General features: G+C 38.6%; 3 protein-coding genes across 4 annotated transcripts; 1 reads left to right on the forward strand and 2 right to left on the reverse strand.

The window, feature by feature from the left end:
- Window positions 1-13,374: 13,374 nt before the first annotated feature.
- Window positions 13,375-46,026, reverse strand: SELENOT (selenoprotein T). The gene is made up of 6 exons (XM_079922926.1): window positions 45,777-46,026; window positions 26,236-26,346; window positions 25,307-25,433; window positions 23,429-23,516; window positions 21,212-21,365; window positions 13,375-20,656 (listed from the first exon to the last, which is right to left on the reverse strand). Exons 1-5 carry the CDS (start codon window positions 45,911-45,913, stop codon window positions 21,241-21,243), a joined length of 588 nt encoding a protein of 195 aa, XP_079779052.1. The 5' UTR covers window positions 45,914-46,026; the 3' UTR covers window positions 13,375-20,656; window positions 21,212-21,240.
- Window positions 46,027-58,875: 12,849 nt separating this feature from the next.
- Window positions 58,876-97,590, reverse strand: EIF2A (eukaryotic translation initiation factor 2A). 2 transcript variants are annotated; one of them, XM_079923346.1, is made up of 14 exons: window positions 88,159-88,269; window positions 87,748-87,817; window positions 82,776-82,850; window positions 79,180-79,298; window positions 77,965-78,064; window positions 77,523-77,605; window positions 74,433-74,506; window positions 74,145-74,289; window positions 73,844-73,960; window positions 70,334-70,905; window positions 66,427-66,540; window positions 61,244-61,372; window positions 60,374-60,439; window positions 58,876-59,750 (listed from the first exon to the last, which is right to left on the reverse strand). In XM_079923346.1, the coding sequence occupies exons 2-14, from the start codon at window positions 87,792-87,794 to the stop codon at window positions 59,685-59,687; spliced, it is 1,707 nt and encodes a 568-aa protein (XP_079779472.1). In that variant the 5' UTR covers window positions 87,795-87,817; window positions 88,159-88,269; the 3' UTR covers window positions 58,876-59,684. The 2 variants fall into 2 exon arrangements, with proteins under 2 accessions (XP_079779472.1, XP_079779471.1); XM_079923345.1 differs by lacking the exon at window positions 88,159-88,269 and adding an exon at window positions 97,437-97,590 and having other exon boundaries at window positions 58,877-59,750.
- Window positions 97,591-97,794: 204 nt separating this feature from the next.
- SERP1 (stress associated endoplasmic reticulum protein 1) lies at window positions 97,795-102,335 on the forward strand. The gene is made up of 3 exons (XM_079923347.1): window positions 97,795-98,263; window positions 98,554-98,629; window positions 99,809-102,335. The coding sequence occupies exons 1-3, from the start codon at window positions 98,180-98,182 to the stop codon at window positions 99,847-99,849; spliced, it is 201 nt and encodes a 66-aa protein (XP_079779473.1). The 5' UTR covers window positions 97,795-98,179; the 3' UTR covers window positions 99,850-102,335.
- Window positions 102,336-144,179: the final 41,844 nt, after the last annotated feature.

The raw sequence follows: 144,179 nt of genomic DNA on the forward strand, positions 1-144,179 counted from the left end.
TATATACACACATACATATATTTTATATTTAGACACACACAGACACACACACACCTCAGATGGCTGGCTCCACCAGCTGATTCTAAATTTAAGTTGGTCTAGGATGGAGATGGGCTTCAGTAGTTTTTTAAAGCTTCCCAGCTGATTCTAAAGTGCAGCTGAGGCTGATAATGACTGGATTAGGGCTAAAAGAAGGGAGAAAAAAAATTCCCTAAAAGCATCATAATCAGCACAGACTCCTGCCTACACTCAGCAGGGCCTGCTTTTTTTTTGTTGTTTTTTCCTTTTGTACTGGAAGGAAAAACCATCACCTCCACCATGAAGAACTCTGGGACATGGTATTGTCTGGGAATTCGGGGACAGGGAAAGGGTTCTTCCCTGCAAAGCATACTGTCTCATGCAGAGATCAAACTGACAGTATTCAGACTCAAAGGAAATGTGCTTTTTTTTTTTTAAACCAAATTTTTACAAGAAATTCAATGCATCCATTTTAAGTGTAGTGTCCTTATCTTCTGTATTGGAAGGCTTCCTCTTCCTCTATAAGCAATGTGTCTTGTTTTCCTCTGGCTGCTTTATAAGGTTTTTCTCTTTATTATTGGTTTTCAGCAGATAGAAAAACAACAGAAAAAAAAATCAATAAACCAAAAGTTGTTTCCTTGAAAATATCAACAGAATTGACAAGCCTTTAGACCGGCCAAGGGAAAAAAGAGAAAAGACTCAAATTACCTAAAACAGGAACAAAAGAGGAGACACGAAACTTACAGATATGAAAAGGATTATAAGCGAATACTATGGACTATACTAACAAAATAGATAAATGAAATGCACAAATTCCCAGGAATACACAAAATACTGAAACTGATATAAGAAGAAATGGAAAATATGACTTGGCCTATAAGATATAAAATTAGTAATTTTTAAATTTCCACAAAGAAAAGCTGAGGTCCAGATGGCTTCACTAGTGAATTTTACCAAACGTCCAGAAAAGAAATGATATAAATTCTTCACAAATTGTTCTGAAAAACAGAAGAGGAGCAGACACCCCCCAACACATTCTATGAGGCCAGTATTACCCTGATACCAAATCAAAGATAGCACAAGAAAAGAAACTAAAGATCTATATTGCTTATGAATATTGATGCAAAAACTCTCAATAAATACTAGCAAACCAAATCTAGTAACATATAAATAAGATTATACACCACACCATGGCCACATGAAATTTATCCCAGGAATGTGAGGTTGGTTTAACATCTGGAAATCAATTAATATAATAGTGTAGAATAAGGGGGGAGGGAGAGACATGATTAAATAAATGCAGAAAAAGCAGGGAACTTCCTAACCCTGATAAAGGACATCTATGAAAACTTCACAGCTTTAAGTAACATCATACTTAATGGTAAAAGCCTGGATGCTTTCCACCAAAATCAAGAACATGCAAGATGTCTGCTCTGGCCACTCCTCCTTAGCACTGTACGAGAGGTTCTCGTCAGGACAAGAGAAAGAAATAAAAGGCATCCAGATCTGAAAGAAAAGAAGTAAAACTATCTCTATTTGCAGATGGAATGATTTTATACATAGAAAACCCTACGTAATCCACACACACACACAAATATTAGAACCAATAAACGAGTTCAGCAAAGTTACAGAATACAGGATTAATGTACAAAAATAAATTGTATTTCTACACACTAGCAATGAACATTCTAAGAATGAAATTAAGAAAACAATTCCATTTATGATACCATCAATAAAATATCTGGGTACAATTTTAACAAAAGAATTCAAGACCTGTACACTGAAAACTACAAAAACATTGTTGAAAAAAATTAAAGACCTAAATAAATGGAATGACACCCATGTTCTCAGATCAGAAGACTTGATATTGTTAAGATAACAACACTCTTCAAACTGATTTAACATAATCTACAGATTAACAATCTCTATCAGAATCCTTGCTAGTTTCTTTGCAGAAACTGACAAGTTGATCCTAAAGCTCATATGGAAATGCCAAGGGACCCAGAATAGCCCAAACGATCTTGAAAAGGAAGAACAAAGGTGGAAGACTCATCAAACCCTATTTCAAAACATACTATAAAGCTACAGTAATCAAGATAGTGCCCTAATGGTATAAGGCTAGACAATGGAATAGAATTGAGAATGGTCAAGGGATTTTGACAAGGTGACAACACAATTCAATGAGGAAACAATAGTCTTTTCAGCAAATGTATTCCACATGCAAAAACTGTACTTGGAACCCTCCTTAAACCCTATACAAAAATAATGCAAAATGGATCAAAGACCCAACTGTAAGAACTAAAACTATAAAACTCTTACCAAAAAAAATAGGCATAAATCTTGATGATCTTGAAGTAGGCAATGGTTTTTCAGATATCATGCCAAAAGCAAAAATAACAACAAAAAAAGATAAACTGAACTTCACCAATATTAAAAATTTTTGTGCTTCGAAGGACACCACCGTTAAGTAAAAAAGACAACCCACAAAAAAAAGAAAACCTGCAAATCATATATCTGACAGAAGTCTAGCATGCAGAATATATAAACAACTCTTATAACTTAATGAGTAACAACCCAATTAAAAAAGGGCAAAAGATATGAATAGACATTTCTTCAAGTAAGATATACAATGGCCAATAAGCACATGAAAATATGCTCAACATCATTAGTTATCAAAATTTCAGATAAAACCACAATGAAATACCACTTCAGACACTAGGATGGCTATAATCAAAAAGTCAGATAAAATAACAAGTGTTGGTGAAGATGTAGATAAATTGGAACACTGCTGGTGAGAATGTAAACTGGTGTAGCCACTTTGGATTTTTCTTTCTTCAGTTTACTTTCTTTTGCTATGTCTTCAAGTTCATTGATCTTTTTCATCAGTGTCTAATCTTCTTTTAAGCCCCTCCAGGGAATTATTCATATAAGATATTGTATGGTTTCATTGCTAGAAGTTCCATTTGGTTCCATTTCTGTATCTCCAATTCCTCTTATCATTGTATTCATGTTTCTCTTTAAATATCTGAGCATATGTATAAAACCTATTTTAAAATCTTTGTCTGCTAATCCTATCGTTAGTCATTTCTCGGTGCTTTCTATTTATTAGTTTTTCTGCTGACTATAGTTCACATTTTCCAGCTTCTATGTACAGTAAATTTTTAATGGATTAACACTGCAAATTCTGCATTGGGGAGTGTTGAATTTTGTGAATTCCTTCAAAAGGTGTAAGACTGTTCAGTGAGGCAGCTTGGTTACTTTTGGATCATGCTGAACCTTTCAAGGCTTGTTATTAAATTCATGAGTGTGAGTTTAAGATAATCTTTACTCTGGGCAGTTCAGCCCTACTGCCAAGATGTGACCCTTCTGAGGTCTCTACTGAATGGCCTAAATGTATAACTCTCCATTCTAGCAGCTCAGAACATGAATGTTTCCCAGCCTTTTTGAGCTCAGGTAATTTGTTCAGCTTGCCAACTACCCATTCTTTGCCCAGCCTTATGAAGTTTCAGCAATACACTCAATGAAACTCCTATGGAGACTTTTGTGGCCGTTTCCTTTTTTTTTTTTTTTTTTGTGGTACACAGGCCTCTCACTGCTGTGGCCTCCCCCGTTGCGGACCACAGGCTCCAGACGCACAGACTCAGCAGCCATGGCTCACAGGCCCAGCCGCTCCGCAGCATGTGGGATCTTCCCGGACCGGGTCACCAACCCGTGTCCCCTGCATCGGCAGGCGGACTCTCAACCACTGCGCCACCAGGGAAGCCCTTGTGGCCGTTTCTTTGCATAGCTCCTTCTTCTATGGCTGTCTGCCCTACAAATTCTAGCCCCCTCCATGAATTCCAATCTGCCTCAACTTAGTAACATGACTATGCTTTGATGGGGATCCCCCTTCTCTGCATCTTAGCCTGGAAAGTGCCTTTGTTATGAACTGAACTGTCTTCCCCCGAAATTCATATGTTGAAGCCCTAACCCTCACTGTGACTATACATCAGAGACAGGGCTTTCAGGGAAGTAAAGTTAAACAAATTCATAAATGTAGAGCCCCAATCCTATAGGCTTGGTGTCCTTATAATAGACAACAGATCTGTCTCTCCACTATGTCTTGAAAACATAGTGAGAAGACAGCTACCTACAAGCCTCACCAGAAACCAACCCTGATAGCACCTTGTTTATTTCTTTCTCGTCTCCAGAACTATGAGAACATAAATTCCTGTTGCTCAAGCCACCCAGTCTGTGGGATTTGGTTATGGCAGCCCGAGCTAAGATAGCCTCCCAAGCGAAAGCCTGAAAGTGGTGGTTGTATGTGGTTCATTGCTATTTTCCTTTCTCTTCAGGATCAGAGTCCTGCACTGCCTGGTGTCCAATTTCTGAAAGTAGTTGTTTCACAAATTTCATCTACTTCTAGTTATCTATTCAGGAAGGTTAGTTAGGTGTCAGTTACTCCATCATGGCCAGAAGCACGAATGCCCTTGCAACATGTTTATCTTTTAACTCAATTATTTTCAGAAATTTCAAGATGGAAAGGTACAACCCCATCATGAGTGACCCTTGAGAAATCTTCAGTCACTGCCCACTATTCTCCAGAGAAAAACAAGTGTATTATGCCATCTTGACTGCTGAGGGAGTGAGGATCCTATATATATCTGGCAGCTCAGTATAGGCTAATCAAGATTTTAGATTTCAGCAAGACAAGACTTTTAGGTCCTACTCATATTTGTAGTAACATGGAGTTCTCATTCAGTCCAAGAAAATAATCAGTTTAATATCCATCATACAACTTTCCTTACAGTAAGAAAAATTAATCCTCTACAGAAATATCTAGCTGTGTCCTTCCTGAAATCAATACTCACAGGACATACAGAGTACTTCCCCTGGAGACTGAAGCCAAGATTATGTCCTGGACTGGATCACAAAGGGCAAAGATGGATTCTCAAAAACACACAACAGGGTTGTTTGGCCTGAGGCGACCCAGCACTGGAGGCTACAGGCTCCTTGGTGTGGCTAATGGCTGACTCCGGGAGGGCTCATGCCAAGGAGTACTTCCCAGAACTGCTACCAGTGTCCTTGTCCTCACCGTGAGGCACAGCCAATCCCCACCTCTTCAGGAGGCCCTGCAACACTAGCAGATCACTGGTTCTCAAACTTTGTCTAGCGTGTATCAGAAACCCCAGGAGGACATGTGAAAACACAGATGACTGGGTTCCAGCCCCAGAGTTCCTGATTCAAAAGAGAGTTTGAGACCATGTAAAAATCCTCTTCCCCCAGAGACGGGCATGAGACGATAAGGCTGCTGCTGCCACCACCAAGAAGCCTGTGGACGAGCACAGATCACTATCCACACCTCCCTTCCGGGAGCCTGGTGAAGCCCGCCACTGCCAGGGTCCCGTGGTCCAGGGACAACTTCCCCGGGAGAACGCACGGAGCGCCTCAGGCTGCTGCAACGTTACGCTGGCCTCTGCCGCCGCAGGCTCGCCCCGCACTCCATGCCCCTCCCACCCCGCGGCCTGAGTGAGCCGGAGCCTCCGAATCAGCGGCTCCTTTAACCCCGTCTTGTCTGAGCGAAGAACAGACGCCCTCCGGCAACCTACACGCAGAGGCAGGGCCAAATCCAAAGCTGAGCCCCGGGAGCTGTGAGAACAAAGAAGAGAAAGGGAAATCTCTCCCAACAGCCTCAGAAGCAGCGGATGAAATCTCCACAATCAACTTGATGTACCTGCATCTGCGGAATACATGAATAGACAACGAATCATCCCAAATTGAGGAGGTGGACTTTGAGAGCAAGATTTATGATTTTTTTCCCCTTTTCCTCTTTTTGTGAGTGTGTATGTGTATGCTTCTCCATGAGATTTTGTCTGTATAGCTTTGCTTCCACCATTTGTCCTAGGGTTCTAACCCTCCGGGATTTTTTTCTTTTACTTAAAAAAATTTTTTTTCTTAATAATTATTTCTTACTTTTTATTGTAATAACTTTATTTTATCTTACTTAATTTTATTTTATCCTCTTTCTTTCTTTCTTTCTATTTTATCTCCCTTTTATTCTGAGCCGTGTGGAGGACAGGCTCTTGGTGCTCCAGCCAGGAGTCACTGCTGTGCCTCTGAGGTGGGAGAGCCAAGTTCAGGACACTGGTCCACAAGAGACCTCCGAGCTCCACGTAATATCAAACGGCAAAAACCTCCCAGAGATCTCCATCTCAACGCCAAGACCCAGCTTCACTCAACGACCACCAAGCTACACTGCTGGACACCCTATGCCAAACAACTAGCAAGACAGGAACACAGCCCCATCCATTAGCAGAGAGGCTGCCTAAAATCATAACAAGGCTACAGACACTCCAAAACACACCACCAGTCGTGGACCTGCCCACCAGAAAGACAAGATCCAGCCTCATCCACCAGAACACAGGCACTAGTCCCCTCCACCAAGAAACCTACACAACCCACCGAACCAACCTTAGCCACTGGGGACAGACACCAAAAACAATGGAAGCTACGAACCTGCAGCCTGCAAAAAGGAGACCCCAAACACAGTAAGATAAGCAAAATGAAAAGACAGAAAAACACACAGCAGATGAAGGAGCAAGATAAAAACCCACCAGACCTAACAAATGAAGAGGAAATAGGCAGTCTACCTGAAAAAGAATTCAGAATAATGATAGTAAAGATGATCCAAAATCTTGGAAATAGAATAGACAAAATGCAAGAAACATTTAACAAGGACCTAGAAGAACTAAAGAGAAAACAAACAATGATGAACAACACAATAAATGAAATTAAAAATACTCTAGAAGGGATCAATAGCAGAATAACTGAGGCAGAAGAACGGATACGTGACCTGGAAGATAAAATAGTGGAAATAATTACTGCAGAGCAGAATAAAGAAAAAAGAATGAAAAGAACTGAGGACAGTCTCAGAGACCTCTGGGACAACATTAAATGCACCAGCATTCGAATTATAGTGGTCCCAGAAGAAGAAGAGAAAAAGAAAGGGACTGAGAAAATATTTGAAGAGATTATAGTTGAAAACTTCCCTAATATGGGAAAGGAAATAGTTAATCAAGTCCAGGAAGCACAGAGAGTCCCATACAGGATAAATCCAAGGAGAAACACGCCAAGACATGTATTAATCAAACTATCAAAAATTAAATACAAAAAAAACATATTAAAAGCAGCAAGGGAAAAACAACAAATAACACAAAAGGGAATCCCCATAAGGTTAACCACTGATCTTTCAGCAGAAACTCTGCAAGCCAGAAGGGAGTGGCAGGACATATTTAAAGTGATGAAGGAGAAAAATCTACCACCAAGATTACTCTACCCAGCAAAGATCTCATTCAGATTTGATGGAGAAATTTAAACCTTTACAGACAAGCAAAAGCTGAGAGAGTTCAGCACCACCAAACCAGCTTTACAACAAATGCTAGGCAAGAAACACAAGAGAAGGAAAAGACCTACAATAACAAACCCAAAACAATTAAGAAAATGGGAATAGGAACATACATGTCGGTAATTACCTTAAATGTAAATGGATTAAACGCTCCCACCAAAAGACAAAGACTGGCTGAATGGATACAAAAACAAGACCCGGGGCTTCCATGGTGACCCAGTGGTTGAGAGTCCGCCTGCCGATGCAGGGGACACGGGTTCGTGCTCCAGTCCGGGAAGATCCCAACATGCCGCGGAGCGGCTGGGCCCGTGAGCCATGGCCAGTGAGCCGGCACCTCCGGAGCCTGTGCTCCGCAACGGGAGAGGCCACAACAGTGAGAGGCCCGCGTACCGCAAAAAAAAAACCCAAAAAACAAGACCCGTATATATGCTGTCTACAAGAGACCCACGTCAGACCTAGGGACACATACAGACTGAAAGTGAGGGGACGGAAAAAGATATTCCATGCAAATGGACATCAAAAGAAAGCTGGAGTAGCAGTTCTCATATCAGACAAAATAGACTTTAAAACAAAGACTATTACAAGAGACAAAGAAGGACACTACATAATGATCAAGGGATTGATCCAAGAAGAAGATATAACAATTGTAAATATTTATGCACCCAACATAAGAGCACCTCAATACATAAGGCAAATACTAACAGCCATAAAAGGGGAAATCGACAGTAACACAATCATAGTAGGGGACTTTAACACCCCACTTTCACCAATGGACAGATCATCCAAAATGAAAATCAATAAGGAAACACAAGCTTTAAATGATACATTAAACAAGAGGGACTTAATTGATATTTATAGGACATTCCATCCAAAAACAACAGAATACACATTTTGCTCTAGTGCTCATGGAACATTTTCCAGGATAGATCATATCTTGGGTCACAAATCTAGACTTGGTAAATTTAAGAAAATTGAAATCGTATGAAGTATCTTTTCCGACCACAACGCTATGAGACTAGATATCAATTACAGGAAAAGATCTGTAAGAAAAACAAACACATGGAGGCTAAACAATACACTACTCAGTAACGAAGTGATCACTGAAGAATCAAAGAAGAAATCAAAAAATACCTAGAAACAAATGACAATGGAGACACGACGACCCGAAACCTATGGGATGCAGCAAAAGCAGTTCTAAGACGGAAGTTTATAGCAATACAATCCTACCTTAAGAAACAGGAAACATCTCAAATAAACAACTTAACCTTGCACCTAAAGCAATTAGAGAAAGAACAAAAAAACCCCAAATTAAGCAGAAGGAAAGAAATCATAAAGATCAGATCAGAAATAAATGAAAAGGAAACGATAGCAAAGATCAATAAAACTAAAAGCTGGTTCTTTGAGAAGATAAACAAAATTGATAAACTATTAGCCAGACTCATCAAGAAAAAAAGGAAGACTCAATAGAATTAGAAATGAAAAAGGAGAAGTAACAACTGACACTGCAGAAATACAAAAGATCATGAGAGATTACTACAAGCAACTCTATGCCAATAAAATGGACAATCTGGAAGAAATGGACAAATTCTTAGAAATGCACAACCTGCTGAGACTGAACCAAGAAAAAACAGAAAATATGAACAGACCAATCACAAGCACTGAAATTGAAACTGTGATTAAAAATCTTTCAACAAACAAAAGCCCAGGACCAGATGGCTTCACAGGCGAATTCTATCAAACATTTAGAGAAGAGCTAACACCTATCATTCTCAAACTCTTCCAAAATATAGCAGAGGGAGGAACACTCCCAATCTCATTCTACGAGGCCACCATCACCCTGATACCAAAACCAGACAAAGATGTCACAAAGAAAGAAAACTACAGGCCATCTATGATGAACGCAGATGCAAAACTCCTCAACAAAATACTAGCAAACAGAATCCAACAGCACATTAAACGGATCATACACCACGATCAAGTGGAGTTTATTCCAGGAATGCAAGGATTCTTCAATATATGCAAATCAATCAACGTGATACACCATATTAACAAACTGAAGGAGAAAAACCATATGATCAGAGAAAGCTTGACAAAATTCACCACCCATTTATGATAAAAACCCTGCAAAAAGTAGGCATAGAGGGAACTTTCGTCAACATAATAAAGGCCATATATGACAAACCCATAGCCAACATTGTCCTCAATGGTGAAAAACTGAAACCATTTCTACTAAGATCAGGAACAAGACAAGGTTGCCCACCCTCACCACTCTTATTCAACATAGTTTTGGAAGTTCTAGCCACAGCAATCAGAGAAGAAAAAGAAATAAAAGGAATCCACATCAGAAAAGAACAAGTAAAGCTGTCACTGTTTGCAGATGACATGATACTACACATAGAGAATCCTAAAAATGCTACCAGAAAACTACTAGAGCTAATCAATGAATTTGGTAAAGGATACAAAATTAATGCACAGAAATCTCCGGCATTCTTATACACTAATGATGAAAAATCTTAAAGTGAAATTAAGAAAACACTCCCATTTACCACTGCAACAAAAAGAATAAAATATCTAGGAATAAATCTACCTAAGGAGACAAAAGACCTGTATGTAGAAAATTATAAGACACTGATGCAAGAAATTAAAGATGATACAAATAGATTGAGAGATATACCATGTTCTTGGATTGGAAGAATCAACATTGTGAAAATGACTCTACTACCCAAAGCAATCTACAGATTCAATGCAATCCCTATCAAACTACCACTGACATTTTTCACAGGACTAGAACAAAAAATTTCACAATTTGTATGGAAACACAAAAGACCCCGAACAGCCAAAGCAATCTTGAGAACAAAAAAATGGAGCTGGAGGAATCAGGCTCCCTGACTTCAGACTATACTACAAAGCTACAGTAATCAAGACAGTATGGTACTGGCACAAAAACAGAAATACAGATCAATGGAACAGGATAGAAAACCCAGAGATAAATCCACACACATATGGTCACCTTATCTTTCATAAAGGAGGCAAGAATATACAGTGGAGAAAAGACAGCCTCTTCATAAGTGGTGCTGGGAAAACTGGACAGGTACATGTAAAAGTATGAAATTAGAACACCCCCTAACACCATACAGGAAAAGAAACTCAAAATGGATTAAAGACCTAAATGTAAGGCCAGACACTATAAAACTCTTAGAGGAAAACATAGGCAGAACACTCTATGACATAAATCACAGCAAGATCCTTTTTGACCCTCCTCCTAGGGAAATGGAAATAAAGTCAAAAATAAAGAAATGGGGCCTAATGAAACTTCAAAGCTTTTGCACAGCAAAGGAAACCATAAACAAGACCAAAAGACAACCCTCAGAATGGGAGAAATTATTTGCAAATGAAGCAACTGACAAAGGATTAATCTCCAAACTTTACAAGCAGCTCATGCAGCTCAATAACAAAAAAACAAACAACCCAATCCAAAAATGGACAAAAGACCTAAAGAGACGTTTTTCCAAAGAAGATATACAGATTGCCAAGAAACACATGAACGAATGCTCGACATCATTAATCATTAGAAAAATGCAAATCAAAACTACAATGAGATATCATCTCACACCAGTCAGAATGGCCATCATCAAAAAATCGACAAACAATAAATGCTGGAGAGGGTGTGGGGAAAAGGGAACACTCTTGCACTGTTGGTGGGAATATAAATTGATACAGCCACTATGGAGAACAGTATGGAGGTTCCTTAAAAAACTACAAATAGAACTACCATACGACCCAGCAATCCCACTACTGGGCATATACCCAGAGAAAACCATAATTCAAAGAGTCATGTCAGGCTTCCCTGGTGGCGCAGTGGTTGAGAGTCCGCCTGCCGATGCAGGGGACACGGGTTCGTGCCTCCGTCCGGGAAGATCCCACATGCCGCGGAGCGGCTGGGCCCGTGAGCCATGGCCGCTGAGCCTGCGTGTCCGGAGCCTGTGCTCCGCAACGGGAGAGGCCACAACAGTGAGAGGCCTGCTTACCGCAAAAAAAAAAAAAAGAGTCATATACCAAAATGTTCATTGCAGCTCTATTTACAATAGCCAGGACATGGAAGCAACCTAAGTGTCCATCAACAGATGAATGGATAAAGAAGATGTGGTACATATATACAGTGGAATATTACTCAGCCATAAAAAGAAACGAAATTGATTTATTTGTAGTGAGGTAGATAGACCTAGAGTCTGTCATACAAAGTGAAGTAAGTCAGAAGGAGAAAAACAAATACCGTATGCTAACTCATACATATGGAATCTAAGAAAAAAAAGGTCATGAAGAACCTAGGGGTAATACAGGAATAAAGACAGACCTACTAGAGCATGGACTTGAGGATATGGGGAGGGGGCAGGGTAAGCTGTGACAAAGTGAGAGAGTGGCATGGACATATATACACTACCAAACGTAAGGTAGATAGCTAGTGGGAAGCAGCCACATAGCACAGGGAGATCAGCTAGGTGGTTTGTGACCATCTAGAGGGGTGGGATAGGGAGGGTGGGCGGGAGGGAGACGCAAGAGGGAAGTGATATGGGAACATATGTATATGTATAACTGATTCACTTTGTTATAAAGCAGAAAGTAACACACCATTGTAAAGCAATTATACCCCAATAAAGATGTTAAAAAAAATAAAATAAAATAAAACCAAAAAAAAACACAGACCATTGTAAAGCAATTATACTCCAATAAAGATGTTTAAAAAAAAAAACCACAATAATCACACTAATCCACTAGACACTTTAATTACAGTGAATTTCATGCTCTCAGGACAAAAAGGGAGGCTCCTTAGTCAATAAGCAGAAAATAGATACAAAGAGATATTTAAATGATACCCAAGGGTTAAAAGTTAAATTGTAAACATGAGACTTTAGATTTAAGGAGGGTAATTCTAACGGAATGTAAATTTTATCATGAACCCAAACCTTAAAGTAAAAGAAAACTCCCGAATATAAAGGGACTATGACCACAGAAGCTGACACTGATTTTTAATTGAATAAATCAGTGTGTGTGTGTGCGTGCGCGCGAGGATGCCAGAATAATATTTTTGTTACAGCCTCTGCCCCTCCTCCACTCCAGCCCTCCGTATCCTCTCTACAGCCAAATCACCTCAAAACCCAGATCTGATCCTACTACTCATCTGCACAAAAACCTTCCTTGGCTATCATCCATAGAATGCAGCCCAATTCCTCAGCTCTCAGTGCCCTCAATCATCTTTCCCCAACCTACCTTTCCAGCCTATTTCCCACCACATCACCCACCCCTCTTTCACCCACCCCCTCCCAGACACTTCTCCTCTATGGTCCTTCCCTTACAGGAATTATCACAAAGACCCTGTGCCTCTGTGCTCTTTTCCACCTCTAAAATGCTCTTTGTTCCTCTGTGCCATCCCAACCCCCCTCCCCCATCTATCAAAAATTCTATATTTAAGGGCTTAGAGCCACTGCCCCACCCTCTGCTTCTGTAGCCCGCTTTGTTAGGCTTCTTTTACGAGGTCTTATTATGTTGTGCTGTGTTTAACTAAACTGTAAGCTTGAATGCAGCAATTGTATTAGACGTCTTCACAACTGTTATCCTCCACATTACCTGGCACAAAGAAACCTCTCAAAACATGCAGGGCTTCCCTTGTGGCGCAGTAGTTAAGAATCACCTGCCAATGCAGGGCACACAGGTTCCAGCCCTGGTCCGGGAAGATCCCACATGCCGCAGAGCAACTAAGCCCGTGCACCACAACAACTGAGCCTGCACTCTAGAGCCCACGAGACACAACTGCTGGAGCCCATGTGCCACAACTACTGAAGCCCGCACCCCTGAGCCTGTGCTCTGCCACGAGAAGCCACTGCAATGAGAAGCCCACGCACTGCAAGGAAGAGTAGCCCCCACTCACCACAACTGGAGAAGGCCCACACACAGCAACGAAGACCCAACACAGCCATAAATAAATAAATTTATATATATATATATAAAAACATGCTTGTAAGAAGCTAAATGGAAACATTATTCTGAAGTTGGAATATTCCAAGAACACGACTGACTTTCAAGTTGTGGATCTGCTTGTCCCTCGGTACAGACTCCAAAGCTATTTTTCCCCCCTCAGTCAGCCTAAGGATAGGTGGAAGCCTGGAGAATTTAAACATAGGTTATTTTAATCGTTGGAAGCCACTGCTGGACTCTACCAGTCTGTAATGTTAATCATCTTTTACCATCCAACTCATTAATACAAATGTCTCAAGGGGAAAAAATATTCCTACACCAATGCCACTTTTTTTAAGTTATTTCAAAGTTGCTTCTGATCATGTAGCTTCACTTTCCCACACAAGTTTCAAGAGAATAGGAACTTCCCTAGGAAACACTGTGAAGTCTCTTCTTTATGTACCCTTCCGTGCTCTGCTCTGACCCACTACCAACCTCAAGCCCTCAAAGTTCTTCTCTCCTTTCCCTAATCAAAAACAGGATTTAATAAGAGCCATTTCTCTTTGTTGGCCTGTTACATTTGACGGTTCTTTCCCACAAATATATGTCACCTTCAGTTTAGCTTTTTATTTCATTACTGGAATGAAAGCCTTCCTCTGTTGAAGTAATTTGAAATTTAAATATGGAAAAACTACTCAGGGGGGCAAAGGAGACCCTTTGAAACCACATCAGGCCTCCTTAATAGCAAATCCTTTCAAGCCTGGCTAGAAAAGAGCCGCCCTCTCCCACCCCCCGGAGGCTGATCAGTTTTTCCACCCTCCTTCCCCTCCAGGTCCCAGCTAAAGGCTATGTATGGTTCCCAGGCTCCATTCCAGGACCCTCTCTGCATGATGTGTTGGTCCACTGGTCTCTGTCTCTCAGTCTTTTTCTTCTCCTTTCCCACCACCCTCCTCCAACTCTCCTAACCCAGAGTTCTCAACAGCTGCCCTACTAACATTTTGGACCAGATTATCCTTTGTTGTAGCAAGCTGTCTTGGACACTGTGGGATGTTTCACAACATCTCTGGCTCTACCAGCTACATGCCAGGAGCAACACACCCTACGCTCCCAGGAGTAACAGTCAAAAATGTCTCATCACCACGTAGAGAATGGACTTGAGGACACGGGGAGTAAGAAGGGTAAACCGGGACGAAGTGAGAGAGTAACACTGACATATATACACTACCGAATGTAAAACAGCTAGCTAGTGGGAAGCAGCTGCATAGCACAGGGTGATCAGCTCGATGCTTTGTGACCACCTAGAAGGGTGGGATAGGGAGGGTGGGAGGGGAGACACAAGAGGGAGGGGATATGGGGATATATGTATACGTATAGCTGAATCACTTTGTTATACAGCAGAAACTAACCCACCATTGTAAAGCAATTATACTCCAATAAAGATGTTAAAAAAATAATAATAAAGCAAATAAAACAGAGGCTTAAAAAAAAAGTCTCATCACCAGTGTCTAGAGGGTAAAACCCCCAGCTGCGAACCACTGCCTTAACCAAATCCATTCATTCATCCATCCATCCACTCATTCATAGGCAACATTTATAAAGCCACCATTTTAGCCTTCCTCAAGACTTCCAGAGGCTTATGTTATCAGCATGTCTGTCGTTCCTTTACTCTAGACAGTATTTAGTTTTTTGGTATTGTAACTCTATTTAACACTTTAAAACTCACAGTTATGCTTCTCACATTATCTTCCCACATGCATCTTCTGGATACAAATTTCCTGGAACACATCCTCTTCAGTTATTGTAATAAGTCCTAAGTGCAAAGCTTTAGTGCAGATTATATATAAACTTTATGTACATTTAAAGAAAATGGCTATAATGTAGATCACTCCATGTTTCCTAAGATGGTGTGTACAAACAAGCACACTCACACACCAACACCAAGAAAAATAAGCAATGGAGCAGGGATTACACAGTCTCAGGAGAAACGGTTTCCTGGAATATGAATTTTGCTTGAAGATTTAGGGAGTTATTAAAACAGAATTTTTATGTTAAAAGCAACATGAACAATTTGGAGCGAATTTCTTGCATGAATTTTAAAATAAGTATTTGGCAAAATTGTATTTTGTAAAGGATCACATCAAGCCGTAGTCCCAGGCAGACGTGTGCTTCAGCAAAAACGTTGAGAAGCCCTACTTCAGTGGAACTTGCCTTCTCTTCTTCTGGGGTACCCTGCACTGTGTCGCCTTTTATTTTCAGTTTAGTTGAAGTGAAAAATTCCACACCATAGCTAAAGTAAAAGTAAATAAACAGTTGTGAAGTGAAACTGAGATTAAATTTTTAAGTTTGCTTTGATACTGGTCTCTTCTCTTCCCACCAGGAGTAATTTCTGACGAAGCTCTCTTTGCTTTTCTACTCCTTCCCCAAGCCCCACCAACAGTATAGGGTTTTGTTTTCCTTTCATTTTAGCATTGCCACAAGCTATAGAAATCAGGGCAAGATACTTAACTCCTAGTCTTTTCTTTAGAATTCTGAAGTAAATCTCAAAATCTTTTGTAACACCAAATTTCCACGGCTCTGAATAATATAGAGTTTTACTAGCAGAATCACACTGATTAACTTACCTATTGTTTAAATACATTATATATTTTAATACCTTTAAAATAGTCTCATCATGAAAGCCTATGGACTATTAAAAGATGAAATGCAACCGCATTTTCTAATACATTAAAAAATATATATTTAGAAGGAAATGTCATCAGTACACTTCCCTGCAAACAGACCTGCTCTTAGCAACTCAAGAATAAACAAGAACAGTAATTGTTTTTTCCTCTAGTAAGAGTTGCTAGTACACAAAGTCATGAGTATAGCCAGTGGCCCCAGGAAGTACTGGTAGCAACCTGCCTGCCAGGTTCTAACACTGTACTAACCAAGCCAAGCGACCCAGTGCTGGCTCCTGATAATTCCCAGATAGCTAAGCACTTGGTCTCAGCAGCTTATAACCACAAAGCCATAAACTTGTCTTAAACAGTTATGATCCTGAATAGGAAGGAGGTTGGGTGGAGGGAGTAAAGTCAATAATTAGAGAAAAGGAAGAACTAACATGACAAAATTATTCGTGGATATCAAGTGAGAAACAGAATCCAAAGATACGAATGTAACCCCAAGTTACACCAAAGTGCTCTCTAGGACTTTATCAATGTTCTCATTCCTCTCCCATCCTCCCCAGCCCCCCACACTCCTCTCCCCAATTATGGTGGAGGCTCATGGAGAAATGAGGCCAACTTTACCTTGGATTTTTCAGTTAAGTGAAAGTAAATCCTTTACTTTTGGGGGGCTTAATTAAGTTCAGATTGGATTTCCCCAGTGATATAAAGAATTCTATTATGGTTGCTAAAATAAAACTAAAAGTATGCATTTTCCCTACTGAGAACAGTAAAAATTTAAATAATTTGTTTGACGTGAAAATCAAGATCAGTTGTCATTATAAAGATTAATGCAGGCATATTGCCCACTTTGAGAAAACCTGGCGATTCAAATCAGTTATTTTATACTCAAAGATTTAACATTTCCTTTTAACATACCCACTCCAAAAGTTTTAACATACTAACCCAACAAAGGATAACAAATATGTTGCACTGATACAACAGATTAATTGGGACAATTAAGTCCTCAATTTGTTTTCTTGGAAATAATCTCCCTCTCATCTCATTCTGTTTCTTCTTTTGGGTTCTCATTTTACTGAATTTCTTGTTGTTAAGTCATTCCATAAATGTGAAGCAAATATGCAAAATTTTCTTCTGTTCCACGACCTGTGTTTCCTTCCAGAGTGTCCTGGGTCTTTTGCACTCTGACCTGCGATGGTGCAGTGCTCCTCAGTGTGGACCTCAAACTGACAGCACCAGCATTATCTGGAAGCTGGGCTAAAGTGCAAATTATATGGACCCCTCTCAGACCAAATGAATCAGAATCTCTAGGGATGGGATCCAGTAATTTATCCTAATGATTCTTAGGCACACTAAACTTTTAAAACCACTACTGTTACACGTTTGCCTAGATATCATGTTGTTTCTTTTTATTTTGCTCATGCTTAACAAAGGCAACAGAAGACATTCTACAAGCCTTGACAAAGAATGGGTGACTTAACACTCTTCCCACTGTACATGAGACCAATTTCAATTTTTCTTCAAGATACAGTTCAGATCTGGGTCTAATTCTATTTGCTTTTTTAAGCCTAGGGAAAAGGAGCCTGGGACTGTGAGGGAAAAGGCTCAGCTGGATTTAAGAAAAGTATCTGAACTTTTGCTTTCTCTTCTGAGATTGTTAAACTGTCTATATCAGTCAAGAGAAGTCCTCATCTTATTTCTATCCAGATTTTGGGATGCTAGTATGACTTTTCTCAGCGATTCTGGAGGTTGGGGGTAAAGAAGATCAGTAATGTAAACTGCTCGTCTTTGCTCCACCCCAGCACAGAACACACCACAGAACTGTTGAAATTTCAGGTAACAATGAAGCACACGAAACTGGACCATAAGGCTCAAGAAGTAGTTTAAGGTCCCAGAGTGGTAATACTGGGAGTGCCAGACTGGGAGAGGGAGAGGGGGGTGTAGCACTGGTTGGGTTAAGAAACCATTAGAAAACATTACTTGATGACAACAATTTTTACAACATAAAATTTCCTAAATACAGTTATCATATCAAGTGCTCTAGCACAGATTCAGTTCCAGAAAGGAGGGGTTCCTTTCATATCAGCTTAATAAAAGTTTATTTTCACAATGCTTTAAAGCCCCCAGACTCTACAATTCCTGTTTCTCTCAAAAAAGATTTTTTAAAGTCTTAGTATGAAATATTAAATCATGCTTTAAAATTCTGTAGGCTATTTCTTTTTCATCTAAATTAGTTAAAATCATGACAATAAAATGCCAACCAATCAAGGTCCCCAGCTAATAACATTCAAAGTAAGAATCATCATTAGGATCCTGTTATGTCTTGATAGTGGTAAAGGGTGATCAACTGCTGCCATTGATCTTAGTGCCGTTAAGTTAATAACGCATTTATATTCTGAAAGCGTATGTGTCTTGCACACTTTGATGCTGAGGTATAAAGCCATGTTTTGCCAACATTTTTAAATTAATCTAACATGTAATCTCTTCCACAATAGCAACTATGGTAAAAACCCCAATAACAGTAGCCAACCTGCTGTCATGTTCTATGGTCTTGCAATTAACAGAGTACATAAACATTTATAAACTACACAACCACACCAATTTGTAAGCAACTATGTAATAAATTTTGAAATGTTAGGAATATAATAAAGCCACATTCTAAATACCTTTCTAACTTTCCGTTTTTTCATGTTTTTTTTTACATTCACACTTCCCACTAATTTTTTCACTAGACTACATTAAATCTTAGATTTAAATATGGCCAAACATAAAATAATATTGAAATGGGTGTGACCAAAATAGTTGAGTTTTATCAATGACCTAGCCACTTAAAGCTACTCTCCAAAGGATAAGTTATTCACCCAAGGCAAACATGGAAAAAATTAGAATTAAATCTTAAATTCTTCATGGTTGGCCTGTCAGATACATGGGAATATCCAAGACAAGTTTGGAAGGTCTAAATGTCAAAAGGTTAACTGTCACTGAAGAAAGACCCTACACACATTCAGCAGTGTGTTCAACTTGCAGAAGGAAGTTTGGGCTGGTACAAGTCAAGTTAACAAAGTTGTAAGCCCTAGTCAAAGACAACAAAATGTTATTACACCTGAATAACAATCTCTAAGTAACCTCTAGCTTAAATTGTATAGACTCTTGCTACTGTACGATCTTAGGTGAACAGTTCTGTAGCCTTAATTAAAAGGATAAGGCATTTAATCAATTTTCTGCAGTGAATTATTAGGCTAACTTCTTTTCAGCTAGAGACTACAGTATGTTCCACCTTGAGGCTGTCACAATCATAATTACCAGACATGCATTTCAACAAATATTCACTGACAAATGAAGTATAAGATTGTGCTAAGTGTTTGGTGGACTCAATATTGAATTATCTCATTATTTTTCCATAAATCCCTTTACTTCCACTAACAAATCTAGACCTACCACTTTTATTCCTACAGGGAAGATGAAGTATGTTACGACTGTTGCTATATGACTATTTTTCTACATTATGGTCCTATTTCTGCTAAATTACTCTTATAGTCTTTATCAATTTAAGCTTTAAAAAAAAAACTACCTTTTAGAACTCTGGAAAGATATTAAATTCACTGAATAAAAAACCTTTCAATTTTGTCCCTCAAATATAATAAAATTCTGATATGATGTTAGACAAGTTAAATTATTAGACAAGTGATCTCCATTTACCTAATATTAATGTTGTAAAGAGGTTCAACTAACCTTTCTTTAGTGAGGCAAGTTTCAATTATCCTAAAAATGGTAAATGACCTATTATTTGTGTGTGAATCTAAAGTGTGTCCCATAGGAAATTCTCTGTGAGTCAAAAACAAAACTTTGCAGACAACTGTTAAATATAATGTTAATAGGTACGCTGGGCAATAAACTCAAGCTTTTTATTTAACTTACATCTGCTTAGTTTTTTATTGAGTTAAGTATAAAGGCCCAGTTAATCAACTCATTAAATTGGTCAAGGCAGGACACTTGAACTACATTAACAGGATTTAAAAAGTGGTTGGTCTTTTAGTAGTTCTCTGGTAATCACACACGCACACACACACATACACAAATTGGTAGAGTACTCTGGATATAGGATTTCCCCCCTTAATCTTATATAATGTGCTGTTCACAATCCGCAGTATTTTGAAAACTATATAAATTGGACATGACCAAATTACAGATGTCTGATAAACTCTTATAAAGTATTTGGGAACTACAGCTCTAGTCCCAAAAGGATCAATTTTAAACTATAAAAAAGGAAAATTCATATAAAATCACAACAGACTTAACAGACATCTTTGAAAAAAAAATCAAATTGCAACTCAATTTTCTACTTTTTCAAATATGACCGAGAAAAAAGAAGTGCAAGTAGTAATGTCTGCATTTTTTTAAAAAACTATTAACCGAGTGGACTTGGGGAAGAAAAAAAAAACTATACAGTATTATTGCACTCCACGAATGTGCAGAATTCCAAAATGTGCCAGCACTGAAAAACTGCCTTGCATTGAGGTTTTCCAAGAGGTACAACGAGCCTGCCAAGAAAGCATCTGGTCTGTACTAACAGCTTGCTGTCTTCAGTACAGGCCTTCATAATGTCAGTCACGCTGCTCTTGCAAAAATCCCTTAATGTCTGAAAGACACACAGAAAAAATATTTTGTTTCAAAATTCACTCTTGTAAAATCCACTCATTGATCAGAAAAGAACTGAGAACATCTCTGTTAAACAAAATTAACTAACTTTCACCTCTCTATGTTCACCCACATTTGCTTATAAATTTTCTATCTTGAGCATGTGAAAAGAATTTGCATAGTTTTAGGAACTAGTTATTCGAAGGTAAGGGGAGAGTATATATGTACAATATATGTACAGTATATGAATTCTGGCCATTAGAAGTTCACAAGTCAAAAAAATGATGTTACAGGCCCAATTATTAAGCCTTAAACATAAAATTAATAGTACAACCTTACTTTATTTTAGCAGATCCAAACTCTCTTGGTCATTTATAAATTTTAATGAAGAAGACAACCATCTGTTAAACCTTAAGTTGGAAACTCAATTGACAATATATGCAATATTTATTATTATATATATCTATATCTATTATGCTAATATATGAAATATCTTGCTGATTCATTACAATTAACTGATACTTATACATAGTTACTGTATTTTTAAACTACTTACAGAAGAGTTTTCAGTGCTGATAGGTGGGGCTATGATCGATGGTGTGGGATTGAATCCATATGCACATTGAGCTTCATTTCATTGTCAAGAATTTGAACAAGCTGTTGCATGGATGGAAGGTGACCAGATTCCAGCTTAGACCACACAGGTACATCTATAAAAATAAATGGTACCACCCCTTCCACATTAAAGATGATTCTATAATAGACATTCATTCTATAAACATGTATTGTCTATGCACACAGCTGGAGATAGAATTCAGCTTCTTGCTTTCATGGAGTTTACATTCTAGTAGGGGAAATATAAAAAGAACTATATAAATAGCTACAAAATCACATTTGTACACTAAAAATCAAAACTAGAAGATGCTATGAGAGGGACATATGAGAGGCTGGGAAGGAGCCTTTGTACTTACTATCATTAAAAGAGAGAGATTATTAAAATTGGTAGATATTATTAAACGTGAAAGCTGAAATATAGAAGAGTGGTACAAGGGAGGCTGGAAAGGTTGGCAGGGATTAGATCAGGGATCAAGAAACTATAAAGTAAGCATTTTCAGCTCAAGAAGATGTATAGTCTGTCCCAGCTACTTAACATTCATTGTAGCCTGAAAGCAGATAAATGAATGGGCATGGCTGTGTTCCAATAAAACTTTATTTACCAAGCAGGTAGCAGAGGACATGGTCCACAGGGCTATGGTTTGCCCATGCCCAGGCTACATCATTCAGGGCCTTTTGTCCATGTTAAATGTTCTGGTCTTTATCTTGAGAACAAAATAAAGCCATTTAATAAACTTGAGGGAGTGAAGCAACAAGATGAAATGTGCATTAAAAAAATTTTCTTTTAAATGACTCAAGTATTGGAGCAGATGTCAGCAAATTTTTCTGTAAGAAGCCAGATAGTATATATTTTAGGCTTTACATACCAAGAGGCAAAATCAAGGATACTATATAGGTACTTATAAAACCAGGGAGATATATTTCCACCAATTTTTCAATGATGAAATCAAAACTCTAGGTATGAATACTGAAGTCTGAATGTCATATAATTTCCACATCACAAAGTATTTTTAATTTTTTTAGCCATTAAAAAATATAAGAGGGAATTCCCTGGCGGTCCAGTGGTTAGGACTTGGTGCTTTCACTGCTGGAGCCCAGGTTCAATCCCTGGTCGGGGAACTAAGATCAAGAAAGCTGCGTGGCTTGGCCAAAAAAAAAAAGTAAGAGCCACCAAGTAAGATGGATGTACCTAGAGATTATCGTACTAAGTGAAGTAAGCCAGACAGAGAAAGACAAATATCATATGATATCGCTTATATGTGGAATCTTAAAAAATAAAGACACAAATGAACTTATTTCCAAAACAGAAAGAGACTCACAGACACCGAAAACAAACTTATGGTTACCAAAGGGGAAAGGGGGGTGGGAAGAATAAATTAGGAGGCTGGGATTAACATATACATACTGCTTTCTATAAAATAAATAACCAACAAGGACCTACTATATACAGCACAGGGAACTATACTCAATATTATGTAATAACCTATAAGGAAAAAGAACCTGAAAAGAATCTGAATCACTGTGCTGTATACCTGAAACCTATATGACATTATAAATAAACTATATCTGAATTAAAAAAATTTTAATATAAAGAAATTTTAAAATTGTAAAGCCACTGTTAGCTCATAGGCCATATTTGCCAACCTCTGGTTTAGAGAGTATGTTAGAGGATAGCAAGATAATTGTGGCTTGGATTAGGGTGGTTAGCAATGAAGATAAATAGAAGATTTTTGAAAACTGTAAAAAGTAGAATTGAGAAAAATTGGTAATCCATTAGATATGGAGAGTAAGGGAGAAATCCAGGATGTTATCCTAGGTTTCTGACATGGGCAACTGGGTAGAATGATAATGGTGCCCTTAAATAAGTGAGAAATGTCAGGGAAGGAGCAAACTGGAGTATAAAACAATTGCAGGAAGCTGAGGTAATCAACAGTTTGGGAGTAGGTAATGTTCAGGATTCCTGGCTATAACACCTAGAAGAGAGGTCTAGAGCTCTCCAGAGCTATACATTTAAGGGTCATCATATAGATGTTATTCTAAAGCCATGGGAGTAGGTGAAGACCATGTAAAGAGATAATTTAGCATATTATGAAAAATGGAAAAGCCTGATGCTTATTATAAATCATTTATCACAGAATGCAAACTATTCAGAACCTACCATTCAAAGTTATCTCAAATGCACCTGTTGACATACACTGGTTCTCAATCATGTTGCTCAAGAAAAAGACCATCATACATGCATAGACCTAAAAGAAAATACAATTAAGTACAATAGGTAAACTCATTTTCAAATCAAAACAACATCACAAATTAAGTAAGCTTTTAAATAGTCTCACTTTTATTTGGAAATTGCTCTTTTTAAATCTACTTTAAGTTTCTATACAAAGTATTACTGCTACTCCATATATTCAGATAGTGTACACAGAAAATTGCAACATTAATTCACAGCTCTATACATTCTGAAGAAATTACGTTATTCCTAATGTAAAGATAAAATTTCTAGAAATCTCATAATAGCCTTAATAAGTTAAACAAAAGAATACCAGCATAAGAAGGGTTCATTTTAGAATTTTTATAATATAATGTATGAACTCACAAGAGACTAGTGATGCAACTAGTCAGCAACTCCCTGTATTCCGTGTTCCAAACAAATCATTTTAAGTCAAACTAAAAAAAAGTTGGTTAGAAAGCACTAGCATATTAAGTTACATTCATTCACCTTTTGAAGGCAAATCTATACTGTCCCAAAAGATCAGAGGCTCCTGTTGAACAGAAAAGTTTCAATTTAACAGAATCACCTAAAAGCAGGTTGTAGTGAGGATGTCAATTCACAGCCAGCTGTTTCAGAAAAATAAATCAAAATGCCTATAGCAGATGAGAAGGAGATTTCCCCTAACCCCACTTGAGCTAGGTGGGCTTTGATTTCACAGAAGTTATCCTAGCATTTGGGCACAAAGTCTACTTTCATGAGAACAATACACAAGTTAAGTGTCACGAAAGCTACAGCCTTCAAGTATCCTCTTCCACAGTAGACTGACAATGTTATAAGCCTAAAGAAGTAAAATGCACTAAAGACAATTTAGAATCAACAGAATGAACAAATACAGCACAAAACATTATCAGTAAGTACTTAATTTCTAATTCTTAATCCTATGTAAATCAATATTTTGTTAATAACAAAGTAGAGACACATCTGAATTAGAGGTAGCACCTGAGGATGTTTATGTTAAGAAGCCTTGCTGCGACTGGAAATAAGTGATTCCCTAAGAAGTAGAGCTATGTTAGGAGTTGGCTACAGGTAGTCTCAGCCTAGAACTAAAGGATAAGACCAGAGGACTCCAAAAGAGAATACTTATTAGAAGGAAACCTAAGTAATCTCATTCAAAGGAGAAATTATTCCCATTTCTCACAGCAGAAAGGTACACCCTCCAGAAAAGATGGTTTTAAGTAAAACAGATGAGAGATCTGGAAAGAGTATATGATGCAGCAAGACCCTACCAAAGAATAAAATAAACAGCACAAGATTCTTATGTATATGTATATTGATTGTTTCAGGTAATCTGCTTTAGGTTACCCATGAACAGAGAAGTCAAAGAACAAATAATAAAAACAGAATTTTGATAAGAATAAATTGGTGGAAATCCCATTTTTAACATGAATAAACCTATTAATACCCATATTAGTTGGTATAAAAGGCCTATATTATGTATATATTATGTTTTGCTGTATGATTTGGCCCAACTTGTATAATCAAAATCAAAATCAGGTATTAAATTATTTTGTGCCCAGGTTCTATTAAAGTAACACCTCTCTGTCCTTCAAATAATAAAAAGGTAATACTTAATCATTCTTAATGTATAAATATGGAGACTAAGGCTAAAGGAGGTTAAGTGCTTTGCCCAGAAATAAAAAGTGGTTTAAGTTGAAATGGCAAAAAGTACTTAAAAAAAAAAAAGAGAAAGAAAAAGAAGAATCCATTAAAATATCTCACTGACAACTAAGAACCTACAGTTACCAAAGCTATTACATTACATACCTTGTTTTCTTGGCCCCACTGCCAGATGCTAGGCGCTTGCATGCCAAAGAAAGCAAAAGGATCCTTGCCAACAATTATTAAGCCTATTAACACTAGCTTGAAGACTGACAGGAAAGATGCTATGTGTCTATTAAAAGAAAAGAAAGAAATTCATCAGAAGTTGCAATTTCTCATCTACTTCAAAATTTCTTTAACTCAAGTCTATGTGTATACACATTTTCTAAACACCAAATCTAAAAATTGCCAATTATACTAGGAAAAAACTAGTAACTAAATTTTATGGTGCAGTTTTAAAACAAAAATGTTTAACATCTTTTGAATCAATCAAAAATTAATTTATAAAACTATAGAGCACTGGCCTTTAAAAATACTATTTTAACAGTACAGAATTTTGTACCACTGACTTTCTATAAAATTGTAGGAGTTCTTGGGCTTCCCTGGTGGCGCAGTGGTTGAGAGTCTGCCTGCCAATGCAGGGGACACGGGTTCGTACCCCGGTCCGGGAAGATCCCACATGCCGCGGAGCAGCTGGGCCCGTGAGCCATGGCCGCTAAGCATGTGCGTCCGGAGCCTGTGCTCCGCAACGGGAGGGGCCACAACAGTGAGAGGCCCACATACCGCAAAAAAAAAAAAAAAAAATTGTAGGAGTTCTTGATCTACGGCCACAATAAAAATTACATAAGAAAACACATCTTTAGAAGGGCTGCCATCTCTGAAATGATCTTCCTCTATTCCTTGTTACAGAAAAATTCTTCCATATTTGGATCAAATAAACTTGCCATTTATAAAACTGTTCTCTGTAAATTATAACCAACTAAGAAATTATAATAACCAAGGAAAGTTAACTGAACCAATTCACAAAAGTTTATTTACAAATGTAAAAGAATTCACTTAAAAAACTCGTTTATAAACTACAGAAATTTACTTACCTATATATTGGTTGAGGGAGGTAATTCTCTCCTTCAATGCGGATGTCCGGGTACCGCTGGCTAATAACCCGCATGTACTCCTCAAACACCCGCCTATAACCTCAGGAAACACTGCAGAAAAATGAAAGTGCTTCCAATTAAGTTGTTTAGAATATGACTAGATTTATTTTGTAGTTATACAAAGCCTAAAAATTATTACCAAGATTAAAAATGTTTCTCAAGAACAGTCACAAACTAATAATGACTGATGCTGGATACATGAACTTTTTTCATAGATTTCACATATTTAAGTTATCTTCCCTTCAAGTAAATCCTTCTATTAGAACATTAAACTTTATAGATCTGGGTTACTGTTGGAGAGGAACAAATACCTATTCAGAGAATCCGCCATATTCTGAGCTCTCAAATCATTTTGCCTTTTTTTCTGTTGTTGTTGTTGGTATCAACAACTGTATAAACACTGAAATGAAAACAACTCTTATTTATCTGAAATAGGGACTTTCAACATTTGGGCACAGGAAGCTTAAAAAAATACCAAGGCACGAGACATGACACCCTGTTTCTTACTCCCACTCTACCCTTAACTAGGCAAACATGCCTGCTCAATCACAATAAAAGAAACTTGAAAAATTCTTAGAAAAAAAAATTCTTATATCCTTTCTGACTCTAAGATTTGATTCTATTTTGCAAAGATTGGGAAGATACTTTTCAGCAATATGACAGTAATCTATGTCATTACTCCGGAAATTAAGTCAACAGCATCCCATCACCTTCATTAAAATCTCTGAAAAACTAGGCTATATGATATTTGTTGCCCCAGCAAGAAAAGGGAGATATGCCACCAGAATGAATATACAGGGGGAAAAAAAGTACACTGAAAACTTTAGTAAGACATTGATGAAAGAAACTGAAGACACAAATAAATGAAAACATATCTCATGTTCGTGAATCAGAAGAATTTATATTTTTAAAATGTCTATACTACCCAAAGCAATTTACAGATTCAATGCAATCCATATCAAAATTGCAATGACATTATTCACAGAAATAGAACAAACAACCTAAAATGTGTATAAAACCAGAAAAGACCCCAAACAGCCAAAGCAATCTTGAGAAAGAAGAACAAAGCTGGAGGCACCATGCTTCCTTATTTCAAACTATATTACAAAGTTACAGTAATCAAAACAGTATGTATGGTAGTTGCATAAAGACAGAAACACAGATCAATTAGAAACCAGAAATAAACCCACACATACATGGTCAATTAATTTTTAACAAAGAAGCCAAGAATATACAATGGGAAAAGGATAGTCTCTTTAATAAATGGTGTTGGGAAAAGTGGACATGCAAAGAATGAAACTGGACCACCATCTTACACCACACACAGAAAGCAACCCAAAACAGTTTAAACAGTTGAACAGAAGACCCGAAACCATAAAACTCCTAGAAGAAAACATAGGGAGTAAGCTCCTTGACACTGGTCCTGACAATGATTTTTTTTTGGCCTTGACACCAAAAGCAAAGGCATCAAAAGCAAAAAATAAACAAGTGGGACTATGACAAACTAAAAAGCTTCTGCACATCAAAGGAAACCATCAACAAAATGAAATGAAGGGCAACCTACACAATGGGAGAAAATACTTGCAAATATAACCTCTGATAAGGGGTTACTATCTAAAACATATAAGAAACTCATACAACTCAATAGCCAAAAAATTAATAACCTAATTAAAAAATGGGAAAAGGCGGGGCTTCCCTGGTGGCGCAGTGGTTGAGAGTCCGCCTGCCGATGCAGGGGACGCGGGTTCGTGCCCCGGTCCGGGAAGATCCCACATGCCGCGGAGCGGCTGGGCCCGTGAGCCATGGCCACTGAGCCTGCGCGTCCAGAGCCTGTGCTCTGCAACGGGAGAGGCCACAACAGTGAGAGGCCTGCGTACCGCAAAAAAAAAAAAAAAAAAAAAAAAAAAAGGGAAAAGGGGGGAATTCCCTGGCAGTGCAATGGTTAGGACTCAGTGCTTTCAACTGCAGGGGCCTGGGTTCAATCCCCGGTTGGGGAACTAAGGTCCTGCAAGCTGGGTGCATCCAAAAAAAAAAAAGGCAAGGAAAGCTGAATAGACATTTTCACAAAGATGACATACAAATGGCCAACAGGTAGATGAAAAGGTGCTCAACATCCCTAATCAACAGTGAAATGCGAATCAAAACCACAATGAATTATCATCTCATACCTGTTACGATGTCTATCATTAAAAACACAATATAAAGCAATGAAGGTACCACTTGGTAGGAGGGATAAGAGATAGTAGGGTGAAACCCGAGATGCCAACTTTGTCAATCATACAATCATCAAGGAAAAAAATACCACAATCATCAAGGAAAAAAATATCGACCACCACCAGGACCAACTCAAGGGATCAGCAACAAGTTTATATCTGATAGGGAGAACCAGTCCAAATATTAACAGATCTCAATGTAAGAAAACTCACTTTTCAAAAAAAAAAAGAGAAATTCACCACTCTTTCTTTGCAAGTAATACTTCTTTTACATTTAGAATGAAAATTTCACACAAGATTAAGTCCCTAAAAGTATGAAATTTTTGCAAAGGGAGACAAGTCTCTATTAACTAAATACTTAAAAGAACTTAATCTCCAGACACCTTATCTTTCCTAAACATTCACCTTATCCAATATTTTATTATTACTGTTGTCAGATTCACAACTGCTTTCTATATAAGAAAATTTTAATGTTGCTTTTGTTTTGAAGATAGTACCAAAAAAAATGTAAAGCACTTATATGCCTAACTACCTTGAAAAATGTAAAGCACTTATATGCCTACCTTGAAACCAAGAAATGCCACCTGATTTCAATGCCTAAGTTTGCATCGGTGTTTACAATGGAGTTGATGATCTAAAATGATAGTAGATAACTTTTAATGCATTAATTGAGAGCTGGAGACTTACTTGAGTTGAAATTTCCTTGAGTTGAAATTTCCTTTTTTATAGATGAAGGGGAAAAAATTGAAAGCCAGAGAGATCAAGTGACTTCAGATATGGTCCCTGCCCTTAGTCAGGGCTGAGACCAGAACACAGACTTTGTGATTTGAGATCCTAGGCCCTTTCCATTAAACCTCAATAAAAGTTAGATGATGTAAGAGCTAACCTTCCCTGTGTCCACAAAGCCACAATCAAGTAGCCATAAAATAGCAGATATCTCTTGAGGTTCTTCCATGATGAAGATATAGATTCTCCCTCTGGGTGAACTAAGCCTGTGGACCCCAACAGTCGTCATATTTGCTCTGGGACTTCCAACCCTTCGTAAAGGAAAGTATGTCTATATACAGGCCACACTTTAGGTCAGAGTCCTCCTAGTCACCCAGTTTCCTGGCTATTATGCTCAGAAGCCTAACTCTACCCTTGGTTCTTCAGGTCTCAAGTCCTCAGTTAAGTCACAAATCTTTTTATCAAATTTCAAACAGAATCAATCCATAATCTTGAAATATAAAAAGGACTTTAAACCTTGTAAGTTTCTTCAAATTTCCAGTTATAAAATGATAAAGTCGTGGGGATATATAATGTACAGCATGGTGACTGTAATTAATAATACTGTATTTCATATTTGAAAGTAGCTAGGAGAAGAGATCTTGAAAGTTCTCATCACAAGAAAAAAATTAATGTAACTGTATGATGATGGACATTAACTGGACTTATCGTGGTGATCGTTTTGCAATATATACAAATATCAAGTCACTACATTGTACACCTGAAACTAATGTGTTATACCTCAAAACAAACTGTACATTTCTTATTTCTGAAAAATGAAGTAGTTTACAAGACTGACACAACCTATTTTTTAGGCAAGTTTACTTATGCATTAGTAAACTTTCCTCCCTATATTTGCTTTGAGACTTGTGAAGAAAAAACAAGTAACTTTTTCCCTATGTAATAATTTTCCCCAAATGTTCAAATTGTTTTGAAATAGCCATCTCTACTGGTGACAGATGTTTTCCAAAATAAAACATACCTACTGTTTATCAAGGTGGGCAAAATTTTAAGTTAAAGGCACACATGGTAAGGAGCCAGTAATCATTCCACCTCTACCACCACACTCAGTTCTTTCAACTTTTCACTCTTTCTGGGTCAGTGAGTAAAACTATATAACTCATAGTATACCTTCAACGAATAAATATGTAAACATGCTAAAAATATGTTGTAGCTGCTGCCTATTTCTTCTGCCCCTGGACCAAAGGCCCTTAAATAAATTAAACTGTGAAAAGAAATCTTAATTTAAGTCCTAATCACCTTGCAAATCTCCTTCTTGCAATACAAAAATATCTTACTATATGGAGTCAACTTCTGCAGTTGTTTAATTTAAAATATTTTACACAATACTTTACTAAGATTAATTTTCTAAAAGAAAGAACCTGCATACAAATTAGATCGTCTTTCTGTAATGAACAGAAAGGAAATTTAGGCAATTTGTCCATGCTATTTCAAATAGATTCTGTGCTTTTTTAAGTCCATCAAGTTTCAGTCTCCTAATCCATGATGCCAACCATCCCACTTTTCCTTTTCTATACTAACATCTGCCCCTAATTGTAGTCAAATGCCTACTTATATCAACTTGAGTCTGTCACAAACCCCAACCTCTCCTATCTCCTTATTAAAGGAAAATGGGGGCAAAAACTCAGATATTTACTGTTATGAAGTAAATACTTGTGATTTCTATTTTTCGCATCTCTTGAACTCACCTTCCCCTTTTATTTACGATAACCTCCCCTCCAATTATCCTCCCACCCACACACAGGACTGGATCCTGTTTATACAATAACATCCAACCCCTTGCCAATATCTAATGTTCCAGAAATGCAAACCTGTCATGAAGGCTTGAGTTTCCTCCCTAAAAATGAAGAACTGGAATTTTAAAAAGTAACTATCTCCAGACAGGTAAACATTTAATCAGAGCTACTGTAGGTAGAGGAGAGTGGTAATCTTTCAAAAGTACTGAGGAGGACTTCCCTGGTGGCACAGTGGTGGAGAACCCGCCTGCCAATGCAGGGGACACAGGTTCTATCCCTGGCCCGGGAAGATCCTACATGCCGCAGAGCAACTAAGCCCATGTACAACTACTGAGCCCACGCGTCGCAACTACTGAGCCCACATGCCCTACAGCCTGTGTGCCACAAGAGAAGCCACTGTAATGAGAAGTCCACAAACCTCAATGAAGAATAGCCCTCCACGTGCCACAACTAGAGCGAGCCCATGTGCAGCAATGAAGACCCAGCACAGCCATAAATAAATAAATTTTTTAATAGTAAAAAAAAAAAAAAGACTGAGGAGATAAATCAATCTTCAAAGAGAAAAAGAAAAACGAAATATATTTTACTGAGAAGAATACAGATGTGAGCCAGAGCAAGAGTGTATGAAGTCAAAAAAAAAAAAAAAAAAGAGTGTATGAAGTCCTCTCAGACCTTTCAGTTTTCTATTTCAGGCCATCTTCAGGCACTGATGCATTCCTGCCTTTGGATTCTATACTATTCTTTTAGTAGTTTTAAACAGATTTCCAAATGTGTTGTTTAAAGCAGTTCAAAACTGGTTTCTCTACTTGCATTCTAAGAATGTCAACTAATATTTCTCCCATGGTGTATGCAGAAAATCAGGAAGGTATTTTTACCATGCTTTCTAATTGTCAACAGCATTGACCAATGCAATGAACACTGGGTTTTTAGAGGTAATCTTTACTTCTCCTTGCTCTGTTTAGTAGAAGCACTAATAGACATTCGTCTGGTACGTTACCTGCTCTAAGTGTTTTAAGCAATTAAATCTGAACAAGGGGCTCTATAAACCATACAAGAAACAAGATATTCAGGAGTGAACAGACTAACCTTATAAATGCTTTTTTTAAAAATTATAAACAAGAGTGCTCACACAATGTTCACAGCAGCACTATTTACAACAGCCAAGGCATGGAAGCAACGTAAACGTTCATCAACAGATGAATGGATAAAGAAGATGTGGTACATATATACGGTGGAATATTACTCAGCCACAAAAAGGAATGAAATAATTCCATTTGCAGCAACATGGATGGACCTAGAGATTATCATAGTAAGTGAATAAGCCAGACAAAGACAAATAGCATATATCACTTATATGTGGAATCTAAAAAAGATACAAAGGAACTTATGTACAAAACAGAAATAGACCCACAGACATAGAAAACAAACTTATGGTTACCGCAGGGGTTGGGGGAGGGATAAATTAGGAACTTGGGATTAACAAATACCCACTACTATATATAAAATAGATAAAAGACAAGGTCCTACTGTATAGCACAGGGAACTATATTCAATATCTTGTAATAAGCTATAATGGAAAAGAATCTGAAAAACTAACTGAATCACCTTGCTGTACACCTGAAACACTAAATCAACTATACTACACTTCAATTAAAAAAAAAAGGACTTTGAATGAAGTCCTTTGAATGAAGATCAAAATGTGCATCAGAACTTGCTCAGCCTTTTGTTTTGTTTTGTTTTAATTGCGGTGTAGTTGTTTTACAATGTTGTGTTAAGTTTCTGCTGTACAAGGAAGTGAATCAGCTATATGTATACATATGTCCCCTCCCTCTTGGACCTCCCTCCCGCCCCACCCGACCTGCCACTCTACCCCTCTAGGTCATCACAGAGCACCAAGCTGAGCTCCCTGCGCTTATACAGCAGGTTGGCACTAGCTATGTTTTACACATGGTAGTGTATATATGTCAATCCCAATCTCCCACTTCATTCTCCCCCTCCCCCTTGTCCACACGTTTGTTCTCTACATCTGTCTCTATTCCTGCCCTGCAAATAGGTTCATCTGTACCGCTTTTTAAAGTTTCATATAAATGCATTAGCATACGATATTTGTTTTTCTAACTTACTTCACTCTGTATTACAGACCCTAGCGTTTTTAAAAGTTGAAAAACAGCACTAAACAGGTATGAGCTTATCAGGTTTAAGAACTGTATTATATGAAATCAAGTGATTTCCCTTCCAGCTGCCTCACTCTAGGAGCACCGCAGTGGCCACCACAGTAAAAACGCATACGAATACAAAATATGCCTAACATGGCTTCTAAGATTCCAGGATTCCTGGGACTTCCCTACCGCTCCAGTGGTTAAGACTCTGAGTTACCACTGCAGGGAGCTCGGTTCGATCCCTGGTCAGGGAACTAAGATTCCACATACTATGTGGTATGGCCAAAATTTAAAAAAAATAAATAAATTTCAGGCTTCCTTAGAGTTTTTTCCAAAGATTTGATAAACCTAAAATTCAATTAATGATCTGTTTTTATTCTCTTCCTTCTTTGTGTCTTATTCTTGAGATCACTAGTTTCCAGTTTTCCTATGCCTTTGGCATAACATTTCAGGAAATATTTTGCTGCAGACTATTCCACAAAGAATTTATAAATTGTGGTCTTCCCTGGTGGCGCTGTGGTTGAGAGTCCGCCTGCCGATGCAGGGGACACAGGTTCGTGCCCCGGTCCGGGAAGATCCCACATGCCGCAGAGCGGCTGGACCCGTGAGCCATGGCCGCTGAGCCTGCGCTCCACAACGGGAGGGGCCACAACGGTGAGAGGTCCGCGTACCGGAAAAAAAAAAAAAAAAAGAATTTATAAATTGTGTAAGTTCCTCAGCTCTTTGTGGGGAAGGAATTTTATCTCTTTACTCTGGAAAGCATTTCTCATCAACAGATTTATAAGGTATGGCAGCCACTCAGTAAAAGTGACTTGATAAAAGCATTCAATAAATGGTGACTTACCCGCATTTTGCAGGAATTTTTGCCTCATCTTAAATTATTTCATACATAACTTGATGCTTCTGTTAGAGGAAACACTGACTGAAACCGCCCGCCCAGGCCAGGCAAAGACAGTAACAATGTGCATGAGTTATTTTATGACAGGAGATTCTGGTAAGGAACACGAACTAACAAGCCACCACCAAAGGGAAGAATTCGGGAAAGGTCAAAAAGAGAGAGGAGGGGCTTCCTTGGTGGCTCAGTGGTGGAGAGTCTGCCTGCCGATGCAAGGGGACGCGGGTTCGTGCCCCGGTCCGGGAAGATCCCACATGCCGCGGAGCAGCTGGGCCCAGTGAACCATGGCCGCTGAGTCTGCGCATCCGGAGCCTGTGCTCCGCAACAGGAGACGACACAACAGTGAGAGGCCCACGTACCGCAAAAAAAAAAAAAAAAGAGAGAGAGGAGATGCCACATGTCCACCTCCCAGAATCCTCCTCGCTGGAATCCATCTTGGCTGAGCAGTTGCACGCGCCACCAGGAAGGACCCTGAGTCAGAATGACTGGCCAGAGACAACCCAGAAACTAACCCATCACCATAAAACCCGAGACTGCGAGTCACGTGGCAGAGCAGTCCTCCTGGATTCCCTGACCCTCCTGCTCTGCGCCCAGGCGCCCCTTCCAAAATAAAGTCTCTTGCTTTGTCAGCATGTGTGTCTCCTTGGACAATTCATTTCTAAGTGTTAGACAAGAGCCCGCTCTCAGGAAGGGGTCCCCGTTCCTACAACACTTTTATTCTTTTCAATACATTTTAAAAAATTGAGATATAATTCACACACCATAAAATTCATGCTCGGTGCATTTTTATCATTTGTTAGAGAGACTGATAAAAAAAATATATTGTGTTCTATGCTAATTCAATGGCAAAACTGGATATGTCTCTTGTCTACTTTACTGCTTTCCTGTTTGTCTTATACTTTTACCTGTTGGTTGCAGACTGACTTCAGACATTAGAATAAACTCGATTAAAAAACCTAGGGATCTAAGAAAGAAAACCACCAACAGGATAAGCAGTAAGGGTGTGTTGGCCAATAAGAGCAGCAGGAAGATGACTGACAATAACACAATGAATTCTGGAAGTTTAGCCCCATCAGCAGAGATGGAGGCCAGGTCGAGAAGGTTACTGAGTGAAGAGTATGTTCAAAACTGAAGTTTTACATGTATCACATTCTATGCCTAAAAGCTACCAAACTGAAGCAGAGGTCAACCAAGTAGAAATCCACCTGAAAGGAACAGTATCAGAAAACATTGATCTATACTCCAGTTAAGAATTTTTAAAGGGAAGCGAGGAGGAAGAAGATAGGTTATGTCAGAACCAAACACAGTGGACTACCACGAGATTGTACTCACTTTTTCAATAAATATTGCGTGATGACAGGTACTGTTTTAGGCTCTAAAGATATATGGCAGCAAGCAAAACAGACAAAAATCTATGCCTTTCTGATGCTGGCAACATTCTAATGAAGAAGAGAGAGTAAGCTGTAACAGTCTAATGGAGAAGATACAGTTCACCAATTGATAATATCCGAAGTTGTTTCCCTTGTCTTGCTTGAGAAACAGGAACGAAAAAACAAAACACCCGAGGGACTATGGAAAAAGTGTCACAAATTGAAAGAGCAAAAACATCAAACAAAGATTCAAAACAAGAACTGACACCCAAAAATATTCTGCAAGGAGCGGAAGAAAAGAATGATAAAAGAGGTAAGGAAGGACTGTAAGAAACCTCAAAATCAAAAGCAGAATTTAAAAAAATATTTTAAGGCCCTGAAGAAGAAAACTGATTGGTGGAAAACTGAATCAGTGTTAGAAGATGAATAAAAAAAAGTACAGAAGATCTGAATAGTATCATCAATAAATGGAATCCACAGATACATCCGTTTTTTCCTATAGAAAACACCCTGAGAGACCACAGAATATTTACAACAATTGACCATCTATGTTAGGTCACAAAGAAAGCCTAATAAGTAGGTGGATGAAGAATGTCACCAACTATCAGTAAACAAAGGATGCTGCAACCATCAAGCCACTGCAGACACCCCCAGCTGTGCACCCTGAGGAGATTCAGGATGGAAAAAGACTCTTGCGTCTTCCTATACACAGAAAAGCACTAAATTCATTAACTTGAGATGTCTGGTTTTCTTTAATGAACAGTAACCTTTTGATGTTCCGATAACCTGCAGTTTTTTTTTTTTAAACTTCTATACATTCTGGCTCCTCCCTTCTTCAGAATAGTTCCTCAGAGTTGAGAGGCTGTCTCCTGGGCCTAAGGCCTCAGTATGTCCGCAGAATAAAACATAACAGCAAATGTCACATTCTCTAATTACAGTGCAATAAACTAGAGAATTTTAAAAACCCAACCCACTTTAAGATCTTCTGGTAGGAATATTAACTAGTTTAATTACGTCAAAATTTTAAATGTGATACCCATTAACTTAATCATAATATTTTACTTCTATGGATTTAGTTTATGGAAATAATTGGACAAGCACACATGATATCTGAGGACAGTCATCTTAACAAAGTAATTTTATGAAAAATTAGGACCAACATTGTAAGGTCGGATCTTAACAAACGGCACCGCGAAACAGAGGAAAGCTTCAAGTGAGCTTTATTAGGGAGCGCTCCCGGGCGAGGTTCACTGGTTCACTGGTCTGAGAGAAAGGGGCCAGAGAAGTCGCACCCGGGCGAGGGTTGGGCAAGATTTTATAGGGGAAGAAGGGAAAGGGGTGTGGTGAATCTGGGAGGGCGCAGGGTATTCCTTATTTGGTGGTCTTTTCGGGTATCCTGGGGGGCCGTTAGTCCCGCCCCTCGAAAGGCGGGAAGGCTGGGCCGGGTGCAAAGTCCCCAGGTCAGTTCCTAGAACTGGGTGGTCCGGAATGTCTCCAGGGCAGTTTCTGGAACTGGGTGGTCCCTAGAATTTCAGTCTGATGCAACCTGTGAATCTGATTGTGTTCCCCTGCCTCGGGCCAGTTGGCATTACAAACATAAATATTAAAGAAACAGATTCAGTGGCTTAAATAAATTAAAGAATACCCATCTTATGGAGTACTGTGCCTGTTGATACAGAACAGTACCTGCCGATATGAAAAGATAAGTGATGAGGGGAAGGCAAATTTCAAAAAAAGCATACAACTATAAACTCACTAATATAAAATTATATAGCATTATGTTTCTGCGCGAAGAGTCGGCTTGAAGGAGGTTCTTCAAAATGTTATTAAAGAGTTACAAGGATATTTCACTTTCTTCCATATACTTTTTTTAAAATTATTTTTACAGTTAACATGTTATTTTCACAGTGAAACCGAGAAGGAGCCTGTGGGGCTCCAGGGCATGGAAGACTTTTTGTCCCCCATTTCTTATAGGCAAGACTCCAGCCTCCATGAACAGTTGCTAATCAAGGGAGGAGCAGCCAAGAAACCACCTGAGGGAAGATTAAAGGGACCAGCGAAGCTCATCAAGATTAAGAGACCCTGCACACACCCTAACCTTGTCTGCGACCCCACCCTTGAATTATTGCTGTAAGACTCCTCCTCAAATCCTCCTGGGTTGGGACACATAGCTTTTCAAGGCAGGAGCCCGCTGTGTTCCCCTTTGCCTGGCAAAGCAATAAAGCTATCCTTTTCTACTTCACCCAAAACTTTGTCTCCGAGATTCAATTCCGCACCAGTGTACAAAGAAGCTGAGCTTTCGGCATCAAGAGCCAGAGAGCTATTTTCACATTTTTAAGCTGAAAGTCAATAAGTAAAGCTTTCAAAGGTTTATTTACTGCAGGTCTTATTACAACATTAAAGACAATACAAATAATAAGTTACGATAATGAGCACTTGATAAATGGTAGTAGCAGGTACACTGTGCTAGGTGTTTTTAACTGATTAGCTTACTCCAGCTCTCCCCATTTCCTGTCTCCTCCTCCCCCTCTATGCTGAGTCAGGCTTCATTTGCAAGTGTTCTTCTTTTAGCTAGTAAAGCTCATTCTCTGTATCTCCTGGTGGAGTTCCCCATACCCTTGCAAAATTTCATTTCCTCCTCTGCAAAGCCTCCCAACTCTCCCTGAATAAGTAATACTTCTTCTCTCTGGGTTTTTAAGACTTCTTTTAGAACACTCAGAACAGAGTGGTTTACTGTTATATTGTTTACATGTCTGTCTCTCCCACCAGACAACTGGTCTTCAAATGTTACTGTGAAGAACAAATTTGTATTTTCCTAAAAATTGGACAAAACAGGAAAACAAGTGGCATGAAAAAGGGGACATTAAAAACAAGGGCCTCGGCTTCCCTGGTGGTGCAGTAGTTGAGAGTCCGCCTGCGTCCGTGCCCGGTCCGGGAAGATCCCACATGCCGCGGAGCGGCTGGGGACCCATGGCCGCTGAGCCTGTGCGTCCGCAGCCTCAACAGGAGAGGCCCGCATACCACAAAAATAAAACAAAAAAACAAGGGCCTGATAACACAACACTGTAAATCAACTATACTCCAATAAAAATTAAAACAAAACAAAACAAGGGCTTGATTATGAGCACTTCGTGCTAAAATCTGTGACCAAGATTTCTTCCTTATCACTCCCAAGCTACACCCCAATCAAGATAAAGTATGTGAAAACATGATTTTCCTTTTTGAAAAGCAGGGACGGTGACAAAAATCAAATGAACCAGAGGACTCCAACTACACTCTTAAGTGACAAAGATGGAAATGAATCATACATGCATGCTTTTACTTTTTTCCTTCAAGCTTCTTTACAGTACCTAATAATAGAATATTAGAGGTAACTGGAATGCAACCAACACCCTTATTTTACAGATGAACAAGTTGAGAGCTAGAGATTAAATATTTCCCCAAAGTCATTCAGAAGATAAAAGGCAGATGGAGTTAAGAACTAGGCCTCCAAACTGCTAGTCCAGTAAATGCTCACCTTCCCAGTACCTATACCATTCAAAATCTACGAGGTTATTTATGAGATTTCCGAATAATATATTAAATTTGATCTCTACCACTTACGTTAATGGCAAACTGTAAGGAAACAATGTTCCCATTTTCTGTAAGAGAAGATAAAACCTTAAACCATTCATATTTTACTTACATCTAAAAGCTTTGAACTAAGGTACTTCATTCATTATTAAGAAGAAACAACTATTTTGTGCACGGTATTCAGTTAACTCCTGAGCTATTTATTGCTTAAAATGGTAAAAAAAAAAAACCAAAACAAAACAAAACAGGGCTTCCCTGGTGGCGCAGTGGTTGAGAGTCCGCCTGCCAATGCAGGGGACACGGGTTCACGTCCCGGTCCGGGAAGATCCCACATGCCATGCCGTGGAGTGGCTGGGCCCGTGAGCCATGGCCGCTGAGTCTGCGCGTCCGGAGCCTGTGCTCCGCAGCGGGAGAGGCCACAACAGTGAGAGGCCGCGTACCGCAAAAAACAAACAAACAAAATTGGTGACTAAATTCTATGTAACTTTAAAAATCTAACATAGTGGCAGGTGCAGCAGCCACCATTTTATTTGTTCTCTAGAGCACTCTGTACTACTCTACAATCTGAATCAACTCCTTATCTTATTACTCCTTTACTTCACTGTTTCCAAGTAGTACATTCTTCCTATTTAGCATCTTTTTAAAAACCAAGATTTATCTTATAACCATTAGTGTGTCACAGTTTAAATGGCCACAGTTTTTTCCTTCTGAGTGGTATACAGAATAATGGTGTATCTTACAACCTATCATATTGTAGGTTTGGAGATATATAATAACTGTTATTTAAATTTTTAGTTTCAGTTACTGTGACTATTTTGGGGAGATGAAAATTTCTTCGTAGGATTTTCCCCTGGCTACTGTGTTTTTAGTTTTAAAAACTCAGCAACAAAGCAAAACAAACTTATGGTTACCAAACAGGATAGGGGTGGGGGGAATAAATTAAGAGTTTAGGATTAACATATACACACTACTATATATAAAACAGGTAAACAACAGGGACCTACTATATAGCACAGGAAACTACACTTAACATCTTGTAATAACCTATAATGGAAATGAATCTGAAAAAATATATATATAGTATATATATATATATACTATATATACTTACATATATCTATAAGTAAAAATATATACTGTATATATATCTATAACAAGCGCTTTGCCGTACACTTGAAATTAACACAACATTGTAACCTATGCAAATTTTTTTTTAATTCAGGATTCATCCCCTTCAGTCCCCCCCACCCCCCGCCCTGCAAAAAAAACCATAAAAATTGTCTTCTTTATCACTACAGTGAATGGCACAGCATCGCTCCAGAACTCAGGAGTCACCGTGACACCTCTCATTGCATGCCACCTCTCCGGCCCCTCAAATAATGTAATCACCAAGAACTGCTAAATTTATCTGCAAAAAAATCTCTTAAACCTGTCCCTTTACTCCTACCACCACCCTTCTATTTCAAGCTCCATTGTCTCTTGCCTGGGCAACTCCAAGAGTCCCCTAAAATGGTCTCCCCACATCTGTTTTTGTGTTCTTTGCAATGTCTTTTCCACAATACTTACTGGTTTTTCCTTAACATAGCCATCCAGACCTTCCAGGGTCTGTGCTACCTTCTCTTTGGTCTTTAAGGTCAGCAGCCTTGGCCTCAAGAAATTATGTTCCCTTCTTGGATTGGAAGAATCAATATTGTGAAAATGACTATACTACCCAAAGCAACCTACAGATTCAATGAAATCCCTATCAAATTACCAACGGAATTTTTTACAGAACTAGAACAAAAAGTCTTAAAATTTGTACGGAGACACAAAAGACCCCAAATAGCCAAAGCAGTCATGAGGGAAAAATACGGAGCTGTAGGAATCAGGCTCCCTGACTTCAGAGTATACTACAAAGGTACAGTAATCAAGACAATATGGTACTGGCACAAAAACAGAAATATAGATCAATGGAACAGGATAGAAAGCCCAGAGATAAACCCACATGGTCAACTAATCTATGACAAAGGAGGTAAGGATATACAGTGGAGAAAAGACAGTCTCTTGGTGCTGGGCAAACTGGACAGCTACATGTGAAAGAATGAAGTTAGAACACTCCCTAACACCACACACAAAAATAAACTCAAAATGGATTAGAGACCTAAATGTAAGACTGGACACTATAAACCTCTTAGAGGAAAACATAGGAAGAACACCCTTCAACATAAATCACAGCAAGATCTTTTTTGATCCACCTCCTAGAGTAATGGAAATAAAAACAAAAATAAACAAATGGGACCTAATGAAACAAAAGCTTTTGCCAAGCAAAAGAAACTACAAACAAGACGAAAAGACAACCCTCAGAATGGGAGAAAATATTTGCAAACAAATCAACGGATTAATCTCCAAAATACATGAACAGCTGATGCAGTTCAATATTAAAAAAACAAACAACCCAATCCAAAAATGGGCAGAAGACCTAAATAGACATGTCTCCAAAGAAGACATACAGATGGCCAAGAAGCACATGAAAAGCTGCTCAACATCACTAATTATTAAAGAAATGAAAATCAAAACTACAGTGAGGTATCACCTCACACCAGTTAGAATGGGCATCATCAGAAAATTTACAAACAACAAATGCTGGAGAGGGTGTGGAGAAAAGGGAACCCTCTTGCACTGTTGGTGGGAATGTAAATTGATACAGCCACTATGGAGAACAGTATGGAGGTTCCTTAAAAACTAAAAATAGAATTACCATATGACCCAGCAATCCCACTGCTGGGCATATACCCAGAGAAAACCATAATTCAAAAAGACACATGCACCCCAATGTTCACTGCAGCACTATTTACAATATCCAGGTCATGGAAGCAACCTAAATGCCCATCGACAGATGAATGAATAAAGAAGATGTGGTACATATATACAATGGAATATTACTCAGCCATAAAAGGGAACAAAATTGGGTCACTTGTAGAGACATGGATGGATCTAGAGACTGTCATACAGAGTGAAGTCAGTCAGAAAGAGAAAAACAAATATCGTATTAATGCATATATGTGGAACCCAGAAAAATAGTACAGATGAACCAGTGTGCAGGGCTGAAACAGAGACACAGATGTAGAGAACAAACGTATGGACACCAACGGGGGAAAGTGGCCGGGGGGTGGTGGTGGTGGTGTGATGAACTGGGAGATTGGGATTGACATGTATACACTAATATGTATAAAATGGATAACTAATAAGAACCTGCTGTATAAAAAAATAAAATTCAGAAAAAAAAGTACAATTGATATAATAGCAAAAAAAAAAAAATTATGTTCTCTCCTACTGTAAGGTCACTGAACGTGCTATTTCCATTGCCCAACAGTGCTCTCTAAATACATTTTATCCTTCAAGCCTCAGTTCAAAGTTCATTTTCTCATGGAAACCTTCCCTGACCCTGTGACTAGGTCTCTTTCATATCATTACTTTCCTACAGCAATTAACACAACTGTAATTTTATGTGTTGTCCATGGATTAACAACTGCCTTCTACTCTTGCCTTTAACATCTGAGAGCACTGAATGGAATTCCCAGCACCAAGCAAAGCACCTTCACACAGTCGGTGCACAAATATTTGTTAAATATACAAATGTTGTCTAAGTAACTAACATGATCTCTATAACTCCCAATTTCTCAGATTTCTTCAATTCAGCATTTTACTAATCTTGATCAGTATCAACACCCAAATCAGACTTATGTCTTTATTTTCTTGCCTCCATACCATCAAAGCAAAGGCTAAGTTGGTATGTTCTTCTAGTAGTTGCTTCATTTACCTCTTAAAACTCCATTTAGAAGTTGGTTGTCCTAAAATTATAGCAGTGGATTCTTAAATTAACAAAAACTGGAAAATTCTCCTGTATTCTGCTTATGTTTTGATATATTAACTTTAACCCACTATTCTTAGTAAATCAACTGTCAAATGTTCAAATAAGTGTTAACCATAAAGAGCTGTAGATAGTAATCTCTTTAAACTCCAGCAACTGATAAAATGCTGTAAATCTGATGACATGTTAATTCACATGTATGGGAGGAAAAAAGCATGCATACAAACATGCCAAACAGTACCTGTCAGAATACATTTACACAAAAAAAATCACAAGAAAGGAAAATGTGACGAGGGAACTTTATTTTAAGCTCTCATTAGAGAACTTCCTTTTTTATGTTTAATACTTAAACGTCCAAATAAGCAGTACAAATTTTTTCCCCAAATATGCAATCAATGTCATCAAACTTATCTAATTCAATTGCTCAATCAACGGATGTAATAAATCAAACACTCAGGTACATAAAGTAAGTCTGTGCTTCTCTGTAGGCTTCCAGAGGAGCCACATTTGTCTTGTTCACCAAGGTATCTTTAGCCCTTGGCACAAGCAGGTACTGAATGAGGATTTACTGAGAAAATACATCAACACAAAATAGGAAAGTTTGTTTTAAGCTATTTTGCATGCTTGATCTCTCTCCCTTCAACTCCATTTATGTGTTGGGTTATTTTTTTCTATTAGCAATTATAAAAGTGCCACAATTAACAGATGCTATATTGAGCTAAAGTTAAAGAAAGAGTACTCATAATAAATATAAAATAATAAGGGACAAAAGCAATGGAAAGGAAGGTAAAAACTGTTTTCTCCTTTGTTAACACTGGTAATTAATGAAAAGTTGCATTTTATAGCACTCCGATTTCAAATGGAATTAAAAGAATTTTCACATATTTACCCTCAATTGTCTTCGCTTCCTCTCCTTTCCCAAACAAACTTGCAAATAAATGCCCAAGAAACTCTACCAAAATCAGAAACCAAATATTCACTTTCCTATATACACATTAATCTCTGGGGGAAAAAGTAACAAACAAGCTAAATCTACCTGTAATGGTTATGGCATAGGGCATATTAATAGTTATTTCCCATATACAGATTAAAAAACAAAAGGGAAGGATTTTTGTATGTAACATGCTCAAGATGACTGCAAAAGAAAATACTTAACAGACTTTTGTAATTCTCTACTTAAAGAAAAAAAGGAAAGGAAACAAAAATTAAGTATCAAAAGTTTAACTGAAGTACTTAGACTTTTTTAAAAGTTTAATTTGAAGGACTAAATGCCGTTCCCCCTACATTTGTTTACACATTTTCAAAACTTTATAAGGTACATTTGTTAAATTATTGTGACAAGTATTCCAATACAAGCAACTGTAAAAGAAGAGTATTTTGGAAAAGCCCAAGTGAAACCAAGACATACAAAATAGAAAAATTACATAACTTGGAAAATGCAGTCTTTTTTTTAACTACTTAAATCCGAAGTATCACACTTAATCCTTAACAATATTTATAAGTTAGTAAGACGACTGCCACTTTCTAATGAAAAAAAAATAAATATGGAGAAAAAAGTCAGAATAATCAAGCCATAACTCCCCTTTACAGTATCATATATGAAAGATGATATGATGATATATGCCAAGCACACAGTAAACACTACAGAGAGGTTTTTTTTAATCAGAAGGAAGTTGCAAGGTTTTTAGTTTTCACTCCAAAAATAAAGACTTACCATCTTATTTTCTGACTCTCTTTAAACAGCACTTAAATTGATTTAATATTAAAGATTTGCTTAGTCTTTAAAGTTAAAGCAAAAAAACTAGGTGGGTAAGTAGAAAATCTAAACTTTAGTACACTTATATTAATACATGAAGTTTGAAAAAGCTGATTTTAAATGCATTATGGGCAACACCAATGTTCCAAAGTATCAGGACTCTGAAGACTTACTAATCCAACCATCCTATGCTGAAAAAACGTCACCTTTTGAGATATGGGATTCTAATTTCCACAACTTTACAATTTTGTTTGTTTTTAATCTGAGCCTTTCAAACCTTCCCCGACACCACTTACCTCATCACATGCATTACTGCTCTGCTTCTAATACTTAACTAGGTAACAACAAAATCACTTACAGAACATTGTCGAAAAATGCCGGGTGTGGGGGGAAAAGGGTTGTTTTTTTCTATTTCTCTGAATGCTCAAGAGATTTAAAAGGCAGAACTCAAGGGAGTAAGGGGAGTGGGGGAGAAGATGCAGTTGTCTGGGAGCGTCTCTTCTCCCAGAAGAGCAACGTGCTCCTTTACAAAAACACTTTAGAAATTGCAAACGGAGAATCAGCCTCCCCGTCCAAGCTTATCAGCTGTCAAAATCCCTACGCTCTCACCCAACAGTCACCCCGGCGGATCCTGGAGAAAAAGGCGTCTGTCCCTCGCGGGTCTCCTTCAACGACCCGAGGTGACCTTCGCCTAGCGGGGCAGCGAGGCCGCCTGGCGTACCCCGCGGAAGCCGAGAGGAAGTTAACCGGAAAACAAATGCTGGAGCTCCTCCGCCGACCCTGCGCCGACTCATGCCCACCTCCGCAGGCAGCCGGGTGGCCATGGCGTGACGCCGCCGACCCGTCCTCCGTACTGACAAGTGTCCCCGCGTCTTCGCCTTTCAGTATTTAACCTTCTCGTGCCCTCCTTCCCCATTCCCGCCATTATAGGAACCAAAAAAGAAGTGAGCGGTTGTGTCTGGAGGCAAAGAAGGCGGCCTGGCCATCCCCGGGAAGAGCCCCGAAGAAGGCAGGCAGCGGAAGGCTGCTGGCACCGTTCTTCCGGGACAGGGAAGGTTCAGCTCTCTAGGCCGCGAAGCCGCGGCCTCGAGTAGTGAGAGGCGCCGAGCGAAGGCGCGGCGGGGCGCCGGCGCACATACTCACCAAATCTGGAACTTGAGCAGCGGCCCCGTGGCGTACTGCATCTTTAATCTCTTGCCAGGCACGCCACCCAGGTTGGCCGAGGCATCGCTCCGGACCACCGCTGACGCCGCCACCAGGAGAAGTAGCAGAAGCCTCATCTTCAACGAGCAAACCACTTCGGCCGCCCTCAGACTCAGACTGCAGCCGGCCCAAGGTAGAGCCGGAGCCGCGAGCTGCTTCCCACCGCGCAGGCGCGATCCGCCAAGGTCGTGAGGGAAGCTGGAATGCGCCTGCGTATCCCGGCCCCTGCGCGCGCTCTGGGAGGGAGAGCTGACCTGTTTCACGGTCCTGACCCACCATCTTGGATGTGCGCGCAGACTCTTGGGATGGAGTGAGATAGGTAGAGAACAAGCAGCAGCTGATGGGATAGTAGAGGAGCCTGCTAATTAAAGCTTCTGGCACACCTGGGTTCTACATACAATTTCACGTAGTTCAGACTTTTATCTCCCCGAGACACTTAGGAACACCTGTTTAACAGCCTTGATTCAGGTGTGGGAGATAAAAGAGAAAGCCCCCGCCTTCCAAACCGGAATGCTTCACTCTTTCTGGGTGCATGCTATGGCCTTTTCTTTGAACTTGGAATATTGCGCTCTCCTAAAGGAGTCTTTTTTAAAAAGACCTTTGGAAAACTTCGACATATACAAGAACAGAATAATTACCTAACTCATTAACGACCTTTAACAATTACTGGTATTTTGGCAATCTTAATTGTCTATAGTACAGCTCTAACCACTTCTCCCCCAAGGAAGCAAATACCAGACATATCACTTCATCTATGGATTTTTAAGCATGTATCTCTAAAACATAACTTTTCTTTGGGGAGAAGAAAACTGACCACAATACCATTATCCCACCTTGAAAAATAAATTATTGCTTAATACAAAATATCCAGTGTTCAAATTTCTCCTATCTTAAAGAATATTTATTTATTTTTATTGTTAATTTGTTCAAATTGTTACGGAACCAAACTTGGGTCTGCTCACCTGTGGGCAGTAAACCAATTTACTGACACTGGACTGTAGTGAAGGAAAATGCAGCATTTACTGTAAAGGCGCCAATACAAGGACGATGGGTGGCTCGTGCTCTAAAACCCTGAAACCCCTGGTGGTTTTGCCTATAAAAGTCTTTATAGGCAAAATTTGGCGTGAGGGATGCAGGGTGTGCAGCTTTCTTCTGGTTGGTTGGTGGTGAGGTGCTCAGCTTGAAGTTACCATCCTCCACCAGGGTAGGGGCCTTAGTTCCTGTAGAAGAACTCAAAGATATTGTTATGTATATTCCCAGGGCTGCACTATTGTTTCCTGACTGCTCCTCCCTTGTTTCTGTCCCTTCCCTGATTAGCAACTGTTTGAATCTGCCCTTTGGAATTCAGGGACGGTCAAGGAGTCTGAATGAAGCCTATTTGCTACAAACAAGAAACCAGAGACACAGAAAGGATTTGTACCCAGGAGAGCCCCACAGGGGCCCCACAGTTCCATTTCAAAATCAGGACCAAAATAAAAAGTAATCCTTTGCCATTGGTTGATACGTCTTTTAGATCCCACCAAACAAAGCCTTTAAGATCAAGATTACGCCAGGAATTGAAAAAGTTTCATGTATTATTCATTACAGCAAAGGGAACACACACCACAGGGAATCAAGGGGAGTCTCAGTAAGAGGGTGTTAGGAAGATTATTATAGCATCTGGGCTTTGGATGATTTGGGAAGAGTATTGGGAGTGCCAATGGAAAATTTGGTCATATTTTTTAAATAAAGCCTCAGAATGAATAAACATCAATCATTTTGGATTATTTAGCCCAGGTATTGCAGTTATGAAATACATCAGGTGTGAATTCAAGAAATAGTTGAATAGGAAGTTCTCAATAAATGTGTCTGCCCATAGTTTCTCATATCCAATAGTTTGAATGAAGCACATGATCAAAAATTGTTTCCTAATTTAAGGATGCAGTGAAAGTCTGAAAACATTTCACAATATTTGATTTCAACTCAAAGTGACTAAAACAAGTCTTATATATCTTAGTGAGATAGGAAGGGGGCAGGGCACAACCTTTAAAAGAATGACATAGCTGTTGAGGACATGACATAAACTGGTTAGAACCAACTAGGTCCAAGATCGTGGACGAGTAGACTTCCACTAGACCTTGAGCCTCAGTATATGCTCATCTACTGACAAACTCTGAGTACAGCAAGGTTGCTGGATATAAGCTCATTTTACAAAAATCAATAATTATCTTTCACCAACAATTTAAAAATGTATTTTTAAAAAAATGTATCCTTTACCAATACTTCCTAGAATAAATCTAAAATGAAATGTGCAAAACTTTTATAAAGAAAAATATAAACCTTTCTACTTACTCTTCAAGGCCAATTCACTGTTTGTTCAGTGAAGTCTATCTTCAGCCCTTCCTGCACTATGCCCCTGAGGCACTCAGCACTGACCTCCTACCTAGTCATTATATAACACTGTAATCGGTTATTACTATGTCAGACTCTTCTGCTTTTAGCTGAGACTGGCAAGGTTAAGGACTGTCATTCTTCCTTGTAGTCCAGGTGACCATGGACTTCTTGAAATAACAATGAGAATAAAATGAGAACAAATAATATCAGCTACTATCTATCGAGTGCCTACTATATACAAGGTGCTATTAAGGGCTTTACCTATATTATTTTTATTTATTAATTACTGACACAGAGCAAATAATGTTTGAATGTGTGCATGTCATGGATGGTTAAGATTTTAAACAGTGAAGAAGAAAAGAGAACGTAAGCAAAAGCCAGGAGAGGGGTCGTTGCAGGACTGCTGTGCTAGAGGGGGGTTCCACTAGGGGATGAATGGGAAACCAGATCGGGAATGTAGGTGGGGCAGGTTGTGGAAGTCCTTGAATGCCAGGCTAAGCAGTTTAAATTTTTTTCCTATAGAAAATGGGAGCTATTGAAGATTGGCAGCATTATCAAAGCACTGTCTTAGGAAGACTGATGTAGTAACTGTGTGCATAGTGATTGAAGTAAGAAGTGTCTAAAGGTAGGAACTCAGATACAACAGGGAGTAGTTAATGCAGAACAATCATTATAAACCACTTTGACATAGCACAAAACCAGGGCACAAGGAATAACTAGACTTGCTGGGTTCTTGAGGAACGACTTCTTAAAGAAGATCACTATAGGGTAAGAAAGTATTTCAACTGGGAACAATAAGATGTGCAAAAGTGGACAAGTGGAAAATCTCATTAAGCCTAGAAGGTTTCCACTGCTGGGGTGCAGACATGTGTGGTGTGGCTGGCAGGTAGACACATGTGTATGTGGGTTAGGGTGGGGGCACATGGAATTAATCCTTCTGGGAAACAATGTATTTTATGAGAAGGAACCAAACAACAAGAGCCCAGGCAGCGACAGAGCACAGGTCTTTGGGGGAAAGATGATTCCAAATCCAGCATAAGGACTGTTGCTCAGATTGTATCCCCATCCCAGCCCAACTCAATTCAAAAAAAGTGACAAGTCTAAAAGCCTAAAAATGCAGCACAACATTGGAACCCCAGAAGCACAACTTTTAACAACTCTCCCCCAAAAGAATATAATGTAAAGGGAAGAGAGACATTCTCCATCTTATCCAGGGACACAAGCTATGGCATGAGGAAGCTCTAGCATATCAGGCTTATGATATGCTAAATATGCCCAGATGTTGAGAGAGACCCCAGGGCCCAGTGGAGCAACCTCAGGTGCCAGCAGAGGGTGGGGTATGCAGCAGTGCAGATGTAGCAGTTATCAGAAAGAAGTATGGTGCAATTAGGGGCAGTGGCAACACCTGATAAGAGTTCATTTACTGAATATAAATCAGACATCCCCTGGAGCCTCCCAGACATACTTGGAAGTGGGGCAGGGGTGACAGGCATTAAATGGATTTGCATGTAGGACCAATGAGTCTGTGACATGTGAGCTGGTATTATTATTATTTTTTTAATAAATTTATTTTATTTATTTTTGACTGTGTTGGGTCTTCGTTGCTGCGTGCAGGCTTTCTCTACTTGCGGCCAGCGGAGGCTGCTCTTCGTTGCGGTGCACAGGCTTCTCACTGCAGTGGCTGATCTTGTTGCAGAGCACAGGCTCTAGGTGTGTGGGCTTCAGTAGTTGTAGCACGCGGGCTCAGTAGTTGTGGCTCACGGACTCTAGAGCGCAGGCTCAGTAGTTGTGGCTCACGGGCTTAGTTGCTCCGCAGCATGTGGAATCTTCCCTGACCAGGGCTCAAACCTGTGTCCCCTGCATTGGCAGCTGTCTTCTAGCCAGGAAGAGGGCCCTCACCAAGAACCAAGCTGGCCAGCACCTTGATATTGCACTGCCCAGTCCCCAGACCTGTGCAAAATAAATGTCTCTTGTTCAAGCCACACAGTCTATGGTATTTTATTATAACAGCCTGAGCTAAGACAGTGAAGAAGCAATAATCATGTCTCTAGCTCAGGTGTTCTTCTGGTTTAATTGGTCTAGGATGAGGCCTGGGCACCGATGTATTTAAGTTTCCCCAGACTATGAAGCCAAGTTTAGTGTACTAGACTTGAGGTCTCTTAGGGTATAGACTCAGGTCTTATTTGTCTTCAAATCTCCAGAGAACCCAGCAAATTACTATGAACATGGAAGTTACGTGAACTTTGATTGCAGTGAATGGTAATGGAAAATGTGGCAAGTGGTAAAAGAAGATAATTTGTCAACGTGTTAAATTTCAACTTTTGACTAGATAGTCAAGTAAACTTATGATGGAGATAACTAGTAATATGGTACTAGAAAGAGACAGAATGTACACATATGTATTTGGGGATAATTTAAGTGCACGTGGTAGCTAAAATTATGAAAGAACATCCATATGTAGTAAACACATAATAGTTTTGAGGCCTCAATTAAAAGCATTTGATACAAAGTAAATTCATATAATCATCTGGAATTGAACTTAAAAACAGTATCTAGAGAACATAGGCTGTATGGGAAAATATTATTTGAACCGAATGTATCCATTTCAAGATCGAAAGTAAGAAAGAAATAAAGAACGCTGTACAAAATTTGAGCAGCAAGTTACCTTGTGGGGACTTCTTCATAATATTAATAAGGTGCATATTGTAGGAAGGCTCCCCAGCATTGACGCCTCCTCTTCTGGTAATGGCACTTCAGTTTCTCTTTGGAGGACTGGCCGGAACCCATTGCACACAATCTTGTTGGGACTGTCAATTAAGATGCCCAGGGCTTCCCTGGTGGCGCAGTGGTTGAGAGTCCGCCTGCCGATGCAGGGGACACGGGTTCGTGCCCCGGTCCGGGAAGATACCACATGCCGCGGAGCAGCTGGGCCCATGAGCCATGGCCGCTGAGCCTGCGCGTCCGGAGCCTGTGCTCCGCAACGGGAGAGACCGCAACAGTGAGAGGCCCGCGTACGGCCAAAAAAAAAAAAAAAAAAGATTCGCAAAGCTTTCCCAGCCAGAGCTGTGACCATGTCCCAAGCCAAAAACTATTGAAGCCAGTTAATTCTGGTAGAAGAACCCTGAGGAGCATTCTAGACCCCAAACTACTCTGGTTCCTGTCATCTCCTGGGCCTCATTGTTTTTCTTTTCACTTGAATCTGTGAGCTATAACATATTCTGTTACTACTCTTTTCCTCTTAAGTTAGAGAAAGACCATTTCTGTTGCTTGCAAACTAAGAACCCTAACCTAGAGCCATGTTAAGCTCTTTCTTTCCTTAAGCCTGGTTTCAGGTTTTAAACTCTTGCCACTCCCATCTCCAACTCTTAAACATAGAATTGTTGGCAGACAATACTTAGAAGTTCAGACAGTAGACTATCAGTGTCTAGGAGGCCATTACACAGATGGGATAACCCGGGCCCAGCAAGCTGTTCAGGCCAGCAAGCTCAGAATCAAGGCCAGACCTCAGTACCAGGAAGGGGCTGGAGCAAGAGCCTAAGATTAAAGGCGTACAATAAAAACTATGTTCACACAAACACCTGCACATAGATGTTTATAGCAGTTGTATTCACATTGTCAAAACCTGGAAGCAACCAAGATGTCCTTCAGTAGGTGAATGGTTGAATGGTTAAATAAACTATGGTCCATCCAGACAATGGAACACTATTCAGCGCTAAAAAGAAATGAGCTATCAAGTCACGAAAATACATGGCGAAACATTAAATGCATTATTGCTAAGTGTAAGAAGCCAATCTGAAAAGGCTGCATACTGTATGATTCCAACTACGTGACATTCTGGAAAAGGCAAAACTACAGAGACAGTAAGATCAGTGGTTGCCAGGGAGAGAGTAGGGAGATGAATAGGTGGAGAACAGAGGATTTTCCCATCAGTGAAATGACTCTGGACGCTACTATAATGGTGGATACACGTGATTGCACCTGAGACCAAACCCATAGAATGTGCAACACCAAGAGTGAAACTTAATGTAAACTATGGACTTTGGATGATTATGATGCATCAAGATAGGCTCACCAGTTGTAACCAATGTCCCACTCTGGTAGGGGATGTTGATAATGCGGGAGGCTGTGCGTAAGTGGAAGAAGGGGGTATACAGGTAATCTCTGTACCTTCACCTCAATTTTGCTTAGAACCTAAAAACTCATCTAAAAAAAAAAATCTGAAAAAAAACCCCACCACCTTCGCTTCCTCTGCAGCAGTCTTGCTAGGGTCAGCCACTACCTCTTTCTCCTCCAGGGAACAGGGGGATGTTCAGAAACAGCCAAGTCTCTTCATTTCGATTGGAGGGAGTTCAGATTCTCACAGCTTCTGTGCGGTTGGCTTCATGGCTGTGTGACCTGTGTGGTTACACAGGGCCCAGAACTTAAAAACGCCCTGCACTTGGTTTAATGCTTTGCTGTTACTGCCATGAAATTCTTAGTTTTTGAACAGGAACTCCACATTTTCATTTTGCACTGGGCCCCTGCTACTTCTGTGCCCAAGGCTGATCACTTCTCTGTTCCGGTCAATATTACCAAACTCTCTATCTAAATTCCCAAGTCTTTCATTGCCAGTGTTTAAATGCAAATGCCTGCTTGAGTTTTGTGGTCCAGATGTATTATTTCAATCAATAAGTATGCATGAATTGTCTCTATTATATGACTGGGGGCTTGGGAGAGGAAGCACAAGCCAAGGACTTTAGACTCCTTAAGAGGGTACCATGGGCCCTTGCTGGGAAGAAGAGGGGGAGAGAACACAAAAGCAAAGCAGGCTGGGCGCAATAAAAGGTTCTCTCTGGTGATATCACAATTCTAGGATTTGACCTGTTTAGCTTCAACTGAACATAGACAAATAAACAAAACTGTGCTCAGAAGTAATTTTGCCCAAGGATGTGAATGCAAGCAGCTCTGCTTTGCCTATTCTTTTAAGCCTTTAAAAACACAGCTGGGGGCTTCCCTGGTGGCGCAGTGGTTGAGAGTCTGCCTGCCGATGCAGGGGACACGGGTTCGTGCCCCGGTCTGGGAAGATCCCACATGCCGCGGAGCGGCTGGGCCCGTGAGCCATGGCCGTTGAGCCTGCGCGTCTGGAACCTGCGCGTCTGGACCCTGTGCTCTGCAACGGGAGAGGCCACAACAGAGAGGCCCGCCACCGGAAAACAAAAACAAAAACAACAACAACAACAAAACACAGCTGACTTTTGTTTGTTTTTTGACTTTTCTTTTGAAAGGAGCTTAATTCCTAAGAGATTTGTGGAGGTATTCCCAAGTCACACAGTTCCTGATTCGCAGCTATACCTGGCTTACACAGCACCTATTTCCTCTTCCAAGGGTGCTCACCATCACTCCCAGCTCAGAAAAGAACCAGAGATGGTGTCCTGGGTGTGATGGCTCTGACCCAATTCCAGGGTCTCTTCGCTTCACTTCTCCCTTGCTTTCTGTCTTTCTCTGTCCATCTCATGTATATCTTTTTCTCTGTAATGTCTTTTTCACTTTCCCTCCTGCTTCCATTTTTTGCTTAGTGATCTTAGGAAAAATCTCAATTGTAGTTGAATTTGGAAATAGTGAAAATTTAAATGAAGGAAAAGAGAACATAAGTTTATATGTATGTAGCAAAGAACCAGTATCTAAAGCACACAAAAATGACCAAAAGCATCTATAGGAATCTCCTAAAAATTATTTTCTTCTACTTTTTCCATTTAAATCTGCTTAAAAAAAAGTTAGCATTCAAACTTTCAAAAAGAATTCTCAATGGGCTTCCCTGGTGGCGCAGTGGTTGAGAGTCTGCCTGCTAGTGCAGGGGACACGGGTTCGAGCCCTGGTCTGGGAGGATCCCACATGCTGCGGAGCAACTGGGCCCGTGAGCCACAACTACTGAGCCTGCGCGTCTGGAGCCTGTGCTCCGCAACGAGAGAGGCCACAACAGTGAGAGGCCCGCGCACCGCGATGAAGAGTGGCCCCCGCTTGCCGCAACTGGAGGAAGCCCTCGCACAGAAACTAAGACCCAACGCAGCAAAAATAAATTAATTAATAAACTCCTACCCCCAACATGTTCTTAAAAAAAAAAGAATTCTCATTCTATTATTGGCCTTACATTTTAAAAATTAATTTGTAAACAGCTTTTTTGTTTTAATGAATCTATACTCAGTTCTTCCATGTAAAGTTTTCATGAACTCACCTCAGCACCAATAACCACTTATATTATTATCCTCTATAGGAAAACATATGCAAATTCCATTTGCAAACATTTGACCTACAAACAAACTCTTGAGACACGATTCATTTGCAGCCAATAGGAGATTACTGACAGAACTCAGGGGAAGGTAGGAGTTAAGTCTGACGGCAAGGGGCTAAAGAGGGTTAATTCAAGGAGTTTGTCAATATAAAAAGAGCAGGGACTTCCCTGATGGCCCAGTGGTTAAGACTCCATGCCTCTAATGCAGGAGGCATGGATTCAATCCCTGGTGGTCAGGGAACTAAGATACCACATGCTGCGCAGCCAAAAAAAAAAAAAAGGAGCAGCACCCCAAGCTATTATGTTTTCATTTGCATATTTCTAGTACGGAACATATTTCCATAAATTCTAATTCCTTAATTCCCCAATTCTCTGATCTTTGAAACCCTCTAGTGAACATAACAGGAATTGTGTTTTGGGTGAAATGAAAAAAATGCTTTTGATTTTCAAATTCACTTAAAATATAAAGATATTATAAAATATATTTTTAAAAACCTTTAGAAGTATGCTTTTCTGACTTCCGCTTTAAGATAGCGAAATAAGCACATGCATTTGCCTCTCTCCTTTCTCAGGGTCTTAGAGAAATGACAGTAAAGAGGTACAGCAATAAATCCATGGCAACGCTGGAAAGAAGGCAGTGGTCTAGAAACTGTAAAAACTCCAGACAGGGAAGTGTAATTCTCCCACACGACCAGAAGATGAGAACAAGAAATACCGGTAAACCACAGTAGTTATCTCCCATCTCTTTATATCGATATACAATGTATGCTTGTTTTATGTATTTTTGCCTAGGTGCTATATAGACTGAATGTGTGTGTCCCTTCAAAATTCCTACGTTGAACCTAGTCCCCAGCATGATGGTGTTTGGAGGTGAGGCCTCTGGGAAGTGGTTAGGTCATGAGGGCAGGGCCCTCATAAATGGGACTAGTGCCTTTATAAAAGTGGCCCCAAGAGCTCCCTCACACCTTCCACCACGTGAGGAGATGGTAAGAAGACAGAACCGGGAAGCAGATTTGTCAGAAATAAATGTCTCTTATTTATAAGCAACCCAGTCTATGGTATTTTGTTACAGCAGTCCTGACGGATTAAGACACCTGGCTACATCTTTTGGTACCAGGTCTTGAATCTTCAAGTGTCTTTCACTTCATTTCAATGTCAATCTTAACATTTCTAAATACATTGTATTTCCTTTGTAACCTGCACTTTACACAGTAAACACTTGATGAATTGACCTATGCACCTCTCTAAAAAGCACGAAGTTTATTCCTCCTCAATCTGGTTTGATTTTATGGTCTTGGGGGCAAAGATGACCCAGAAAAGTAGGCACTTGGTGTGGCTTATTCCACTATTCCTCCTTCCTTCCAGGAATAAAGAAAACACTTAACTTTGGCAAGATTGGAACAGCAACGCTGTCACTGTGATTTCTGTCATTTTACTACTTATAAATTCATATCACTTTGCCTTGCTCTGGACATTAATATATTTACATAGGTGGATGAATCCAAGAACTGCTTTGAAACCTCACTTGAATAAAGATTTTTAATAGTCCTAGCTGTCCTTTCTAATATCTCACTAACTCAAAGAAATATACTGCAAAAATGACCACCAGTTAAACTGAGCATCCACAGAACAAATTTAATTTCTCAAAACATCCAGCTTAATCCCAGAATACAGATAAACATCTATACTTGTTATTTTAAAGCATGTGTATATGTGTGTTTAACTGACATTTTATAACCTAAATGTACATCAGTATGAGCTGGTTAAACTATCTTACCTCCACACAATGTGGTCATTAAAAAGATATATGTATAAATTTTAAAAGAGCTATGTACTGATATGGAATGATTTCCAAAATATGTTAAGGGAAAAAAGGAATAAAGAACAGTGTATATGCTTTTTTTTTTAACGGAAGTGTATGTATACTTGAATATAAATATGCAATGTATCTTTAGAAAGATACATAAGGAAGTGGAAATTGCTGCATCTAGAACAGAGGTATTTTTCACTGTGTGCCTTTTGTACTGCTTGAATTAAAAAAAAAAATCCTGTTCATGTACTTCCTATTTAAAATTTAAAAAAAGAGGATTTTATGTGTTACTATATACGATATTCTTACAGATCAGTAAGATGAAAGCCAAATAGAGAAATGGGCCAAGGAAAAGATAAAAACAATTCACTAAAAAAATATGAACAACCATCAAATGTGGAAAAGTACATAACCCATTACTAATAAAAAGAAATAACAAAACCAAAAAGTATTATTTCCCTTCCCTCAATTTGGTAAAAATTCAAAAGCCTTATAGATTTGAAAAGAATATGGGAAAATTTCACTGGTAGAAGTATAAACCTTTAAAGAAGGAAGGACTTCCCTGGTGGTCCAGTGGTTAAGAATCCGCCTTCCAACGCAGGGGACTCGGGTTCGATCCCTGGTCAGGGAACTAAGATCCCACACGCTGTGAAGCAATTAAACCCGCATGCCACAACTAGAGAGCCCGCATGCTGCAACTACAGAGCCCACGTGCTGGAGCCCGAGCACCCCAACGAGAGGAAGCCTGCGCGCCGCAATGAAGAGTAGCTCCTGCTCGCCACAACTACAGACGGCCCGTGGGCAGTGACGAAGACCCAACGCAGCCAAAATAAATAAATAGATAGAAAAAAGTTAAACATTACAAATAAGGTTAAAGTTCCTTTTGACTACCGCCCATCCTAGTAGTCAATGTTATCAGTCCAGTGCATACCCTGTCCAAAGTTTTGTCTGTAAGTTTACATACTTAAATGTAGCCATAAAAAACATAGTATTGTTTCAAAAATATTCTGTATTATTTGGCAACATATATGTTTTGACGTAAATTGTATCTCTATTCCTTTTCTAAGAGAATTCCTTTTTTCCAGCTACAAAAGTTGGGTTTTGCCCTTTTTCTCTTCTCTCACTGGGAAGCTTGTGTAACGCATGCACGAGCCTTTGTGTCTACTGCAGTTATCTCCCCTCAAGCTTACAATGGTATTCACAGATGCTTATGGTAAATGCCAAATACATTTCAGAGATGATTAAGGAAAGGAGATTTTTATGAGAATACAGGATTTATAGATTTTCCTTTATAATGAATACACAGCAGTGTATTTAAAATTTCATTTTCAAGCACACGTTTATCACCTTACACTCTTCTATCACCTTACTCTTACTCCCTGAGGACAATGTATTTAAAATAAAAATCAAACAAAATATGTAGTCAAAGAACACGTCAGTGATTTTTATATTGCTATGTGCTCAGAAATAAAACATTTCTTTGGAAAAAATTAAATGGATTAAATTACACAAATAAAGACAATTCTAAAAAAACGAGTCCAAGCAATCTAATTTTGGTCAAAACAGTCACCTTGGAGCAATTAAAAAGCATCTGACTAAAACAAAAGGTTCAATGATACTACCTCTAAAATAAACATTTTATTTTTCTTAATTTTTTTTGGCCACGTGGCATATGGGATCTTAGTTCCCAGACCAGGGATCCAATCCATGCCCCTGTAGTGGAAGTGTGGAGTCCTAACCACTGGGCCGCCAGGGAATTCACTTAACATTTTAAAAATGATGAATATATTTGCTGTAAACTGTGTAAACTGGTAATTCATTTTAAAAATTTAAAATTAAAAAAAATTATTAGGCTGCCAGGCCAAAAAACATTACACTGTCTCAGGATGAATTATTTAACATTTTATTAGAAAAACAATTTTTAAATATATTATAAAAGCAATATATTACTTTAAAAAAGCTTAAGTTTCTATTAACAGAAATAAATTAATGTTGAAAGTAATTATATGTACATGAGTGTGTGTATGTTCACACTCACTTCACACACAAAACATTTAAAATAGCACTCAAATTTTAATGCATTAGGTCTTTACCAAATCTTATTTGCAGCTTTGGGGCATCAGAGAACTCAGTTATCTGTTTGTGTATATCTCTCAAAGTATTCCTAGATTCTTTTGCTTTACTTAAATACTAGCTCTAGATAATGAAAACCTGTATCAATGCAAATGAAATAAAAATAACTTCAAATGTAAATCAGATGAAAAAATTAACAGTAATAGATTCTAAAACCAAATAGAAATTAGTTTTGATAGCTGAGTATCTTGGATTATCAGTACATCTTTTATTCTTCATATGAGTGAACGATCAAAACAATCAAGATGACTATAGCAAAATGATCACAGTTCATGTTTAGAAAATATTTACCTCAACATTAAATGATCAGGTTTATTATTTGAAATATCAAAATAAAATGTTTTGCTATTTTCTATTTTTATTCTATACTTACTTTTTAGAACTAGTCAGAAAAACTTTACTTCAAATACTACAAATAATATAAACAATTTAATATATGTATCTTATTATTTTTTAAAAATTTATTTATTTATTTATTTTTGGCTGCATTGGGCCTTCATTGCTATGCGTGGGCTTTCTCTAGTTGCAGCGAACAGGGGCTACTCTTTGTTGCGGTGCGCTTCTCTTGATGAGCAACACGGGCTCCAGGCGCGTGGGCTTCTGGAGTTGCGGCGCTCGGGCTCTAGAGTGCAGGCTCAGTAGTTGTGGTACACGGGCTTAGTTGCTCCACAGCATGTGGTATCTTCTGGACCAGGGATCAAACCTGTGTCCCCTGCATTGGCAGGCAGATTCTTAACCACTGCGTCACCAGTGAAGTCCCAACAATTTAATATATTCAGTACAACCTGATTTTAAGGTGTTTCTTTAACGTTTGATAATACAGTGTTTAGGATCAAGATAGCCACGTTATATATTCAAAGGAAATATTTCCCAAACTTGCCTTGTAAATTAATAAAGAATCTGTTAATTGACGAAAGTCAACAATGATCAAATTTAAAACGTCTTTATTCATTTATATGGTAAATACTGTCCCCTACTAAAAAACAATGACATTGGTCTTTCAATCTGTCAAGCTTAGCTTAAAAGAAAAATCTTATGTCTCTTTTCTATATCATGTGTTGACAAGATATAGGATGCAGGAGGTAAAAATCAATTTAACAGACATTATTAAATAATTCCACACATATGCAGAATCTTGGATAAATGGTTAAAATTATAAGTGAACATTAAATGTGGGCACATGAATATTCCATGTACACCAATGGGTTTAACAGAAAATATGTTTGCATTGATTTCTGGTAACCAACTTGCTTTCTTTGAATCTTTAAATACCCAGTTCCAAATCTTCCAGCTCCTGGAGAAGGGCTTTCTCTTTCTGAATTTTCTCCAACTAGAAAAGTTTAAAACAATAAAGTTATTAAATAGGAAATAAAATAATTATTGGATCTATAGCCATATAGCAAAAGAGAAAAAATTTAGAGAAAGAATATTTCTGAGACTTTACCAGATCTACTGGTAAACATAGATTTAAAAATACAGATTAGAAACAAGTTCTAATTTGTTATTTGGTATGAATTAAGGTAGCAAAAAACGGAGCTGTCTTACTGCATGCATCTTTAGGTCTAATAAATCTTCCATTCTACACTTGGGCTTCAAAGTGTTGAGGGAAGGAGGAGGGAGAGGGGCAAACGGGACAGTGTGACCTGAGACACAGGAAAGAAGAGAATCTTCCATTTGTCTAACATAATATAAACTGCCTTTATTTTCAGCAGCAATGGCATTAGTATGCCTCAGAGGAAATAGGGACTTCCTCATTCACCACGATCCACATCATGTCTTCCCCTACCCTTGCCTATTTAAGACTAAAAATGTTAAAAAAAAAAAAAAATGGCACATGGTTTTCAAAAGAAGTTTTAAAATCTATACGCTCTTTTACCTGATTAAATAATTGCTTATAATAAAAAGGGAAGGGTGGTAGTGACTGTGAGCCCAAATGAAAAATGCAGAAAAGACCTGATTTTTTTCTAGCTGTTTTCCAGTTGCTGCTTGTTCTTTCAGTTGTTCAATTGCTTTCAGTTTCTGCAAACATCAAATATATTATGAGTCAAAAGGAAGAATAAGTAATTTTAGAATGCAAATTTTCTTATTAACAATTCAATCATATAGATGTGAAGCCTGAATAAGGAAAATCAATTATCTTACATTTGTATCAGGAACAGACTGCTAAAATGCTAAGGTAAACTACTTTTTAAAATTAAATGTAAAATTGGGTATGTTAAGAACATGGAATTTAGCGAAGTATTTTTCAAGATTTTAATTAATATTATCATATATGTACATCTATGTGTACACATGTACATGTATATGTATTTAAATACATCACCATTTTCACCATTTATTTCAGAACCTCATTGTACCTGGACGATGTCTTTGGCTTTAAGAGAAACTCCATAATGTAGCCTGGGAAGGGCTCTAGAAACCTGGATTTTACCTCCAAGGCCGCCATCACAAACTGGTTGCAATTTGACAAGTTAATAAACTTCCTTTTGTTTCTCTTTCTTCATCTTTAAAAATGGGATAAATATCTGCTCTTACCTGTCTCACAAGTGTCTAATGAAAAAGTGAGTATAAAAGTGTTCAAATGTACATTATTTCTTATTACTCCAAAAATCAATAATAAAGACTAATATCCTTTAGACAGCTGTGAACAGAACTAAACTAGGTGCCATTCCTAAGTTACAGTATTTCATGGTGAAAAAGCAACAATGAGGACTGTACAAACCTCTCGGATGCCTGTCTTTAGGCATCTAAGCATTACTTTCTTTGTATAATTCTCATGTATTCTTTCAATAAACACATGTGCTTTTCACTTAAGCCTCCCACCTTCTTCAGGTTCTTGATTTTTTTGTCTATCTCAGGGTCTCCAGAAGTTGACTGAGAGATAGTGTTTCGTGGTGCGCTCTGTGGGGCAGGGGTAGGCGCCATATCTGGACTCTTATCACTTCTTGCTTCCTACAGGAAATAGTTTCAAAAATTCAATTTTCAAAAATGAAATCATTAAAGTATTTCAACAAACACAGCCTTGGTACATGAAATTCACAAACCAATATACGATTTTATCTTTTGCACATTTTATATGAAGAAAGCATCTGAATTGCTGGTCCCATGAAGTATGCTATATTGTCTCATAACAGATAATTACAATGAAGCGTTCAAAAAAGTCACAGTATAATAAACTACCCAAAAGGTTTTCACTATATAATTGTCATAGGGAACACTTTGCTAGATCTAGGATTTAAAGTTAGGGAATTCCCTGGCAGTCCCATGCTTAAGACTCTGCGCTTCCAATGCAGGGGGTACGGGTTTGATCCCTGGTCAGGGAACTAAGATCCCACATGCTGTGACGTGTGGGCCGCCCACCCACCCCCCAAAATTAAAGTAACATAATAATAAAATAAAAAATAATAGTATATTAGTAATATAATATTATATTAGTAATATGATAAAATATTATGTTAGTAATATAAAATATATAATTAGTAATATAACAACAAATGGAAATAAATGAAATAACCTTAGCAGAGTAAACTAGGAGGTTTCTGTATCAGCAAATAAGCATTCCAAATTTTTGGATATTTTGGTAAGTGCCACTATGTGGATGGTTGGAAATGTGAGAGGGCTTTTCTAATTAAGGTGTTTGAAGTTTCACTCTTGGAATATCCTCAAAAACTATTACACATATATCAAGTACATGTAATAGATGATGCTACAGGATAAGTTCCATAGAGATTTATTTATAATCAGATCAATTCAGCTCTGCAAGAAAGTGCCACGGAAAACTTTGTTCCCTGAAAGGGACAGTATATTGCTCCCAATGTGATCAGATCTCTGATGACCTTTCTAGCTTCATCCCTTCTCACCGAGTAACCACTGATTCTGAACCATTTTTATTTCCCCTAAGGTGCCATATATTCTTATTTCCTGGCCTTCATGTGTACTGTTCCTTGTGCCTAGAACACCTTCAGGTCACCTGGCTAACACTACTTATCCTTTAGGCCTCTGGAAAATTCCCCCACCCCCCAAGAGACCAGATTAGTTGCACAACACATGGTATGTTTCCTTACTGTAACTGCACTGTACTATCCCCCATGAGACTGTACCTGAGGTTTCTTTGTTCACTTGTGCCCTCAGCATAATGTGAGCTCGACTGTACATGCTAAATAAATGAAAGAGCAGAAGACCGACTCTCCTTTGTAATTATGACAAGACATATGTTTTGACAAGAGGAGGGAAAAGTTATGAAAGTCTTTCTTTATTGGACCAAAGGTAGGGTTTCTACTTCTTCCTTATAGAGTTCCCAGTGGAACGCACAGACCCTGCAAGACTCTAAAACCTCTTAAGAGTTCTGGATGGAATACTCCGAACTACCAAAGCATCCCAGGGGAACATGGGACAGGCTATCACTCCTAGATCTCCAAATTTAAAAATGTCTGCCTGAGAGTTTTTAGAGAGTGCAGAATTGGAGTATTTTTTTCTCTTTAGAGTCATGTTGGTTGTATTTTGTACATTACAATCAACAAACATTAATTCCTAACCTTCTATGTGAGAACATTACTGAGCACTTTAACAGAGTATTCAGAAAGAAATTATTTACTTTCCACTCTTAAGGAGCCTATAGGTTCTGATAATATACAGTTTGGTATTTTTCATAATATAAAATTAAAGGAGAAGAGTGGATAAAAGGAGAAGAGACACACTTTGCCTATCAAAATTCATTTTTGACATCAGATACAAAATTTTTTAATTTAGTTGTCTGTAATCAGCTGAGAATATTAATTTTCTAGGAAGATAAATGTTATAAATATGAAAAACTATTAAAGTTAAGTGAGGGACTTCCCTGGTGGCGCAGTGGTTAAGAATCCACCTGCCAATACAGGGGACACAGGTTCGATCCCTGGTCTGGGAAGATCCCATGTGCCGTGGAACAAGCCCGTGCGCCACAAATACTGAAGCCTGCGCATCTAGATCCCGTGCTCCGCGACAACAGAAGCCACAGCAATGAGAAGCCTGTGCACCACAACGAAGAGTAGCCCCTGCTCGCCAAAACTAGAGAAAGCCCGCGCACAGCAACAAAGACCCAACGCAGCCAAAAAAATAAAAATATATTTAAAATAAATAAGTAAAGTTAAGTGAAATGACGATTTTCCTCCGTATTTTAAAAAACCAAGAATAAGTTAAAATGTTTGTGTTAATATACCTGAATTCTGGTCATTCTCTAAAAAAGGTTATGTACATGGTAAGATTAAACTCTTTGTTTCAATTATTTTTGGTAAAGCTGATAAGCTTACAAAGTCATCACCAGTTAATAAAAGTACTTGGTTAGATTATGTACATCTGACTCCTTTATCTTTGGTTCCTTAATTCAGTCAGGGATGAGATCCTGTCATAGATCATTTACCTTTGTTCTATCACACAGTCATAACTTTTACTAACTCCAGCCAGTTGTCTCAAAAATACATACTGAAAGGATTATCTTGCAAGTAGAAAACTCTTTGTCATCACTGAGAAAACACGCAGAATAACTCCAAAATGACGGATTAGTAGTGTCATCTTTAGTAAATAACATGTGTGGGTGATTATATGGTTGTATGAGGTGGGGTGTGTGGGGGGGGTTGTTTTTGTAATTATTATGTTTTACATTCATAGCACTGATTGTTTTTTCAAAAGAACCACAGAGTTATCTTTAAGAAAGTCACATTGGGACTTCTCTGGTGATCCAGTGGTTAGGACTCCGCGCTTCCATGACAGAGGGTGTGGGTTCCCTGGTTGGGGAACTAAGATCCCACATGCCGTGCGGTGTACGCAAAAAGAAAAAGAAGTCAGACTATTTTAATATTAATTTTTCTAAACAAGACATACTGATTCTATGACCCTCCTCCCCAAATTTTATGTGCTCAAATACCAGAATAACACACAAAAATAAACAACTAATGGGACTTCCCTGGTGGTCCAGTGGGTAAGACTCCATGCTCCCAATTCATGGGGCCTGGGTTCGATCCCTGGTCGGGAACTAGATCTCACATGCATGCCACAACTAAGAAGTCTGCATGCCACAACTAAGAGTCCGCATGCCTCAACTAAGACCCAGCACAGCCAAAATAAATAGTAAATAAATATTTTTTAAAAATAAACTAATATTTTATTACAAAGGGACCTTAGCTCAGTACCACCAACGGTCATATTAAAAATATCTTCTGATAAAGAGGAAGAAACATCACTTATAAAAGTGGGATTCTACGTTGAGGGGGTTTCTGAAGGCCCTTAAATCTCAGTTAGAAGGAATCTTATACAGTCATTATAAAAAACAGTATGGCGGTTCCTCAAGAAATTAAAAATATGTGATCCAGCAATCTCACTTCTGGGTATATATCCAAAGGAAACAAAACTCATTATCCTAAAGAGACAGCGGTACTCCCATGTTCACTGCAACATTATTTATAATAGCCAAGGTATGGAAACAATCTATGTGCCCTTCAACGAAAGAATGGATATAGAAAATGTGATATGTAAACATACCTACATATTTACACAGAGTAGAACATTATCCAGTCATAAAAAAAGGAAATCCTACCATCTGCAATAACATGCATGAAACTGGAGGGCATTATGCTATGTGAAATAAGCCCGAAAGAGAAGGAGAAATACTGCATGGTAACACTTATATGTGGAATCTAAAAAAAAAGAAGAGTCAAACTCATAGAAACAGAGAGTAGAATGTGGTGGTTGCCAGGAGCTGGGGGGTAGTGGGAGAAATGGAGAGAGGTTGGTAAAAGGGTACAAATCGTCAGTTATAAGATGAATAAGGTCTGAGGATCTCATGTATAACATGGTGACTGTAGCTGATAATACTATATTGTACTGAATACAGTAAATGAAATTTGCTAAGAAAGCAGAATTTAAGTGCTTCATCCCCCAGAAGTAAATATGTAAGTTGATGAATGTGTTAATTAACTTGATTGTAGGAATCCTTTCACAATGTATACCTATATCATATCATCACATTGAACACTTTAAAATTTTTATTTGTCAATTATACCTGTAATTATTAGCTGGAAAACCAACAACAACAAAAAAGGAATCTTAGCTACCAGTTTGTAATATTCGGGGCCAGCAGAGGTGTCTACCCACTCTGATGAAAGGCCAAGTCCTCCTTTTTACACAAGTCTAATACATGGACTAGATCATTTTACTTGGAAGGACCTAAGCCTGAGTTATTTAAAGACATTTCTGGAGATGAAATATATTAACTACAAAAGAGCACACCGATTTTTTTTAGGCCCAGATTTTAACAGAATATGGCTGCATAATGAAATTCTATACCTTAAAATAGTAACTGCCTGTCAAAACACACAAGTAACCCAGAACTGTCAAAATTCAAGCATTAATAGGCAAGATGGAATTGTCTCAATCTCAAAAATGTGGTTACCATGACTTTACTAACCACAAATTTCCAGCCCAGCAGATCTCACTATCACCGTAAGCCACACACCATCACAATTTACTTGTCAATTATTATGCTGGTGTGGTTTTTCAACTACCAAATCATATAAACAATTATTTTAGAACAATTCCATTGTTTGGGTACTCTAGTGTTTAGATTCCCAGCTGAACAATTCCTATAGTAATATACTGAGTGACAAAATGGCCTTATAGTCATGTAATTTCTGGTTTCTCTTAAACATATGCTTTCAAAAAAGCAAACTATACCACTTCACACAGGCTCCTCCAAAAGGGTCTGTTGCAAGTAACACACTACATAATCCCATGAGGGTTTCAGGTTTTAATGTCAGTTCCAGTTTCCTAGGTCCCACATTATATATAAAGGACTACTGAGAAATTCATAGGCAAACACAAAAGAGACATTCTGGCTACTTAAGTCTAACTCCAACTACATTTTATAACCTGTCAAGTTTTTAGGACTACAGTTCTTTAAACTTTAAGGCACATAGCTAATTTAACTGGTTTCATTTGTTTGTTTTGTTTGAAAAGATAAGCGCCCCAAGTACCTGCTTTGCAGCTTTCTTAGCCTCATGCTTCCTTTGATTTTTAAGAGCTGTTTTTGATAACGGCTTCTCATTTCCTGGTTGTGGTTTCATATTCTGAGGTGGTTCCTCCTCATGCTATAGAAAATGTAAAATAAATGACTTTGAAATGCAGTCCACGTATTTACAAACATATACAACAAATTATACAATTTGGCTAGTACAGGACAAACTTACTTTACCAAATTTATCATAAGTTCACTGGCAAAGAATATTTCAAAACTCTTGTTGTAGGCACACTTCAACGGTCAAGATGGATTTAATAAGGATCTTCCTACTAGTTGATATATGATATCTTTCAGTTATATAAGAGCCAGAAAAATTCACTTTATTTTTGTTTAAACAATGGAATTTTTCTTAGTACTACCACTGACACATGATTTTTATGAAATTAGATACTAACAATAGTTTCTTCTGGGGTCCTTTTGGATTTGACTACTGCCAACAGAAACAGTTGCCTCATTTGTTTTCTTTGCACAAAGAGTCACTTGCTAGATCTTGCAAAATCAGAGATTAGAAGATTAAAAATAAAAGCAAATGAAAAAACTAAAACAGACAATAAAAAATTAAATCAAATATGAAGGGGGTAACTACATAGTTATAAATCCAGAATTAACATAATGAAGAGGTTTTAAAACACTAAATAACTTGTCAGACTATACTGTGAAAACACGCAATCATTTTCATCATCAGATATTTATATAACTATCAACCACATTCAACAACAACAGAATTACATACAGGATCAAGAAGGATCTAATGTAAAACACAGTGACTATACTTGATAGCACTGTATTGTATAATTGTATAACTGAAATTTCCTGAGGGTAGAATTCAAATGTTCTCACCAAAAAAAAAAAAAACAAAAAACAAAAAAAGAAGATAAATATGTGAGGTGATGGATATGTTAATTAACCAGATGAGGGGAAACCTTTCACAATGTGTATTAAATCACCATGATGTACACTTTTGAAGTTTCTTGAGTACTAGATCTCAGAGCTGTATTGTACTTATAAGTGCTATAATCAAATGTGCAGGGCTCAAACATTTAAGATATAGAGGAATAAGTAAAAAACCATAAAGTGATTTTTATCTTAGCAGCTGCATTAACTATTGCAGGCATCGAAGTTCTGTGTGTGAACATACCCTACTTGAAGCAACTGAATATATGAGAACCCACATTTGGAGAACAGACACGTTTGCATGGCAAGCCTCTTGCACTTCTTTGATCCCCACTGCACATAATGTTAGTTAAGATATACTAATCCTTGAACATTTGTTTTATATTCTTTCAATAGTGAGTTCTTCTATAGTATCTTGCTTTGGCTGAAAAAGTTTCTACTCATGAGAACTTTAAAAAAAAAGAGAAAGCAATTAAGAATGATGCAAGAAGAAAGGATGAGTTACAAGTCTCTTCCACACTGTGAGCATCATGTAGCCACTGACAGACTTTCATTTTATTTATTTTTAGCTGTGTTGGGTCTTTGTTGCTGCACGTGGGCTTCTCACTGGGGTGGCTTCTCTTGCTGCGGAGCACGGGCTCTAGGTGCGCGGGCTTCAGCAGTTGCGGTGTGTGGGCTTAGTTGCTCCGCCACATGTGGGATCTTCCCGTATCAGGGATTGAAACCATGTCCTCTGCGCCGGCAGGCGGATTCTTAACTACTGCACCACCAGGGAAGTCCCCTGACAGACTTTTATTTTAGATGAAAAAAATCCACACAGCTACTATGGATCATGAGCTTTTCTGGCTTCAGCAATATGTGTCTACTGTACACAATTTCATCCTCATTGATAAAGTTTGTTTCTTCAATTACATCAATTATAAGATTGTCTTGATAAACACATTATAAAAGTGAAGGGTTTTTTTGAAAGCCAAGAAATACTTCTTTAAGTATAATTTATATATGAATTTTTACTTATAAAAAAAGTTATTTTTTCCTTCAGGGGGAAGAATCCAAACACCTTTTTTCCCTCTGCTATGTAACCTTCTTCCTTTGTGAAGTTATTGACCAGACTACCTTTGTTTCTAGTAATTTCTTGACAATGTTTTCTTTGCCATTTAGTTTTCTGGAATTAGATACAAAAAATAATTTCTCATTCATAGGCATATAGTTCCTTCAAATAAAATGATGTGATAGGATCACATAATCACCAGGTTATATACAAAAGCAAGAATTTAATAGAAATCTTAAATGTCAAAAAAGTTTGGTTTGGGGACTTCCCTGGTGGTCCAGTGGTTAAGAATCCTCCTTCCAATGCAGGGGGCGCACGTTCGATCCCTGGTCGGGGAACAAAGATCCCATATGCCGCGGGACAACTAAGCCTGCGTGCCATAACTACTGAGCCTGAGCGCCACAATTAGAGAGAAGCCTGCATGACACAATGAAAGACCCCACATGCTGCAACAAAGATCCTGCGTGCTGCTACTAAGACCCGGCACAGCCAAAAAAAAGAGTAAAACAAAAAGTTTGGTTTTAAGAAGTTCTTACCTAGTTTTTTTTTTCACTGTTTTCAAAATATATTCTTTCTATATTAATTTTTCTCCCTCCATCAACCAAATCAGTTTTATGAGTCAGAGAATAAAAATATACACTAATTCAGAAGTTCTTCCTCTTGTGCTATCTTACACAGATTTAGAAAGCAGGATGTGTTAACGTCACTTCTTTTTTTTTAATCTCAGGTAAGGAAAATTTCAATAAAGAGACAAAACAAATCCTAAGACTATTATATCCTTTTAAAAAAAATCTAAATACAAAAATAATAAACAGGGCTTAATTTGTTATATGTTTCTATATATTTTTACTAAATAATGCAAGAAAAATGTTTCAACAACATTTCATTGAAGTCAAAATGCTACATTTTGTGGAGGAAGAAGGCTTGTTCTTTTGTTTTTCAGAGGGTTAGGAGCACAATGGAGGCACAGAAATATTTATCCTTTGAAAAAGTGTCTACTTCCCTGAGTGCCTTAATAATTAAGTGACTATATATTCCCATTTACTTGGAACAGTCCCAGTTTATACCTATTGTATGGTCATCATTCTATTAATATGAATAATATTGTTCATTCTTATAGAGCAACTTTATTCCTTAACGTCATCACAGAAACTCAGGATATTAATAAATGCTTTCCCCTGAGCTCTGAAATGCTAATATTTTAAAGCAGATCAGAATCTGACCAATACTCCAGTCATAACTTTACAACAGAGGTCTGGAACTGATGGCCTAAGGACAACAAGTGTGTTTTGTTTGAATAGCAGTGTTTTAAAAATTGAGAAATTTCATACAAGCATCCAGACTTGTCTTGAAATATCAAGCTTTTGGCAAACTGGGCCTAAAATCTCCTGTGGAAACAATGGGCTACTGCTGTGTAGTTGCTATGGCCTTGAAAGAGGGCATGCTCTCTCCCTTTCACCATTCTCTCCCACTCACCATTGCCTTACACTAGCAGCCTAGCCTGACAGGCATTTGAATTTGAGCCCACAATCTACACCCAGTAAGTCACACCCAGTTATCTTTCCCAGAGATTTTACATTAATTACTTTGTCAACTTAACAATAATTCACTGGAACTTCCGTGTCAGTCCAGTGGTTAGGACTCCTCGCTTCCACTACAGGGGGCCCAGGTTCAATCCCTGGTCAGGGAACTAATCCCGTAAGCCGCAGTGCACGGCCAAAAAAACAAACAAACAAAAAAACAAAACCCAAAACGACCATTCACCATCTTCAGCAGCAGGTCCTCCACAATTTCTACCCTAGAGTTTATATCTTCTAATCAGATACTAAGTAACACAAGAACATGCATAAGAGAAGGATCTAGGGAACGCTACACACTGAAAAACCTTTTCCTACCAAAGTAGTAAAACTTTACTTACCAGTTTGGAATTGGTGACTGGTTTATTTCTTAAAGCTGGGGGTCTATAAGCTGTTGCAACTTTAGGTTCTTCACTAGGTACATCACTTGGAACTGCTTGGTAAGTTATCGCTTTTTCTGGAAATATTCCATCTAAGAATGGCTGCCAAGAAACCTGCCATAACTCTGCATTTGATGGTACATCATACTTGTGTAGGACAGAGCCAGTATAATGCCAAATCTTGTACCCATTATTAACACGTAACCTGGGAGCACATGTGGCTGTTAAAATATGCTCACCATCTGGGCACCAAGCAAAATATGTAGAATCAGAGGCCACCGGTTTAGAAATAAGTTTGTAGTTTTTAACATCCCACACTTCCATTTGCCCCCTCAGATTTCCAAATCCAGCTAGTACTAATATATGTCCATGAGGGCTGTAGTAGGCTGCATTACGAGGGCCAGTTCCAAAGTCAAACACAGGATCACACTTCAAGTTGAAAACTGTTGCTTTGGCAGGCATGAAACCATAAACAGCACAAAACTCAGTAGAACTAGAATTCCAAACTACATCATAAATGGGGCCATTTTTTGCTAGAAAAAGAATATAAAATCCAAGTTAGTGATAAAGAAATACGTATAGTATTATAATATTTAATAGCACAAATTACAATCATAACACTCATAAACACAACAAACACTAAAAAAAAAAATCCAAAAATTTCATGGTATGTTAAAATATTTTTACATGATATACTATGGGGATTAATGTATGATCATAAATTTATTTAAGAACCCTTAATGAATCTTAATTTCTTTTATTTTTTTATAATTGTTTTACGATTTTGTATATTATTATTTGTCTTTAGTACTTTTATTTAAATTTTTTTTTGGCCATGCCGCGTAGCACATGGGATCTTAGTTCCCTGACCAGGGATCAAATCCGTGCTCCCCTGCAGTGGAAGCACGGAGTCTTAACCACTGGACCACCAGGGAAGTCCCTTAATTTCTTGTAAACGTTCTGGCAATGTGGGCTCATAGAAGCATAGGTTATTATTACTATTAAAAAACTAGTTTTTCTTGGAAGAGGTAATATATGCATACAGTAATAAAGATACAAACTATATAAAAAGACATGCCACAAAAATAAGTCCCTCTACGCAAAGGCAGCCCTCTGTTATACTTCTTGCATATCCTTTCAGAATATTTTTGTTGAAATTAAGCATCTCTCTCTTAAGCACTTAACACACACACAAAAAGTTCTAAACCTTTGTTGTTTTCATTTAATACTCTTGGAAATTTTTCCATGTAAGCACACTGAGCTCTGCCTCATTCAGTTGCACTGTATTCCATTACAAATCTCGCTGTTTATACTCCACTGTAAATGTACACAAATACATCTGTAGGAGAGAAACTGCCTGGTCAAAGGGCACATACATTTACTTCATAATGTACCACCACAAGGCCCTTCAAAGAACTTGTACCAGTTTACACTACCAGTAGTGTTTTTTTTTTTTTATTACTAAATTTATTTATTTTTGGCTGCGTTGGATCTTTGTTGCTGTGCATGGGCTCTCTCTAGTTGCGGCGAGTGGGGGCCACTCTTCGTTGCGATGGCTTTTCTTGTTGCGGAGCACGGGCTGTAGAGCACAGGTTCAGTAGTTGTGACGCACGGGCTTAGCTGCTCCGCAACATGTGGGATCTTCCCGGACCAGGGCTCGAACCCGTGTCCCCTGAATTGACAGGCAGATTCCCAACCACTGCACCACCAGGGAAGCCCTACCAGTAGTTTTTGATAGCAAAGATTCTCCCCTCACTCTCACTCATACTGTTTCATATTTTTATCTTTGCCAACCTACTAAGTGAAAAATTGTATCTTGTTTTCCTTTATTATAAATGAAGCACCTTTTAGTATACTTATATATAATTTTATTTCTTTTTTGTGGACTATTTTTTAATGTCCTATACCTATTTTTCTCTCCTGTTATTGGTCTTTTATTGTTACACTTGAGATATTAACAAAATTCACCTTTTCTCATATTTATCCCTTGTCTAAAACTTTTTTTCCCTAATTTTTTGTTTGTTTTAATTTATGGACTCTTTTCTTCTCCCAGTAACTTCATATACTAAAATTTATCACTTTCCCCATACGACTTCTACTTTGTTTAAAGTCTTTTTCTACTTTAAGATTAGAAAAATATACGTATAGCTGATTCACTTTGCTGTAGCTGTATAGCAGAAACTAACAACATTGTAAAGTAACTATACTCCAATAAAAATTTAAAAAAAAATTAGAAAAAAATTCTCCCACATTTTCTTCTAGTTCTGTAGTTTTAGATACAATTTTTTGGCCCAATTGGAACTTATTTTGGTAAAGAATTAGCAATAGTAACTTTCTGTTCCAAATAGCTAGCCAACTGTCCCCAAACCATATATTAAATGATCAATATTTTCCTGCATTGATTCAAATGCTGACTTTATTGTATGTCAATGGCTTTGGAAGTATGGATCTCTTTGTGGATCCTATTGTGTTCCACTGATTTATCTGCTTATCCATAAGCCAGAGCCAAATTGTCTTAATTACAATTGCTTTACATTTTAATATCTAATAGTATCAGAATCCCTCCTTCGCTACTCTTTTTTTTGCAAAGTTTTCAAAACATTCTTGCATGTTTATTTTTCAATATCAACTTTAGAACCAGCTTATCTAGTTGTAAAAAAGAAAATCTACTGGCATTTTAGTTTAATTTTTAGATCAATTTGGAGAGAAATGACATCTTGGTAAAGTTATTAAAGCTTATAGTTTGCCCCTCAGAAGTTTTAAAGTTTTCTTCCCATCAGTCCTATATATTTCTTTTTTGTTGCTGTATATGGAATCTTTCCTTCCATTTTGCTTTTTAAGAGGCTGTTGTTTATGCTGTAACTTCATCTGATGAGCAGAGATGATTCGATTTTCACCTTTCAAAACTGTATACTTATTCTCTTGATCAGGTACACTGACTAGGTCTTTCAGAATGTTAAATAATAAATGGAAGGGAGGCGGGTCATCCTTGTTTTGTTCCTGATTTGAATGGGAATACACAGTTTTTGAAAGAAAGGTTACCTTACCCTTACATGTTCAATTTAAAATAAAAAAGATTAGGGAGTTGCCAGAATTTTAAAACTAGTTTTTCACAGTTAACTCATCAAAACAAAATATGAAGTGGTTAAAACTCTTCAGTTCTGAAGATAGTGCTAAACATGCTACACCAGCTTGCTGTCATAATTAATTAAACAAGTCCCCAAAGAGCTATTACAATGGAATTATCTCACTCAGCAAGTTCCCTACTAAACTGCTGGCATAACTAAATTAACTAATTGGATTCTGTCAAAATAAGGTATGTTTGGGGATGATAAGAGGAATTTTATCTTAAAGGTTATTAAAATATGTGAGTTCTATCACTTGATCAAGAACTTAGATGATATCATCTTTATGGCACTGTAGTTTTTACTATCATTTATTCTATTAAAGGAAGACTGCTGGAACACTCACGTAATTGCACCACAGCACTTTCTCCATTTGTGGCAATGTAATGCAGCGTCTGTTCCCCATAGTAGGAAGCTCCTGTCTTGTCAACTTCAGTACTAGCTATTACCAACACAGCAGTAGCTGTAAGGGTAAAAACTTTAATTAGATTTAAAACACAAATTAAACTAATGGTGATTGTAACAAAGCACATGTAAATTTTCACTGAATAAGCACTGATACTCTTTTCTTTTTCTATACACATAGGAATATAAGTCTAAATTAATGCTTGATAAACAAAATGGGAGATAAAATATATTTATCATACCTTTTTTATTCCATAGCATTGTAACCTTATCAGCCTTAAAGAAACTTTTATTGGCTAAAGCTGCATGAGGTCCATCAAAGTTGGGGTACTGATATAATCTAACAAATGAAGGTGCACCCTTACTTCCTGGAACATAGACAGCCACCTAAGATACACAGACATAAATAATGACTTAAATTTTTTGAAGCATATAAACTAAGATGGACATGTTTTTAAAGTCACTAAAAACTAGGAAAAGGTTTAATCTCATAATATTCCACATGAACAAACAAAAACATTAGCAGTTACCTTGTACGGCTGGGGTCCAGGTGATAACACAAAATCATTAATTTTTTTCAAATGCAACTTACTTGCAAAGGTATCTAAAAAAAAGTAAATGGTATTAGATTAATGAGAGAAGCTAATAGAAATATCTCAAATTCTGAATGCATTATAAAAGGTTAACGTAACTATACACAAAACGGCTCACTGTAGTCTCATGTCGGTCAGGCAGAGTAACAGAGTGGAAAAAGCATGGGTGAGTGAGACAGACCTATGCTTGAATTCCTACTCAGTCACTGTGTGACCTTGGGCAAGTAATGGGATTACATACCTAATTCCTAGTGTGCAGTGCCAGGCACACAGTAGGTATTAAATAAATATCAGTTCTCTTCTCTTAAATCTCTGAACTAAAGTAGTCTTAGAGCCCATTTGATGGGACAGATGACCCTAGCTTGCTACTGTAGAACGTGGAAATGAAAATTCTGTAACTAATGTGATAAGCAGATCCACAACAATGATAATCAACAATAGCAACTATAACGATGGCCGATATTTGTTGAGTGCTTACTCTGTAAGAAACCATGTTATGAACACTACACTCTCCTAGTTAATGGGATCAAGAGCTATTACTCTTTCTTTGTTCAAATATAGAGACCAACAGCTATTCAAAAGTAGCATACCAAACTGCTAATCTGGCAGCCCCCTTCTTCTGGCATGCTCATAAAGAGGCAAGGAAGATAAGCGAGGAAGCTAACCCCAAATTAGTGGGGAAAGGATTAAGCCTCAAAAGCAGGAAATTGAAGGGTAATGCTAAATGACTGTGTAGATGGTGTCAAAATCAGCCTGCATGCCATCTTCTGTACATGTGAACATTTGCCAATTCCCATTCTACTTTCTCGACTTATGATGGGGTTATGTCCTGATAAACCCATGGTAAGTTGAAAATATCATAAGTTGAAAATGCATTTAATAAACCTTATGTACTGAACATCATAGCTTAACTTAGACTACCTTAAATATTAAGTGCTCAGAACACTTAATATTAGTCTACAGTTGAGCAAAATCATTAAACACAAAGGCTATTTTATAATAAAGTGTTGAATATCTCATGTAATCTATTGAATAATCAACTGAAAGTGAAAAACATAATGTCTGTACAGGTCCAAAAGAGTTCTAAGTGTATCAATTGTTGACCCTTGTGATCATGTGGCTGACTGGGAGCTGTGGCTCACTGCTGCTGCCCAGCATCACGAGAGGGTACCATTCCACATGGCACTAGCCCAGGAAGAGATTGAAATTCAAAGTACAATTTCTACTGAATACATAGCACTTTCACACCATCATGAAGTTGAAAAATCTTAACTCAAACTATTGTAAGTCAGTGACTGTACTAAAAAGTGTTCAGTCACCAATGGAATATTCTAAGGACAAAAGGAACTGCAAAACTTTCTTCTTTAAATTATTTTTCAGTAACCATGTTATAGGTGTTACTATTGGTATTGCTATTCTAAGAATGCTATGTGGTCAATGAAGAATAAAGCAAATGAATAATTATGTGGATGTGATATTCTCAAACTATCACCCCTGTTATCCCAGAGAAACACATTCTTGGTGTTGGCAAAAGGCAATACAGATATAAGATTAAAAAAAAAAAAAAAAAAAGGCCTAGAAACAATGATCAATCAACACAGTAGCAATGAGAATCCTCTACACCCAGACTGTGGTCTCTAAATACCATTTTCCACTAAAAGGGAGCAGAGTATATTGGAGAATTGGCTGATTCTAGGTGTATAGCAAGAAATATACAAGATAATCCTAGAATGATTTGTCCTACCATATAGCAAAAAAGTCATTAAAGACTAATTGACCAATGATGGGACAATTTGAAAATCAATAAGAATAGTAATTAAAATGGACTGAAACACATCATGTTTAAATCCATAGTTCATTAGGTTGGGGGTGGGGACTAATCGGTTGCAATGGAGATTGCTAGAGAAAGAACTCATTTTATTAAAAGTGATAAAGGAGAAGAATATTTATTTTGCCTTTCCCATATAAATGGTCCACTAGGTAACCAAATAGTAGAAAGGGGAATTTCTCCTTATAGAGGTAGTACAGCTAATAAATGATAGGGGAAGGAGGGAAACTATAGTATCACCAATTTTTAACCATGCATTGAACATTAACGCCAATTAACCATACAAAATTAAAGACAATGAGACATTATGTGCTTCTTGATAAAAGAATTGAACACGGCCTTATGATGTAGTCTTGCCCTCAGCTCCCCAAAAAAGAACTTGAAGCTGATCAACTCTAGATCCAAATAGTTATTTACAGGAAACGGATGAACATGTTAACTTACAGAATGGGATACAAGAGCAAAACTCAAATATGGGAGTATATATAAGACAAGTAACTTTGTTTCTTAAATAATAAATTGCAAGGGGGAAAAAAGAATGGAGAGGGAACTTATAGCTTAAAGAAACTTAAAAGATATATAAATCAATTGCAATGTGAAGGACCTTATTTGGATCCTGAGTTTTAAAAAAATTATCACATTTTCAATTATTAGAAATTTGAACACTGACCAGATATTCTATAATCTGTGATAATGGTATTATGACTAAGTTTGAAAAAAATATTAAGAGCCCTAATCTTCAGAATACATACTGAAATAGTTATAGGTAAAATTATATGATGTCTACAATTTTCTTTAGCAGAGTAGAAGAGATGGTAGGTGGAGAGATGCATGGATGAAGAAGGTTTGGCAATGGGCTGATGGCTATGGGACTAGGTGTCTACTTTTGTATTTGAAATTCTACACAACAAAATATTTTAAAAATTTGTATCACAGAATTTCAATAGCAACTAAACTCAGAAAGAGGTACTCAAATGTCTTAATAGTAATTATTAGATAGTAAAAGTTTATTATAAAAGAATGTTTGTGTTATAAAGTTTTACTAGCAATTACACTTGGAGTTATTCAAATGAATTACTATAACAGCAACTGTTAATATATTAATAGTATTTAGGAGAACCCTATGATACCATATAAGGCAATAAAAACTGTACATATTTATAGCAAATAATAAAATTATTTCATAAATCTTTCCATACTAAAATTGTTGTTTTCAAAGAAGTGAACTTCATTGTTAACATTTCGGGCACAAAGAGTTTCATCTTCTGACCAGGATGGACACCTACATTGAAAAGAAAGAATATTAAAAAATTTTAAATAGAATGTAACATCATATGTTAACATGTTAAAGTTTATGATATTGTTTACTATTTAAGGAAAAATACTTATAAATATGATGTCAAGTCAGTTACTAATAGTTTTAGTCAGCATATATAATAGAAAAATATTATTCCTTTTGATTCAAATACTAAATAAAAGATCAAGTTTTTACTCTATTACATTCTCACATACAAAATCCTTAAAGATCTAGATTTTGATCTGAGAAGTTATTTTCTAAATCAATACCAGAGAAAAAAATAACATACAACAAAGATATTTAAAATATTTAAAAATAATTAGTATTTTAAAGCATTTATTTACCAATTTTGCATTTTTTTCTGGATGAAAGACTTCAAACACGTCCCAGTTTTCACATCATAAAGTTGTAGGTTAGGTATCCCAGCTGTATCATCTTTAGAAGCTGCCATAAAAACAAAAATTTTGCAGTAATTGTCTCCTAACACTAGTAAAAAGATTTCATTCTTAGAAAAAATTTGAACAAGATTATAAAGATCGGGTAAGAGCTGCTTTAAATCAACTTTCCCCTTTAGCTTTAATTATAGATTTAATCATCCATTCCTAAAGCTATGACAATATGACGGCTGTCTGAGCAGAATTTTGTTATTTCTGAAATGAGTTAATTACTACAGTTTTTAAGAATACTTAAGAGATTAAGTGTGACATAGCTTGCTGTTAAACAGATTAAACTGTCTTATCACGAAAGCTGTGTCTGTAAGTCACACACATGAAAAAAAGTTATATAAAACCACTCACAGTCTTCAACTGATTCTCAATTTCCCTTTTACTTACTTGGAAAAATAATATTCATTAGAGTCCATGCCTCTTGGAAGAACGAACTCAGGAAGTTCATAACCCAACAATGAGCTACTATCATATATTTATTCAACAATATCCACATTATTACAAAATGCTTCTTAAAATAAGCCCTATACCGGGACCCAATATTTTATCACTGATCTATGAAGCACAGCTATATATTGGGTTGGCTAAAAAGTTCATTTGGATTTTTCTGTAAGATGTTATGGAAAAACCCAACGAACTGTTGGCCAAGCCAATAAAATGTTCATATAATGTATATTAGATCTTTAAATGCATTAGAAAATGACACACCATTTCCTACCTTTGTCACACCATAAACATTTCTCAGATGTTGTGTCTACTGTACTTCCTCTTTCATTTATAATTATATAAAACGATTTTTATTTTAAAGGTCATTATTCTTCTTAATTTTTGCGATCTTCTCTATCCATTGGTTATTTACTTTATAAATTTTCCCTTGAGCTTTTTTCTTTTCCTCTATCTCATGATGGATCTTCTCACTAACTTACTATACCTTGAAATTACTTAAAGTACATTCTATTTGGGGAATACAAGATTCATTGTCAATTAAAAATATTCTCAAACACTATTTACTATCATAAATATTAATTACTTTCCTATAAGTTTATAAACCTCCTTTTTTTTCCTCACTGAGTTGGTCCTGTCAGAATATTTTTACAATTGGAAAATACTTACTAGTGTAAGGCTGCCACGTTGCCAGGACAGTGTTTTTTGGCGAGAACTCAAGGCAAACTGTCTTTGGAAGGTCGAAGGAGTGCAGTTGTCCCTTGTTAGTGACATTGATAACATTTATTCTGGTTTCAAAAGAAATTACTTCAGCAATGAAACACTGTTTCACAATAGCCAGCACTATCCAAAACATTCATACTTCTTTTTAAGTACAGATCACTCTAAAGTGTTCATTCCTCATAAAAATCAATTTTCAGTCAGTTCTAGAAAATATCCAATAAACACTTTAACGTAAAAGAGTGTACATTTTACCAAAAGGCCCCTATTTAAGGCTGGTGTTGGGAAGTAGTATAGAATTTGCACAAAGATACAATAGATACCACCTTCAACCAAAAAGGAAAAAACAGGCCTTTAAGCGAACACAGAACAAATCTACAGACAAGCTGACGAATTTCAAATCCAAGAGAAAATGAAAAGTATCTATTTTTTAATTTGAGTAAATGGAACTGCAGCGGCTAGGGAAATCAGCAAGGATACTTTTGATGTCTATAAAAATCTCAGAAGCAGTCTACAAAAGATATTACTGTAAGAATTATCGTGGTACAATGACAAAAAAGACAATAATTGTAAAAAAAAAAAAGCAGTTTCCACTTTTGGGGACACTTTCTATGAACCATGTTCTGGTTTAACCACTTTATGTACATTTTCTCATTTAATCCTCACAACAATCTCATAAAACAGGTATTATCATCTCCATTTTACAAATGGTAAAACTGAAGGTTAGAAAAATGAAATGATCTGATGATTTGCCCAAGAGCATACTCCTAATAAATGCCAGAGCAATGCTCTGAAACCTGTTTGGCCTGACTTGCTCTTACGTAGTCCTTGTGGTGAAAGAAAGAAAGAAAAAAAAAAAGATACTCCATCTCATTGCAGAAGTTCCTTAAAGTTACTTTGTTCAACTCAAGTTTGAGGACGCTGGGTTAGGATAAGTGGCAACTGGTAAGAATAAACAATTACCATATATCATTTAAACACAGAAACAAACACACAAACACACACACTTATGACTGTAGATTCTTTACAACTTACTGTAAATTACATATTTTAGAATTACATGAAGCTTTCTTTTTTGTTGTTGTTAATAAACTTTAAAGTTATTCTTAGTTTAATGAAGGGTGTTTATTTTAATTTAATAAGCACACATTTAAGGAAAAATCAGTTATAGCTCCTGACTTAGTTAACCGTGAACCCAGCAAAGACCACAATCAATACACTATATCTGTTTCTCTTGACCCAGGAACAATATGTATTGTTGTGGCTGCAGCACCTTAAGGAAATAAATGCCAGAAGCAGGTATAAAAAAATCTATTAAAAAGATGGACACAACATGTGGGGACATATTAAGAGGATTGAGTTGAATCCAACAGAAAACAAAGTGGAGATCTGACATATAAAAAATTAATAATAGGGCTTCCCTGGTGGCGCAGTGGTTGGGAGTCCGCCTGCTGATGCAGGGGACGCGGGTTCGTGCCCCGGTCCGGGAAGATCCCACATGCCGTGGAGCGGCTGGGCCCGTGAGCCATGGCCGATGAGCCTGTGCGTCCGGAGCCTGTGCTCCGCAACGGGAGAGGCCACAACAGTGAGAGGCCCGCGTACAGCAAAAAAAAAAAAAAAAAAAAAATTAATAATAATTGCCAAAGTGAAAATAGACTTAATAAACTGTAAGCTAGTAGAATAAGGGATACCTCAAAAAGATAATAGGCAATGAAAAGATGTATGATATGTCCCATCAGATAGTAAATTTCTATCAACTCATTACTCAAATAGTGTAAACTAAAATATGGATTTAGGGACTTCCCTGGCGCAGTGGTTAAGACTGCACTCCCAATGCAGGGGGCCTGGGCTCGATCCCTGGTGGGGAACTAGATCCCACATGCATGTCGCAACTAAGAGTTCCCATGCCACAGCTAAGACTCAGCGCAACCAAATAAAAATAAATAAATATATATATAAATATTAGAAAAATAATAAAATATGGATTGAAAAAAAACCCCCAAATACCCACAATAGGTTACACCTAAAGAAATAAGAAAAGTTGAGAGTACGTCCTTTCTTTGAGGCTGAGAGTAAGACTGTCTGTTAACACTGTGAATAAGACCCAATATAATTATATTCTTAATAATTTTAGAGTAGTAGTTTGTTGGTTGGATTCAATAACTTAAAAAAAAATAAAATACTGATGAACATTTTTAATTATAAAAGCTAATTCTGCCAGCTACTTATAGTCATAGAAATGAATCAACTAATTCAACACAATCATTTTAGCATTTTTAAAAATCATGTGTTAATCCAATCTGACCTGATAGCTGAAAGACCTCAGAATATAGTACCACTGTGTAAGAAACATTTAAAATATACTTTTCAAAAGGATGCAATCATTTTTCCCCCTTTAAAAAACCTAAGATATTATATCTGGCTAAAAACAACAAAAATAACTTTAAACCAAGCAACAAATATTCAGGCATTTTCCTGCTGTGAACTGAAATACAGTGACTATGGAAAATTGAAAAGAATTGGTTTTCTAAGTAAAATTATGAACACTGAACCAAAATACTTTTTTTTTTGCAAGATCAATTTTGTAATCTGATTATTTTATGTAATACAGACTATACCAAACATACTTTTGAATAACTTATATTTAGATGACATGCTGTTATACACAATAAAACTAACAGTAATAAATATAGACAGTTGTTAATAAGTTAACAGCAAAGATATAAGGTATCTACCATGAACAAGCAAAGAGAGTTACTCTCTAAATGTTAGTGCAGAACTTAAGAAACCCTAACCAATCACTTAGAGCACTATTTAAAACAACCTCTCAGGGCTTCCCTGGTGGCGCAGCGGTTGAGCGTCCGCCCCCCGATGCGGGGGACACGGGTTCGTGCCCCGGTCTGGGAAGATCCCACATGCCGTAGAGCGGCTGGGCCCGTGAGCCATGGATGCTGAGCCTGCGCGTCCAGAGCCTGTGCTCCGCAACGGAAGAGGCCACAACAGTGAGAGGCCCGCGTACCGCAAAAAAAAAATAAATAAATAAAATAAAATAAAATAAAACAACCTCTCAGCTTCTTTTGCATTGAATTAATTGCCCTTTTTTTTTTTTTTTTTTGCGGTACGCGGGCCTCTCACTGTTGTGGCCTCTCCCGTTGCAGAGCACGGGCTCCGGACGCGCAGGCTCAGCGGCCATGGCTCACGGGCCCAGCCGCTCCGCAGCATGTGGGATCTTCCCGGACCGGGGCACGAACCCGTGTCCACTGCATCGGCAGGCGGACTCTCAACCACTGCGCCACCGGGGAAGTCCCATATGTTACTTTTTAATTCTAAGTAACTAGAGAACTCAAAGAAGTCCTGGCACATAAATAGAAACTAACAACTTTGTAGATGTTCTATGGATGTTATATTGGAGATAATACCTAACAGCACCAACACATTAAAAGATGGACTTTATAAATGACATCCAAATACATGTTATTCACATAAAACAATTATGTTTTATATTCACAACACACACATAAAATGTTATATAAATGAACACTCACTTTTCTCCGTTGCCCCAGGCAAACAAGGTCCCATCCTTACTAAAGGTACAGGTTTTGCAATTTTTCCCAGATTCTCTGAAAATAGTAAGAAAAAAAGCTTAAATTCATAAGCGTTAATACTTTTTTTAAAAATCTGATTAAAAATCCACAATCTTACCACAAATTTAATGACTAAGAACTTACATAAATTTTAGAAAATAATTCCAAAATGCTTTAGTCTACCAAAAATACTTTCTCGCTTAAAATGCAGTGCCAACTACCACTGTAAGGCTGGAAATTGATTTTATACCAACAGACCAATGTTAAGTAAGAAATAGAGCCCTTTTGGGTAAATAATTAGTTGGTATGAAAACCCAAAAATGTAGGTGTATGTGTAAGCTACCAGCTGTCAGCCCTTATCTTGAGAGAGCTGAAGGATTTCAACACGGAGGTTTTGTGAAGAATTTCCCAAACTACCTGCATAACAAAACAATGGTGGATAAAATATCCTCAAGCGGCCAAGAGGTGACCCTGGATTTCAAGGACAAAGACCTTCCACCAATTTCTCATGTGCAGAGACAGAAAGTATAACAACGATAAGAGGATCTTCACATTAAAAAAATATGGATGCAGGATTCTGTACAAAAACTAACCTGTGGAACTCGAACTTCTTGGCAACCTTCTATCAAACGATCAAAACTTTATGTACTGTATTTCTCAACTGGAGATGGCTACTGTGAGTACATCTCCCAGTGATAATGAAGACCCAAACAGAAATGTGTGCATGTGTGTACAGTAGATGTCCATATGTGTAGTCACAACATTAGATCAGAACTTTGTGGCTAACAAATATTTGAATTGTCAAATAACGACACACACAGAACTGACCAGTACACCCCTTCTAAACCGGACAATGTCTTTGTTTCTGTTGTTGTTGTTTTAAATAAATTTATTTATTTTATTTATTTTTCATTTTTGGCTGTGTTGGGTGTTCGTTGATGTGTGCGGGCTTTCTCTAGTTGCCGCAAGTAGGGGCTACTCTTGGTTGCGGTGCGCGGGCTTCTCATGGCAGTGGCTTCTCTTACTGTGGAGCATGGGCTCTAGGCACACGGGCTTCAGTAGTTGTGGCTCGCGGGCTCTAGAGTGCAGGCTCAGTAGTTGTGGCGCACGGGCTTAGTTGCTCCGTGGCATGTGGGATCTTCCTGGACCAGGGCTCGAACCCATGTCCCCTGCATTGGCAGGCGGATTCTTAACCACTGCGCCACCAGGGAAGTCCTGGACACTGTCTTTGCATTAATTCATCTGAAGATGACATTTGTGTTTCTGCAATCATACAATAATGGTAGCTTATCCTCAGTGTATAGTTACTAAAACATTTTTTTCTCACTCCCTTACATAAATAGCTATGACCAAGATGTCCTCCATTCTATACTTGTGCAACTTATTTCTGAACCTTAAGGCAGAATTTTACAATTATTCTTTTTAAATCTTACCCAACTTTTGGTCTATTATTCCAGCCTACTGATATCTACTTATATCTTCATTTTCCCTTGTAAAAGCATTAGTCATTCCTCACAGATTTAAGTAAAATATAAGTTATAAAACATAATTCTAAGCTATCATCTAAATTAATTATGAGAATATTGGATGACTTTTTAACAAGCTCCTGTGGCTCACCAATAGTCCTTCCCTCAAACTAAATCAACTTATTAGTCAGCTGACTTCACAGCTCTTAACCAATGACAACTCTGTCACTAACATCATTCAACCAAAAGACTTTCTCATTTCTCACATACTTTGCTAAAATCATGTTTATAGTTCTATTCTGATGTGTCTGGAAATTCTACTCAGAAAGGAAATGAGATAAACGTGAAACAATTTATTCTTAGCAAGCTCATTTTGACTCCAATAATTACCTCCTTAATGTAATGATTATAAATTGTCTTTTTAATAACTCATTCTAGAATTCTGTTTAAGAAGGAAGGCAAGCTTCCTAGACTATAGTATCCAGACTTCAATTCTTTTCTTAATTTTGGCACTTGGAAAATTTTGTCTATTTCCTTCTGGAACAACCTTTTAAATGAAAAATTTCAAATATATACAAAAATAGAGCAAAAGTATGATAACCCCCCTACACACTTATCACCAAGCTTAAATAATTATTAACTCATGGTCAGTTTCCTTTAATCTACTCCCTACTTTCATATTTAATGCCAGAATATTTTAAAGCAAAACCAGATGTCATATCATTTTACTCTATACTTCAGTATGCATCTCTAACTGACGAGGGCATTTTTAAAAAAGAGAACCACCACCATGCCACTTTAACTCATGAAATTAACAATAATTCCTTACTATCATTTAATAGCCAGTATTTGGATATCCGGTTTTTTAAAAGCTCCCCAAGTCATTCTAATGTGCAGCCAAATTCAAGGACCATTCATCTAAAAGCTTGATTAGAAGCAGATTTTTAATAATCTTCATAGAAGGTAAGTACCTCATAGTTCCTATTGCAACTTACCAGGAGACACATAATGTCTCCTTGTTCTGCTCTTAGTGATGCTGCGATTGTACTGGACTCATTATGCGCCTGCTCAGACTCACCTAATCCTTCCTGCTCCCAGGCACCAGCTATTCAACGAAGAGACCTGGCCACCTCATCTCCTAACACCACTGGTTGTCTCAGACTCTCCAAGAATGAAGGCCCCATTTCAGCACGGCTTCCATTATGCCTATTGCAGTAGCAGGAAGAGAAGCACGGGCACTCAGATTCAACCCGAACAGATCAAAAGAAGATTCTGGCTGCAGACCAATTTCGTACCCATCCTCTTCAAAACAGATTGTTCTAAGGCACAGTGGTTCTATACAACCTCTCTGGAGAAATTCTGCATGACCAAGCAACTTGGATGGATTTTGTGAATCTGTGGTCAGTTCAGTGCACCTCACTCTATATTTGCTTTCACTTCTTCCTTGTCTCATTTCCCTTTCCCCCTCACTCCTGATGCCTTGGGATTGCACACCCCAATGAAGCGCAGCACAAAAGCTTTAACACAGACTCTTATTTTCTAAAGTGGTGCTTTTCAAATATTAATGTGCATACAAATCACTGAGGAGCTGGTTAAAATACAGACTTTGATTCAGTAAGCTGCGAAGGGCCTGAGATGTTCTGATGTTTGATTTCTGCACTGGCTCAAGGTGATGCCAGTATGGCTGATCTTGGGCCCATACTTCCTGTAACAAGGTTCTAGAGAACTGAGTCTAGTAAAAAACAATGGTCAATAGAGTCAGATGATGGCAGCCTGATTATAAAGTTCCCTATCAACAGTTCATTTAACAGCATCTTTTAATGATCATTTGCATAGATCAGTCGTTCTCAAAGTGTGCAGACTTGCAGTGTCAGCATTACCTAGGAACTTGTTAAAAATTCTAATTCTTGGGCCCCTGCCCCAGATCTAATGAATCAGAAAATCTGAAGAGGGAACAGTATCCTGTGTTTTAACAAGCTCTTCAGATGACTGTGATGCATGCAAAAGTTTGAGAACCACCGATACATGACTTCTTTAGGATAACGAAATGGTGATTATCTAATCCCATCATTCTTTTTAAATTTATTACTGTTCTATAAAGAAGTTTTCCTCATCAACAATTTGGTTACTGAAAAATAGTTTGTACAGGAAAGGCAACATAAATGCTTGATTTTTTTCTTTCTTTATCAATTTTCAAAGTAATGAACAAGGATCCCATCAATTTCTAATGCTGACCAATAAGATTTGGAGGGAGGAGGATTTTTTTACAGACTACTTATATACTTAACACATCTTAATTCTTAGAGTCATTATTCTTCTTAATGCTCAAATTGTCCCATCTAAGGTTGGTATAAACCCCTTCATGTTGACTCCTGTGACAGTTTAGCAAAACCCCATTAGCCTTTTATAACTTCCTTGCTTTCTGGCACAAGATATGTATGGCTCAACTCATACATTTTTTGTCCTATACCTGGAGTTGACCACTCCCCCAAGGAACTGGTTCCTTTTAGTGAAGAATGGCATTTAGAAATCATAATCTGTGACGTATTTACTGCTACCAGGTTATCACTGGTTCTAGCCCTTTAGAGTGGACAGAACTACGAAATACAAATGTTTTTATGAAAAGAAATCATGAATTCACATTGATACATGCAAGTCTATCTCCCCACTTCACTCTTATGCTGAAACTTTGGTTCCTAATGACATTAATATAATTATTTATTTGTTTTACCCTACAATAGATTTAAAAGGATAACATCAATTTTCTATTAATAATAAAACTATTGAATGCACTTAAGAATATTGTACATCATCATATGGTTATGTCACCAACTTAATATAAAGCTAGGTTCACTTGTTCCCATTTTCCATTTAAATATTTTTTTAAATTTAAAACAATTACGTGGTCCAAAGTCGAAACTATATATACCAAAGTTCATTTACAGACATGTCCCCTGGATCTTGCAATTCTCTCTCCTCCTATAGATAATGACTTTTGTTAGTTTTTGGTTTACCTTTCCATTATTTCTTTTTGGGAAAAATGTCTCTCTATTTATCTAGTTATATATTTATATGTATATATTTTTTGTATATTTCATTTCTTATACTTTTTCATTCTATAATTTATCGAAGATTATAGGCAGTGGTTTGGCTATCACATTTACTGGTTTTTCCTCAGTCCCTAAGATAAAATTCTTCTAAGCCAGAGGCATGAACTGAATTACACTATTGCCTACACCTTTTCTTTTAAACATGCTTAAGCTATTATTTTCAAATCTAAAGATCATTTTTCTTGATAGAGAATATGTATTCTTTCATTCTTTCCATCTTCTGTTAATATTATATAATACGTCCCAAGAAACTAGCTTATCTGTTCTTTTTGTTTTTTGTTCAGAATATAACAACAAAAATACTTTAGAGTGCATTGTATAGTTCTCTGTAACATTACTCGACAAAATAAACCATACCTTGGAAACACTGTGCTTTCTGTAAAATGTGGTGGTCCATTCACCATGTATAGTCCTTCTGACCCTCGGACTAAAGAAAAAAAAGGGAAAGAACCACCATTACTTTGTTAATAAATACTCAGTTATCACAAATGTTTAAAAAAAAAGAAGCTTTCAGTCAAAATACTAATGAAATCATTAAACATTTCATAGAACTATCAAACATCAGCATTAAAAGGGCACACTTTTCTTCCTCTTGCATAAAAATCATATAATCGCTGAGAAATAAATAGGTAATGCAATGGACTGAATGTGTCTCCACAAAAATCCTCATGTTGAAACCCTAATCCCAATGTGATGGGATTGGAAGGTGGAGCCTTTTAGGGGGTTATTAGATCACAAAGGTGGAGTCCTCATGAATGGGTTTAGTACCTTTACAAGAAAAACACAGAGGATACAATAAGTTGGCAGTCAACGAACAAGAGGGTCCTCACCAGACCTGACCATGCTGGCACCCTGGTCTCAGACTTCCAGCCTCTAGAACTGTAAGAAATAAATTTCTGTTGTTTATAAGCTACCCAGTATGTGGTACTTTGTTACAGCAGCCTGAACTGACTAAGACAGGTAATATCCCTCTTACTTCTTTTCCTATAGAGCAAATTCATTTGGTCTCTAAGGAGACTACTTCAATAAATCCACTTTTATCTATCTTACAAGAAATCTATGCATTTGCATTGAGATACAGCATTCATACTTATATTCCTTCATTCAAATGGAAAAAAGTGATCTTAGTATTATGTTTTCACATTATTTTCTAATCTCATTTTCAAAATGTATGGATGTTGGAAACAGAATTAGGAGCTGAGTCTAAGTTAAATCTTCTTTGTATCAGCTTACTCTCTCAAGTAACTTTTATCATTAAAAACTCAAAATTGTAACTGTCACCAGTGAAAGGCAGTTGTACTATAGTAGAAAGGACATGAACTCAAAGGTAGACCTCAGTTCCTATCTGATTGTGGAATCTTAGATCCTCCCCACCTCTGAATCTGTGCCCCAATCAGCAAAATATAAACTTTAAAATACTGTGTGCTTTATGTAAAATAATAACATAAAAATATAGTATAAATTCATTCAAAGTTCTTAAAAAATATGACATTATTAATATATTTACAATTTCTCAAGCTAAGAGAACAAGCAGGATGAGATACATTCATTTACTAAACTCCCAATGATAGTAATATTCGAAAAAATTAAGTGGGAACAAAGTTCAAGATTAAACAAGCAGAAACATCTACAGAACTAGATTATACTTTTTTAAAATGACTGAATTAGAAGCTTCTAAAGCTGAACCAAATAAAATGATTCATTCATTCAGCAAATGCTTACTGGAGGAAAAAGAAACTACCACCGAAACCTTATGTTGAGTGCTGCAGATACAATAGGGAGGAAAATCAGCCTGTCCCTGACCTCACTAATCAGATAATTAGTCAAATATATGGAAATCTATAACTGCATTTAGTGCTACAAAGGAAAGATATAATAGGCTACTACAGTGAATAATATAGAGTTTTAATCTAAAAATGGAAGGTTAGGGAAAGCATCCTTGAGTAAGTGATTTGTGTGCTGAGATCTGAAAGATGAACAGCAGTTAACAAGCAAGGAGAACAGTAACAGTCACAGAAACTCCGTGACAAGAGAGATGACAGCGTCACAGGAATGGAAAGGAGGCCTGCGTGGCTGGAAGGAGGTGGATCTGGAGAAGAAAACAGGGCTCAGACCAAGCAGGATCCTGTGGCTTAAGTTAGGCAACGTTGGACTGCAGCCTAAGAATGTTGGGAAACTTCAAAAAAGTTTTAGGCAGATTTTTAAAACCAGACTTGCAATTTGAAAAGCTCAACTTGGTACAGTGTAGACAGTGAACCAGAAGGCAGTAAGATGTGAAGAAACTACTCAAGATGGTCTGCAGTAGTCCTACAGAAGAGATAATAGAAACTTTGGGAATTCCCTGGTGGTCCAGTGGTTAGGACTCCAAGCTTCCACTGCCAGGGGCCTGGGATCCATCCCTGGTGGAGGGAACTAAGATCCTGCAAGCCGAGCAGCACGGCCACAAAAAAAACAAAACAATACAAAACTTGGACTAGGGTAGGGCAGTGGAAATGGAAAGTGGAGAATAAGTGTTCAATATTCAAGAGAGAAAACTGACAGGACTTGGTGATGAGCAACTATTTTATCAGCTAGAACTCCTGCTAGCAGCAACCGTATAAGAGCTGAAGAAAGGAAAAAGTTTTACTGAAGTCCATGGCTACAATTTCACTTCCTTCCTTTTCTGCCAGCTATTCACAAATCTCCCACTCTTCAGCAGCAAAGTTGGTAGCGAGGGGCCACTCTTGGCTCCAACTCTGATCCCTATATCCTTTCCCTTCTCAAGGGACAGTTCTCATAACATCAATTTTCTACCTGTAAATTAACTAGCTCAATCTTCAGATATTGAAAATAATATAATCTACCTTCCCAAAGTAAATAATTTAAAGTTAGACTGAGGGAATTCCCTGGTGGTCCAGTGGGTAAGACTCCACACTCCCAATGCAAGGGGCCCGGGTTCAATCCCTGGTCAGGGAACTAGATCCTGCACGCATGCCACAACTGAGTTCGCACGCCACAACTAAGATCCCGCGTGCCGCAACTAAGACCTGGCGCAGCCAAAATGAATGAATGAATAAATAAATAAATAATTTTTTTGTTTTTAAGTTAGAATGAAAGTAAAAGGACCACTGACAAACAAGATAAAAATCTATGTACTCACAGAGCTTCCGTTCTAGTGGAAATGATGAAAAATAAGGGAGTAAACACGTAATTGAATAATGAGTTTCTGGTCAGATATCCACAAGTATACAACTGGATACCATGTTTCCTCATATACTAAACTGAGTTGCCAAACTGCTGTGGGTAGTTTGCCCTTGAATAGAATGGAGTCTAGCAAAGTGTTCTACATATATCAAAATCTAAACTCCTCACACTACTGCCTACAAGGCTCTATACCTGGCCCCTGCACAGCTCCATGTGCTAGGCATTAGGGATCTTAAAAAATGAGTCCATCACTACACTCAAAATGATGATTTCAAAAGGAGCTCAGTCTACTGCTACACCTTGAATGAAACACTGACGGTATCTATTCTAAAAATCTCTAATACATTTAGTAAACATTTTGTGCCAGGAAATGTTTTCCTAGAAGACTTGAAAACTACGAAGTTTAATTCTTTAGCATCAGAAATTCTCAACTGCTTCTTGGCGTTCTGGCTAAAATCAAGTATTGCATCAAAATTCTCTTACTACACAGGCAAAGCTGTGTTGTTTCTTGTCACCAAATCAATCGTCTGCTGCAATATAATGTATGATACATTATGATTTAGAAGAAAACAAGCCATTCTTTTCTTAATACTACAGTTAAGGTTTTAATAAACATTTATTTGAGGGATTAATAAAAAGTGAATTTCCCAAACTAGGGGGTTTGAAGTTGTCAGATTACATGTTATCACTAGGTTGCATAAAATTCTGTCAGCCTAATGAGGTCCCTCCCACAAGCTGCAGTGACAATTTAACTCACTAATCGCTCATTCAAAATTCTCATACTTATCTAGGAAAACAAAACAGTACATTATCAGTGTATACCCAATGAAGCCGTAATACTTTTAAAATGTACCATATGATGATGCAATCAAACCATGCTCTATTGCCTTAACACATGCCTGAAGTGATTGGCAAAAAAGAAAAAAAGCTTTCCCTAGCTCATCTCAGCTTCCTGTGTTCTCATGACACTTGTACCTAGTGACCTTGGTCCTCTGTATCTGTTGACTTTGCTGTTATTACCGACCACAATGTTCACTTGGTGAAAATCCAAAGTTTTCGTACGTTATATTAAAGTGGCAGCTGTACCTCAGAACCCATGAAGGTAGCCTTCTGGCCACAGCAGTGGGAACTTTCAGGGTATTCAGGGCAACCAGTATGGGTACAAGGTTTTCCTTTTCCAAAATTTCTATTTCATACTTACATCCCAAACTAAGACATGTAGAAGATCCCAAAAGAGTTGCTAAGACTGAATGTTTATGTACCCCTACCCCAAATCCATATGTTGAAACTTAATCCCTAATGATATTTGGAATGGCTTTGGGGAGGTAATTAGATCATGAAGGAAGAATCCTTATGAATGGGATGACTGCCCTCATGAAAGAGGCCCCAAAGAGGTCCCTTGTCTCTTCCACCATGTGAGGACACAGTGCAGAATGGCTGTCTATGAGCCAGGCACCAGACACTGAATCTGCCAGTGCCCTGATCTTGGATTTGCCAGCCTCCGGAACTGTAAGAAATAAATTTCTGTTGTTTACCACCCAGTCTATGATATTTTTGTTACAGGAGCCAGAATGGACTAAGACAGGAGTGGGGGAGCAAAACTCCCACTTAACTTAATAATGTAGATTATTAACCCAAAATCTCAGAAGGCAACACCGACAGAAATGTCAGTGTGAAAAGTGCCATGTCTTTCTTGCTCAAGTAGCATTCAGTCTCATGTGGCTTTCAATTACTGGTTTTAGTATGTTTCTGGAGAAGCAAAATCTTGAGTCAAATCAATCAACTGCTTTTCAACATGCGTATGTTCACATTCTAAATAAAGAACACTTTGAAAACAAAAATTAAAAGGTTACATAGTCTATGACTCCATTTATAAAACTTTTTTTTTTAAGGAAAATACATTTGTATTTTGCATAGAGATGGAGGAAAAAAAGGCAAACTGTTGTTGTTTGAAATTTAGAAGTACATTTCAATTGTCCCTTGAATAATAATCAAGATAATTTCACTAGGTAGTCTCAATAATTTTGTATTATATTAAGGCTGCTATTCAATATTTATCACAAATCATTATGTTCGGCCATGCTATAAAAACTTACTAAAAAAAAAATGGTTGGCTTTTCACCAGGATATATAACACTCATGAAATGACAAAATTATCATGATACAGGACAGATCAGTGGTTGCCAATGGTTAGAGTTGGAAGGAGGGTCCAATGATAAACGGGTAACATCTTTGTGGTGACAGAGCATTTCTATATTCTGATAGTGGTGGCTACATGAATCTACACGTGATAAAATATAGATATGCACAAACTAGTAAAATCCGAAAAAGGAGAGCAGTTTAGTAAATACGACTGTACCAGTGTCAATTTCCTGGTTTGGCTAAGATACTATAAGATATTATCATTGGGGAAAGCTAGATGAAGGATATGCAGGAACTTTCTTTATTCTCTCTGCAACTTCTTTCAAGTCTTAATTTATATCAAAATAAAAAGGCTTTTTAAAAGCCCATCCCTTTTTGGTAATACTTTGTTCACAAAACGGCAAGAAATAAAACCAATCAAAAGTCTGTCAACATTTCTCAAGAACTGATTTGCCTGGGAATACAGCACAGAGGTGTTAAGTTAAAATTAAAAATCGAATAGACCAAGATTTTTGTACTAAGATAAAAACATATTCTGCAAGACAAAAGTACATATCAAAGCTACTTCATACACTGATGATACTGTTGATTCCCATTAAATTAGACAACCTTTGTACATAATGCTTTACAATAGATATGTCTGTTATATGTGAACTAATTATCAATTAAATTCATCACAAAAGTCATATTGAGTCATTATAGTTTTGTTCATACATGTAAACCACTATTTAAAACAAATATTTTCTTTCACACTTCCCTACATAGAAGCATAACTGTGAGAAAGTGCTGTAAGATATTTTGGAACCACTAAGATACTATACTGGATTTATTAGTTTGAGCAACTTCTTATACAAACTTGAATACGTGGATATACAAAGTTTATCAGAAGAAACACAAAATCAGGTTCATAACAGAACATAAACTGCATTATAAGTTAATAAAAGCAAAAATAAATATGGACTCAAACTCTTTTCAATAACTGAAACAATTTTTTTCTACATATGAATTTCTAATGAGGAATTCATTTTAATTAGAAGCGACTAAATGTAAAACACTGAGTAAAATGTGGGGATAGCTTAACAAAGTGTATTGACACTTGATATGATTCCTTATTTTTAGTGATTTTCCCCTTAATCAAAAAGGATCAGCAATATGTTCTACTGGAAAGAAAAATCTGGAATGCTAACAGTTCTTTTCATTAAAGCAACAAATAAATGCCAGAGTTTCACACAGAATAACTGTTTAAAAACAACAATTACATTAAATACTGTACCTACATGTTTTTAAAACTTACTAGCCTTTCTAGATACTCACATACTATTTATTGCTCTAGGCCTGAGTTAATATGAGAAAACTACTGGACTTCAACAAACAAGGGTCCTATGCCAGGGATATGGTGATCATTATAGTATGATACTTTTTCCAATGCTTACATCCCCTGAAGTATATATCAATTTAAGAAAATGCCTCAGTCTTGATTATCTCAATGGCTTCAACTAGGCAAGCTGACTGGACAATATGGGCTTCATGTAAAGGCTATTGTTTTACATGCCTAGCATCCAGGCCCCCCTTTTAGGAGACTTTAGTTTTCCTTTGGGAAATATCCAGGGGTGAGAATATAATTTGGTCCTGGTGATCTGATTAAAAATTGACTGATTCAAAGATGAGCATGAGCCAAGCCAAAGACAGCCAGCCTTGAGACTGGCACAGATGTGCACTTTCCTCTGGGGCCGTTGAGCTGCTTGACTGTAAACCTGGAGCTCCCGATTAGAATGTCAGCCTGACAATAAGTTTAATCGGAAAGAAAGCAAGAGCTGAAGGAGGAAGAAAAACAGATTTTTGGAGTCATGTGAATACCTGGATGTAACAGTAGAAGCTTTAAGGTTACATGAGCTTTTTCTTAAAAAAAAAAAAAATCCCCTTTTCGGGGCTTCTCTGGTGGTGCAGTGGTTAAGAATCCACCTGCCAATGCAGGGGACACGGATTCAAAGCCCTGGTCTGGGAAGATCCCACATGCCACAGAGCCACAACTACTGAGCCTGCGCTCTAGACCCTACAAACCACAACTACTGAGCCTGCGTGCAACAACTACTGAAGCCCACGCGCCTAGAGCCTGGGCTCCACAACAACAGAAGCCACTGCAATGAGAAGCCCACGCACCACAACGAAGAGTAAGCCCCGCTCGCACAACTTGAGAAAGCCCACGCACAGCAACGAAGACCCAACGCAGCCAAAAATAAATAATTTTTAAAATATCCCCTTTTTACCTGCTTTAGCTTTTTGTCATTTCCAATTAAAAGTCATAACTAATAAAATTTACTGGATAATCTTTAAATTATTCACAACTCCAAAGTCCCATAAGTCTATATTTAAAAAAAGGTTTTGGAAGTAAAAGAATCTATTATTGACTGAAATACCTATACTAAGAATGTTTAAAAGATTAATCAGTGTGTTCCAGTGAAAGAAAAATGGGCCATGGACTTGAATGACTGAATATAATCCTGACTCTGCCAATTTGCAATGTGAATTTCCCTGAGCTGCTATAAATATGAGAATATTTGGAGCACACAGACTAGATAACCCTTAAGCTCTTACGAAATCCTTGACCTTAAGCACTGTAAGAAAACTGTCACTCTTGGTTAATCTGACTACAAATAAAGTGGTTATCATTCATTAATTTATTCTTCCATTAAACACTTAGTGTCGGGCTTCCCTGGTGGCGCAGTGGTTAAGAATCTGCCCGCCAATGCAGGAGACACGGGTTCGAGCCCTGGTCTGGGAAGATCCCACATGCCGCGGAGCAACTAAGCTTGTGCGCCACAACTACTGAGCCTGAGCTCTAGAGCCTGCGAGCCACAACTACTGAGCCCATGTGCCACAACTACTGAAGCCCGTGTGGCTAGAGCCCGTGCTCTGCAACAAGAGAAGCCACCGCAATGAGAAGCCTGTGCACCACAACGAAGAGTAGCCCCTGCTCGCCTCATCCAGAGAAAACCCCGCGTGCAGCAACAAAGACACAACACAGCCAAAAATAAAAAAACAAAACCAAAACAAAAAAAACCACTTAGTGTCTATTGTTTACCAAGCATTGTACTTGGTACTGAGAAGACAGTGATGAATAAGGCTCTGCCCCTGCCATTAAGAAATTCACAGTCTAGCAAGGGAGAAAAGCATCTAAACAACTAGATAATTACCCTATGTGATAAGTGGGGAAAAAAACCCCAAAAACCTCAAGTATATATGAGGTACCAAAATAGGCTGGGGAAAGACTATCTGGGAAGAGTAAGGAAAGACTTCACAAAGTAATGATGTCTAAAATGAAATTTAAAAGATAAAAAGACGTCAGCCAAATCAAGAAGAAGAGAGTAGTGTTAGACTGAGGAAATAGGTTGTTCAAGGGTTTTATGAGCAGTTCAGTATTGATGGAGAACAAAATAGGATAGGATGGCAAGGAGTAAAATGAATGACAAGAGCTACTCAAGGATTATAAAGGGTTCTATATGCTATGCTAAACAGGATGGAATTTACCCTGCAAGCAGTCACTGTAAGGATTTTAAAAGGGAAAAAATAATGATCAAATTTTAAAATGTACCAGTTTTTAAAGTTCAAAAAAAGCATTTAGTATTCCAAAATTATAAGTAACATACAAGCTACCTTTATGAAGCTACAGAAATAAATTCATTTAGTTACTTTTTAAGCAGTATCTACCTGGTATGTTATCTAACAAATTAGTTTTTGATAAATGTGTGGTGAATGAACTGTGGTAGCCAGATTGAATATGAATGGGCAGGGTGCTTAATAACAAAGATTTCAAAATGTAGAATGGTGAAAAGTGCAAAAGCTTATTTTCCCCCCAAGTCTCAGGGGGAAATAACCCCTTTCCTCAAAAGTAGACAACCTTTCTCTCAATGGCTTCTTTTTCCTTAATGTTATTAAGTTATTGGTAACTTATAGCCTTCTTTTCCCTCCCAACTCCCCTCTCCTTACTTGATGCTCATATATGAGACTCCAGCCATTAATCCAAAGTCATCGCCGACATTGTCTAAGTTTATTATCTTCTCCAACATTATAAACTCTGCCTCAGCTTCGAAACCTCAGGAATCCTGTAATGTTCTAACGTTGCTACTTTATCTTTATAATGTTCATTATATGCTACCATCCCAGACCACACTCTCATCCCCTTAAAACCTACACTACTGCAGCTCCACTCGCCCTACTCAGTCCCACAAATTTCATTAAAGCAAGGAGTGCAGGATTCGGTATCACTTAAATTCAGGTGTATTTAGTGTGCGTGGTTATTCTAGTAGACCGAGTCATACGTTTACGTTTTTTTCTTATTACAGAGCTAGCTAAATGACTTCACCCTGTCAACAGGGCCTGTCACCAAGTAAGCGTTAGTGTAACACCAGTATTGCAGACCCAGAGTAACAAATCCCACTAGCACTCTTCGTTTTTATGCCCCTTCCTCTATTCCTGTAGAACTTGAAGTGTCAGGAAAGAATGATGGACGAGCAAAAGGGAAGGGGAATGCTGGAGCTCCGAGGCTAAAGCCTAACTTCCGACTGCCACGCTACACCAAGAAATCCAAAAGGCCCTCCGGCTCTCCTACAATCCACAAGAAAAGGCGGATCAGACTCCAAGGCTTCTCGGGTGGTGCCCAAGATTAGAGACACAAAAATTACTGCCCTAAAGAAATAATCCCTTGCTCGTTCAGAGCTCACCTGTAAGGAGCGGCGTGGACGGCGCCATCTTGTTCCGGAAAGAGAAACTCATATGCTTGGGTCAGAGTTCACGAGAGCCGAACCCGGCCCCAACACGTCTCCTCCGGCGTGAGGCGGCGAACTGGTGTTTCCGGGGTCGCCAGCCTCGGGGCCAATTCACTTCCGGTCGGAGAGAGACATGAAAAAGGAGGCCGAACGCGCACGCGCAGCTCTGGGTCACCACTTTACGGAGCGTGGAGGGGCGGAGCTAAGGTTGGAGTGCCGGCCTTCGCCCACCCTCTCCCTCTTCCTCAGCAGGCGGAGCGTGCACTTCCGCGGGGCGGAGTCGGCCCAATGCTGACGTTGGCAGCCGAACCCGAAGTAGTTCGAGGCGACGGCTTGCACCGTCCGGTTGTTGCGTTGTGTAGCGTTGCGTTCTCTTCCTCTCTCACTCCACGCTCCCGGCGGAGGCCCCAGCGGGGACGCGAGAATATCACGGCGGCCTGCTCTCCCCCTCCCGCTTGCCCGTCTCGCTCGGCCGGACGGTCCGGCGTCGTCAGTCAGCCGGCGGCCCGCGCCCAGCTAAGGGCTCAGCCCCCGCGCCCGCCGCGCCCAGGCCCAGCGGCCGGAGCTAGCGCCCCACCTGAGAGCCTCCTCGCTCCGGCGACGCGGGCACCGGGAGTGGAGCGTTGGTCGCAGAGGCCCGAGGAGAAGCGAGCGAGCGAGGCCCAGCGGTGGCCGGGGCAGGTGGTTGCGCTGCGAAGATGGTCGCCAAGCAGCGGATCCGTATGGCCAACGAGAAGCACAGCAAGAACATCACCCAGCGCGGCAACGTCGCCAAGACCTCGGTAAGGGAAAAGCGGGCGCCCCTGTTGGTTCCGCAGCCGGGTATGAGGCCCGGGCCCCGGGGCCGCGCCGAGCTCTCTTCCCCAGACCCGGGCGACTCAAGGGCCCGAGGTCGTGAGCCGGACGCTAAGTTGGGAGCTCAGGGAGGTGGGTGCCGGGGCCGGGCGGCTCGGGAACGCAGGGGAGACCAGTGAGGTGCAGGGACCCGGCGACCTGGCCCGGGGTGCAGGGTGAGAGCCCGGGGTCTGAGTGGTTTTTTTGCATTGGAGACCGTGCATTTTCCTTTTTGCAGAGAAATGCTCCCGAAGAGAAGGCGTCTGTAGGACCCTGGTTATTGGCTCTCTTCATTTTTGTTGTTTGTGGTTCTGGTAAGTGCTTTGGGGGCGATCATCGGGTAGGGTGTTGGATGACGGATTGGGGATGACGTGGTGATCCATCAGTGGTGAATCCTGCCCGCATAGTTCTCAATCCACCTGCCGGGAGCTCCTCATAATTCTGTTTTATCTGAACCCAGTTACTTGTCCCACATATGCACAGAGGGTGGTGCTCTAGAAACTTCTCCCCGCTTGATTTGAGCTCACAGGAGAGCAGAAAAGGAGGTCAGGTCCTTAGTAATGATCGAGTTGACAAATATTAGACCAAAACAAAAAACAAAAACACCTCCCAGAATGAGAATTTAGAATATTTTGAAACCTTTGCGAAAGTGAAGCTTATGAACAACATGTACATGCGGATGTTCGAACTTAATTTAACATGTTCAGAAATCTAATGTCTTTATGTCAAAATTGGATATATTTTATAAAGTAAAGCTAGTGCAAAGAATTGGCTCATTGTAGAGGAACTTGTACCTGATTGGCAATTTAACGTGCGAGACAAATGTTTTTAGTTTAATAAAAGAGATGTTTGACATATGGTAGGAAAAAATAGTTATCAGGGCAGACTGCTGTTAGAGTAGTAGACTCTTGCCCAAGGAGATGGATTACAGAATGCCTTCTTCTCTTCATCTTACTATGCAAGCTGTTAATATGGAAATACTTGTTTCTGTTTTACGTGTTCTGACATCTTAAAGTTACTGAGGTTTCTTTTAAACATTTCACTTTGCCTGTCTCCTAAACATACCAATTGGAAGCTTTCCTGATAAATGGCCAAGAGCCAAGCAATTTATGTAACCTAAAGATTATTGAATTTCAGCCTTGTGAGAATGAGGAACTGTGCGTATGTTACAGGCCAAGTACACCTAATGTTTAGGGTTAAACCAAAATAATTGTATGCTAGAAAAACCTTTTTGCTTTGGTGCTTTAATTTCTTTCTAAAAATCACTGCTTATTTGGTAACTCTCTAGACATTTTGGCATAAAATTCAAGGAAGCTGAGGCATAAAATATTGTATTATTACGGTAGGCCTGTGTTCATATTACTATGAAGTTACATAGTACTTGCAAGTAATTGTAAGGGTATTCTTGGATTCTTGAACTACCTTAATGTTTGTCAGTTGTCAGGCCTGTTTTATTCCAAGCATGTTTTAATACTTGCTCTTTCTCTTTACAGCAATTTTCCAGATTATTCAAAGTATCAGGATGGGCATGTGAAGTGACTGACCTTAAGATGTTTCCATTCTCCTGTGAATTTTAACTTGAACTCATTCCTGATGTTTGATACCCTGGTTAAAAACAATTCAGTAAAGCATCCTGCCTCAGAATGACTTTTCATATCATCCTTCATGTGTCATTCCAAGGTTTCTTCACAAGTCATTCCAAGTTTTCTAGTCCATACCACAGTGCCTTGCAAAAGCACCACATGAATAAAGCAATAAAATTTGTTAAGCTACAGTAGTGGACCCTACTTATTCAGTCAGTAAAGAGTAAGTTTTTTTTTTAATGTGGTTATTAGAGCAGTATACAATATAGGTAATTAGATTGAATCTGTGTAGACAGGGTCTAGATTTTGTTAGCCCTAATGTGTAAATGCAATTAGCTTAATTTAAAATTTGGAATCCTACGGTTTTTATATAGCTAGGCACTTTATTACTATTTCTTGAAAGCACACTCCCATAGAGGGTCATGTAACCGTCCTGTAATAAGGTGCTTATAAATGGAACAACTACACGGTTAGCCTAGTTTCCCCGAAATCTTTAGCACCTGAAAATTTTAAAAAGCTTCTAAATGCCTAATATAAAGGGAGATGCTTATAGCCACAACGTCTATTTTAACAATATTATTTCTATTACACTACCTTGGATTTTGCATGAGTGAATATACTAACGTAAGAGGCCATAAGAAAACAACTTGGTTGAGCATTTTCTAACTTAGTCACTTCGGTTTCACTATAAGCAGCCATGGTGGAGTAAAGTCAGGGAAGGTTTTTTATATCACCATTGATTTCACCAGAATTACTTTAATATATGAAAGGGGCCTATTATGCTCACAACACTTTAGGGAAAAATAGTACTAAAAATGGATGCCTCATCAGGACATACTGTTGAGTCCAGTGTGCCGTAGGACAGCATGTTAATAGCACTTTTAATACCAAAAAGGCACATCAACTGCAAATTAGTTTGGAAATGCTTTTTCTTGATTTATGATTAAAATTCTGTTAGGGTACTAGATACATCAGACTAAAGTGTCATGTGAAATTAAATGGATTTACTGATACGGATCAGTCTTCAGTCTTCCCTTTGTTGTATGATTTTACAGGTTATGATTGATCAAACTTTCTTTTTACTAATGGTAAGGGTGAGTGATAAGGCAGGTTTTGAGTTTTCTGGTACTGTTGAAAATTTCAAGTATTGGCTATTTAAATTCTTAGCCATAATGATGAAAAAAAGCCTGAGAGGTGTCTATGTGGTAGTGAATTGGAAAGAAAGCTGCTTGTTTGCTATGTTAATTGCCTCAGGATACCTCTTGAAAATAAGCTGTTTTAAGAGGAACAGAAGGGAAATCTACTACCTAGTCTATATACAGTGTGAACCTCAGAGCTTCCCATACGCCTAAGTATGGGGAGAATAAAGGAGAGGAGTGGTTAAGGACGTTTAGGAACTTGACTACAATAGGAAAGGAATCTGCTGACCTTAGGCCAGCAGGTTTTTATCTGCATTGTTACCTGCCTTTCTCACCCAGGAAATCAACCCCTGTACTTGTTTCCCTCTTGGAAACAAGTGTCTTGGTTAACTAATTCTATTTTGTTGTAACTTAAAAAATGAAAGTTATTGTTCTAAATTCATAGCAGGTGCCTTAGTCTTTGCTTTGAGTCAAACTATTCCATATCAGAATTTCCCTTGGTTTCCTATAGATAACTGGCTTTAAGACATTGAGGGTTTTTGTTTTGTTTTGTTTTTGATGTACAATGTCTGTTAATTTGTTAACTTGCCATAGTGAGCAATCATTTTACATATGTAAAGTTGCATTCCCTTTGTATATCGTGTCATCACCAATTGGGTGCATTTTTAAGGATGGATTATGCATGTTTGGGTCAATGAAAGCTATGTCATTTCATTAACCCTTTAAAAATAAAGATCCCTGAATATTTGATGCCTTCTAAAAGGAAATGATTTTCTAGAGTTCTTATCTGAGTATACTTTTTATACTTAATAGAAAATGATTTTAAGGAACGCCTGGTATGTTGTACTTGAGTTAAAATAGTACCCAGAGGCACAAATTTAAGGTTTTAACTGGGAATAGGTAGCAAGAAAAATATATAAAAGCACAATGAATTAAATACTTTCCCAACTGGGGTTTACCCTCATCTCATTATTTGAGTCTGGTTCAAGGAAAAGCACAATTTTTTTTCTTTTTTTTGATTTCCCTTTCCCAGTTGAATTTTATATGTCATCTAATATTGAGCACAATGTGAGAATAAATACTTTATCGGGGTTGTCTACATTATCCAATTACTCTTTGTAATTTAGCTATAACGTTTCAAGGAGTTGTCAGTGATTGCATTGTATCTGTTGGGTTGTATATAATGTTGCTCAAAATGATTGAGTGAGCTTCCAAAATAAGTGAAGATTTTCATTGTAACAGAATGCATTGTAATAGGCTTTGATTTACATTAAAGAAATGTATATACTCAACTGCAAGGCCATGGCTATTGTCACTGAGGTTCCTGGCGTTTCGTTGGCACAAAGGACTACCATGTAGTGCTGGATCATATTCTTGGGAGGTTCAGCAACAAAATTTTATTACGCTTTTAGCATCTGTAAAATTTAGGACATCATCAGATTTTCCATTTAGAAATTGTTCTGAAGTTTGGTTCACATTTACCTATGTATTAGTTTTTTTAACTTGTCATTTTAGATGCAAACCACAACTTTAAGAGGTAGGAGTTGGGTTCAATAACAAATTCTATGACACTCCCACAGAGAATCCTTTCCTGTCTAAACACAGTCCCACTCTAGCTGCTTGTACCACTTTATCTTCAAGTTAGAACAAAAATGGCCAAATCTGGAAAGAGTGCTAACGAGCAATAAAATGCTAGAAATCAAGCTGAAGGGAAAAATTCAACTGTCTGGACTTAAATAATTCAAAGTAAATTCATATCAAAGAATCAAAGATAGAAATGCCATAGAGGGCTTCCCTGGTGGTGCAGTGGTTAAGAATACACCTGCCAATGCAGGGTACATGGGTTTGAGCCCTGGCCGGGGAAGATCCCACATGCTGCGGAGCAGCTAAGCCCATGTGCCACAACTACTGAGCCTGTGAGCTACAACTACTGAGCCCACATACCACAACTACTGAAGCCCACGTGCCTAGAGCCCATGCTCCGCAGCTATAGAAGCCACTGCAATGAGAAGCCCGCGCACTGCACCCACCCGAAGAGTGGCCCCCACTCGCTGCAAGCAGAGAAAGCCGCGCACAGCAATGAAGAACCAAAGACAGCCAAAAATATATTATTTTTTTAAATGACGGGAAATTTAGTACAACTGCCTCCATTTACAGATAAGTAAAAAATTCATTTATTCAGTGAATATTGAGTAAGTTGTGTGCCAGATCTGGATAGATATGTGAATACAGAATCTCAGCACTCAGGTATCTTTCAGTCCAGTAGTGAGGAAAAAGACAATACAATGAAAACGACCATAATTGTGATAAGTCTTTCAAAGGAGAAGTAAAACCAGATAAATGGTGGATTTGCCCTCACAGAACTAGTTGAGGTAGAGTAGAAACTAGAGCCAAGATTTCCTGACTCACTCAACCATCTAGAAACCATAAGAGTGACTGCAAAATACCCACACAGCACACTTCTGTTTTCATGAGCTCTTTGCTTCTGCTTTTAGAAAGCTAAAATTTTTTTCATGTTGCCAATTTAAAGAAGAAAGAAAAAAAGTTTGTCCTTTTATGGATGCAACTTTTTTTTGAAAATGAACTTGTGACAAATTTACTATTGGTGTTTCCTGTACAGCACAAAATTAACAAAGATCAAATCAGTAATGTTATTCACTTTCACATATTCCAGAGTACATTTTTAAAAGTAGTTTTGCTAAAGTTTTTTTTGTTTAATTTCTTTTTTATCTGTGATGTTGAAAAATAATTTTTGATAGCCCAGTAGTCAAAAAAATACACATATGTGCTCTCCACAGATACAAGTTTCAGTGAATAATGCATATGTGACTTCTTTTCCAGTGTAAAAAAATTAAAACCATGATTTCAATATCATTAAATGGGTTAGTAACAGGTTTTTCTTCTTTTCTCACTGTTACGGAGAAAGTCAAACAGGAGAATGAGAATAATTGAGTTTGGAGCTAAAAGGAACTTTTCAAATGATCTTGATTTACACTTGAGGAAATTATGGCCTAGAGAAGTTATCTTTCCCATCAGTGAACCAGTAGCAGAGCAAGGATTAGAAAACTGGATTTGGGATGACCAAATTGGCTCTTTAGTATGTTGAGTGCCAAGGAATTACAATTCTTTAGGAATGTTTCCTCTTACCTTAGAAGATTATATATGAATCGCATGAACCCCCTTGAGTGTTTGATAAAGGTAAAATCTGAGGATTAACTAAACTTCAATGGCTTCCTACTGCCATTGGGTTGCATTAGCTCTTTAGCGTTGATTTTTAGGACACTTCACAACATGGCCCAACCTAGCCTTGTCCGAACATCTTCCTGTCATAAACTCGCTCTAGCCCAAAGACTCTACTTTCATTCTTCAGATGCCTTGTGCCTTGTGCTTTTTTTTTCAATGCTTACTTCCTTTATTTGTATAATTCACAATAAGTTTCTTGTACCTCAATTTTTTCAGATTCAGCATTCCAGACATGGTAACAAACACAGAATTGACCTTAAATAGAGACATAAAATGGTGATTTGCCTACACACTCTGACTTGAGGGAGGTTATAAAAGTGAAAACAACTAAAAAGTATTCCTTAACTCTTGGTTTTGGGCTCAAAATTTTACCATTTTGAGTACTGTCTTCTCCCTGGGGTTCTGTTAAAATCACAAATACATGAAAGGCTCATATTATCTAGGTTCAACGTACATGAGCTCTATTGCATTACTTTTATTTTGACTAGTGGAATTGGGTAGCATTAAAATCACTTTTCTTTCCTCTAGAAGGAAGAATGAACTTCAAGAGAAAACTGATCCCCATATACAGGCAAACCTCAGAGATAACGTGGGTTCAGTTCCAGACCACCACAATAAAGTGAATATCACAATAAAGCGAGTCACAGGAATTGTCCGATTTCCCAGTGCATATGAAAGTTATGTTTACACTACACTGTAGTCTATTAAGTGTGCAATAGCATTAGGTCTTCAAAAGATGAATATACCTTAATTAAAAAATACTTTATTGGGACTTCCCTGGTGGTCCAATGGCTAAGACTCTGAGCTCCCAATTCAGGTGGCCTGGGTTCAATCCCTGGTCAGGGAACTAGATCTCACATGCCTCAACTAAGAGTTCACATGCCACAACTAAAGATGCCACGTGCCACAACTAACACCCGGTGCAGCAAAATAAATATTTTTAAAAATAACAATCATCTAACAATGCAGGGTTGCCACAAAAACTCAATCTGTCTTAAAAAAAAAAAAAAAAAAGTGGGCTTCCCTAATGGTGCAGTGGTTAAGAATCCGCCTGCCAATGCAGGGGACACGAGTTTGAGCCCTGGTCTGGGAAGATCCCACATGCCACAGAGCAACTAAGCCCACGAGCCACAACTACTAAGCTGGCGCACCACAACTACTGAGCCTGCACTCTAAAGCCCGCGAGCCACAACTACTGAGCCCATGTGCCTCTACTGAAGCCCACGCGCTTAGAGCCTGTGCTCCGCAACAAGAGAAGCCACTGCGACGAGAAGCCCGTGCACTGCAATGAAGAGTAAGCCCCGCTCGCACAACTAGAGAAAGCCCACGCGTAGCAACGAAGACCCAACGCAGCCAAAAATAAATAAATAAATAAATTTATTTTTTTAAAAAATAAAGCAATATCTGCTTAGGCATATCTTACTTTATTGTTCTTCACAGATACTGCATTTTTTACAAATTAAAGGTTGCAGCAACCCAGTGTCAACCATAAGCACCATTTTTCCAACAGCATTTGTTCACTTTACTGTTTTTTTCTAGTTTCATTAAGATATAATTGACATATAGCACTGTGTAAATTTAAGATGTAGAGCATAGTGATTTAACCTACATCCTTCATGAAATGATCACAATAAGTTTAGTGATCATCCATCATCTCATATAGATACAAAATTAAAGAAATAGAAAAAAAATTTTTCCTTGTGATGAAAACTCTTAGGATTTCCTCTCTTAATAACATTCATATATAACATACAGCAGTGTTCATTGTATTTATCAGGTTGTACATTACATCTAATACTTATTTTTCTTATAACTGGAAGTTGTACCTTTTGATTGCCTTCATCCAATTCCCCCTCCCCCCAGCTCCACCACTGCTTCAAATCTCATCTCTTTTTCTCTGAGTTAGTTGATTTGTTTTTGAAGTATAGTTGACCTACAACACTATGTCAGTTCCTGGTACCCAACATAGTGATTCAATATTTCTATACACTTCAAAATGATCATCATGATAAGTCTAGTTATGATCTGTCACCATACAAAGACATTACATAACCATTGACTATTTTCCCCACATTTCACCTCTGTGACTCATTTATTTTGCAGCTGGAATTTTGTACCGCCTCACCTGTCACCTACTTCTCTCCTCCCCCTAGTCCCTTCCCCTCTGGCAACCACCTGTTTGTTCTCTAGATAATCTGCACTTCAAATGTTTTTGCTCATTTTTCCTACGTTACAATACTACACAGCCTTCAAAGTCTAGCTTAAATTTTACCTCCTCTGTGAAGTTTTCCCTTGCTATGGGCGTCAGAAACACTCTCTTTGGAACTGATGACTCTGGACCAGTTAGTGTTTATTATGTTCCCATAATTCTTGGTTTTGTTTCTTAGTTTCTCAGCTAGTGTACGCAGTCCTTAAGAACAAATGCCAGGGGCTTCCCTGGTGGTGCAGTGGTTAAGAATCTGCCTGCCAATGCAGGGGACACGGGTTTGAGCCCTGGCCTGGGAAGATCCCACATGCTGTGGAGCAAACAAGCCCGTGCGCCACAACTACTGAGCCTGTGCTCTAGAGCCCGTGAGCCCGCGCACAGCAACGAAGACCCAATGCAGCCAAAAATAAATTTAAAAATTTATTAAAAAAAAAAGAACAAATGCCATATTTTTCTTTTTCATTCTTTTTCATTTACTCTCACCACCACAAAAGCTAGTGTGAAACTTTACATACATAGGGGGAACTCAACATTTTATTTATTTTTAAATATTTATTTATCTTTGGCTGCATTGATTCTTAGTTGCGGCACGAGGGATTTTTGATGCGGTGCAGGAGCTTCTCTCTAGCTGTGGCGCATGGGCTTCAGAGCAGGCGGGCTCAGTAGTTGTGTCACTCGGGCTTAGTTGCCTGGCGGCATGTGGGATATTAAGCTCCCAGACCAGGGATCGAACCCACTTCCCCTGCATTGGAAGGTGGATCCTTAACCACTGGACCACCAGGGAAGTCCTGAGCCCAACATTTGAGTTGAGTGATAAAGTGAAGGAGAGCAATGAGAACGCTGTTATATCAGAATCATCTTTAAAGTAAGAACGTGTCTTGTAAGATCATCTAACTCCAAAATAACATGCATCCCAGATACTTCCAATCCTGGCCACCTCTGCTTAATGGCGGAGCTCAGCATTAGAATTCAGACTACCTTAGAAACAAACTCTCCCAAGAGAAGCTTGATATTTGGAAATATATCAATAGCCGTATTTGTCCTTTAGTCACATTTGAGAACCGTTCATAATAATAGTAATTGAGAAAACCAAAAAATGCTTCACAAAGAAAGCTGATACCTCACTATACCAGTCTGTCCAGTTATAAGGAATGAGTCAAACCACCGCACCTGCTGTTTAGGACAGGTGCCTATGGGCTGTCAGCTGCCCTCTGTCCCCAGCCCCATTCTAGGGCACAGGAAGGGGCAAGGATGCCACACTGGGGCGCCCTTCTCCACACCAGACTGGGAACCCAGAATGGCTCTGTACCCCCCAAACCAGATCCAGTCCCTGGGAGAATAGCTGCTTCTCTTCACAGAGGAATTCCCTACCGCAAGGCCGTACCACATTGTTAAGCATTTGGGGTGTGGTGTGGTTACCAAATCAGATCTCATACTCTGGGCAGAGGAGACTCACAGGGCCCCTCTGGGTAAATGCCGGTCGCGCTCCCACTCAGAGCTCCTGAACAGCACTTAGTTCCTGACACCCAGGAGTGCTGGGGAACCAGGGTGAACCACGAAAGTGCTGCAGGTTTGTTCTCTGTTTGACACACTGAGCGTCAGTTAATAAACAACTGTAGATTCTAAGGTGGAAAGGCATCCAGGACTGAGACAGACTATAATTTCTGACAAAGCCTGAATCATAAAGATAAATCAACACTGGAAGTACCCAAGCATGTTTCTGCCTAGCTCCAGTCTCGGTTACCCGTGCATGGCCCACCTATTAATTACAAATGGATTACACAAAGAAGGAAGGTACCAGAGAGAATGAAAACATGAAATCTTAAAGTCATTTCTGCTTGCTTGAGAACAACATCAGGATTTTTTCAAGGTGAGATCCCTTTCTTTTGCTAAACATTACGTTTAAATCCATCTGCACTGCGAAGGACAGACAGGGAAAGTGGATCAGTGGAGTTTAATATCCAGCCTGTGTCAATGGTCTAATCTCCCACTACTCAAGAGTGTGGCCAGGGGACCCACAGTAACCTGGAAACTTCTTAGGAATGCAGAATCTCGGGCCTCACCCAAGGCCCACTGAAAGGTAATTTGCATTTTCACAGGACCACCATCTGATTTGTATGAAAATTAAACTTTGAGAAGTTTTAAAGCAGGCTCTGAGTTCTCAATCTATGGCCTTAAATCCCCTAAGTTTCTTGGCCTAAGGAAAAGGAAACACTTACCCTCTTGTCACACGCAACTGTTCTGAAACCTAATGATGGTAAAAGCACTTTGAAAACTTAAAAATACTCTATGCAAAAAACATTCCCCTGCTCCGTGAACCGCAAAAACAAAGAGATCTCTGATAGGGTAAGGGGCCTTCCTCATCGAAAACAAAAAGAAGGCAGCTTCCATATTTAACGTGGCAGGAAGTCACCAGCTTTCTTTTTCTCAATATTTGTAGGGCTGTAAAGAACGTGGATGTTTATACGTTGTTTTCTTGTACAGATGTATATAGAATTTCTCTAGTCCTGAAGTGGAACTTCTGGGTATGAGGTATGTACATCTTCAAATGTATTAAGTATGGTGAAATCATTATCCAAAATAGGTTCTAAAAAATTAAATTTACACCAGCAATGTGTAGGAGTTCCTATATCCTCAACTTTTGCCCTTCTAATAAGAAAATAGTCTCAGTGTTGTTGTAATATGCATTTGTCTGATTCCTAGCAAGGTTGAGCAACTTTTCAAATGCTGGCTCTGAAGCCTGGGTTTGTACCTATTTTTTATCGCTTTGTATCTGTGTAACCTTGGGCAATCTATTTAAAGTCTCAGTTTCGCAACTATAAAATGAAATTAAATGAGCTAATGCATGTTGCATGATCAGGCCACCCAAGATGGATATTCTCTTGCTCTCTGTACATCCCCTGCCCAACCAGTGCCTGCTTTGCCTCTGCCCTACCCGTATGACTGACCTTCCTAGTACTTGCCCCTGGCCCCAGCTAGTGAAAGCTTATCAGAGTCCTAACCACTGGACCTCCAGGGAACTCCCAGTGATGGCTGATCAAAGGTGTGATGAAGGGTGTGCTCCTCTGCTCCTCTGTTCCCTGTGCTCCTCTGTTTCCCTAGTAACTAATGAGCCTACCTGATGTCAATTCCCCTATAACTGGTAATTTTGCCCCCACCCCCAGCCCAGCAAAGACTGCCACCATGTCCTGCTCACTGTCTGCCACACATGGTGGGATGTCGCTCCAGGACCTTGCTTCAGACGTGTAAGCTCCCCCTTATCCATTAAACCATTGATGTCTCTGTTGCTGACTCCAGGCTCTAGGCCTGAGAGGTACAGCCCAACACATGTAGAGCACATAGAAAAGAGACTGGCATAACAAGATGCCCAAGATTCAGCTGATATATTTCCTGCCCTAGATATGGAATCAGCCATTTTCTCAGAGTTCTTTGTACCAGGATATGGTATTTAGAGATCACAACCTAAAGTCTATGGATGCTAATTGCCCATGTGTTTTCATTGCTTCAAAGACTTTTAGTGAACAAAGATAGAAAATATGATAAAACAAAGATAACAAAAGATAGAAAACAAAAGAGAAAATACAACATGAATTTATATCAATAATTCCAACTAAAATTTAAGATGACAGGTTTTCACATATTTCTTAAATTTTATATTTGATCCTTTTTTTCTTAAATTGAAAACCTTGGCTCCTGAGAACATTAATATAATTATTTAGTTACTTTATCCCACTAAATCTACACTAGCTTCAAGATACAGTAATAATTTTATTAACACTATGATTACTGAAAACAATGTTTTAAAAAATTTCTTTGCAAAAAAAAATTTTAAAAAGAAAAAACAAACAAACAAAAAGAATAAAAAATGTCTTTGCAGTTCTTTTTGTCCTTGGGCAATATTTCATGAGGGAGATAGAGTCAATTGGGTTTTCAACAAGGACACCAAGGCGATTCAATAGGAGAACAATAGTCTTTTCAACAAATGGTGCTGGGACAACAATAGCCACAAACAAACGGATAAAATTGGACCCTTGCCTTATATCATATATAAAAATAAACTCAAAATTTATAAAGACCTAAATGCAAGAGCCAAAACTATAAAACCCTTTGAAGAAAACATGGGCATAAATCTCCATGACCTTAGATTTGGCAATGAATTCTTAGATATGACACCAAAAGCACAAGCAACAAAAGAAGTAGATTAATCGTACTTCATCTAAATTTAAAACTTGTGTGCTTCAAAAGGCGCTATCAAGAAAGTTAAAAACACAATTCATAGACTGGGAGAAAATATTTGCAAATCATATATCTGATAAAGGACTTGTATCTAGAATTATATCAAGATCTCTTACAAATAATAGTAAGAAATAAATATTTTTTTAAATGGGCAAAAAGAGATCTCATATTAAATGTTCTTTGACGGATGGTTACCGGAGGCAGGGGGTGGTGGGTGGGGTGCGTGAAACGGGTGAACAGAGTCAAAAGGTACAAACTTCCAGTTATAAAATAAATTAGTCATGGGGATGTAATGCAGAGCATGGCCACTATAATTAATAATACTGTATTACATATTTGAAAGTTGCTAAGAAAGTAAATCTTAAAAGTTTCCATCGTAAAGAAAAAAAAGTCTGTAACTATGTATGGGGATGGATGTTAACTAGAATTATTGTGGTGATCATTTTGCAGCATATATACAAGTATTGAATCATTATGTTGCACACCTGGACTAATATAGTGTTGTATGTCAATTATACCTCAATTTTTTAAATGTTCTTACTAAAATAAAATAAAATAAAAATAAGCACAGGATCTGCATAGATATTTCACCAAAGTAGATACACGCTCAGCCAATAAGCACATGAAAATCATTCGCCATCAGGGAAATTCAAACTTAAACCACAGTGAGATACCGCTTCACACCCACTAGGAGGGCTGGAATCAAAAAGACAATAATAACAAATGTTGACAAGGATTTAGAGAAATTGGAACCCTCATACACTGGTGGGGATGTAAAGCTGCTTTGGAAAACAATCTGGCAGTCCTCAAAAAAGTTAAACAAAGACTTAACAATTTGACCAAGCAATTCTACTCCTAGGTATATATCCAAGAGAAATGGAAACGTACGTCCACTCAAAAACTTGTACACAAATGTTTATAGCAGCATCATCCACAATAGTCAAAGGTAGAAACAACCCAAATCTCCATCAGTTCATGAGTGGATTCACAAAACATGGTATATCCCTATAATGGAATATTGTTCAGCTGTAAGAAGGAATGAAGTGTTTATAACTGCCACAACATGGATGAAGCCAGTCACAAAATACCACTATCAAATGATTCCATTTATATGCAATGTCCACAATGGGCAAATACATAGAAACAGAAAGTATATTAGTGATTGCTTTAGGCTATAAAGCGAGGGGGGATAATTGAGTGATAATTGCCAAAGGGTGCTAGATTTCTTTTTGAGGTGATAAAAATGTTGTGATTGTGGTGATGGTTGTACAGCTCTGAATATCCTCAAAACTGCTTAATTTTTCACTTTAATAAAATGGGTGAGTTGTATGGTATGTGAATTATATCTTAATAAAGCTGTTAGGAAAAAAAAGAAAGAAAGAAAGAAAAGGCTGAAAATCAAAATCAAATGGAACAAATGAACCTAACTGTGTAACAAATTAGTGGCATAATCACAGAGAGGAATTTCAGGTGATTGATTGATTATTTTTTTGGCCACACCGTGGGCATGGGGGATCTTGGTTCCTGACCAGGGATTGAACCCGTGTCCCCTGCATTGGGTTAGGGTTAAGGTTAACACTGGACTGCCAGGGAAGTCCCTCAGGTGGTTTATATATATATATGTTTATTTCTGAACTTTCAGTTCTCTTCCATTGATCTATATGACTAGCTTTACACCAGTCCCAGAATGTAGATTACTCGTTATGTAGTAAGTTTTGAAATCAGGAGGTGTGAGTCATTTAACCTTGTTCTTTTTCAAGATTATTTTGGGTATTCTGTGTTCCTTGAGTTTTTATATGAATTTTAGAATCTGGTTGTTAATTTCTACAAAGAAGTCAGCTGGCATTCTAGTAGGGATAGTGTTGAATCTGTAGCTTGGGAAGCATTGCCATTTTAACAATATTAAGTCTTCCAATCCATGAACATGAGATATCCTTTCATTTATTAGGTTTTCTCTCATTTCTTTCAACAATGTTTTGTAGTTTTCAAAGTATATGTTTTGCACTTATGTTAAATTTATTCCTAAGCACTTTATTCTCTTTGATTCCATTATAAATGAAATTGTTTTCTTTTCTTTTTTTTTTTAATCACACCCCAGGGCTTGCAGGATCTTAGTTCCCCGACCAGGGATTGAACCTGCACCCTTGGCAGTGAAAGTGCAGAGTCCTAATCACTGGACTGCCAGGAAATTCCCGAAATTGTTTCCTTAATTTCAATTTTTTGTTTGCTCAGTGCTACTATATAGAAAAATGATTTGTTTCTGTATATTGCCTTGTGTCCTGCAAACTTACTAAACTCTAATATTATTAGTTCTAACAGTTTTTTTTTGGGGGGTGATTCCTTAGGATTTTCCACATACAAGATTGTTTTCTGCAAATAAAAATAATCTTAGTTCTTTCCTTTCCAATATGAATGTCTTTTCTTTTTTTGTCTAATTACTCTGGTTAGAACCTCCAGTAGAGTATTGACTAGAAGTGGCAACAGTGGACATCATTATCTTGTTTCTGATCTTAGGAGAAAGGCATTCAGCCTTTTACCATTAAGTATGATGTTAGCTGTGGGTTTTTGTAATGCATTTGTTGAGGATTTCTGCATCTAAATTCGTAAGAGATCTGGGTGGAGTTTTCATTTCTTGAGATGTATTTGTCTTGTTTTGGTATAACCAGGATAGGATAATACTAGCTTTATAGAATGAAATGGGAAGAGTTCCTTCCTCTTCTATTTCCTGGAAGAGTTTATGAAGAACTGGTGTTAATTCTTTAAATGTTTGGTAGAATTCACCAGTGAATGGTAATCCTTTTGCAATTTATACATATATGAAATCATTACGTTGTACACCTTAAACTTACACAATGTTATATGTCAATTACATCTCAATAAAGCTACAGGGAAGGGACATCCCTGGTGGTGTACTGGTTAAGAATCTGCCTGCCAATGCAGGGGACATGGGTTTGAGCCCTGGTCCGGGATGATCCCACATGCCACAGAGCAACTAAGCCTGTGAGCCACAACTACTGAGCCAGCATGCCACAACTACTGAAGCCCGAGCGCCGAGAGCCTGTGCTCCACAACAAGAGAAGCCACCGCAATGAGAAGCCTGCACACCACAACAAAGAGTAGCCCCCGCTCGCCGCAATGAGAGAAAGCCCGCATGCAAGGACCCAACGCAGCCAAAAATAAATAAATAAATAAATAAATATTTTTAAAAAGCTGCGGGGAGAAAAGAATTCACCCAGGCCATCTGGGTCTGGATTTTTCTTTATTGATAGTTTTTTAAAATTACAAATTCTATCTATTTACTTGTTAGCTTTTCTGTCTTCTTGACTCAGTTTATGTCTTTTAAGAAATGTGTCCATTTTATCTGTTACCTAATTTATTGGCATACAATTGTTCATAATATTCTTTCACAATCCTTTTTATTTCTGTAAGATGAGTAATAATGTCCCTCTTACATTTGAGCCTTCTCTCTTTTTCTTGATCAATCTAGCTAAAGGTTGGTCAACTTGATTGTTCTTTTCAAAGAAGCAACTTTAAAAAATATATATATATTTATTTATTTATTTATGGCTGTGTTGGGTCTTCATTGCTTCTCTTGCTGCAGAGCATGGGCTCTAGGTGCGTGGGCTTCAGTAGTGGTGGCACGCAGACTCAGTAGTTGTGGCTTGCGGACTCTAGAGTGCAGGCTCAGTAGTTGTGGTGCACGGGCTTATTTGCTCTGCAGCATGTGGGATCTTCCTGGACCAGGGATCAAACCCATGTCCCCTGTATTGGCAGGCGGATTCTTAACGACTTTGCCTCCAGGGAAGTCCCCAACTTTCAAGTTTATTTTTGCTATTGTTTTTCTATTTTCTACTCCTTTAATTTCTGCTGTATAGCCATTGGTATTCTTGGCTTGCTTGTCTGAGCATGGAACCTTTGCTTTATGAATGAGCTAGAGCGAGGGGAATCAGACCTTAGTATTCTCAGTGTGCCAACCCCAAGGTAGAGCCTCTGTCCCATGAGTGGGAGGTGGGTGGAAGATGGGAGCCTTATGTCTTGGCAGCATCCATCTGGAGTGAAGGTTCCATCACCCTGAGTTGGGAGAAGGGAGGAAGTGGGTTCAGAGGCCACAGATTCTCATTGCTCTTACCAAATTTTAGTACGTTTTCCTGAATAAATGTTTTTGCATTTGCTACATGGCCTAAAGACGATCTCTAGAGAATTGAATATTTTAAGTGATTTTCACCAGTTTTACTGTGGAGTGAAACCATGAAGATCCTCACATTACCATGCCAGAAATAGACCCCTGGGGGTTGCTTTCTAATTTTTTAGTTTGATTTTATAACTATATGGCACATTTACATGATTCTAAAGTCAAATCTATTGAACAATGTATATTCAGAGAAATCCAGTGTCTATTCTTATCCTTTCTACTCTGTTGCCTCTTCCTACTGATAAGACTAAAACATTTAAAAATATTAGATACAATTAATACACGATAACATTCACCCTTTAAAGTGTACAATTCAGTGGTTTTTAGTATATTTACAAAGTTGACAACTATCATCACTATCTAATTTCAGAATATTTTATCTTCCCCCAAAGAAATCCCATAGCAGTTAGCAGCCACTCCCCATTTTCCCTTCCCCCTAACTCTGGCAAACACTAATCTACTTTCTTTCTCGCTAGACTTGCCTATTCTGGACTTTTCATATCAATGGAATAATATAATATATGGCCTTCTGTGACTGACTACTTTCACTCGCACAATGTATTCAGGGTTCATTTATTTTGTAGTATGAATCAATATGTTTTCTTCTTCTTTTTTTATTCAAACAGAAAGTCACAGAAATTATAATCATCCTCATCAGTTCACTCAATATGTCTTCTTTTTTAACGACTAAATAATATTCCATTGTTTGTACATAACACAATTTGTTTACTCATTCATCAGTTGATGGGTTTTTTCCATTTTTTGGCTATTATGAATAGTGCTGCTATGAACATTCATGTTGAAGTTTCTGTGTGGACATACGTGTTTTCTTTTCTTTTGGGTATATGTCTAGGAGTGGAATTGCTCGGTTATAGATAACATTTCTGAAAAAGTTTTTGTTTTGTTCTTCCATAGACAGATAGAGGTAGAGATATAAATATTATACATATATCATCACTTTCTTAGGCAAGCACTTTCTTATGGTAGCACTGCATACATATTTTTTTCTTCTCTTTGCTTTTTTCACTTAAAATATATCCTGCAAAACAAAATAAAAATTTCATATGCTAGGCATCAGTCCATTTCAGTATACAGATACTCCTTGCTTCTTTTTACCGTTGCATAATCAGGATGTGCCATGATTATTCAACCAGTAACATATTCACGGACATTTGGGTTGTTTCACAGTCTCTTGCTGTTCCAAAGTGAACTGGAATAAATTCCCTTATGTATATATCTTTAATTTTTTTAAAAAAATTTTTTGGCCACACTATGCAGCTTGTGGAATCTTAGTTCCCCGACCAGAGATCAAATCCATGCCCCAGCAGAGAAAGCACTGAGTCCTAACCACTGGACCACCAGGGAATTCCCTATCGTTTCATATTTTTGCACATGTATTTTTGAGATAAATTCTTGGAACTGAGATTTCGGGGTTAATGGATAAATGCAGTCTTCTCAAATTCCTTTCCACTGAGGGTTCCCTACATTATATTGCTAGCCAGTATCCCTATGTGGTTACTTTTTATAATGTACTATATATGATTAAAAAAAATAATGTGTATTTTTTAGTTTGTGGCGCCAGTTCTGTGTTTGTTACCTTGATCAAATTGTTAATTATGCTGTTTAAATCTAGATTCTTATTAATTTTCAAACTTCTTGATAGAAGTTTATGGGTTTGTAAGTTTCTAAGTTTCTTCTAATATTTCTACATGTTTTTGCTTTAAACATTTTGAGACTATGTTTAGGTGTATTCAAATTATACCTTTTTTTTTTTACTTTTTTAAACTTTATTTATTTTTTACTTTTTTTTTGCTTTTTTTTAATTGGAGTATAGTTGCTTTACAATATTGTGTTAGTTTCTGCTGTACAGCAAAGTATATAAGTTATACATATACATATTCAAATTATACCCTTTCTGATAGCTTTTTTCCGCTATGTAGTGTCTATTCTAATCTCTGATAATGCTTTCTGACTTTATTATATTTCATGTGGAATATATATTTATATATATATGTATTCACCTTTCTTTTGGGTGCTGTTTATGTGGTGTCTTTTTATAAAAAATTATTTATTTATTTATTTATTTATTTATGTCTCCGTTGGGTCTTTGTTGCTGTGCGCAGGCTTCCTCTAGTTGTGGCGAGCAGGGCTACTCTTCATTGCTGTATGCTGGCTTCTCATTGTGGGGGCTTCTCTTGTTGCAGAGCACAGGCTTTAGGCGCGCGGGCTTCAGTAGCTGTGGCACATGGGCTTAGTTGCTCTGAGGCATGTGGGATCTTCCCGTACCAGGGCTTGAACCCGTGTCCCCTGAAATGGCAGGTGGATTCTTAACCACTGCGCCACCAGGGAAGTCCTGGTATCTTTTTCTATCTCTTTATGTTCAATCTTTCTATGTTATTATGTTTCAAGTATCTATTTTAAACACCATATACTTGAAATTTGAATATGTTTTTATGTAGTTAAAAAACTATGCTTAGTACATTTATATATATTATTATTAGTGATGTTTTGGAATTTATTTCTACTATCATATTTATCGTTTTCTGTTTACCATGTATTTTAAATTTTATCATTTTTTAATTATTTTATTTTGCTTATATTTACCTCCTATTCCTGCCTTCTACTGGACTGTTGGGTTATGAAATTTCTGAGCTTTTTTATGGAAAATATGGAAAAAATCTATCTCAGCAGCATGATATTTTCTTTAGTATAATTTTTACCATTTTTTTTCTTCAGAAATTGGAGACCATCTTTCCATTTAGTTTTTTCCTTTCCTCCCAGGTTAGGGATAACTTGAGAGGAGCTTATTTTGTAGAAGTTAGTATAAAATTATTTTTATTTCTAAACCATAATTTAAGTACATGTAAAGCACACAAAACTGTAGCTTACAATGTATGAAGCTTTTGGAAAAAAATTTATCTTGATCTTTTGTACTGTAAAAATATTTTCTAAATATCATCAAAAGAGAGACTCTTTCGAATATCCCTATTATCAGGAAATACACACTAAAATATTTAGGGGTGAAGACTCCTTATGTATGTAACTTTTCTGCAAATGGTTCAGGAAAATAATTATAGATAGAAAGAGTTATTAGAAAGAAAGAGAGAGAATGATAAAAGTGAATGATATAAAATGTTCATATTAGGTAAATCAGGGTAAAGGGTATATGACTGTTTTGGTACTATTTTTATATTTGCAACATTCTATAACTTTGAAATTATTTTAAAGAAAAAATATTTAAAACTATATTTGGAGAACTCTAAATAGAAAGAAAAATTTTAAAACTCTATATTTAGCAAAATATTTAAAAGAAAGTTTCTTTTTGTATGAAAATTTCCATTCACATTAAGTAAAAAAAAGTGAATACATTAATATTTTTGATGATGATTCGGTGCCACCCAGTGTTCAATTTCTGCAAGTGCTAATCTTACAAATTTAAACCCAACTGTATTTGGAAATGACTTTTTGTTGATTTCTTTATGCTGGCAACATAAGACTATAAAAACAATGTATGTGATCAAAATTAGTAAAAAGAAATCTATTAAATATGAAAAAAGAGTCATGCATTGTGATATCAAATGCAGATTTCTGCCTCCCTTGAACTTTAAAAAAAAATATATATATATATATATTTATTTATTTATTTATTTGGCTGCACTGGGTCTTAGCTGAGTTATGTGGGATCTAGTCCCCAGACCAGGGATTGAACCCGGGCCCCCTGCATTGGGAGCTCAGCATCTTAGACACTGGACCACCAGGGAAGTCCCTGCCTCCCTTGAATTTTAGCAAAAATGTGAGAGGACATCAAAGTAGCTGGAGCATACAAGAAGCCTCTGATCAGTCACAGACTAGTCAAAACTAGGGATTTACACATAATCCATAATAATTACAGGGCATAAAATTTATTATTCAGAACATCCATATACTGGAGTGAATTGCTCACAGCAGAAAACTAGTAGCTTTTTTTTCTTTTTCTCTAAACAACAGATGTAGTTTTTTTTTAAAGCAAATTAAATTCCATTATAACAAAAGAACAAAGTGGATTTAACATTTGACTTAAGATAATTCAGTATCATACTTTTTTTAAAATTTTATAAGTTTATTTATTTATTTATTTTTGGCTGCATTGGGTCTTTGTTGCTGCGCGTGGGTTTTCTCTAGCTGCGGCGAGCAAGGGCTACTCTTCGTTGCAGTGCGCGGGGTTCCTATTGCAGTGGCTTCTGTTGTTGCGGAGACTGGGCTCTAGGCACGTGGGCTTCTGTAGTTGTGGCACGCAGGCTCAGTAGTTGTGGCTCATGGGCTTGGTTGCTCTGTGACATGTGGGATCTTCCCAGACCAGGGCTCGAACCTGTGTCCCCTACAATGGCAGGCAGATTCTTAACCACTGCGCCACCAGTGAAGTCCCTTAGTATCATACATTTTTGAAGAAATATAATACTTTAGGGACTTCCCTGGTGGTTCAGTGATTAAGACTCCGTGCTCCCAATGCAAGGGGCCCGGGTTCAGTCTTGGTCAGGGAACTAGATCTTGCATACCGCAACTAAAGAACCCACACACCACAACGAAGATCCTGCGTGCAGCAGCTAAGATCCAGTGTAGCCAAATAAATAAATATTATTTAAAAAGAGAAATATAATACTTTAAAACAAATATCAAAAATTTATCTGCTTTAACACACCACTCATGCTAATGATGTTTTAGTCTTCTTCACGGGTTGCGGCTAAGATCCAAATTGTGCAAGAATCAGGATGTTAAAAAAAATCAGGATGAAATCAGGATGTTAAACGTTGAGTTCAATTTAGATATCCTCAGTGTCTTCATCATCTCCAACATTTAACTGGATTTTGGCATCATCTCTGGGAACAAATGTAACTGCCTTTGACTGTAGCTTGTCTTGGAAGCTCAACATATGCCTGCAGATGCCTTTATGTGTGAGATGTAATGAAAAATTATGTAGCTTTGCTGTCCAGTAGTCTTGCAAGCCCAACAATATAGTGTCTTAAGTTCTTATTGAAACTTTTTTCCCTCAATTTCTTCTGACCATCAAAACACATTGCTTCTAATTGTGCATTTCCCAACATTTACTTACATTAATGGGCTACAGGCCCATTCTTTTTTTTTTTTTTTTTTTTTTTTTGTGGTGCGCGGACTTCTCACTGTTGTGGCCTCTCCCGTTGCGGAGCACAGGCTCCGGATGCACAGGCCCAGCGGCCATGGCTCACGGGCCCAGCCGCTCCACGGCATGTGGGATCTTCCCAGACCGGGGCACAAACCCGTGTCCCCTGCATCAGCAGGCGGACTCCCAACCACTGCGCCACCAGGGAAGCCCTACAGGCCCATTCTTGAACACTAGTTCTTTGTTTCAGATTCATTCTCATTCTTACCTCTGTACCTATTTTTACCTTTATTCTTGGGCATGGCTGCCACGGGGATCTGGGTTTGTGTCTCCTTCCCTGGTGCATGGGACACAGCAGTCCTGGGAGACTGGGTGCCGTGTGTGGGAGAGCGTCCAATTGAGGCTTCTTTATCACCCCCCACCCACCAACTTTTTTTCATAGTTATACATTCTATACCTATTCTCTCAATGAACACTTTTAAAACTTAACTAGGTATGTTTGATGAAGTCTAAAATTAACGTTTATTTCTACCTTCTTGAACAAAGACTTTAACATGCTTTGATTTCAATCATCTCTTCTTCCATAATGTATGTTAATGTTGTCTTGTATTTTTCTTTGCCCAAATTAGCTATTATTGTTGTCTTTTATGAGCCTGTGTTGTTTTTACATTGCTCCATGTTTACCAATTTATTTATTCACCATTTCTTCTTGCATCTCATTCCTTCTGGGTTCCATTTCCTTCTTCCAGAAGTACATCCCTTAGTACTTCTTTCAGCAGCTAACAGTGAGTGATAATTGCTCTCAGTCTTTTTGTTTGTTTGTATGAAAATGTTTTTATTCTGTCTTCTGTCTTGAATGGCTTGCATATTGATTTCCAGATTGACAGTTATTTCCCCTCAGGAATCAGATGTTATTCTATTACCTCCTGGTTTCTCCATTATTGCTGTTAGAAAGTCAGCTATCAATTTACTGTCCTTTCTTTGTGCATTATATGTATTTTCTCTCAGGGTTCTTAAGTCTTAGAAGATTTTTCTCTTTGTTTCTTGGTTTCACTAAGGTGTTTGGGACAGTGAGTCTATCTTAACTTTTCCTGATTTCCAGATCATAGTGATCCTTGAATCTGGGGATTTATGTCTTTCACCAAGACTGAAAAATTTTATGCCATTTATCTCTTCAAATTTCTCTCTCTTTTCTCTTTCCTTCCAGAATTCCTATTCTAAGTATGGCTAACCTTCTCATACTGCCTTCTATGTCTCCTAATCTCTTGGCCATAACCCTTTCTCTTTATCTCTCTTTAGTATTTTGGATCATTTTCTCATATCTACTAGCCTGATAATTATCTTTAGTTTTGTTTAATGGGTTTTGACTCATCCATTGTGTGTGTGTGTGTGCTTGTTTTAATTTCAAATAACTCCTTTTTACTTCTGAAGTTTCTATTTAATTCTTTTTCAAATTTTCTCCTCAAATTTGCCTTTAAAAATTGGGTTTTGTGGTTTTCTTTGGTTGGTTTTGATTATTTTAAAAATATTTTAAATAATTTTAATAATTATTTTATTCCTTCAGTTTATCACTTTTTTTTTTTTTTTAGCCACGCCATGAAGCATGTGGGATCTTTAGTTCCCCAACCAGGGATTGAACCCACACCCTCTGTGGTGGAAGTGTGGAGTCCTAACCACTGGACTGCCAGGGAAGTCCCAGTTTATCTTTTTAATTACCTCAAGTTCTGGTACTTGTGTTCACTGAATCACTTATGGTGGAATATTTCCTCATGCTTTAACAATTTTTTAGAGTTAACTCACTTTAGTGGGGGTTGTGTTTTCTGTGAAAATAGTTAGTGGCCTGAGCTGTGGAAACATTCTTCCACAGAAGAGTACTGGACTTTTCACAAAGCTGGAATATATCACTAATCTCACAGTATTTTATATTAATTTATCACCTGGGGGGGGTGGGGATGGAGTTCCTGAATCATGAAATTCTTATACCAAAACTGAGTGAGGTATTAGGCCCAGGGTTTAAACCTTATAAACAAACAAACAAAACAAAAAACAAAACCTGTTTTTAACCAGAGTCTAGAACAGAGACAGACAAGCTTCCTTGACATCTCCCTGACTTGGTGGACACATTTCATTCCGATCTACCCTGTCACTGAGGTCATAGACCTTCCAAGGGCTCAATTTATTCACTTCCACCTCCCCTAACCCTTGTGGAACCAAAGTTTGTCTCTAGTCCCTTTGTCACTTCTAGGACAGCCACAGGATTATCTCTTGTACTTCCCACCTTGGTTTTCCATTCCTTCTTTACTCTGGCACTTGGGGATTCTCCTTTATAATCTGCGAGTTTAGCCACTCACTTAAGGAGATAATTGTTATACTTTATTTAGCAATTCTTTGAATGGAAGACTAGATTTTTCTAGTACTCTTATTGGAATTGGGAGGTTTGATCTTGTTAAAGGATGATTTTCAAAAAAGGCTAAAATCATAATTCTCAATTAGATATATGAACATGTATTAAATATTTATTTAATTCATTATTAATGAAGGAACCTGTAAGATGTTAACCAGTTCAAACAGGAAGTCAAGAAACACAAACTTATATGAAATAAAGGAATGTTGAAATGAATTTACAAATGAATAGGGAAATTGGCTTTTCCATGGGGAGGAGAAAAGTCAATTAAACATCCATCAGACAGTATATTTGCATGTTTATAGACAAGACTTTCCTTGCATTGCTATCATTTATCCATAATTTACAGAGTTGTAAAATACCTAAAAAGCAATGAAAGGCTAGAATCAGGTAACCTGAAAAGGTGGGCTCTAAATAGTGCCAGTTTTGGGCTTCCCTGGTGGCACAGTGGTTGGCAGTCCACCTGCCAATGCAGGGGACACGGGTTTGAGCCTTGGTCCGGGAACATTCCACATGCCGCAGAGCAACTAAGCCCGTGCGCCACAACTACTGAGCCTGCGTTCTAGAGCCCACAAGCCACAACTACTGAGCCCACGTGCCGCAACTACTGAGGCCCACACGCCTAGAGCCCGTGCTCTGCAACAAGAGAAGACACTGCAGTGAGAGGCCTGCAACCACAACGAAGAGTAGCCCCTGCCCCGTGTGCAGCAATGAGGACCCAATGCAGCCTAAATAAATAAATAAATAGTGCCTAATTTGGGGATGTGAGTAGGGGATAAAGAAAGAAAAGGAATTACTTTAGTATCGTCTCCCCCATTTCCTCCTTAAATTTTGAGAAACTATAAGGGGCCATAAATGAACATTTGATTCTAGTTCCCCTTGGGACCTTAGTCTAATCAGATTCTTTACTGGTGGAGGAGTGGGTGACGGGAGGAGGGGAGCCATTGCCGATTTGTGGAATATGCACAGGGTGTAGATGCTTTGGACTCCAGGGATAGAAAATCCATTGTCCTTCCTCCTAGTACTCCAAACCATTACCTGTGAAGCATATTTTGAATTACCTGTGAAGCATATTTTGAAAACCACTGCAGGAGTTTGAAAGGTGAAGTTGCATTCAGGATTTCCCTTTAGATTTCAGGGTTGCACCTTAGCACTTTTGTTTCTAGGAAGGAAGACTGAGCAGATTTTGTTCATATATTATCATAGGTCTGAAAGCACTTTGGGGATAGCCCCGCATGCCTAGCCTGGTGAACTCTAAGGGAGTTAGACAAAAAGTCTTTCTCGGTTGGGATAAAAGGTAGGAAAGATGACCTCTTCCTCCAGCCATGGGTAAGCAGCTGGCTCTGCTTGTCACTCATGTTATGTCTTTCTCTGTGAGGCAACAACAGTGTCTTACACAGAGGCACCTGACTGAGGCCGTTGCTGTTTCATGTAGGAGAGATTAAGGGGATGGAGTAAAATGTGGAAGCATTCTATTTTGTCCCATGTGGGGAGGAATGAGAAATTTACAAGGAAGAAAAGATTGATAAGTTTGCTCTGAACACTTGTGTTAAGTAGAATTCGGAGTGAAATTACTAGGTTGAAGGATTTAGGCATATTTTAATCAGTTTTACGTAGCTCCTATATATTCATTTAATAAAGTTTGTCTAGTAACATGGAAATCTTTAATAATAAGTGAGAAGGGCAGGATATAAAGTAATAGGTGTACTGATATATGCAGGCGAAAATGGGAAAGGAATATGGGTAATATTAATTTGGTGGGTTTTTTTTTAGCCATTGTAGGGTCATGTGTGTGTTTTTAAAATTGTTTAGATTTTTATCATTGTGTCCAAAATACTTGGATAATTTTAAAAAGCAAAAGTATAGGAACTCCCTGGCAGTCCAGGGTTTGATCACTGGTCAGGGGAAGTAAGATCCTGCAAGCCCAGGGGCACGGCAAAAAAAAAAAAAAAAAAAAAAAAGGAAAAGTAAAGCAAGAGGAAAAAACAATGCAATTGCTTATTGTTATTACGACTTAATTGCAAACGTTCACATTTTACCCTTATGTATAGCCTTGAAGTGGAACAAATAATACATATCAGATTATTTAAGGGATACTGGGAAATACCTATGGCTAGATAACTTATGGAATTTAAAATTTGTGTTTGCTCTCCCTGCATTTTAGGTCCTAAGGGCTTTGAGGCTTCAGGGATTCTTGCAGGATTAAACGCAGAAACAACCAGAAGTCAAATGTTCTCCCGGGCCTTAAAAGCCAGAGAAGAGATAAAGCTGGGTGTCGTGGAGTGTGAGAGATCTGAGAGGCACAGCGGGTCCCCTGGGGCTGGAGGTGACTTGGGTAGGTGCTGGAAGGGACCTGTGGAGGAGATTGCCTGACCCCTTGCAGGGTTTGGAGGCTGAGCGCTCCTGGCAAGCGAGGACCCCAAGGGAGCGAGACCCATTTTCCTGTTCCATGCATGCCTCCCTGGAGCTGCATAGCTTGGGCGCGGAAAAGAGCACGTCTCGACCGAAATGGGTCTCCCTCCACTCTAGGACGGGCTGTTCAAATTAAGGTGATAGAAAATAAAATAAGCTCCAGTCTGTGCCCTGAGATTCATACTGCTAAGCAAATAACCCCGGCAAAGAGAGAAATGTGTTAAAATCGGAGTCTACATCCAGTGTTTGGGAGCTAAAGCCAGGTGTTTGAAATGTTAATCATCTGTAAAGTCCGTGCCTACACAAAGTACTTGGGCACAGCGGTAGCTCTCAAACCCGAGCGCACCCAGAATCATCCAAACCCTCCCTGAACATGCCTTCCTGGGCCCCTGTCCCATTGCTTCTGATCTGATTCCAGCAGGTCTGGGTTGGGGCCTGAGAATTTGCACTTCTTTTTTTTTTTTTTGCGGTATGTGGGCCTCTCACGTTGCGGAGCACAGGCTCCGGACGCGCAGGCTCAGCGGCCATGGCTCACGGGCCCAGGCGCTCCGCGGCATGTGGGATCCTCCCGGACCGGGGCACGAACCCGTGTCCCCTGCATCGGCAGGCGGACTCTCAACCACTGCGCCACCAGGGAAGCCCAGAATTTGCGTTTCTAACAAATTCCCAAGTGAGGCTGCTGCTGGTTCTCAGACAATACTTTGGTAATTGGCAGTAAAATGTGTTTTCCAGATACTTTATTATCAAGTGTCTGTTTTAAAAAAAATAAATTTATTTATTTTATTTTTGGCTGTGTTGGGTCTTCGTTGCTGCATTCGGGCTTTCTATATTTGTGGCAAGTGGGGGCTGCTCTTCGTAGCGGTGTGCGGGCTTCTCATAGCAGTGGCTTCTCTTGTTCCAGAGCACAGGCCCTAGGTGGGCAGGCTTCAGTAGTTGTGGTGCACGGGCTTCAGCAATTGTGGCATGCAGGCTCTAGAGCGCAGGCTCAGTAGTTGTGGTGCACGGGCTTAGTTGCTCTGTGGCATGTGGGATCTTCCCGGACCAGGGCTCGAACCCATGTCCCCTGCATTGGCAGGCGGATTCTTAACTACTGAGCCACCAGGGAAGCCCTATCAAGTGTCTTGATGTCCACTCCCCCCCATCTAACGTGGTGTGATGTCAGTTTCACCAACATTACCATCCCCTTGACTTTGGCTTCGTTTATTTTCAGATTTAGGAATGGAGCCTTTGGAATTTGTTAGGCTCATTTCAAAGGCCCCTTAGGCAGAAGTTGTCCCAATGCTTTCACTTACTTTATAGAAGACTGTAATTTTTTAGAAGACTTCCATAATAGAAGTAAAAGGATCATTTGTGTAACCTCTATCAGTTTAGAAAGTTTTCACATATATTATCTGATCAGGGTATTTCTCTTAATGTAAATATTCAAAAATATGTCTTTGGATCTTTTAGCAGGAGTCCTGTGAGGTAAACAGGAATATTTTTTCTGTTTTCTGTTGTTAGTCACAGAACTGGGATTAACTCCACACTGTCTCCTAGCAGGTATGTGTAGGTGTAACACCTATGATGTTACAAAGGGGTGTGATTAGGGAATAATGAAGGGAAAACCCCTAAACAGCAAAGGAATGTTAATCATCTGACTCTGTAATGAGAATTCATACACAAAGGCTTGTCTCCTCCCAAACTCCTTCCCAATAAGCCTTCAATTGGAAAGAGATGGAGCCCTCCACCACAGAGGAAAAGCTTCTGACACCTAAAGGACCATATTCCAAAACTGAGTGGGACCCACCACTATTTCTGTAAATCAGTGCATTCCCTGAGGCCACAGGGCACCCTATTTCCTGCCCCAGGTCTCTCATATCTTAACTTTTGCCTCCTCACCGGCTGGAGTGGTAGAAACAGAAGCCTACACTCCAGTCCTGGAGTGGACAAAAACATACAATGTTTGGCCTTCTCTACAAGTGCAGGGAAAGAGCATATGTGGGGAAAGGGGGGCCAGCAAGCGTGAAAAAGTTGAGATTTGATTGACAGGAAACTGCATGTCTCAGCCTCAGGAGAAAGCAATTCTACAATTTCATGCACTGTCTGAGCTCTGAAATATGAAGAGAAATGACTTGAAAGGAAGGAAAAACAAAACTTGGCAACTAGAGAGCAGCTGGGCTCGGGGCATAGAGATATTTCAACTTCCAGGGTCTCTTCTTCCTTCTCTTCTCCTCCCCTCCTTTCCCTTCCCGTCCTTCTCCCTATCACCTCTATTTTATCTACTTGAAATCAGTTATAACTGACAACTGAAGGCAGCCTTGAAGGGGGAAAAGTTAAAAATACACAGAGCAGAAAAGCATTATGACCCAGTTTGATTTAGTGATAAGAAATTTCTCAGGCTAACTAGACTGGTGGGATTGTGCTTTCAATTTCATTTATCTAATTCTTCACAGTTTTTTAAAATTGTGGTTTAGGGGCTTCCCTCATGGCGCAGTGGTTAAGAATCCGCCTGCCAACACAGGGGACACAGGTTCGAGCCCTGGTCCAGGAATATTTCACATGCTGGGGAGCAACTAAGCCCATGTGCCACAACTACTGAGGCTGTGCTCTAGAGCCTATGCTCTGCAACAAGAGAAGCCACCGCAAGGAGAAGCCTGCGCACCGCAACGAAGAGTAGCCCCCGCTCGCCGCAGCTAGAGAAAACCTGCGTGCAGCAACAAAGACCCAACACAGCCAAAAATAAAAATAAATAGAATAAATAAATTTATATAAAAAAATTGTGATTTAACTTACATAAAGTGAACAAATATTTGTTGTACAGCTGAATGAGATTTCACATATATATCCATCCACACACACTCTTGTACCCATCTTTCAGATCAAGATATGGAGCATTTCTTTTTTTTTTAAATTTAATTTAATTTATTTTTTATATAGCACGTTCCTATTAGTTATCTATTTTATACATATTGTATATATATGTGTATATCTGTCAATCCCAATCTCCCAGTTCATCCCACCTCTCCCTGCCTCGCCACTTTCCCCCCTTGGTGTTCATACGTTTGTTCTCAACATCTGTGTCTCTATTTCTGTCCTGCAAACTGGTTCATTTGTACCATCTTTCTAGGTTCCACGTATACGTGTTAATATACGATATTTGTTTTTCTCTTTCTGACTTACTTCACTCTGTATAAGATATAGAGCATTTCTAATATCTCAAAAGTCTGCCTCATGCCTGTTCCCGGGAAATACCCCAAAGGCAACCACTGCTGACTTCTATTGCCACTGAATGGAATCATACAACATGTACTGTTTATTGTCTGGTTTCTTCTTCTTTCTTTTTTCTTGGCCGTGCCATGCAGCATGCAGGATCTTCCCTGACCAAAGGTCAAACCGTGCCCCTGCACTGGGAGCATGGAGTCTTAACCACTGGACCACCAGGGAAGTCCTGCCTGGTTTCTTTTTTAAAAAAATTTTATTGATGAGTTTGATCAGCCAAGATGGCAAAATAGAAAGACCCTGAGTTCACCTCTCACGAGCACACCAAAATCACAACTATCTGCAGAACAACCATTGATGAAAAAGACTAGAACCTACCAGAAAAGATCTACAGCCAAAGACATAAAGAAGGATGGGTAGGAGGGGCAGACTCACGGTATAATCGAGTGTCACTCACAAACTGGAGAATAGAGTGCAGAGGTTCTCCCATAGGAGTGAGAGTTCTGAGTCCCACGTAGGGTTCCCCAGCCTGGGGGTCCTGCACTGGGAAGACGAGCCCTCAGAGCATTTGGCTTTGAAGGCCAGCAGGGCTTAATTTCAGGAGTCCCAAAGGACTATGGGAAATAGAGACTTCACTCTTACAGTGCACACACAAAATCTCATGTGCACTGGGACCCAGGGCAAAAGCAATAATTTAATAGGAGCCTTGGCCAGACCTACCTGCTGGTTTTGGAAAGACTCCCAGAGAAGCGGGGGTGAGGGGGTGGCCGAAATTCATGCTGGGGACATAGACTCTGGTGGAAGCCATATTTGGGAGCATTCTACGGTGTGGACACTGCTACTAGTGGCCACCATCTTGGAATCCTTCCTCTAGCTCATTAGTGCCAAGACCTGGCCCCACCCAACAACCTGTAGGTACCAGTGTTGGGCTGCTTCAGGCCAAACAACTAACTGGGTGGGGACAAAGCCCCACCCATCAGCAGAATGACTGCCTAAAGACTTCCTGGACCCTCTAGACACAGCTGTGCCCACCAGAGGGCCAAGAACAAGCTTTACCTACCAGCGGGTGGGCACCAGCCTGGCCCTCCAGGAAGCCTACACTAGCCTCTAGACTAGCCTCTCCCACCAGGGAGCAGACACCAGATGCAAGAAAACTACAATTGTGCAGCCTTCAGACCCAGACTGCGCATTGCAGGCCAGACTGTACCTTGGGACCAGCTGGGTCCCAGCCCTGCCCACTAGCAGGCCAACACAAGTTTCATGACATGCTGGACCCCATACCCTACTGCATCAGGATCTGCCACTGCTCTTTCCCCCCACCTCCGCCCCCCCCCACCCACAGAAATCTGAAACCAGCTCTGGGTCCCTGGGTCCTGAATCCAGACTCCAGGACCTGGCTCTGCCTGCCAGGAGTCCAGCACCAACCCCAGGACCTGGCTTCACCCACCAGTGTGGAGGCAAGAGCCCTGGAGTCTTTGGACCCTAACTCTGCCCACTGGTGAGCAAGCACTAGCCTTGGAATCCTCTGGGGTTCTGCAGTCAGCCACCTTGTGGCCAGGACACACTAACCAGCAGCCAGGGCCAGACAACCAACACACAAGCATTCACACAAGGCAGGGCTAGACAACCAACTGGGCTAGGGGCCAATCAATTCTACCAGACCACCAACATAGTCAGCCAGCCACAACAGAAGGGCCTGTGCAGCCCTCTTAGGGGGAACCCCTACAGCACATAGCTTGCGTGATGAGAAGGGAGTGCACTGCTGGGACACATAGGACATCTCCTGTGGAAGGCCACTTTTCCAAGGTTGAGAAATGTAACTAACCTACCACAAACATAAAAATACAAATAGCAACTTAGACAAAATGAGACAGCAGGGGAACATGTTTCAGATGAAGGAACAAGATAAAACCCCAGAAAAGGAACCAAGGGAAGTGGAGATAGACATCTACCTGAGAAAGAGTTCAGAGTAATAATGGTAAAGATTATGAAAGAACTCAGGAGAAGAATGGATGTGCAGAGCAAAAAGTAGAGGGTTTTAACAGAGTTAGAAAATATACAGAACAACCAAACAGAGATGGAAAATACAATAACTGAAATGAAAAATACACTAGAAGGAATCAATGGTGACTAAATGATACAGAAGAACAGATCAGTAATCTGGAAGACAGACTAGTGGAAATCACTGCCGCTGAACAAAGAAGAAAAAAGAATGAAAAGAAATGAGGACAGTTTAAGAGACCTCTGGGACAACATTGAGTGCACTAATATTTGCATTACAGGGGTCTCAGGAGGAGAAGAGAGAGAGAGAAAGGAGCTGAGAACATATTTGAAAACATAATAGCTGAAAACTTCCCTAACATGGGAAAGGAAACAGTCACCCAAGTCCAGGAAGTGCAGAGAATCCCGTACAGGATGAACCCAAAGAGGAACACACCAAGACACATTGTAATTAAAATGACAAAAATTAAAGATAAAAGAAAGAATATTAAAAGCAGCAAGGGAAAAGCAACAAATAACATCAAAGGAGCTCCCATAATACCATCAGTTAATTTTTCAGTAGAAACTCTGTAGGCCAGAAGGGAGTGGTACAATGTATTTAAAATGATGAACGGGAAAAACCTACAACCAAGAATACTCTACCAGCAAGGCTCTTGTTCAGATTTGTTGGAGAGATCAAAAGCTTAACAGGCAATCAAAAGCTAAAAGAGGGACTTCCTGGTGGCGCAGTGGCTGGGAATCTGCCTGACAATGCAGGGGACACGGGTTTGATCCCTGGTCCAGAAAGATCCCACATGCCGCGGGGCAACTATGCCTGTGTGTCACAACTACTGAGCCTGTGCTCTAGAGCCTGCGAGCCACAACTACTGAAGCCCGTGTGCCTAGAGCCTGTGCTCTGCAACAAGAGAAGCAACCGCCGTGAGAGGCCCATGCACTGCAGTGAAGAGTAGCACCATGGCTAGAGAAAGCCCATGCACAGCAACAAAGACCCAATGCAGCCAAAAAAATAAAAATTAAATTAAATCTTTAAAAGAGTTCAGCACCACTAAACCAGCTTTACAACAAACGTTAGAGGAACTTCTCTAGGTGAAAAAGAAAAGGCCACAGCTAGAAACAAGAAAATTACAAATGAAAAACTCACCGGTAAAGGCAAACATACAGTAAAGGTAGGAAATAATCCACACACAAAGCTAGTAGGGAGGTTAAAAGACGAAAGTAATAAAATCATCTATTTATATCCACAATAAGCAGTTAAGGGATACACAAAACTAAATATAAAATATGATATCAGAAACAGTAATCATGAGGGGAGGAGAGTACATATGCAAGGTTTTAAAATGCATTTGAAATTAAGAGATCAGCAACTTAAAACAATCATTTTTATATATAGGCTACTATACAAAAACCCCATGGTAACCACAAACCAAAAATCTATAATAGATATACACACAAAAAAGAAAAAGAGGACTTCCCTGGTGGCTCAGTGGTTAAGGATCCACCTGCCAATGCAGGGGATACGGGTTCAATCCCTGGTCTTGGAAGATCCCGCATGCCACGGAGCAACTAAGCCCGTGCACCACAACTACTGAACCTGTACTCTCTCCCAAGATTGGACCAGGAAGAAATAGAAAATATGAACAGACCAACCACAGCATTGAAATTGAAACTGTGATTTAAAAAACTTCCAACAGGGCTTCCCTGGTGGCACAGTGGTTGAGAGTCCGCCTGCTGATGCAGGGGACACGGGTTCATGCCCCAGTCTGGGAAGATCCCACATGCCGCAGAGTGGCTGGGCCTGTGAGCCATGGCCGCTGAGCCTGCGCATCCGGAGCCTGTGCTCCACAACAGGAGAGGCCACAGCAGTGAGAGGCTCGCGTAACGCAAACAAACAAACAAACAAACAAACAAAACTTCCAACAAACAAAAGTCTATGACCAGATGGTTTCAAGGGAAAATCCTATAAAATTTAGAGAAGAGTTAACATCTATCCTTTTGAAACTATTCCAAAAAATTTCAGAGGAAGGAACACTCCCTAGCTCATTCTACAAGGCCACCATCACCCTGATACCAAAACCAAAGATACCACACAAAAAAAGAAAATTACAGGTCAATATCATGATGAACATAGATGGAAAAATCCTCAGCAAAATGTTAGCAAACCCAATGCAACAATACATTAAAAGGATCATACACCATAATCAAGTGGGACTTATCTGAGGGATGCAAGGATTTCTCAATATCCACAAGTCAATCAATGTGATACACCACACTTACAAATTGAAGAATAAAAACCACATGATCATCTCAGTAGAGGCAGAAAAATCTTTTGACAAAATTCAACATCCATTTATGATAAAAACTATCCAGAAAGTAGGGGTAGAGGTAACATACCTCAACATAATAAAGGCCACATATGACAAACCCAAAGCTATCATACTCAATGTTGAAAAGCTGAAAGCATTTCCTCTAAGATCAGGAACAAGGTAAAGATGCCCAGTCTCGCCACTTTTATTCAACATAGTTTTGGAAGCTTTAGCCACAGCAATCAGAAGAAAAAAGGAATCCAAATTGCAAAGGAAGAAGTAAAACTGTCACTGTTTGCAGATGACATGATACTATACATAGAAAATCCTAAAGGTGCCACCAGAAATCTACTAGAGCTCATCAATAAATTAGGTAAAGTTGCAGGATACAAAATTAATATACAGAAATCTGCTGCATTTCTATACACTAACAACAAACTATCAGAAAGAGAAATAAAGGAAACAATCCCATTTATCATTACATCAAAAAGAATAAAATACTTAGGAATAAACCTAGCTAAGGAGGTAAAATACCTGTACTTGGAAAACTATGACACTGATGAAAAAAATTGAAGGAATAGATGGAAAGATATACCATGTTGTTGAATTGGAAGAATTAATATTGTTAAAATGACCATACTACCCAAGGCAATCTACAGAGTCAATGTAATTCCTATCAAAACATCAATGGCATTTTTCACAGAACTAGAGCAAATAATCTTAAAATTTGGAAACACAAAACACATGGAAACACAAAAGACCTCAAATAGCCAAAACAATCTTGAGAAAGAAGAACAGAGCTAGAAGAATCATGCTGCCTGGCTTTAGACTCTACTATAAAGTTATAGTCGTCAAAACAGTATGGCACAAAAAACAGACAGAGAGATGAATGGTATAGAATAGAGAGCCCAGATATAAACCCATACACTTATGGCCAATTAATCTGTGACAAAGCAGGCAAGAATAACAATGGAGAAAGACAGTCTCTTCAATAAATGGTGCTGGGAAAACTGGACAGCTACATGTAAAAGAATGTATTCTCTACCACCATATATAAAAATAGACTCAGAATGGATTAAAGACCTAAATGTAAGAGCAGAAACCACGAAATTCCTAGAGGAAAACATAGGCAGAACACTATTTGACATAAATCGTAGCAATATTTTTTTGATCTGCTTCCTAAAACAAAGAAGATAAAAGCAAAAATAAACAAATGGGACCTAATTAGACTTCAAAGCTTTTGCACAGCAAAGGAAATCATTAAAAAGACGAAAAGACAACTATGGACTGGGAGAAAAATATTTGCAAATGATATGACCGATAAGGGGTTAATATCCAACAGTTCAAACAACTCAACATCAAAGAAACAAACAACCCGATTAAAAAATGGGCAGAATTTTTGAATAGGCATTTTTACAAAGAGGAAATGCAGGTGGCCAATAGGCACATGAGAAGATGTTAAACATCGATAACTGTCAGGGAAAGGCAAATCAAAACCACAATGAGATATCACCTCACACCAGTTAGAATGGCTCTCATCAAGAAGAACACAAATAACAAATGTTGGCAAGAATGTGGAGAAAAGGGAACCCTCCTACACTGTTGGTGGGAATGTAAACTGGTGCAGCCACTGTGGAAAACAGTATGGAGGTTTCTCAAAAAACTAAAAGTAGAACTATGATGTGATCCAGCAATTCCACTCCTGGTTATATACCCCAAAAAAGTAGAAACACTAATTCAAAAAGATATATGAACCCCAATGTTCATAGCAGCATTATTTACAACTGCCAAGACATGGAAACAACCTAAGTGTCCATCAACAGATGAATGGATAAAGAAGCTGTGGTATGTATATCCAATGGAATACTACTCAGCCATAAAAAGGAACAAAATTTTGCCACTTGCAGCAACATGGATGGACTAGGAGGGCATTACGCTAAGTAAAATAAGTCAGACAGAGAAAGACAAATACTGTATGATATCACTTACATGTGGAGTCTAAAAAATACAACAAACTAGTGAATATAACAAAAAAGAAGCAGATTCACAGATACAGAGAATAGCCAAAAGAAACTAGTGGTTGCCAGTAGGGAGAGGGAAGGGGGGAGGAGCAATAAAGGGGGTATGAGATTAAGAGGTACAAACTATTTGGTATAAAATAAGCTACAAGGATCTATTGTACAATATGGGGAATATAGCAATATTTTATAATAACTATAAATGGAATATAACTTTAAAAATTGTGAATGACTATATTGTACACCTGTAACATATAATATTACTGTACATCAACTATACTTCAGTTAAGGAAAAGAAATTTTAAAAATTTTATTGCAGTAAAATTGGTATGTAACATCACATACATTTCAGGTGTACATTATGATTTGACACCTTGTGTTTAATACAAAGTGATCATCACCAAAAGTCTAGTTACCATCCATCACTATACATTTGATCGCTTTCACCCTATGTCTGGCTTATTTCACTCAACTTTATGTCTGTTAAATTCACCTACATTCTTGCATATAGCAAGAGTTTATTCTTTTAAATTGTTATGTATTATTCTACTGTGTGAGTACAGTACAATTTCTATTTATCCATTGTACTGTCAGTAGACACTTGGGTTATTTCCAGTTTTTTGCTATTACGAATAAAGTTGCTATGAACATTCTTTTAAAAAAACAGTTTTACTGAGATATAATTCACATATCTTATACTTTACCCATTTAAAGTGTACAATTGTTTTTAGTATGTTCATACAGTTGTGCATATAGCACCACAATCAATTTAGAACATTTTCATTATCCCAAAAAGAAACCTTGACCTCTCAGCCTTTACCCCCAGTCATTCCATTCTCCTAGCCCTAGGAAACCACTAATCTAATTTCTGTCTCTATAGCTTTGCCTATTTCAAACATTTCATCTAAATGAAATCACACAATATGTGGTCCTTTGTGATTAGTTTCTTTCATGTTTTCAAGATTCATCTGTGTTGTAGCGTATATCAATTGTTCATTTCTTTTAATTGCCAAAAAATATTCGACTGTATCGATATACTACATTTTATTTATCCATTCATCAGTTGATGGACATTGGGTTGTTTTTATCTTTTGGCCATTGTGAATAACACTGCTATGAACATTTGTGTACAAGTTTTGTATGAACAGTGGACATAAGTTTTCATTTCTCTTGGGCATATACCTAGGAGTGGAATTAACTGAATCATATGGTAACTCTACATTTAACTGTTTGAAGAATTGCCAGACTGTTTTCCGAAGAAAATGCACCATTTTACATGTCCACCAGCAGTGTATGAGGGTTCTAATTTCTCCACATCTTCACCAACCCTTGTTATTATTTGCCTTTTTGATTCTAGCCAACCTGGTGGGTGTGAAAGGGTATCTCATTCTGGTTTTAACTGACATTTCCCTGATGGCTAAAAACGTTGAGCATTTTTTCATGTACTGGTTGGTCATTTATATATCTTCTTTGGAGAAACGTGTATTCAGATCCTTTGCCTATTTTAAAAACATGAGTTGTCTTTTTATTGTTGAGTTGTAATAGTTCCTTTAATATTCTACATATAGGTCCCTTATCAGACATACGGTTTGTCAAAAATTTTCCAGAACCACTGTTTATCTTGGTGGTTTTTCATTTTTATGGATGTAGAGCTGCCAGTTGCTTTTCTAGGATTTGGAGCATTGGTGTCATGTTAAGAAAGGCCTTTCTCATCTAGAGGTATACAAATATTCTATATTTTTCCTGGTATTCCTCTCTGTGTGTTTTTAAACATGTTTTCTTTAATGTAACCGAAATTGATTTTCATGCATGGAGTGAAGTGGAGATTTAATTTTATTTTTCTTTAATATGGTGCTAAAATAAAGTACATTTAGACAAGGGAAAGACTATACAAGCCTGTGACTCTTCATCCACTTTGACAGGGGCCATGTTCTTCTCCACTCTGTTATTACTTATAAGATTATTTGGAAGGGTTTTTTCTCTCCTGATTAAGGTGGTAATACTTGTTCATTGTGGGAAATTTGGAACCATAGTCATATCTAAAACCTAAAGTTAAAAGGGGGTATTATATTTGCCTTTACTTTAGCCTAGTCTCAGGCCTGGCTCCACTCCTGTGTGTTACACACACACACACACACACACACACACACACACACACACATACTGTGGTAAATTTTCTTGACCACAACTTCACCTCTTCTTCCTTGTTCTCAGGTGAGTTGGTAACCACAGGGGATCCTTTTGACCTCAGCTTCAACTCCTGAGAATGTGAATCATCTTAGTTTAAAGAATCACGGAGTTAAACGAGCCCTGGATGAATGGTTTTCCCTCATCCTTTCACCTTGCACAGGATTGCACCAACAACATTCCAGAAAAACCATCCCAGAGAATTCTACCATCTCCTTCCAGAACCCTCACCGTGTTAATTCTGCAGACAGAAATTTCTTGTATTTAGCCCAAATCCTTCTGATGAAATTCAAGCCCATCTCTCCTTGTCCCCTTCTCAGATCTAACAGGCAGCAGCTGCTTACCATGTCTCACAGGATAATCTTGTTCACACGTCCAGACATTAGATGTACTCATGGGGACAGTGGCAGTGCCTCCCTTGATCTGCAGGACAGCAGTGGTGTCCCTGGATTGACAAGGAGATTTTTCTTCTTAAACTCTTCTCTTTCTGTTGAAAGAAAGCTGTTTAGTTCAGCATTTACGAAAGCAGATGCTGAGGCAGACTACCTAGTTTTTATTTTGGGTGATCTTGTAACCCAGCAAAACCCTACGGGGCCTTCCTTCCCAGGGCAGACCCCTTCCCCATATCCTCTGCTTTAGCTCGTCTCTGAAGTACCTAGATAATACATCTGCTGCACATTTCCTGAGTTGTTTTACAGATGTGAAAACCTCCACCGAATGGAAGATGTTAACTACTTGATGACCATGAGCACATTGCCCCAGGCCTACTGGAGCGTAAGGATGGAAAATGTTAACCCTTGTAACACCACCCTGTTACCTCACCATCAACCAATCAGAGAATTGTACAGGAGCTGATCACATACCCTGAGGACCCCCAACACCCCCGTCCTTCACCTGGCCTTTAAAAATGCTTTGCTGAAACCCCTCGGGGATCTGGGGGTTTTAGAGCATGAGCCACCGGTTCTCCTTGCATTGGCTCCTTTACAATAAACGCTGCACATTTCCTTCACTACAATCCAGTGTTAGTATATTGGCTTTCTGTGTGCAGGCGAGCGGACCCAAGTTTGGTTTGGTAACAACCTCAGGCAGGTCAACTACTCTTTCTGGGCTTTGTTTTTTCCTCAGCAAAATTAAAACAGTATTATTTCATTAATAGCCACTGTCCAACATGTTTTAGGTGCCAAATATAAAGAAAAAAATGTAGGGTTCTTATGTGAGTGACACTTTAGCCTTTTGGATTGTTTCTATAATTTTTGCATTTCTTTTTTATTTTTAATTGAGGTAAAATACACATAATAACATAATTTACCATTTAGCCATTCAACATAAATTTACCATCTTTACCATTTTTAAGTGTACAGTTCAGTAAGTATATTCACATTGTTGTGAAAATTTTTCATCTTGCAAAACTGAAAATCTATCCTATTAAATAATAACTCCTCATTTCCCTCTCCCCCCAGGTCCTGGCAACCACCATTCTACTTTCAGTTTCTATAAATTTGACAAATTTAGATATCTCATACAAGTGGAATCATTATAGCATTTGTCTTTTGTGACTGGTTTATTTCACTTAACATAATGTCCTCAATGTTCATCCATGTTGTAGCATGTGCCAGAATTTCCTTCCTTTTTAAGGATGAATAATATTCCACTGTGTGTATATACCACATTTTTTAAAATCCATTTATCCATTGACAGACACCTGGGTTGTTTCCACCTTTTGACTTTTTGGATTATTTTTGCTATATTAAATATTTTTGTGACTTGAAGACAACATATATTTTGAAGAAGTAAATAGACAAGGGATTATGGGCCACTTCAGGTATTTGTGTATTTATTCTAAGCAGCTATACGGTCTTAGAAGAAAGTCTTTCCTAGTACATTGTGTCAGATTCTGTAACCCTCTGATCACTTGCATTAGCCTCCTTGTATGCCCCCCAGTTCTTCTGTGCCTACTATCTATCTCAATATGAATTACTTGGCTAGTTTACTTGAGAACAGAGTAGGGGGTTATGGGGTAGCATCAAATATAGCCACTTATCAGAGATACAATTTCTTTCTAGTTGAGATTTTATGGAACATTACATGTTTGCAAAGTATTGTGTGATCAATTTAATCACGCATTTTTTTTTTTTGCGGTACGCGGGCCTCTCACTGTTGGGGCCCCTCCCGTTGCGGAGCACAGGCTCCGGACGCGCAGGCTCAGCGGCCATGGCTCACGGGCCCAGCCGCTCCGCGGCATATGGGATCTTCCCGGACCGGAGCACGAACCCGTGTCCCCTGCATCGGCAGGCGGACTCTCAACCACTGCGCCACCAGGAAAGCCCCCAGGTAAGCATTTTAATAGTCCTCGGGGATTTATGTTTTAATCAGGGAAATATCCAGATCTAATAGGAGATAAGGAAAGAGGGTTATTCCTGGCCTGGGGGCAGTGAGAGGGGAAGAGAGAAAAGGGGTGGGAGAGGCTTTTCACTTCTTTTAGTGAAACTGACATGCTACAAAGCAAAATTTTCTCTAAGACTACAAAAAATGAAAAAGCAGCATTTGGACATGTGACTTTGAGTTTCTAATCTACTCCTCAGCAACGTCTAAAGTTCGGTAAACCATACCTTACTGCTTTAAAGCACTTCTAGTGGTCATGCTTCATCATTGCCAAGAGGAGCACATAAAGATCAGACGCATCAAAAGAATGGGAGCCAAGGCCAGGCATCCCTGGTCAAATAGCCAAGAAAACTAGCTCCAAATTACCAGGGGGGAATTCAACCCCAGAAGGTAACAAATGCAGCTGGCCTTAGCAGTTAGCTACAGACCTCGTCAATATCTTGATTGTCAGTAACCTAGATTTTAAAGGCACCCGTCCCCAAGCAATAACTAAACAGAATTCACAGTAGCTCTCAGTGTCTCACTGCACCCAAGTGAAGCGTGATATTTTGCAACTCAGCCACCTTGTCATCTCTGGCCATTTCATCTTTTCTCTGGCACATTTTCCCTTCTTGTTCCTAACTGATTATTTGCTGTAGCAGGTGCCCTATGCTCATGTGTTAGATCTTGCCATCCAAGCTTCTCCTCTAGCTGTGATTTGAGCACCTCGTCCAGGACTTTGCTTTCCTGTTCATTTGGCTTCTCTTCTTTGTGTAGCCTGATCCTTACTACGACGTGTTCTTCAATCTCTCACTCATTCCAATTTAAGTACAGTGTTACAAGCCTTCAGAGTGGACCCGCACAAGAGTATAAGTAGACTCAGTGCCTCCATTGGCTCTTTTCATAACAGCTAAAGAGTCAGGAACCCAAACTTCAGATCACGGCTACTAAAGAGCAGGTGTTCTCAAACTGTAGCCCATGTCAAATCACCTGAAGGGCATGTTGAAACAAAGCATTGCAGGCATGACTCCCAGAGTTTCTGATTACGTAGGCCTGAGTCGGGCTTAGAATTTGCATTTCTAACAAATTCCCAGGTGATGCCATTGCTGCTGGTCTAGGGACTACACTTTGAGAATTAAAGCTCAATGGTAATACTATTAATGTCAGAACCACATCTCATAATTATTGGCCATGTATTATATCCAACAAGACACTATTCTCAGTGCTTTACTCCTTATGTTTTTAAAGCAGCTTTTGTTTTTCCTATTTTCAAATGAGGAAACTGAGTCCCAGAGAAATTATCTTTCCCCAAGTCACACTGAGAGTAAGTGTTGGTGCTGGTATGAACCTTGATAGCTTCAGAGCCCATGCATTTAAATTAACCCCTATAACATCAAGTAACATATTTAACGGCTTGAAATGAGTATACTGGCATACATTTTACAGTTACTTATGGAGGCACATATAAAAGCTCAGAGATGCTTAAGAAAAACAATCCTGGTTGTTAGCATTGAGCCAGTTGTTGCATTTCTCCCCAGTTCTATTCATTTTTACTTACTGTCCCCATTGTGGACCAGAATGATGAAGAATGAGTAATATCAACAATTTTTAGCTGAAAAGTATAAAGAAGACTTACCTCTCAAAATGAAGAGTATTCTTGCATATCATTTCTCTTCTAGCTCCCTTCCTTTTGAATCCCTGCATCAATCTCCAGCCATTGTATTTTTTCACTCACTTTGATCACCTGTGAAGATGTGGCTTATTACTGTTCTTCTCCCAAAGAAGGGCCCTTTGTCTCTCTCTCTCTGCTCCACCGATGCTTTAATCTGGGCTTTCCCAAGAGCTGAAACTGAAAAACATGATTGATTTGAGGTTGCTGCTAGAATGACTGTAAATTGTGACAAATGCGCTCCTCTTGGGTCTCCACACCCGTGACCACCATAATTTAGAGCAAAAGAAAGGTCTTGAACCAATACGACTGTATTTCATCAAGTCCAAGATGCCCCAATTGTAGGAAGAACCATTACATTATGTATCACTAAGAACGAAAAAGAATGCTGCCAATTAAACTATGACACAGTGTCTCCGCTGAAGTCCTTATGCAGTAATTGGTTACACTAATCTCTCATGTCTTTGGCAATTCTTTCATCTCTTCTGAAGGTTTCGGCAAGGTCTCCAGATTCATGCAGGTGCCCTTCCTGGAGTGTGATATGGCAGGCAGTACTTCTCAAACTTGACTGGGCACATGAATCACCTGGGGCTCTTGTTAAAATGTAGAACCTGATTCAGTAGGTCTGCGATGGGGCTAACGTTCTACATTTCTAATAAGCTTCCAGAGGCTGCTGACACTGCTGGTTGCACACCACTTCTTGAGTAGCAAGGTGACAGGCAATCTTTTACATATATCTCCTTAACAAAATGTAAATTCCTCTTCATCTACTCTTGGCAGCAACATGGATGGACCTAGAGATTATCATACTAAGTGAAGTAAGTCAGACAAAGACAAATATCATATCTCTTTTATGTGGAATCTAAAGAAATGATACAAATGAACTTATTTACAAAACAGAAATAGACTCACAGACACAGAAATAGTTCTCTCACAGAGAACACACTTACGGTTACCAAAGGGGAAGGGGGGAGAGATAGTAAGGCGCTTGTTGCTTTGCAAAAAAATTAGTTGCAATAATTCCTTCAACAACTTATATTTGCTTTACAAATATCAAACTTAAGTACCACACCTTTGCTACTAGGGCTTTCTTTGTATACGATGACTTCTTGTTTCAATATTGAATCATACTGTAAACATTTTGAAGACATTTTAAAGGGCAATAAAGCTTAATACATCCAATAGGACAAAGCACACAACTCAGCAGAAGAGATCATATGGACAGCCATCACCAAGTACACGGATGCACAGGCAATGACAACCCTGTCGCAGCTGCCTCCTGGGTGACAGTGAACACAGGACACCAAGTTGAATGATTCATCTGGATTTCTCTGCAATATTAAAATATGAAAAAAGAGTATACGAAAAGCGTAATTATGGTATATTAAAAGAACGAGAGCAATAGGAGGGCCAGTAAAGACATTGGAAGTTAAACTATATCAAGTGCTTTTCACTTATTGGTTTGTTCATGATCTATTTATTGAGGATTTTACTGTAGGTAAGGCCCTGTGCTCTGAGGAAATAGCAGTGAACAAGCAGAGCCACAGTTCTTGTCCTCATGTAGCTTACAATTCATCAGGGAGACCGACACTGAAGAAACACAGTCAATGCTTATTATTTGTGGATTCTGTACTTGCAGGGAGGAACTGAAATGAGTACTTTTTTCCAGTTCCATTAAGGGTTTGTGTTCTGCTTTCCAACCACCAGGTGGAGACCACACAAAACTAATTAAAGTGTTCCCTAAGTCCGCTTTATACTGAATTTGCACAATTCCTTAAGCTCAATCAGGGGCACGGAGAATTCTTTTTCTCTTGTGAGTGAACCACTGACCTTCTAGGGCACAAAACCATAGATCAAAGACCACATGCAAATTCAAAACAAACACAATTTTCACAAGAGAACCTACTGCGTTCAGATCAATGACTTTAAAAATTAATATTGGGAAACCTGTATATTTTATTTTATTTTATTCTGGCTGCACCGCTCAGCATGCGGAATCTTAGTTCCCTGACCAGGGATTGAACCTATGTCCCCTGCAGCAGAAGCGTGGAGTCTTAACCACTGGACTGCCAGGGAAGTTCCAAAACCTGTATATGTTAAATAAGTTTAACAAAAGTAAATATATTTTCGTGTTACCTTATGGCCAGTTAGAGGGTGAGTGAGACGAACTAGAAAAAAACAGCAGCCAAAAAAAGAAAAAAAAAAAAAAAAAGAGGAAGAAAGAAAAAGCAGACACGGACAGGCCTACACAGAGTGAAACACCAGTGGTTGAAAGTTGGGCTGGAGTGTGGGAGAGAAACAAAGAGGGAGCCTAGTCTGATTGTCTGTCCTGGGGCAAGCGCCCGTTTTGCTACTCCTTCTCCCTGTGCCCCGAGGCTAGCAATCCCACAGAGCTCTTTCCAAGGCTGATTAGCCTCCAAGCATCCCCCTTTCTGAACTAGGAACTGGGTCTGCTTTTATTTGCAAAATTCCAAGGTTAATATTAAAACGAAGATTTCTTTTTCCATCCAACTTGAAAATTTTTTCCACCCCACGTAAAGCAATCACTTGTGTTTTTTTGTTTGTTTTTGCGATACGCGGGGCTCTCACTGTTGTGGCCTCTCCCGTCGCGGAGCACAGGCTCCGGACGCACAGGCTCAGCGGCCATGGCTCACGGGCCCAGCCGCTCTGCGGCATGCAGGATCTTCCTGGACCGGGGCACGAACCCGTGTCCCCTGCATCGGCAGGCTGACTCTCAACCACTGCACCACCAGGGAAGCCCCTCACTTGTGTTTTTAAAGTTTCTTTTTTGTAATTTTACAAGTGCTGTCTTTGGGGGCGAGATATTTACTATTCAGAAGCAGTCAGCTAGCCTTATGTCTTTTTTTTAAGTTAGGGGTTTCTCATTCTATAGTATTTGGAAGTTATAATCATTCTAGTGGCCATATAATTGTTCTGAACCTTGTTGCCAATCAAACCTCTGTCTATGTGTGCGTGAGAGCCATAGTGGGTCACAGGCCTGCTGCCTAATTGAGCCTTGTGATGATGTTCTGTGGTAGGAACAGAGACAAAATTGCCCTCTGGGGAACAGCAGACCCTGTTTCCTGCCTCTTTGGGGATCCAAAAATTTCAGTCACTACAGCTCACCACAAAGAGGGGGAAATAGCCCTGTGTCTGTTGCTCACTTCTCCTTATTTACCAGGAACTGGACGCAATGAAATTAGCAGCAGAACTTCTCCCTGAGGGTCTTGTTGTGCAGACTGTCTGGCATAGCTGTCATTGTAACTAGAAAGTCATGGGGATATTGGAACCAGTTTCCTTGTTCAAGAAAAGCCCATCTCATAGGTACTGTGAATCACCACCGTTTTGAGGCTTCTGTGAAATTACATCATTGGAAAGTTGGTTACCTTTTGACAAAAATGTGACAGTATTCATATTTCTTCTTTTTTTTGGGGGGGGGTGCCACACCATGTGGCTTGCGGGATCTTAGTTCCCCAACCAAGGACTGAACCCAGGCTACGTCAGTGAAAGCACTGAGTCCTAACCACTGGACCACCACGGAACTCCCCATATTTCTTCCTATACCACTTGGGGATTAAAAAAAGTGGATCACACAC

This window comes from Stenella coeruleoalba, assembly GCF_951394435.1.
Source record: "Stenella coeruleoalba genome assembly, chromosome: 5".
Lineage (NCBI taxonomy): Eukaryota > Metazoa > Chordata > Mammalia > Artiodactyla > Delphinidae > Stenella > Stenella coeruleoalba.

What these genes read in the sequence shown, in the direction of transcription:
- EIF2A (XM_079923345.1), bottom strand. Translation starts at nt 97,488, where the DNA reads ATGAGTTTCTCTTTCCGGAACAAGATGGCGCCGTCCACGCCGCTCCTT. An exon ending in AACGTGGCAGCCTTACACTA is followed by an intron (nt 78,065 to 79,179) that starts GTAAGTATTTTC and finishes TTTTTATGGCAG; the next exon opens with CTTCTAAAGATGATACAGCT. An exon ending in CTTTGAAAACAACAATTTTA is followed by an intron (nt 74,507 to 77,522) that starts GTATGGAAAGAT and finishes ACTTTTTTTTAG; the next exon opens with ATACCTTTGCAAGTAAGTTG.
- SERP1 (XM_079923347.1), top strand. Translation starts at nt 98,180, where the DNA reads ATGGTCGCCAAGCAGCGGATCCGTATGGCCAACGAGAAGCACAGCAAG. An exon ending in GCAACGTCGCCAAGACCTCG is followed by an intron (nt 98,264 to 98,553) that starts GTAAGGGAAAAG and finishes TCCTTTTTGCAG; the next exon opens with AGAAATGCTCCCGAAGAGAA. An exon ending in TTTTGTTGTTTGTGGTTCTG is followed by an intron (nt 98,630 to 99,808) that starts GTAAGTGCTTTG and finishes TTCTCTTTACAG; the next exon opens with CAATTTTCCAGATTATTCAA.